A 143,682-nucleotide genomic window follows, 5' to 3' on the forward strand; every position below is an offset into this window, starting at 1 on the left:
CACGTAGGAAAATATTTAGTATACACATCCAGAAATGCATACACTATTATATATTGTACATATATTTATTAGTTTCAGGTTGGCCATTCTTGTATTTTGCTCGTTTGTGTTGTTGTGTTTGCACATCTCTGTTGCTTGTGGGGCTCGCACACAAGAATTTCACTCGCATGTGCTGTGCCAGTGTGCCTGCACATGTGATGTGACAATAAAAGTGATTTGATTTGATTTGATTTACTGTCGCTAGCCTAGCATTAGCTTACCGGCGTTTTAGGATGTGCGATCGCGGCTCTGCATTTTCATTAATTGTGACAAAACAAAACAAACAAATAACTCACTGTTGAGTCGATTGTGAGGTAGTGTAAAGATGAATGAATCGGCCGGGTTATTGCACGCTGTCAACTGGTCTGTAGTGTAAAATTTGTCGATATCTGACAAGTACGCCAACCACAGGGACAACAGCAGCTAGAAGAGCAGGGAACATGCAGCTGATTTACCCGGAACTTATACAGGGTTTATTCCCGCCACAATAAAGGGACTGGCAGAAGTGGGGTCAGAAGTTACCGTGGTTACACTCTCCCCCCCCTAATCTCATGGACGTCCTCGTACATGGACTAGGCTGGCAGCGAATGACTGGTTGCTGAGGTGTGAAGGCATCGTCTCCTCTTCTTCATCGTCTTGAAGAGCGAGGAGAAGACAGAACTTAACCCATGCAGAAAGGTCTGAACGCTCTTTAACAGAGGCTTACCAGGCTTGATGTACTGCAGCCGATCAGGAGGATTCCTGGGGCGGGTTGAATGCCTCAAGGGTGGTTCTGCCTCAGGAATCAGAGGCTCTGATTCAGTAGGTAAGTGTTGTGACAAGTTATTTCTGGATGCTTCTGAATCAGAAGACAGACTTTCTTCATCATGAGAAGTTTCTGCAAGATCAACTGGCTCAAAGCCAGCTTCCAAAGTTCCGTTAGCAATAACTTGTTCCTCTTCAACAGGTACAGGTTCCTCTGAGAGAATAGCGTTCTCTACCTCTGTAGCCAATACTACAGGGACATCGGGCTGGTTGATAAGTGGAACAGGTTGCAGAGTATTGGGTAAGTCAATGGTTGTTGTGAAGGTGACAGGTTCAGCAGAGAAAGGAACAGGTAGGTATGAGATTTTTTAAAAAATTAAATTCAAATTTTATTTGTCACGTACACAGTCATACACAGTACGATATGTAGTGAAATGCTTGGACAACTGCTCGTGACCTAAAGAGAACAAAAAAGGAAAAGGCTATGAATAAGATAGGAAATAAATATGAAAAATTAAAAAGGGTAAATTTAACTAGGAAGGAATAAAATATAAATTAAGGTTAAAAATGAAATAACTGTACAACACAAATTAGAATGAAGGGTAAATTTAACTGGGAAGAATAAGATAAAGATAAATATATAAATTAAAGTTGAAAATAAAATAACTGTACAACAAAATACACAATACACAGTATAGAACTATATAAGAATGTATGAAGAAATCTAAATATAAATAAATATATACACAATAACAGCAGCTGTACAAGTATTAACCGGAAATGAAGAATATAGTGACCAGTGTTGTGCAAAACCAAAGTCCAGTGTGTGTGTAAGAACCATATGTGTGGGTCAGTACTGTGTGGGGGTGTGATTGAGAGACCGTATCGCCTGCGGGAAGAAGCTCCTCCTCAGTCTCTCTGTGTTGGTCTTCAGGGAGCGGAATCGCTTTCCTGACCTCAACAGAGAGAACAGTCTGTTGTTGGGATGGCTGAGGTCCTTCACGATCTTCCTGGCCTTGGTCCGGCACCGCCTGCTGTAGATTGAGTGCAGGTCAGGGAGCTCAGAGCGGATGGTGCGCTCAGCTGACCGCACAACCCTCTGAGATGAGTTCCTCTTCGTCATTGCCATTAGCATCAGCACGTACAGGAGACAGGGGTAAGACAGGCATTTTTCTCTTCTGCTTAGTAACCATTTCCTTTTCAGAAGGCGGTAAATACCCACAGGGCAGTAGGAGGTCTCGATGTAAAGTTCTCAGGGGCTTGTCTTGGCCTTCGGGTCGAACTGTATACACAGGAAGAGTGCCGGCTTTCTTCACTACAATGTACACAGATGACTCCCATTTATCTGCAAGCTTGTGTTTGCCTCTTAGCCGCACTTTCCTCACAAGAACTCTGTCTCCAACATTCAGCTGTGACGCAGTGACATTTTTATCAAATCTGTTTTTGTTACGATTCATCACCTTTTCTGAGTTTTCGATGGCCAGCTTGTAACTTTCTTCTAGGTGGGACTTTAGTTTTTCCGCATATTGTGTGTGGGATGTTGATCCTTCTTTGGCAAGGGGTAGTCCAAAGGCCAAGTCCACCGGTAAGCGAGGTTGGCGGCCAAACATAAGCTCATATGGTGAGAAACCTGTAACATCATTTCTTGTGCAACTGCATGCATGCACCAGGGGTTTTACGAAATCTTTCCAATGAGATTTCTGTTGAGCTGTGAGTGTTCCTATCATATCCAGTAATGTTCAGTTAAACCGTTCAACAGGATTGCTTCTTGGATGGTATGGAGTGGTTCTTATTTTGTGGATCCCAGCCATTTCACAAAGCTCTCGGATGATTCTGGATTCAAAGTCAGGGCCTTGGTCACTGTGCAAGCGTTCTGGGATACCATAATGCACAAGAAAGTTGTCCCATAAACATTTGGCAACAGTCCTGGCTTTCTGGTTTGGTGTTGGCACAGCAATGGCATATTTTGTGAAATGTTCAGTTATGACAAGTATGTCTTTGACTCCACGATCTGGTTCCACAGAGAGAAAATCCATACACACCAGTTCCATGGGTTGAGAGGTTCTGATATTGACCAGAGGTGCGGCTCGTTCAGATGGAGATTTGCGTCTCACGCATCTTTCGCAGTGTCTTATTTTATTGACCACATCACTCGTCATCTTAGGCCAATAAAACCGGGAACGGACCAAGTCTAGTGTTCTGTCAATTCCCATGTGACCCATTTGATCATGTAGGTGGTGTAGTACAACTGGTCGATATTCCTCGGGTAGCACTAGCTGGTATGTGAAGTCACTTCCCACTTGTCTATTCCTGACGAGAAGGGTGTTATAGAGCTCCAGTTTATTTACTTCTCGCAGTAATAGAGGTAAATCGGGAAGTTCTTCCCTCAGGAATGGCGGTGGTGACTCTCCTCGCTCAACCTGAGCTATGACATGCCGAATGACAGGGTTGAGGCGTTGTTTGGCTGCAAGGTCAGCTGTTGAGATTCGGGGGAGTACCATGGAGGTGAACTGGATGTCGTCCGTGAAACTGTCAGGCAGACTGTTGACATTGACAGACATGGATAACACCAGAGCAAGATCAGGATCAGTGCTTGAACTGTACATCAGATGACGGTCACAAACTGCTTTGACGGTATGGTGGTCAATAGAGACATAATCTGGTTCATTGAGATGTTGCCATGCAAATCTCCAGATTCGCTCACGTTCTTTCTGTGACAGAGGATCATCAGACAGTTCACCATGAGGTCGGCGAGACAAACCATCAGCATCCGAGTTCTGCTTTCCTGCTCTGTAGATTAATTTGAAGGTGAAAGTGGACAAAGCTGAAAGCCACCTGTAACCGGTAGCGTCAAGTTTTGCTGATGATAAGAGGTATGTTAATGGGTTGCTGTCTGTCACAACTGTAAACTGAGCACCATAAAGATAGTCATGGAATTTTTCAGTCACCTCCCATTTCAAAGCAAGAAACTCCAATTTGTGGGCGGGATACTTTGACTCACTCCGGGAAAGACCTCTGCTGGCATATGCTACAACTCTGTTTTTTCCATCCTGCTCTTGATACAGCACTGCACCAAGACCTGTGGCACTGGCATCAGTGTGGAGTGTGTATGGTTTTCTGGGATCAGCAAATGCCAGAACTGGGGCAGAAGTAAGTTTGTCAATAATGGACTCAAAAGCTTGTTGACACATTTGCGTCCATTGTCTTCCAAATGGCTCTTTGGGGTTGAGGTAATTCTCTGGCTTTACAGTTCGTCTCAGTTTCCTCTGGGAAGGTGAATAACCAGCAGTGAGATCATGCAACGGCTTGACAATGGCTGAATATCCCTGGACAAAACGTCTGTAGTACCCAGCAAAACCATCTGGCCGTGGAGTGCCGCGCCGGCGGCGCAAACGTCGCTTCCTCCTTGGAGACGGCTCCGACGGGCCGGGAAACTCCTTGTCCGGCGGGTCGGACGGCACGTCCTCCATCGAAGCGAGTGGGCGAGCGGTAGCGGCGGGAGGGTGAAGGTGAAGCTTGTGAAGAACAAAATTCTGTACGAGCGGGTGCAGTGAGCCCAATAACCAGGGGTAACCGGAAATAAGTTGTTGCAGCTTGTCTTCCACAGCATAGAGAAACGCTCCTTCCTCATGCTCTACCCACAGATTGATTAACCTTGAAGCGGAGTCGATAACGGCCTCCTGAAGCTCGCTGGGTGGGTTGAATGCCGCTGGATCCATATCTGGCTGGTCCGTACTGTCACGGCGAGTTGAGTGAGCCGTGTGGAAGAAAGAAAAGGAGGATCCAAACGCAGGCACTAAAGGTGTGAAGGTGGTTTATTAAACACAAAATAAAAATGGGCAAACGGCAAAAGGAACAGAAGGCTATCTAAACTGAGAACAACTAAACTAGTGAACACAAACCAGGACATGATCATGAAGGAGGATGATCAGTGGAGAATGACGACGGATGACAGCAGGGAGAACACACAGATGAAGCATGGTGGATACACAAACGGACCAGCAACTATTTTTTTAACAACACAGAATTACAACAGGTTTTAACAGATCTTCAAAAATAAAAAATTCCCCCAAAGTAGCAAAAAAATAGAATAAAATAAAATTGTGCACAAGTAAAGAATTAGTCTTTTTTAAGTCCAAATGGTAACGGTGGGGCCCATGACAAACGGGTGTATTGCAATAGAGTCCGTCCGATGAGGAGTGTGTGTGTGTGATTGTTTGTCCTACCGTACACTCAAAAAAATGAACGGGATGAATTGTTCAGTTTAAAATAATTATTTATTTTCATTTTACTTAAAATATATGTCTTTGTTGAGTTAAAATATGTTTTTCTAATAAAGTCTACATAATTGTGTCTATTATTGTCTGTACAGAAGACTAATGTGTTACTTGAAGACATAACATTTAATTTAAGTTAATTAGGATTGATATACTTCATATATCCACAAGGTGGCAGTAATCCAACAACAGAGGTCATAAAAAACCAAAGAATAACAGGCTTGGGCCTGCTCATGCGCAAGACTTGAAATTTATCGAAAAAACGTTGTTTTGGCGGCAAGCTGCAGTTGGATTTTCATTTGTGAGAGGTAAGACCACGTCTTTCTTTGACTATGTTGTCTAGTATCTTCATATTGAGCATGGTTATATGTTGTGTTTGTCGCACAAGACATGTTACATATGTTGTCTATGCTTGTGCTGCGTTAGTTTTACTGGGTCTTAGACAAGTTAGAGATGTCAGATATTTCATCCTGTCATCCAAACAAGGGAACCGAGAGACCATTGGAAAGTTGGTGTGTATAGGTATACATCTAGGGCGGTATTTTTGTGCCTCTATTCTGAGCGCACGTAAAAAAATTTTTTTTTAAAAATTCAAGCGCAAATGTTGCATTTTGAGAAAAAAATTCTTGAGTGAATAAAATTTTAATTTGAGCGAACCAAATTCATTGCTGCGTGCAAGAAATGTATTGTTTGCAATTATCCATCTACACATGAATTTGGACACGACGTGACCCCCTCTCACTCAGTTGTTGGTATTAGTGATGGGTCGTTCGCGAACGAAATGGCTCTTAGAGCCGACTCTTTGACGTGAACGACGAGAGCCGGCTCCTTATCGCGAGTCGTGACGGCTCGTGGGGGTTTTTTTGGGGTTTTTTTTTTCTCTCACCCTCTCTCTCGCACTTTTTTCCGCTTCACTCTGCACGCGAGCCTTGTGCTTTACGCTGGGCAGAGGGGGGAGGGGCGGTAGTTACACTCAGTAGCACAGGAACAGAGCCAGAAGGAGAGAGAGAGAAAGAGAGCCAGGGACAACAACTTCACATTAGAAAGGTATAGTAATCATCCACAACTATTTTCGGTTGCAGATGATAAAGGATTCAGAAAGTGCGGATTCATGCGGGCCCATATGACAGAGAATGTGCATGTTCTTTTTGTTTTCATATTATAATTTATATTTAATTGTGTTTTGCAGTGTTTTGTGTTGTTTTCACTTTAAATTTGTAAAAGGAAACAGCTGAAAATTTAAATAGTTAAAAGTTGAAATGTGAATAGTTGATTTTTGTATTATATGATTTATTTATTACATTTTATGTGGCGTGAATAAATAAAAGTATATTTACAGTGGTCCCTAGAGACAAAGCACATACAAACTTCAAATCACGTACGAACTCTGAAGCATGTACAAACTCCAAAACACGTAAAAACACGTACAAACTCCAAAACACGTACAAACTCCAAAACACGTAAAAACACGTACAAACTCCAAAACACGTACAAACTCCGAAGCACGTAAAAACTCAGAAGCACATAAAAACTCAAAACACTTACAAAAGACAACAGAAGTGCTCCAGGATGCTGGGCGCAGTGTTGAGCTTTTGTTATCTTGTGGCTACACAATCCAGCAAGTACCAACGACCGGATTTGGTGTGTGATAGTAACAGGTAGATGAACTTTTTTTTAAATTATTTGAATATATTTGAGTGCCTGTGTATAAATACACAAACAATACACACATGCTTTCAATTGTGTAATTTAAGTGATCTAGTAGCTCTGCTTTGGAAGTTCAGTTCATGCTAGAAATGTGTTTTGGAGTTTGTACGTGTTTTGTCTCTAGGGGCCACCGCATATATTTATATATAAACATATATAAATAAAACCACTTTTTTACGTTAGTAATTCCTTTTGTGCATAATTTTATATTATTGTGAATAATAAATAAATTAAAGCAACAAAACAACCTGAAGAGCCGGTTCGGAGCCGAAAGAGGCGGCTCTTTTTAGTGAGCCGAGCAAAAAGAGCCGGAAATCCCATCACTAGTTGGTATTTGCTCTTGCTCAGATCTCTGCTCTCCAAACTCGATTTAGCTACATTCTGGACCGTGTTTCTGGAAAGTAGTAGCTAGCAAGCTGATTGGAGACTGTAGCAGCCAATCAGAATTTTAGCATCCAAGTCTGTGATTGGTTGGTTTTGTGGCACATTTAAAACGGTGTACAGAGAGTTGAGCGGATCTGATCAAGAGCAAATGCAAACAACTGAGCGAGAGGGGCTGTCATTGTGTGTGTATATGGATAATAGCAAACACTGAAATACATTTCTTGCATGCAGAAATGAAATTTTTTCGCTGAAATTAAACTTTTCTAAGATCAAAATAATTTTCTCCACAAAATGCAACATTTGAGCTTGCATTTCTTTTTTTTACTGCGCTCAGAATAGATGCACAGATGAAGTATGTCCCTCATAGAGCAAACCTGGGAATAAGATGAGATATAATAGTACAAATGATAAAATTTAGTGTGCCTGTTTATCCCAGGTTATTGTAAACAATTGTATTAACTGCTAACATGTTAATATCCTTACTTTGCGGAATGTGTAAGACACATTTGTAATGTTTCTTTGCTTCTTAAAGTGATTAGCTAAAGGGGTTCTAGGATATTTTTCCACTTGCTTTATTGAGATTGCTTTATTGTAATTTGAGAATCACACAAATGTCTAATAGCATAACAATGATAGCATGAAGTTGTGACATTTAAAATCCAAAAATTGAGGGCCAGAAGCCACTGTGACACCATTGTTGTGCTCTATCAGTCATCTGTATTATATGAAAATGGTCTGTAAAGACAGCATGTTTCCTAGCAGAGTTATACATATCAACATGGTTATAAATTAAATTTTGTTAAATAAACACTACATTTTTTTTAAATGAAATTATTGACGAAAAATAACTGGACAGACAGAAGGTCAACAGACCTGATAATTTTTTCTATAGAAAGTTGGCACATGGCAGTGTCAATCTCTTGCTTTTCTTCTGAGTAAGATTTTATTTACTTGTAATTCAATCAATAATTTTTAAGTTTTTTCCTGGCCTTTACCTGCTCCCTCTTATACTGATGTGGTGTATGTGGTATGCCTGTGCTTGCATGTGGTATGTGAACTGTCATACTTTTTTCAAAAAAAAACTGTTTTACGAGTTAAGTTTTGTTTACTTTACTTTTATGTCTTCTCCAGATCTGAATGTGGCAGTGTAAAGGTTGCAGTGCAAGGACCTCAACTAGGGGCCAATTACTTAAACATTATAGATTAAAACATCCAGATTATGGGCACTGGCGCCCATATCCTTGCCCATATATTAGTTGTCCATGCACATTTAAGTCATGGAATGCACTCAGGTCACATTTTTTTAGGATTCATAACAGAGAGAAATCACAGAAAACATTGTCACTGGCCACATTCAGCTGCCATGTTTGTGGATTCTCTGAAGTTACCTCTGAAAAGCAGTATTTTAGTCACATAAATTTGCATCTGAAAGCAAATGAAACGGTCCCATGCGTGTTCAAGGGTTGTACATTTATGACAAACATCTATGGAACATTCAAATCACATAAAAATAGAAAACATCTTGGTTATTCTTACAGTGACTTTAAAGGTGGAATAGTAACAGTAAGAGACCGTTTTAACAGGCCAGCTCCTGAAGGGGAACATGAAGACAGTGAAGTATTTGACGAAGGCCAGGTGGAAGTGCAAGACTTGTCTCAGACTGGAATCTCTAAAAGTGATGAGAGGATGATAGAAGAGAAATTTGCAGTGATGTTGCTTAAGCTGGAAAATGTACTCCATGTTCCAAGCAGTGCAGTGGATGAGTTTTTGCAGGACTTGCACTTCCTGATGAGTTCTGCATCCCTGACTGCAATAAATGCCATAGTTACAGATTTTTGTACAAAGCAAAGTCATATTAATCTTAATGTGAAAGAAATTGAGGATTTGGCCTCTGCAGTCTGCATCTCTAACCCTCTGACAAAAACACTTGGACATATGGGTACACTTGGAACTGCTTTTAAGCGGAAACAGTACTTCAGCAAAAAGTTCCATGTCGTTGAACCAATTGAATATATTTTGGATAAGGAGAGCAACCACACCTACCAATATATACCATTACTGCAGACCCTACAACAGCTCCTAACAAAGAATGGTATAGTAGATGACATAGTAGAAAACTACAATGCTCAATCCAAGGAAACTGAAAGTATGCAACAAGAATACAGATCATTTCAAGATGGAGAATTTTTCAAACAAAATCAGTTCCTGTCTGCTGATGAATTGAGAATTACCGTGATGCTTTACATTGATGATTTTGAAGTATGCAACCCTCTCGGTACTTCAAGAAAGAAGCACAAACTTTGTGCAGTGTACTGGATATTAAGCAACTTATCCCAAGACCAACACTCCTCTTTGTCATCCATCTACTTGGCAATACTGTGTAAAAGCAGCTACGTCAAGGAATATGGGTATGAAAAAGTGCTTGAACCTCTTTTGTGTGATTTGGCAGTCTTGGAGGAGCATGGGGTATTTGTCCCACAGATTGGAAAAAATATTAAAGGCACGGTACAGTGTGTAGCTGCAGACAATCTAGGTGCTCATGGGATTGCAGGTTTTGTGGAGAGCTTTTCAGGAGAGTATGTTTGTCGATTTTGCACAGGACGCTTCAGCGACTTTCAGACCAAACCGGTACTTTCTGGAGAGTTTACTCTTCGATCCAAAGACCTGCACAAAGAACATGTCAAACATGCAGTAGAGAGTGGAAAGCATTGTGTTGGAGTAAAAAGGCCATGTGTGCTGACGGAAAATCTTTCTCATTTTCATGTGACAACTGGATATCCACCTGACATACTCCACGATCTTTTGGAAGGTGTTGTTCCAGTGGAACTTGCACAGTGTCTGGGTATGTTCATATCCAAAAAATACATCACTTTGGACTCTTTAAATAAAGTGATTGTCAGTTTTCCCTATAAGGGAAAAGATAAAACAAACCATCCACATATTGTTCCACGAACATTGTTAAGAAAAAATACAATAGGTGGCAATGCAGCGGAAAATTGGACTCTGTTAAGATTGCTGCCCTTCTTGATTGGAGATGTTATACCTGACGGTGATCCAGTGTGGGAAATCATTTTGGATTTAAAGGAGATAGTGGAACTTGCTGTTGCCCAGATCCATACAGAAGAATCAATTGGATATCTTCAGTTCAAAATTTCTGATCACAGACAGAAATATCAAGAAGCATTTCCCAACAAAAAACTTCTGCCAAAGCATCACTACTTGGAACATTACCCTCAGATGATCCGATGTTTTGGTCCTCTTGTTGGATTATGGACAATGCGATTTGAGGGAAAACACAGTTTTTTCAAGGAAGTGGCTCATCATACCAAGTGTTTCAAGAATGTTGCTCTAACACTGTCAAGGAAACATCAAATGCTGATTGCCTATCACTTACACTCATTACATCCACAGAAATCTGGAGTTGAAGTGTCAAGTGCATCAAGAGTTCCACTTGAGGTTCTGAAAGATGACATTTCTCTGCCTATCAAAAAGATGTATCCTGACATGACAGAAGTAAACATGACTAAAAGTGCAGACTATAGAGGGATCAACTACAGAAATAGAATGATCGTTATCTGTGGTTTTACTGATGGGCTGCCTGAATTTGGAGAGATAATCAGATTATGTGTTGTTCAGGGTACACTGAATTTCATTGTCAGCAAGTTTTCGTCTTGGTTTAGGGAGCACTACCGGGCCTTTGAACTGCAACCATGTACAAGTGGCAAAATGTCCCTGATAACATATGATGAACTGGCAGAGAAGTACCCATTAAATGACTACTTCATTGGTCCCCTTCGAATGGTTACATTGAAAAGATATCCTTACATCAAAAGCACACAATGAATATGTGAGTAAACAGCTGTAATTAATACCTTACTCAATATGCACTTTAATCTCACTGGCATAAGCACCTAAAGTAGCATCTGGCTTTATTGTGATGTTCAGCCACTAACTCCTTGTGACTTGTTGAATCTAACAGTCTGTTAGGCCCATCAGTACATCTTCTAGACAAGAAAACCTTTAATCTGTGTTTATGTTGAGATTAGCCAGAATTTTTCTCACTTCTCTGTTAAGTACCGTTGTGAAACATGTTGACATCTCAATTTTAATACTTTCAATTTTGTACGTAGTTACTGGATTTATGTTCATGTATATATATTTTTTCTTTTCTAGACTGAAGCACGGAATCGAATGATGGCTGAACCAGTAAAACTGCGGATCATCCTTGGTTCCAACAATACTGAAAAACTGACGATAGCATCGGGCATGCCAAAGTCTGTGGAGGATCTTTCAGATGAGATCAAACGTCAGTTTGATATTCAGGGGGACATTAGACTCCAGTACATGGACAGTGACTTTGATAATGAGTTTATCAACCTTAAACGAATGGATGATATTCAGGACAAGAGCACAGTGAAAGTCATCTGTCTGACTGATGCTTCAGACTTTGGTGAAGTTGGGATGAACCAAAGTGGGGAAGAAACGTCACTATCATCTTCTGACACACTATTACTTTCATCCTCTGACTCCGAAACTGCTCGATCTCAGTGGCCTGCAGAATTCCAAATACCAAAGTTTCCGTATGACGTGGAGATGCAACTTCAAAGTGCAAACCAGGCTTTCATATCAAATGGAATTCTTCTGAACCCAGGACACAAACTTAAGTCAGACATTTTAGAAGCTCTAGCTGAGAAAATCATGACGTTTAAGGCATATCCTTCAAACTTGGAAATAGAATCTGTTGCTGAAGCTTTAATCAAAGCACATCCATGCTTAAGAGAACAAGGATCTTTCAGTGGTTTCTACGGATGGAAGATTAGCCTCAAGTACAAGATGGCAAATTATAGGACAAAGCTTAGAAACTTGGGGTGCCCAGAAGTGAGCATTAATTCCCTCAAGCACAAACCAACCGATCGATGTCACCCAGCATATGCTGTCAAAAAACCTAGAAAGGCAGAGGTAAATTTTTGTCCTCCTTATCCGGCTGGAGAGACCCAGGACAGCCTTGAAAGGGAGAGATTGGCATTGCTAACTGAGGTCAAGAAGAAGCATAATGAGATAGTTATCAAAGAGAAGATGGCCAGGACCTTTGCATACAGGAGGCAGGAACTTGTCAAAAACAATCCCATGATCGCCGACTTCAAGATCAGATGGCCAGGACTATTTAGTGTGGCTGAGGTATGAATCTTTATAAATAACAATAAAAGCTGTAATGGCTCCAGTAGTATGTATATGTGTACGTATAGTATATATAAATATAGTTACAGTACAGTATGTTGTGTTTGTTGACATGTTTTTAGGTAGAAGCAGAATTTGTAAGGATTACTACTGCTCCACTGGTTCCGAGGTTTCTTGCACAACTTGACCAATACACTGACCAACTAATAAAAGTCTTCAAGAATAAAGGAGGCGCTGCAGGGAGGAAAATCAGGCAAATTTTGGCCCCAGCCACACAGGTGCGTTTTTCTGTTCGCAGCAAAATGTTATGGCATTATAAGATCACTTTCAAATTTAAACAGCTAGTGTATAGTACCTGTAAGTTCCATTTTGGTATGCAAAAAAAGATGCCGTATTAGTTTGTCTTTCCCTCTGTTGCTTAATATGGATATGTATAATATGGTGGAAACCCTGCCCACATGTTAAATATTCATGTGATCATTAATTGGTCTTGTGTACATGTCTGTGTCAGCAGTGGATATGTCATTCATTTTGCATATACTGTCAGTTTGTGTCATTCTAAAGTATTTCTGTTTTCTCTTTCTGTACCTCTGTCACTCTCTCCAGAATGAAACTATTGAAAAGAGGAGGGAGTGTGTCCTCAGGGCACTACCTCTTTACCTAAATGAAGACCCAAGCATCCTCTTTAAAGAATACCTGGTTGGTAATTTTAGCGTAGTCTTTATCTGTATTAAACCAAATCTTGAATAACTAATGTTGTCACATTGTTATAATTTGCATGGAATCTGTTTAAATGCTTTGGGGAAATGTTAGGAGTTTTCCTGTAATGCAACTCAGGTCAGAATAAATGACACTCAGACAGGTTTGCAGGTTTAACGTGCACATGGGTGAGAGTTCAAACGGAGACTCACACTCCGCAGCAGTCACCACCCTTTATTTATACTCAAGCATGTTTGCGTCACAGTCACATGAATGGAAGAGATAACATATAACAGTAGAGACTTCATCACATGCAGGAAGAGATAACATACAATGGCATAGACTTCGTGCTGAGCTTGCACAGTGTAACTTCTCTAGTAAAAAGAGCAAACACATCTAGAGAACCTCAAATGAAATGTACTTCTATACATAAACATAATAAAATCTTTCAACAGGAATCTTTATGTATACACACATTTCAGGAAGAGTTATGCAATGTAATGCAATCCAATACTAAAAAGTTAGTAATACATAATACTTAGAGGATGCATATATATATAATGGTGATTCTATTTAGTATTTATTTATTTAACATTTTTTGTTAAAACTGTAGTCGAAAATAATGGCGCACCAGGGTGCAGAATCATTAGTCTTCCTGATATTGTGTTTATTTCATTAAAGGGTGACTTTGGCTTTTTTTTTTTTAAGGATGCATTTTTCTGTGTTTTTGTGTCTTAATTCCCAATGCGATGGGTTTTTGTTTTACTCTCTGTTTTAAAGGATTCTGATGCTACAGCTGTTCAAAGGGAGCTGGAACAAATTACCCTTGGTATCTTCACCATCAGTGTTGAAGGAGGTGATGCCAGCACTCCTCCAGCTGATGTGGGTATAACCATCGAGGGTGTTGAAGTTCTGCATGACCTGGGAGACATGGCCTCTGCGTGTGCGGTCTTAATGGGTGTGATATATGCACTCAATCTCAGTTATCCTCGGGAACTGAAAGCTTTCTTTGAGGTACTTCAGAAGGTCTTCCTTCATCTGGATGCCAGCAGACTCTCAACAAAGGTACAGATGCTCAAGAATAAACTGTATGAATAATCCAACCCTTCTTTTATTTGGATGAATGTTCTGTCAGATGGACAGAAGTTTTTGGGAGGCGAATAAAATGGAAATTTGGTTTAAAAAATGTTGTTGTTTTTTTTGGTGGGGGGGGGAACCAAAATTTGAGAGAGATTTAAAACATTTGTTTGTAAACAATTGCAATTACAGAGATTTTACTCTTTTTGGGGGCGGGGGGGTTTAGGGCCTACTAAAAGATTATTCAAAGTATTTAGATTTAAATGGTTTCATTGAGAGACGATACAGGATGAATGTGCATTTTGCCGCATTTTAAAAAAGAACAATTCTTTCCATGTTAAAATGTTTGCCACTTGAGTTTTTTCCCTATACAGTGGTAAAATAAATGCTGTCAGTGGCAAGTGTTAAATGAGTTCTGTTAAGCTGCTGCAAAAAACTGAAAACTGGCAAGCTGTTTTATTGTCAGATCATAATGTTTGCATATTTTATTCAAGTTTTATTTGGGATGGTGATATCATTTTGGGAATATTAGTAGACTATTTGTTTTTATTATTATTATTATTACTTTTTTTTTTATCTAACCTGGTGACTGGAACCTGTTTATTCTGTTCTTCACAAATTTGTCATGGGATGCCGTCCAGGATTGTGGCTGTTAAGGTGAACAGTTCATTTTGATTTGTTAAAGGTTTTGTGGTCAACCTATTATGTGATCTTAAATGTTTTTTCTTCTGTTTCTGGCAGAGACATTTAATTTAAAATCGTTATTTTTATGGTGCATCTGTGTGCATACTATTAGTTACTAACCTTAATGGGTTAATAATGTGTGGTGCAGCTGTTTTGTTAAAGAAATGTTTAATGAATGTCTTGGCAATAAAGGAAATTAAAGAAAATAAGTGGCTTGTATTAAATTCATTTGTGTGGAACCTGTTGACAAAATAGATTTGTGTAAAACTAATTAGTAAAGCACAATTTCGCTGAAAATATAATATTTTAATTAATCTAACTTAAATTTAACATTTAAATACCACAAACAAGAAATGTGTTCACAAAACGAATCTAATCTATCTAACCTGTAAATACATAATTTATGTCCATACAACATAACTTGTTTTAGGTGGTCTTAAATATTGCTTGTTAATTAATCCTAAATAGATTTATAAAATTGGCTCACTTCAAAAGGATTGTTTTACTGTAATGCAAGTTTATTAAATTAGATGACCTAAAGATTTTTGCTTTAAACTAACACAATTCAATTTCGTGGAACCTGTTGACAAAATAATTTTAATTAAAGTCAACGTTTCATTTTTTTGAGTGTACTTGTACAGTAGAGGATTGTAGTCGATCAATGTGCAAATGATTGTGCGTGTGTATGTATATCGTCTCCTAGGATCTTGGGTTGTCTCGCCGTCCAGTGAACACCGGAACACTCTGGGTTCTGGAATCGCTGACCTGGTCTTTGGATTTGTCCCATATAAAAACCTGACCTATAAACAATGGTCCAATATATGTCACGAACAATTTAGGAATAACTCTCACAAATTAAACTAAAGTAGTGTCACACTGCAGTAACTACTATTTCGATCAGCTATCATCAATTCAATCATTATCAGTTCAGTCATGTTGAACAACATTAAGATATCAAGTTTCAAAGTTGAAAGTATCAGTCTTCAAAATTTAGTTGTAACCTGCAGCAATGTTAAAGATTATCTACAAGGCTTCAAACATTCAGGAATTATAGTCACCATATAATTCACTTTTCATGGTAAACATTCATTAGATCCATCAGATATAAAGTCATTGTTGGAGCAATACACAAACGCTTATCAGAAACCGAACAAAGTGCAAATAATTTCAATAACATGTAAACACAAGGACTCAGTCCACGAATAGGAGTATTAGAATAGATGTGCTTAATCCCGCTTGTATCATAGGCCTACTAGTACAAGTGGAAATACACTAAAAATTACCTCCAAGTATTCAATACTGAGTACAGTTGAACCCCGACTTACGAAATTAGTCGAAGCACCCATCGCGCTTTTTGAGTGAACGATAGGCTATAGGCTAACTGCTAACTGCAACAACAATACGTCGTTCAAGTGGAACAGCGAAGCGCAAGTACGAAAGCCAAGGGGGTTGTCACATGATTTGGAAGGCATTGTGGGCATTGTAGGCATTCTAGGATCAGCCAATCAGAGCCAGCGGTTTTCGTTACACGGGCATTTTGCTGTTAAGTGCCGTCGTAACTTGAATTTTCCGTTAAATGGGGTATTCGTAAGTCCAGGTTCCACTGTATTGTAAAACAACTGATTGACATCGAAAAATTAAGCAGGAAGCAGCATAAAGTCTGATGGTATTTTAACTCGTTAGAGATTAATTTCTTCAGCTTACCGATAACAAAGTTTTAGCCCACCTGCTCTGTTCGGCTGTAGAAGCAAGAGACCGTGAGTCCGCACCTTGACCACCTGGTCAGCTTGACTGGGACAAAAAATCGGTCCGGGCATTTTGACTAGAGAGTGGCCACAAGGTATTATAGGAAAAACCATAAAGCCTTTGGATGAAAACAAACGCTTTTGTGACAGTGATGTACACTGTCTTGTTGGTATATATGTATGAGTTCTAAACAGTTTACATCAGATGACCACTTAAGGACATCTCTTGATTTCACCTTCGTGTTTCCCTCTCACCAGATATCCAAACCCATATCATGACAAACAGCTTTTACAGCTGTGGCTCCAGTAAACATCAGCTGATACTAGAAAGTAATATTAAATTAATTCTAACAACAGCTGCTTAAATGTGCTGCTGTTGTTTAGCGCGACATCCGCTGGTTTCCTCTTTCTGGTGCAAAGTGGGCGATAAACAAACAAAAGAAAAAAGCTGATCAGCTGATCATTGACTAGTTTCATGATTGAAGTAGCAACAGGAGTAGGAGGGGGGAGAATGAAAGAAGAAGAGGCAGCTGTGCAGCGTAAAGACACAGAATAACTCCAGCTTTTCTGTTTTTCATTCTAGCAGAAGTACAGGACAAATTGCGTTCCTTTTCATCTCAATACGGATGTATTGTAATTGGTCCAGCCCAGAGTCCATCATGACCAATTGGCAAATCCACCACCTTTCATTGTTTATACCATTACAAAAACAAACAAACAAACAAACATAAAAACATAAAATTACCATTGGCCCAACGGGCAAATTCCCAGTATGCCCGATTCCAGTCCAGCTTTGGGGTCAGCTGGTGGGTAGCAGGCATCTCCGAAAAAGTTAGAGCACTCTGGCAAATATGTGATGTCTTGATAAACTGAGCAGATATTTGAAGTTTATACGGCAACATCAGTTTATTTCATGATCCAGAAAGACTAATATTTTAAACTCCGCCATTCTGCATTCCTCTGCCACTGCCTCATTTGAGTTTTGGACAAAATGCTGTTATTGTGTGTAATGACAATCGCAAACACTAAAATATATTTCTTGTACACAGAAATGAATTTTGTTTGGCAAAATAATTTTCTCCTCAACATGCAACATTTGCGCTTGCAATTTTTTTTTAGGTGCGCTCAGAATAGAGGCACTAAAATAATGCCATAGAAATATTGAGATGAAATCAAAAGTAGTGAAAAGTGGCCAATTATACCCTGGACCCCAGAGGGTTAATGTCATGGTCCTGGGTCTTTTGATCCAGTTTTTTTTAGTTTTCATATATTTTTGATCATTCTGTATTATTTGGTTCCTAGGTTATTCTGTTCACTATGGTTTTGTCATGGTCCTGTGTCCTTTTGACCCAGCGTTCTTAGTTTTTTTGTGTTTTTGTATTCTGTTCTTTATTTATTCTGTGATTCCTAGGTTGTTCAGTTTTGTTTATGAGATTTCCCCTCGTGACCTTACTCCATGTGTGTCCACGCATCTGTGAGTCCCGATGCCTTGTTTCTCCTCCTTATGTTTTATCCCATGTTTTCCCCAGCCCGTTATGTCTGTGCTCTCTCCGTGTTCTCTCCTGCCCCCCTGTCTGCACCCCTGTGTACTTCCTGTTTTACTTTGACAGTCTCCCGTCAGCATGAGTCAGTGTTGTGTTACTCCTGCCATGTCTTGCTATGATTATCAGTGTCAGCTGTGTTCCCCATGTGCTACTACTTTCCTCGTTGACCCTCTGTGTATTTATGTCCGCGTCTCCCTCAGTTCTGTGTTGCGTTCTCCCTCATAGCTGTGTGATTCTCCCTGTATCTCCTGGTGCACATTATAATTAGTTTTTCCCAGTTTAGTTTAGTTTTGTATTGTTGGTATGATCTGTTTTCCCAGCAATAAAGCTGTGCTTTTGAGTTTAAGTTCTGTCCCCCTGAGTTTGCGTTTGGGTCCATTCCTGCCTGCCACACAGCCGAATCATGACAGGTTTATTAGATTTCCCCTTGTGTCTTTGCCCTCTGTCTCCCCTTGTGCATCTGTGTTTATTTAGTTGTGTGAGTCCTTGTGCCTTGTTTCCCATCCTTGTGTTTTAATCCATCATGTTTCCAGAGCCCGCCATGTCTGTGCTCTCCCTCGTTTTCCCGTGCTCCATCTAGCCTGCTTCTCCTCCACTTACACATCATGTTTCCTTTTTTATTGTAAAGGTCCCATGTTTTCATGTTCATTCCGTTTAGTCTAGCTTCCCCTGTCTCGTTATGGTTATTCGTATTGGCAGTGCGTGTCCTCACGTCCCTGTCATCCCTCTGTGTATTTAGGTCAACGTCTCTCTCAGTTTGGTCCTCCCTCATGGCTGCGTGTCTCTCCCCGTGTTTCCCTGAGTAATTAGATTAGATTAGCATTAGAATTTCCCAGTTTAGTTTAGCATTGTCTTGTATCGCCTTTTCCCCCATTCAGTAATAAAGCTGTATTTTGAGTTAAGTCCCGTTTTCCATGAGTTTGTGTTTGGGTCCTCTCCTGCCAGCACACAGACGTTTCATGACAGTCAAATGAGAAGCTTGGCTCCTAGTGGTCTGCAACACTGCAAAGTAAATACAGGTTCAGCATTACTGATACTGAGTACTGATTTTGATACTTTTAACTTATATGGCAGAGAGCCGTGTGTCTTGATTTATCAAATAAATCATCATCAATTTGAACATTCTGAGCACATTTTAATGACAACTAAATCACTTCCACAAGAAATAGTTAACACAATAAAACAGACAAGTCAGCTTGCCATATATTTAGGAACTGGGTTTCTTTAAGACTTGGAATGTAAATGTAAGTGTTCTTTTTTCTTTTGGTCAACTTCTGTTAATTATTGTGCTATATAAATAAAGTAAACTTGACAGTCAACACAAAAAGGTTATTATATTCAGATATTCTTCAGCAGGACCCCTCGGAGCCAAGATGCTGGTGGTGGAGATTGCTTGAATGGAAAAGTGGGAGTGATAAAACTTAGATTTAGCTGGCAGCACCTGGGAATGCACAGATATGAATATTCACCTATATCTTGTCGTGGAAGTTTTTTAAAAATAAAATACAAACACTTGATGAGTGTCTTTGAAGTGAGTTTTATTCACTTTGCAGCAAGAGAGAGAGTCCAGTCAGCCAAAGTCAAGCCAGCGTCTCTAAAGCGGAAGCAGAGCTGGGCTTCCCTTATACAGTCAGGTACACAGACACACAACTCTCATAACTTGTAGCACAACTTATCATTTCCATATAAAGTGTTGATGGTTTATACCTCGGTTCTTCCTTGGAACATGTCACGGCGGGGCGCGCCGGTGTGAAGAATGAGGTAGACCCAAGAGCAGACACGGTGGAGACAGAACTAGGTTTCCAAAATAAGGCAAGCCTTTATTGTGGCTGAAGGCATAACAAAAACACTAGGGAACACTGAAACTGGGAAAACTAAGAAGACAGAGAACACTGTGTAAACTAAAAAGGCTAAGACACTCTGTGAAGGAACTATGGAAAAAACTATAAACACAGAGTAACTAAGCAGGCTATGAAACACAGTGTCACAATAAGGGAAACTACGAAAATACGAGGTGAGGATAACAGACGATCTGACACTGACACAAAGACACACTGGGCTTAAATACACTGAGGCAGTCATCAAGGAATTAGAGACAGAAGGGGAACACAGCTGGGAGGAATAAGACCTAATGAGACAGGAGGAACAAAGCTAGAAACACTGACATAAGACGGGAACATGAACCTTCAGAGTAAAACAGGAAACAAAACACCACTAAACAAACACGCAGACACGACACAGAGAGACAGACTAGACACTGAACTAAACCTGCAATAAACATGAGAACACAAAAACCTACGAACTAATCCCTAAACAAGAATAACCGAAACATAGAGTCATAATCATCATTATCATCATAATAAGAAAAGAATCCAAAATGCAAAAACACACCAAAAACATAACAACTCAAAATACTGGGTCAAACTGACCCAGAACCGTGACAGAACATACACAGCATCTACTCCTTGAAAGCAGTAAAGCAATAACAGTCATACCCAAAGAGGGATATGTTTTGCAGATTATTATGTTCTAGGGTGGTCTTGCTGTGATGAGTGTCTGTCCCACTATGGTTCAAATAAGCCTGTTATATATGTGTTATTGTCAGAACAGGTGATCAATACACTAAGGAAAAATAAATTTTCATTATCTCTCTCTACACATTAAAATATCATATGAATCTCTAAGATAATTACGGTAAGGTAATCGGTCTGATAAAATAACAGCTATGATGACTAATTGGGTTGTTATAATACTACAATTTCAAACTTGATACATATTAACCAGGGAAATTCTTGATACCATATTTGATATTATGGGGAAGATTCTGAACCCACCCATGTTCCACTAGCATATCGTAAATAAGAATTAGCAATAATGTAAAAATGAAGAAATATAAAAGTTTAAAGACATTAATTTGAAAATTGATTTAATTACCTATCATTTTACCTATGGCAGAATGAATATGTTTATGTTAAAACAACTGCATACATTTTTCATTAATGGCTTCTCCAAAGCACCTAGGTTGTAACCAAAACTCTGTAGCTCTGAAACTGTCGATATTACATCCTGGTTAGATGAGCATTGTACGGAGCACTGCAACATACAACTTAAAAAAATAAATGTGTGAAATGAATTAAAACTAATGTCATTTATTTTGCTTAAATATGTTTTCTTTAAAAAGATTGATTACTCTGTTAGACTTGTAATTATAAGAAACTAAAGAAAAACTTGTTGAGGAAGTTTGTCCTATTATCAATATGAACTATACCTGCGAAAAAGAATAGCAATAATTTATGAATAATTAAATGAGTAAAAATGACATTTTTATGTTTTACTTTTTGATTATGTTGAATGAAAAACGTTTTGAGTAACTTCAGCAAACTGATTACATAACAATTAAGGCACATTAGCATTAATACACGTAATGATTGTGGCATGACAAAATAATCTTTTTAACTGTTTAGAAATTTCCTTCATTTTGAGCCCATAAATGAATGGATTAAACAATGGATGATAGAGCAATAATTGTAATGTCATTAGTAATCGAGCAACTTTTGGAAAATCTGATTCCACTCGAGCTATGCCTACATCATAGATACTTAAACAGGAAATACTGATTAAAACTAACAGATGGGGTAAACAGGTCTCTGCAGCTTTCTTCCTAATTTCTTTACAACTTTGATAAGAAACAATAAATATTGTTGTGTATGTGAAAACTATGAAGATCTTTGACAGTGAAGAGTGTAAACTGCATTGTTACAAAATATTCCCTTTAAATTAAAGTTACACAATGTTGCTTCAGCACTCCCTATTGCTTGGATTGCAATATGAACAGCAGGTATAAGCCAAGATACGACCAGGAAAATGATCACAGTGGTTTTGTTCATGATAGTTGGATATTCAAGAGGTTTACAAATAGCCACATATCTGTCATAAGCCATGGCTGCCAAGAGAAAGAACTCTGAACTGCCTAAAGTGTAAAACATAAAAAACTGAAAGAGACAGGCTGAATATGTTATGACTTGTTTTTCAGATAAAAAGTCAATCAGAAGTTTTGGATAAATATTTGTGCTGTAAAGGAGACAGTTAAGTAGCAAAGCTGCAATGAAAATGTACATAGGCTCATGAAGGTTTTTATGAATCCAGATCACATACACGATGGTAGAATTACTGCATATTATTATAATGTATAATGTAAAGATAATACAAAAATAAACATATCTGTACTTGTTAACTTCAATGTATCCATCTAGAGTTACATATGTGGTATTTAACTCCTCATCCATGAATTAAAAAAATAAAAATACTACAAAACAAATATAGCAGCATAACCAGTTTATATGACGACATAAAATCAAAATTGCACTAAAATGCAACCTGTGTTAGGTATTATTCTTTTAAAGATATCAGAACTTCAAATACAAGTACACTCATCAATCAAATGCTTATAGTGAATCATATGTATGTGGACTGAAGAAGAGTTTTATTGGTTTGCTTCAACCTTGAGGGAGCTGAACTGTGAAAGTCGGTTACATCATTGTTCAGCCTCTTTTACTTGAGGATTTAGTAGTTACAGCTAATGGATCATAAGTTGCAGCTAACAATGACAATGATCAGCCAACTTCTATTAATCTAGTATAGAATTTTAATAAGGTAGCAAGATTTTATTGTTAAATGTATCCTGGCTTTTTTGCACTCGGGTTCATATCTTATTTCATCAGGAGTTTTTATTTGGTTTCCATTTTAGGTGGTGTGGTCTTATGCATTGTGTACATTTTCAGTGTAAAATAAAACTTGGATAACTACCATACTAAATAATAATAATAATCATCATAAAATAATAATAATTAAAAAAACTTTAAAAAAACAAGGACAAGCTTATGCATTACAAATGCATTACAAATGTCCAACTTTTCATACATTGTTTTATTTATAGCCTATAAATAAAGCATATATATATATATATATATATATATATATATATACACACACTGTTACCTTCACCCTCCACATCTTCTCCAGCTCTACTCTGAGCCCTTAGTAATTCTCAAGTTCCTTGTGTTCCTTCTTCATGATGTTGCCGTCATTTGGAACTGCTACATCGATCACTACGGCCGTTTTCTTCTACTTGTCTACCACTGATAGGTTTGTAGCATAAACCTATTTGCTGGAATGTTCAGATGATTCTACTACACGGTAAAGCAAGACACAAGCAGGCAAAGTCCTTTATGTTTCTCGTATACGAGGAAGACCAACTGGACAAACGCTGTTCCTTCGCTTGACCCCAGTTGCTCTTTTCTGCTCCCTCGTAACACTGCTCTTTTATTAAGGTTACGTGAATATGCATAGGCTCATTAACATAGGTTCACATGTGAACAAAGAGTACCGTCTGTGTGTGTGTGTGTGTGTGTGTGTGTGTAGGTATGTATGTGTGTGTGCGTGGTGGGGGGGGGCAGAATGTGACCCCATAAACGACTTCCCTAAACTTGCTGGTCTATAAGTCCAGCAGTCCAGCTAAACAAAAGACACTTATACTAAAACAGATATAAATGAGTTTGCTATACCATATATCAGCAAGAGAAGAGACGACCTCTTCCCATGACCCTAAGATGTGAGTGTGCATGCCAGAACACTCTGGAATGCACACAAAGTCTTTGCAGACTACTAAGGATCACACATCCTATCACTACACAATCCCCTCACCTCTAAGCATATATGGTTAAATATTTCTAAGCATAAATGACAATCAACAATATAAACCTGACAACTACCACTATGTCCGGCTGGTTAGCCACCACCATTTTGTCCGTCTGTATGTTGAAGTCCCACAGGAACTTAGCTCGGTCGTTCTCCACCACCCCAGGGGGCATCTCCCATTTTGACCTTGGGACTTCAAGGCCATATTCGGCACAGATGTTTCTGTATACCATGCCAACCACTTGGTTATGGTGTTCCACGTATGCCCTGCCTGCTAGCATCGTACACATTGCTGTTATGTGCTGGATTGCTTAGGGGCATCTTTACACAGCCTGCACATGGGGTCTTTCCCGGTGTGATAGACCCCAGCCTCTATCAGTCTTGTGCTCAGAGCTTGTTCCTGTGCTGCTATGATTAGTGCCTCTGTGCTGTCTTTTAGTCCAGCTTTGTCCAGCCACTGGTTGGATTTCTGGATGTCAGCCACTTCCTCTATCCTATTGTCCCTCTATGATGGTGCCTCCTCTTTCTCAGGTTTCTGCTGCCCGAGGTATTCACTGAGCATGTGGTTGGTTGGGGCCATCTTCCTGATGTATTCTTCAATGTTTGCTGCCTCATCCTGGACTGTTGTGCTGACACACCAGTCCCCAACCTCCTTCCTTTCGCTTAGCATACAGCCTCAGGGTGCTGGATTTGGGGTGAAACCCTCCATGCATGGTCAGAGTCTCCTGGTCATGATGTCACTGGCTTCTATCTCCACCTTTGGCCAACTTATTATGCCAGCAGGGTACCTGATCAAGGGCAGGGCATAGGTGTTGATAGCCCAGATCTTGTTCTTACCATTCAACTGACTCCTCAGGACTTGCCTGACCCTCTGCATGTACTTGGTGGTTGCAGCTTTTCTAGCAGCCTCTTCATGGTTCCCATTTGCCTGTGGGATCTCCAGGTACTTGTAGCTGTCTTCAGTGTTTGCAATGTTGCCTTCTGGTAGTTCCATCCCCTCAGTTCTGACTACGTTCCCTCGCTTCATTATCATCCAACTACACTTATCCAGTCCGAACAAAATTCCGATGTCATTGCTGTATATCCTTGTGGTGACAACTGAAGGCTGGAAGAATGTATTTTGGACTGAGTAATCAAAATTTTAAATCTTCTGTTCATTATGCAAAGTCTTTGTATGCCATTGGGTCAGTGAAAGGATGGTTCCAGAGTGTGTACCATCAACTGCCAAACATAGAGGAGGAAGTGTGATGATTTGGAGCTGTTTTATTCGTGGTTGGTGACTTATAGAGAGTGAAAGGCACCCTGAACCAAAACGGCTACCACAGCATTCTGCAGCACAATGCAATCCCCTCTGGTATGCACCAAGTTGGTCAGGGATTCATCCTATAGCAAGATAATGACCCGAAACAGTCCAAGTCCAAGCTATGCCAGAACTACCTCAAAAAAAAAAAGCACAAGAGTGTAAGCTTGAAAACATGGAGTGTGTTACGACGAAAAGGCCAGGCTTTGTGTGTGAACTCAAGTGCAGACACAGACGGAGGAAAGATTGACGTGGATACATTTATTTACAGTGACTAATTTGATAACAATGAATAGTAATTTTGCAAGAAATTCTGAAGGCTATGAACTATGAACTGTGAGGTTGAGAACTATGAACTATGAGACAAAACTATGAAACGTGAAACCTAAACTATGAACTTTGGCTAGATTCAAAAAGTCCATGAACGGATCCTGGGTGGAAATCCAGTGAATCACGGCCAGTTGGTTAAACGATGTTGTAATGGCTTACGAGTTGCAGGTGAAGACGTTATGGGAGGAGGGAGTCCAAGGGGTCTGGGTGAGCAGTGATCCAGAGAGAGTCCAGAATGTACGTGTACGGCCTAGCACTAAAATGAGTTAGGTATAGATCTGGCAGAGGTCTGTTGTGAATGCTGGACTTAAATACCGGTGACTTGATTGCAGTCAGGTGTGAAGGCTGATTGGAGTCTCTGCCGAAGGGGGATCCCAGCATTGTGTAAAAACCCAGCACTCACCTGGACCATGATAATTTGTTTTTTAATAGACCAGTAACTAAATTAATCTAGAATGCATGATGAAAATGTTCACAAATGGGTAAAAATGTCCTCTCTTTCACAGTGAAAACATCTATCCTAGCTGCATCCTGAGTTGGACATTTCAGACAATGCAGGATGGTTCCTCAATTGAACCTAGAGGTGAAACCAAACTGAAGTTAGCTGCTTCAGGTTCGGCTAATACTTCACTGTCTAAGTCTGGCCTGTTGCAGTGGTATGCTTCTAACTAACAAACAGTATGGTCCTGACAAGATGCTAACTTGTTGAAATTCTGCTCGGCAGCACAGTGTTTTAGACGCTTGATTATCTATGCATTCCTGGCTTGGCCACCCAGCCAATGTCCACTTTGTTCAAGACAGTCCAATGAAATCTAAAAACCATTGCATTCTTCAGTTATAAATATTGATTTATATCTCTTTGTACTTAACAATTTTACTTTTACTTATTTATTTAACAATCTCTCACTTTGTGTGAGAATCAACATTTTATTGATGTGATGAACTCCTCTTTTATAAATTGGTGAGGACTTCTACACTAACAGTCACATTTATAGCTACATGTTGACAGACTTTTCAAAATCATCTGCAATAGAAAAAAGTAAAGACAAAAAGAAAATGAAGGCAGCTCTTCAAGTGGGCACTGATAGGAAAAGAAACATAGCTGTTGATAATAATGCAGATTTGGGTCCTGCTGTTAAATGAAACCTTCCCCTTGTATATGTAAGTATTCTTTTGCCATGTTATCAGACTGTAGAGTGACAAATTAGTCAAACATAATAAAAAATATAAGAGTAGCACATGCAGCTGGCTGCCGGCGGAGCTCACGGGCACGTCACTGCAATCCCCCCTGGCCTCTGCTCCGCGGATACTGAGTGACCCTCATCCGGGACTCTCCTCAGCTCTTTCTGGGACAGTGGCGCGGCTGCCCCTCTGTTGGTCTTCCTTGGTCTCTTGTGTTCTGGGGGCCTCTGGATGTCTGGAGTCTTGATCTCCTCCATACCTGCTTCATGCCCTGGAGGATGGGGCTGTGGCTCCCCACACCCTCTAGCAGATCATTACATGAAGGAACCTTTTAAAAACAACCGCGCTCATGCTCACAAGTGTACACACGGGTGATCACACATACAAACTACACCCTTTTTGGCTCCTACTTCAAAGCACACTGTGCGCTGTCGATCTTACGTGCTGCACAATAATGTTTAATATTTAGTATTTACTGTTACATTCCCATAGATCATCGTGATGTTGTTTATTATGTTGCTCTTTTTTTTTTTCTTCTGCTTATTTTCTCTTTTTTCTTTCTCAACAGGTGATCCAGGTGATTGATCTATGTATTTTTTGTCTGCTTATTTTATTGTTTTTTGCCCTTTATCCCCGTCCCTCTTCCCTGCTGTTTTTCTTTCCCTCTTTCATTGTCCCTTTTCTTTTCCCCGGTCAAGTCTGTCCCATACTTAACAAGTAAAATAAAATAAAATAAACAATAAAAGGTGAATCAAATGGACCATTACGGCAAGGCTGGGATGGTCCATTTGGTAAAGTAAATCCGTTGGGCATCTTTCTTTGCCTTTAGACAATAATTCTGATGGCAAAAGAACCAAACGGGACAGGAAAAAAAAAAGAAAAAAAAAGAGAAAGAAAAAAAGAAACATAGCTGTTGATAATAATGCAGATTTGGATCCTGCTGTTAAATGAAACCTTCCCCTTGTATATGTAAGTATTCTTTTGCCATGTTATCAGACTGTAGAGTGACAAATTAATAAAACATAAGAGTAGCACATGGGTGTAGAATTTCTAGCTAACAACATGCTTGTAATACAGTGTGTTTTCACCATTGTTTTTTCCTGAAATTGGCTTTATTTTGGTATTAATACAGTTTCTTTCTAGAAGTACTTTAGTGTTACCTTAAAACTTCACACATCACCTACAGCAGAGTGCAAAAGCAACCCAAGACTTTTTTGTGGCAAAGGAATGGTGTTTATGTTAAGATGTGCTGCTGGTGAGATTGTTGAACCTTTGTAATGTTGGGATTCAGAGATTCTTTTATTGCTACCATATAATCTGCCTTATGAAGAATGTATTAACCCTTGTGCGCCCGCCTGTTCTCGGGGCGTGGGTCGTGGTGACCCCCCGAGGTGTGTGTGTGTGTGTGTGTGTGTGTGTGCGTGTGATGATGATGATGATGATGATCCTGATGATGGTGGTGGTGGCGATGGGGGGTCTTGGTAACCCCCTGGGGGGGGGATATGTGTGTTTTATGATGATTAGGGTGGGGGTCGCTAGGACCCCCTCGGGGCATATGTGATGATGATGATGATGATGGTGATGATGATGGTGATGGTGATGATGATGATGATGATAGGTTTGGGGTCACTAGGACCCCCCCGGGGGGGGGGGGGCATATGTGATGATGATGATGATGATGATGATGATAGGTTTGGGGTCACTAGGACCCCCCCCCCCGGGGGGGGGCATATATTGTGTTATGATGATGATGATGATGATCAGGATGATGATGATGATGATGATGATGATAGGGTGGGGTGGGGTGGGGGGGGGTCGCTAGGGGACCACCGTTGGGGCGCTTGTGTTATCACGGCGTCGGTGGCGTCCGGGGAGCGGCGTCGCGGGAAGAAGAAGAAGAAGAAGCGGCGCAGTTGGGACAGTACGTGACGGCGCAGTTTGTACACACGTGCGCTCGGCACTCGCGGCACAGGATCTTGGTCTTGACGTCTTTGCTCCTGGGACACACGCGGCACCTTCGCCTCTTGACCGGAGAGGAGTCGCGTGGCGTAGCGTTGTTAGAGGCTGCCTCGGCGGTAGCGCCTCGGGCCGCGACTCTGCCTCCTCTTCCTCCTCCTCCTCCTCCCGGTCCTCGCGCTAAAGCCGCCCTGGCTTCGAGCATGGGGCGCGCGAGCGCTTTGCCCAGTCGCTCGAGGAAGAGCCGTCGTCTGTTGAGCTTGCCCGGCATCCAGTCGGGGTGAATTTCCCTCCACAGCACGAACACGTTGTAGGCCGCCACGTCGACCATGTTGTGGAAAAGGGCCACGGGCCACCTGCGGGTCTTTCTCCTGCAGCTGTACGTGCTCACGACCTTGTCCAGGTTGTCCACTCCTCCCTTGGTGCGGTTGTAATGCAGCACCAAGGGCGGTTTCGCGCCGCTTCTGTTGCTGCCGCTGCTGTTGCTGCTGTTGCTGATGCGGCGGCTAGGCCGGGGCTCGGGGCCGGAGCGATGGTGGTAACGAGGAGCTGTGGTGAGGAGCAGCACGTTCTTGTTCTTCTTGGCCACGTAGGAGAGGATGATCGTGTCAGGCCCTCCTCCTCCTCCTCCTTCTCGTCCTCTTCCTCCTCCTCCTCCTCCTTCTCGCCGTCCTCCTCTTCCTCCCCCTCGTCCCGCGGAGCCGGCGAGTACCACGGATTCGACGGAGCCCACGGCCCTGCCCTTGACGCAGCGCAGCTCTCTGGGGATCTCGGGTCTGTTCGACCGCAGAGTGCCCAGCACGGTGTGGCCTCTCTCGCGATAGAGCCTATCGGCGAGCTCGCGCGAGGTGAAAAAGTTGTCGCACGTGACGTTGCGTCCCGGAGTCAGTCCCTCGGTGAGGTCCACGACCACTCGAGTGGCCAGGTGCTTTTCGGGAGGGCCGCGCTTGTCAGGCTTGCCGGTGTAGACTTGCATCTTCCACGCGTAGCTGGAACGCGCGTCGCACGCCACCCATATCTTGATCCCGTACCTGGCCGGCTTGCTGGGCATGTACTGTCTGAACGGACACCGTCCTGATGGATGGAGAGAGAGAGAGAGAGAGAGAGAGAGAGAGATAGATGTGGGAAAGTGTGGGGGAGATTGGGGCAGAAACGCAAGGAGAAGACATTCAATTCAATTCAATTTTATTTATATAGCGCCAAATCACAACAAAAGTCGCCTCAAGGCGCTTCATAGATACAAAGACATAAAGAGTCATAGACTTCATAGCTTCATAGCTTCATAGACATAAAGAGTCATGCGAAAGCAGCACAAACGCGGAACCCAACACGAGTATACAACAGAGCGAGCTAGCCCGTTTTCGCCATTCCCGCTCCTATTCCTCCTCTCTTCCCCCAGTCACACACACACACACACACACACACACACACACACACACCACATAGTACGTACGTACCTCTGAACGGCACCAGTCTCTCGTCGACGGTGACCTCCGGTCCCGGGCGGTACATGGCGGGCAACCTCGCGCACCACTCGTCCCACACGGCTCTGATGGGGGCCAGTTTGTCGTAGCAGCTATCGCCCTCGCCGCCCTCGCCCTCGCCCTCGCCTCGCCCGGCCCTTCTGGTCTCCCTGTCGTCGAAGCGCAGCGCGCTCGAGTAGGCTCGAAAGGTCTTGAGCGGCATCGTGGCTCTGAACACGGACCTGCCGCTCTCGGCGTCCCACAGGCTCTCGCAGGCCTCTCCCCGGGACCTGTACACGCCGGCGAGCACGAGCAGCCCCAGGTAGGCTCGGAACTCGACGCGGCCCATGGGCTTCAATCCGTCGATGGCGGGCCTGCGCCTGCCCGCTTCCAGGTTGGTCATGGCGATCACCGAGTCCTCTATCTCCGGCGGGAAGTAGGCCATGAACGCGGAGGCCTCGTCTCGCGCCGCCGCCACGGCCTCTTCGGTGGGGCCTCGTCCCGGCGGGTCGAGGTCGTCGTCTTCTTCTTCTTCTAATTCTAATTCTTCTTCTTCTAATTCTTCTTCTTCTTCTTCTTCATAGTCTTTGTCTTCTTCATCGTCATCGTTATAATCATCAGCGAGGACGTCTTCTTCTTCTTCTTCTTCATCATCATCATCATCGGCGAGGACGTCTTCTTCTTCTTCTTCTTCTTCATCATCATCATTGGCGAGGATGTCTTCTTTTTCTTCTTCTTCTTCTTCTTCATAGTCTTTGTCTTCTTCTTTTTCTTCTTCTTCTTCTTCTTCTTTTTCTTCTTCTTCATAGTCTTTGTCTTCTTCTTTTTCTTCTTCTTCTTCATCATCATCATCATCATCATCATCGGCGAGGACGTCTTCTTCTTCTTCTTCTTCCTCTTCTTCTTCTTCATAGTCTTTGTCTTCTTCGTCATCGTCGTAGTCGTAATCGTCGGCTACATCAGCGTCGCGAGTTTCACCGACAGCGCCGCGGCCGCGATCGCGCCCAGGATCATGAACGCCACCTGCAGCGCGGCCGGCGTCGTCCTCTTGCCAAATCTCCCGAGTCCCCCGCCCCGGTGGGTCGGCGCCTGCTTCTTCTTCCTCTCCCTCTCGGCGGTTCGACTCGCCTTGCGAGCCGCCGTCCTGGCAGAGTTGCGACGCCATTTCGTAACCGCGATCATCTTCCTCGCAACTATATACCCCATCGTTTTCGTCCTCCTGATCCTCCGAGTGGCTCTCCTCCTCGTCGTCTGCGAGCGTTCGGGCCGTCGGGTCGTCGTTGTCGTCCCCCTCGGCCTCTTGCTCCTCTTCCTCGCTCTCGTCCTCCTCCAAGTTCTCCTGTAGCTGCTGCTGCTGCTGCTGCTGCTGCCGCTGCTCTTGGTCTTCCTCGACCCCTAGCCCTCGATAGCGAAACGTGGCCGGTCGCAACAACGGAGCCACCGGAGCCGACCACGCAGCGTACGCCAAATGCGATGGCGATGGCGACGGTGATGGTGAGCGGGAGGAGGAGGAGGAGGACACCGCTGGCGATTGCGATCCGCCTGTACCGACCTTAGTGCTCTTTGGCTCCCACGGTCTAGTGCGTGACATTGTCTTCTTCTTCTTCTTCGTCTTCTTCTGCTTTCGCCGGGGTGTTTCTCGACCACCTTTTTACAAGACTTTATCTCTCTCTCTCTCTCTATCTCTCTCTCTCTCTCTCTCTCTCTCTCTCCAATCCCATCCCATCCCCATCCCATCCCCTCGGGGGGGTGGGGGATCTCGCGACCCCAACCTCCTCCCTCCCTCCCTCGGCGGGGGACCCGCATCCCCCCCCCCCGAGCCCGCCATCCCATCCCATCCCATCCTATCCCATCCCATCCCCATCCCATCCCCTCGGCGGGGGACCCGCATTCCCCCCCCCCCCGAGCCCGCCATCCCATCCCATCCTATCCCATCCCATCCCCATCCCATCCCCTCGGGGGGGATCTCGCGACCCCAACCTCCTCCCTCCCTCCGCGGGGGACCCGCATCCCCCGACCCCGCCCTCCCATCCCATCCCATCCCCTCGGGGGATCTCGCGACCCCAACCTCCTCCCTCCCTCCGCGGGGGACCCGCATCCCCCGACCCCGCCGCTCTCCCCCTGGCGGGTGCATCAGGGTTAAGGATATACACTCTGTGGTGTCTAAATTTATTTTGAATGGGAAAAGGCCTAGGATACGTTTGTCAACATTGCAGCAGGCCAAATTACTTGGTGGTTTGGCAGTACTTCGAGTTTTACTACTGGTCATTCAAAATCAGGGTGCTTAGGGGGTTGTTCACGAGGCTTCTACTGCATGGAAAATGATTGAATCCGCTAAGGCAGTACCACAATATACACACCAAAAAGCTCAGCAACGACAACAAATTTGGGCCTATTATTGCAAACTCTATAAAGGCTGTAGTTTCTTTGTGGCAGAATAGACTGACAAAACCAAAGTGTTCCATTATTTAGAGCCCACACTTTTTTACTACCTTTTCCAAGTGTTTTGCTCTCTATAATAAATTCCTATAAGCAATAGAATTTTCTTAAAATACATTTACTTATGAGAATCGCATGGTTTGTTGTGTTTAGTGCACCTAACGCTGAATTTTTTTTTTCAAAGTGCAAAGTGTGGTTCGGAAGATAAAAAAAGAATGTGCACCCATGTAGGTAAGGTCTAACAGCTAACACTCTCTTAAAGTGGTCAACATAGTAGCAAGTCCATGTGGACGGTTTAATGAGATCCATAGAGACTGAAGTTTCATTATATATTTGATGTAACTTGAGTTGTTCACTTTTAAAAAATGAACACACACCAAGTTTAGGTAGCTATCAATAAGACAATCTACATAAAACAAATATTTTATATACACTGTTTGTTACTCGTTCTACCTGTTTTACATTTTAGTTCAGTTTCTGATCTTCACAAATGCTGAAATGAATATAACATATATAACTTTTGGTGGTCATGTGGAAGTGGAGAAATACAGATATATTTATTTTGTAATTATGTTTATGGTATACGGTCTAATAATTTGCAGCAATTCCACTATTGTGTGGCTTATCGTAGTTCAAAAAAGCCTTCATGAGCCTATGTATATTTTCATTGCTGCTTTGTTAGTGAATTCTGTTGTTTTGAGCACTGTCATCTACCCAAAGCTTTTGATTGACTTCTTATCTGAAAAACAGATTATTTTGTATCAAGCCTGTCTCTTTCAAGTATTCCTGTTTTATGCCTTAAGTTGCTCAGAATTCTTACTGCTGTCAGCTATGGCTTATGACAGATATGTGTCTATATGTAAACCTTTGCAATATCCTTCTATAATGAGAAGAACAAGAGTCAATCTTTTCCTGCTTTTGTGCTGGTTTTTACCTGCTATTCAGGTTGCAGTGCCAATAGCAGGAAATGCAAATACACCACTCTGTAACTTTACTCTGAAAGGTATTTTTTGTAACAATTCGGCCAACTATCTTTATTGTGTCAATTCAAGAGAATTATCTATATATGGTATGGTTGTTCTATTTAATGTTGCAATTTCTCCTATGTTTTTTATTCTTTTTACATACATAAAGATAATTATAGTTGCCTATCAGAGTTGTGGAAATGTCAGAAAAAAAGCTGCACAAACCTGTTTGCCTCATGTGCTAGTTCTAATGAACTATTCTTGTTTGCTTACGTATGATATGGTTATAGTTAGACTGGAATCAGAGTTTCCTAAAACTGCACGTTTTATAATGACATTACAGTTTGTAACATATAACCCTCTTTGTAATCCAATAATATATGGACTAAAGATGAAAGAAATTTCTAAACACCTCAAAATACTGTTCAGTTAATTGCAAGCAAACCAATTTATTAATTTATAGTCTTTTTTTATTACTCATTTTTTATGAATTTTATGAAAACTGGCTTAATGTTTTCCTCCTACAACTGAGAATTGATCAATATTTAAAAACCAAAATGAAACGTAAACAAATATTAAAATGAATGTTTGATATCACTCTCCTCATTAATAATACATTTGTTAATAGTTTCATCTAATGTGATTGCCCCTATTGATTTTCACAATGAAATTAAACGTGAATATCCTTCTTAATGGATACTAACACAACATCAAGAGAAATGAAAAAGGGATGAAGTAGAGTAACATAAGGTCGAGTACTTAAAAAATGAGACAGTTATCATGCCAGTCACTTTTTATCTTGTGGCTCTGTGTAAATGAAATTCCATTACAATCTTGTGTTACATACAGTTCAGACACCTCAAAATACGTTTTATTTTACAGTTGAAAACTATATATCTGGATTTTCTTTCCAGTTTGTTTTCTTTTGGAGTGCAAGAAAATGTAGTTTAGCTAGTAGTTCACTTTCATTTTCTGGAAAGGATCCTTTATTTGGTCAGTTTTACTATTTTTGTTCTGTAAGGCATGGGTGTAACCTGAAGTCTCTGTTGAGATGATTTCAATCTATAGAGGCCTTCAGGACCAGCCAGGCTTCTACGCAGAGTATTAACCAATTGAAGAAATAGTACAGGCCCTTCACTGACACAGAATGCAGTATCAAAACACAAAACAAAAACAAACAAACAAACAAAAACCTCAGGCATGAACAACCATACCTGTTGATTATAATAGACTGATATACAATACAGCTGGACTTGAACCCTCAAGTGACGTTTTTGGTATTTTGGCCTTAATAACTAATAGGACAGTTTTTGCAAGGCGTAGGGAATCTCTTGTCTCATCCAGTTTTTTAAATGTTGTTCATCTACAACCTACAGTTTCTTTGCTACCTCCATTCACCTTGCTAAGTTTAGTCTTTTTAATGTTAGAGCCCTTGATAGTTTTATATTTTTAACAGAAATGTGAATAAACTCTGGAGAGGACTGCCTAGTTGGTGAACTATGCCCTCCCTTTATGATTGTTTTAATTGGCCCAGAGAAAGTGGCCAGGGTGAAGTTTTGGCTGTGGCATTTATCAAATGTTCACTTTTTAAGATTGATGAAGTATGTATCTCTGAGGTTCTGGTTTTTGAACTAAAATGTGAAAAAGCTACTGTGTGTACAGTTGTGTAACAATCTATGTCAAAATCTGTTATCCATGGGATAATAAAGGTTTATTCTATTCTATTCTATTCTATTCTATTTTATTCTATTCTATTCTATTCTATTCTATTCTATTCTACTATATTAGATATTTTTTATCAGGAAGGCCCAGATGGGTTGCCCACTGCCAAAGGGTGAGTCCCAGAGGACCAGAGACAACAGGCAATCAACACTGCTGGAGACTGGCTTTCCTAGCAGTTTCTTCATGGTTATTTGTTTGTGGGATTCCCAGGTACATCCAACTACATTTTTCCAGTACAAATTACATTCCGATGTTGTTACAGTCAATGACTCAGGGGTTTCAGGCATATGTAGAACACGAGTGGGGACAGCGCATCTCCTTGATAAATCCCGCACTTGATGGCGACTTGTGCTATAGGCTTGAAGTTCGCCACATCCCCATCAAATTTCTGATTCAGGCTCTTAGTGTCCTTTTTATCTTGTACAAATCTATGCGTTCCAAGATCTGTGTGTGGGGCATCGAGTCATAGGCTTTCTTGCCAATCCAGGTGATGCATAAGTTGCTGAGCCTGGTCTTGCAGTATTGGGTACCTTGTACCAGTAGCTGGTGTGTTGTTTCTCTGGAATTCCTGCTTATTCCCTTCTGTGTATTGAGCCATATGTCTGTTCATCTTAGCAGGATCATGTGGTGTGGCGACCTCTCCCTCATGGTGGTGACCTGTTCATTTGTGCTGCCAGACGATCATGGACTCTAGTTAGCTTCTTTAGCGTTTTAAGCACTATTTTCCTAAATCCAGCAACACACACTGTGTCAGTTTGTGAGAGCTGGGCTCCATCATGTAAATTAGCCTCTATAAATGAAGTGTTTCATGTCCACTTTAAAGGCCTGTGGTATGCCCATATTTAAGACTGAGGTATACTTTAAGGTAGGACCTCTCTGAGCAGTACTGTTGGAATGGGGTCTATTAGCTGTAGTGATAGATGTACTGTGGTGTTACCAAGTGATAGCAACACTAGGAAGAAGGAACATGAGAAGCTTTAGAAGTACCAAGGGCTGAGAGAGGAACGTGAGAAGATGTGGAGGGTGAAAGAAACAGTGTTTCACATAGTAATTTTAGGACTTGGGGTAGTGAAGGACATCCCAGATCTCTGTCCAGAAAAGTGCAGTCCAAATAACAGCAAGGATGCTGCACAGGACCCTTAAGCTCCTCAAGCTTTTATTAGTAAATATATTCGACACCAGAAAACTTTTCTGGTCTTTTAAGGACACAAAGGTTCAACCATCTCTCCAAGAGCTTAAAATATCTTAACATTAACATAATTTCTTTGCCATAAGGAACTCTTGGGTTGCTTTTGCACTTTGCTGTAGGTGATGTGTGAAGTTTTAAGGTAACACTAATTACTTCTAGAACAAATTGATTTAATACCAAAATAAAGCCAATTTCAGGAAAAAACAATGGTGAAAACACACTGTATTACAAGCTTGTTGTTAGCTAGCAATTCTACACCCATGTGCTACTCTTATTATGTTTGACTAATTTGTCACTCTACAGTCTGATAACATGGCAAAAGAATACTTACATATACAAGGGGAAGGTTTCATTTAACAGCAGGACCCAAATCTGCATTATTATCAACAGCTATGTTTCTTTTCCTATCAGTGCCCACTTGAAGAGCTGCTTTCTTAATTAATTTTCTTTTTGTCTTTACTTTTTTCTATTGCAGATGATTTTGAAAAGTCTGTCAACACGTAGCTATAAATGTGACTGTTAGTGTAGAAGTCCTCACCAATTTGTAACAGAAGAGTTCATCACATGAACAAAATGTTGATTCTCACACAAAGTGAGAGATTGTTAAATAAATAGATAAAAGAAAAATTGTTAAGTACAAAGAGAGATATATCAATATAAAGAATATCTGATGAAATAAACAATAAATCTGTTTCAGGGATCAAAATCAAACATCTCACTATACTTTTTTCTTAGCAGAACAATCTCTTTAGGTGTTTAGAAATGTATTTCATTTTTAGTCCATATATGATTGGATTAAACAGTGGATGATATAAAACCACTTGCAAAGTCATTATTAAACGTACAGTCTGTGAAATATCAGATTCCAGTCGAAGTATAATAACTTCACATGTACAGAAGAATGAATAGTTGAATAAAACCAGCAGGTGAGGTAAGCAGGTCTGTGTAGCTTTTTTCCTGACTTCTCTACAGCTTTGATAAGATATTATAAGTATCTTTGTGTAAGTGAAAACTATGTAGAGCATGGGAAAAAATACAATATTGAGCAAAACATTCACACCATAAATAGCCAAAACTCTTGAACTCACACAATGAAGTTTGTAAATTGACTTATTACAAAATATCCCTTGCAGAGTAAAGTTACACACTTTTCTAGTAGCACTTAGTGATGTTGTTGTCACGGTTCTGGGTCCGTTGGACCCAGTATTTCGAGTTTATTATGTTTTGGTTCACTTTTGCATCATGGATTATTCTTTGTTTCTCTGGTACTTTGTGTTTCAGTTATCTTGGTGTTTTGGATTGTTTCTCATTCTCTTGTTGTGATGTTTATTATTATTATTATTATTAGAGTTTCATGTTTCTATTATCCATGTTTTAGGAATGGTGGTTTCATGTATAGTTCAGTTCCATGTTTCATTTTCTGTCTCTGTGTTGAGTCCATGTCTCTGAGTTGTGATTCATGTTTCCTGTTTTATTGTGAAAGTCTTTGTCTTATGTTAGTGTGTGCAGCTTTGTTCCCCATGTCTCGTTAGCCCTGATCTCTCCCAGCTGTGTCTCCCTTCTGTGGCCCATTTCCTCATTACTACCCTGTGTATTTAAGCCCTGTGTTTTCCCATGCCCAGTGTCGCGTCGTACCCTCAGATTATGCCTGTGTGTCCTTGGTCTCAGTGGTCCATCCTCACTTCATGTTTGTTTTCCTGCCAGCAATAAAGCTGAGGTTTTGTGAGTTACAATTCTGTGTTCGAGTCCTGCATTTGGATCCTCATCTCTGCCTGCCCGCACACAGAGCCCTGACAGAACGACGCGACCAGTATGGATCTAGCAGACTCCGTACGGTATCGGCGACCCGCAGTCTCCACCTTCCTCAAGGAGAGGGAGAGGCAGGGGGCTAGGTGTGCCTGGGAGCACGAGTCACCATTCGATGGGTCTCGTTTGGCTCTGGGTGGGCCCCGCAGCTTCCAAACTGCGATGGCTACCGCCGTTCCATCAGCTGTTCCGTCAGGGATGCGAGGGGCCAAGCGCTTTCCCTCGACGGCAGTAGCTCCTCCGTTTTCTGGTGTCACTCCACCGCTGCTCTCCGAATTCAGGCCCTGCAGGAGGGGCAAGCAGCGACGAAAGAAGGATTATGTGGTGGAAGACACTGGGCTTACTCCACTGCAATCCTTTGCTTTGTTTTTGGGACTTCCACGTTCGGAGCTACACAAACTTCCCGCCTCTTCGTCCCAGCCCGGCCCACCGAAAGACTTTCGGCCCGGTCTGCAGGAGGATTCGCAGTCTGGCTTACCTCCCTCTTCCCAGAGTGAGCGACGCTCACGCAGCCGTCGCTCCGCTTCCTCTGGACAGTCAGCAGTGGTGAGCAACAAAGACTGTCTTTCTCATGCTCCTCCTGAACTCTTGAACATAACAAACAATAAATCTACCCCTAAGATTCTGAAGACTACCTGCCATTCAAGTGAATCTAAATCTACTAACTTAAAGGTAGTTGAGTCTGTGTTTGTTAACCCTGTGAACCCCTGCTCTGAGGATTTAAGAACCTGTTTTCATTCTGCCCAATCTGAACCTAGTGTTAAAATGAATAAGACTACGCCACTTAAATCTGGGGGGAGAAATGTTCAAACTGCTGTGAAATTTCTGGAGGCTTCAAGTTCTGTTTTCAAGTCAGCTGAAAGGGAGGTGGTTAATGTTTCTAAGCCAGCCTTTCAGCCATGTACTTTTCAGCAAGGGCGCAGGCAGTTGGTAGGGACAGAAATTTCAGGCTGTAACTCAGGCTCTCTGAAGGAAGGGGCTGTCTGTTCCCCAAGGACATTTAAGGACTCTAGTTGCACCTCTCTACAATCTATTAAGACCGTGGCTCTTCCCAGGGACTGTTCTGTGTCCCAGTTGAATGTTTCTGAGGTTGCCCACTCTGCTAAGACTATATGCTCAGACCCAGTTGGCAATATTGGGCATTTTGAGACCATTCCTGAGCTTCTCTCTCCTCCTGTTTCTGCTCCTAGGGTAGCTCGGGCCCAGCGTTCCCCTCCACCCGTTTCAGTTCCTCGGGTGGAAGGGTTTGGTGTTCAGCTGGTGCCGGCACCCGTTCCTGTGTCAGCTGGAGGCTCAGGTGAGCCCTTCCAGCAGTTTTTGTCGTGTTCAGAAGGCTCAGGAGGATTAGCTCAGTCACCATCACAACCACCATCACTACAACCTTTATGGCAGTTCCCAGCTCAGTTTTCTGATCAGCAGCCACCTTCAGTTCAGTCAGCTGATCAGCAGCCACCTTCAGCTCAGTTTACAGTGTCCCCTGATCAGCAGCCACCTTCAGCTCAGTTTACAGTGTCCCCTGATCAGCAGCCACCTGTAGCCCTGTCACCTACTCCACTACCGCTTTCATCTCAAATTACGTCACCCGTAGCTCAGTCTTCACCCCCGTTATTCATAGCTCAGTCGCAACCACAATCAGATTTGTTGCAATCCATAACCCAGTCAGTAGTTCAGTTAGTGAAGGAATCATTGGCGTTGTCATCTGCTAAATCAGCCTCTCATCTTCGCCCTCAGTCAGGGGTCCCTATTGCCTCTGGCCCTGCATCTGCTCCAGCTGGAGGGCCCGAGGAGCCCAGCCAGCCTCATGTTTCGTCCGCTGGAGGGCCCGAGTCGCCCGTCCAGCCTCAAGCCACGTCCGCTGGAGGGTCTGAGGAGCCCACCCAGCACCACGCCTCGTTAGCTGAGGGTCCTGGGGGACCCAGCCAGCACATCCTCACACCTGCTGATGGTCCGGGGAAATTGGTTCAGCCATCACCTGCTGAATCGTCCCCCGCGACTTTTACATCATCATCCGCAGCCGTCCCGCTGCCGTCAGGTTCCGCAGCCGTCCCGCTGCCGTCAGGTTCCGCAGCCGTCCCTTCATCCACGCCTGGTCCGGCCTCCGTGTCTTCATCCACGCCTGGTCCGGCCTCCGTGTCTTCATCCACGCCTGGTCCGGCCTCCGTGTCTTCATCCACGCCTGGTCCGGCCTCGGCTCCGCCTTCGTCTTCGTCTGGTCCTGCGGTTGCCATACCGCCGTCAGAGCCAGCTCGACCCGTTCCGCCTCGCCTCTGCCGGCCGTTTTCCGGGCCTATTAGGTGGCATCATGGCCTTCGAGGACGGCCTCCGGAAAGGGTTTGTCGCCGCCGCTGGCATCGCGGCCGCCCTCCGGACCTGCTCAGTGGCCGCCACTGCCTTCCAAGTGGTCGGCCTCCGGAACTGTTCGCCCGTCGCCGCCCGTTGCCGTGTGCACGGTCGGCCTCCGGAACTGTTCGCCCGTCGCCGCCGTTGCCGTGTGCACGGTCGGCCCCCTGAACTCTTCGTGGACTCTAGAGCTCCTTGTTTTTTGTTTGGTCTCTGTCCCTCCGTCCTGGACCCCCTCCGCCCGCCCTGGCCTGGTGCTTTATGCTTTTTTTTTTGTTTGGGGCTGTCGGGAGCCAGCCCTTTGAGGGGGGGTACTGTCATGGTTCTGGGTCCGTTGGACCCAGTATTTCGAGTTTATTATGTTTTGGTTCACTTTTGCATCATGGATTATTCTTTGTTTCTCTGGTACTTTGTGTTTCAGTTATCTTGGTGTTTTGGATTGTTTCTCATTCTCTTGTTGTGATGTTTATTATTATTATTATTATTATTATTATTATAATAGTTTCATGTTTCTATTATCCATGTTTTAGGAATGGTGGTTTCATGTATAGTTCAGTTCCATGTTTCATTTTCTGTCTCTGTGTTGAGTCCATGTCTCTGAGTTGTGATTCATGTTTCCTGTTTTATTGTGAAAGTCTTTGTCTTATGTTAGTGTGTGCAGCTTTGTTCCCCATGTCTCGTTAGCCCTGATCTCTCCCAGCTGTGTCTCCCTTCTGTGGCCCATTTCCTCATTACTACCCTGTGTATTTAAGCCCTGTGTTTTCCCATGCCCAGTGTCGCGTCGTACCCTCAGATTATGCCTGTGTGTCCTTGGTCTCAGTGTTCCATCCTCACTTCATGTTTGTTTTCCTGCCAGCAATAAAGCTGAGGTTTTGTGAGTTACAATTCTGTGTTCGAGTCCTGCATTTGGATCCTCATCTCTGCCTGCCCGCACACAGAGCCCTGACAGTTGTTCCTGCAACCTGACAAGCAGGCACAAGCCACGCTAAGACCAAGAAAACAGAGATGGTAGTTTTTTTTCATGATTACGGAATATTGCAAAGGTTTGCATATAGACACATATCTGTCATAGGCCATGGCTGCCAACACTAAAAATTCTGAAGCTCCTGAAGTGCAAAGTACAAAATACTGAAAGTGACACATTGTGTGTGTGTGTGTGTGTGTGTGTGTGTGTGTGTGTGTGTGTGTGTGTGTGTGTGTGATATAATCTGTTTTTCAGATAAAACATCAAGCAAAAACTTTGGGTAGATGGTTGTGCAAAAAAAAGTAGAGTTAATCAGCAAAACTGCAATAAAAATATACATGGGCTCATGAAGGCTTTGATGAAACACAATAAGACGAATAATGGTGGAATTAGAGAAAATTACTGCAGCATATATTGTAAAAATAATCAGAAAATAGACATATCTGCACTTTTCCACCTCTACATACCCATTAAGTGTTATGTAAGTTAAATTTAGTTTATTGTCCATTGAGTTACCTGGCTGGGAATTGTATTTACAAGATCCTATCCACAGTTCTAATGCGTCCTGCTCTGACCATGCAGTATGTTTTTAATCACTCTACTTCACCCTCCACGGATTTCAGCAAACCCTCCACCACAACATGCATTCATGTGACCTTTTTTAAACTGTGAAGAGTTGTTTTGACTTTAAGGCAGCTTTGCAGTCCAGAAGTTCAGTGTCTAATAAACAGTGGCAAAGATACCCCAAGTCAGCATGCAAGTAGTGTGGCTAAATTGTAATTCTGTTTCTGCACATTAAGTAATAGAATCAAAATTTACTTCAAAGCTCGAAATTATTATACCATCTACTTAAGGTGCTTTGACAATTGATCTCTTAGGGTAGTAATCAGAATCAGAAGATTTTATTCATCCCCAAGGGGCAATTAACAGACAACCGAGCAGCATAACGTTGAAGATAAGGACAGTAAGAACAGGGTATAACAGTGAGATAATAAATGCACAGTATATACAGTTTTAAAATTAAAGTGACTGAAAAAACTTTTCAGCTGACTGGCCGGTGGACCGCACGAGTAGCGACCCGGAACCAGTATCCAGAAAAAGAAAAGAAAGTAAAGAAAAAAGAACAACCAAAACTTGATTAACCTATTCAGTCTTTCATGAGAAAAAACTAGGAGGCTTAGGTCCACTAAAGTGAAACTCAGTCTACTCAGATAAAAGTTATTAAAGTTCTGTAGTATCACATCAACGTTCAGTGAGAGACTGAAATTACCAAAAACCACTGAACGACACAGGAAATCATTCCTGCCTGTGGCCATCTCCCTGTAGAACTCCTCCGTCTAATACACTGTAAACACTGCAAAAGTTACATCCTTTTGCACACACTCTTTTCTTACTCTGTAATGTTGCCGTCTATTTTCTTGATATTTATTTGCAATCACATCTGGATATTTATTATTTGGTGATTTGTATATATTGTGCTATTCCTTAGATCTTAAGATATTCTATTGTTAATAGTCTAGTCTGTTTTTGTTTTTGTTATTGTTTTTTCTAATGTCACTGTACTGGAGCAACCCGTAACCCACATAATTTCACAAGGGATTAATAAAGTATGCTGATTCTGATACTGATTTAAAGGGAGCGTCTTTGTTAAAGTCTTCTCATGGATTTTCCAACACAGAGCTCCTGGGTGGTAATACTCTATCAGTCCCAGAACTGGATTCAGTTGGGCAGCGTGGGGTGAGAACTGAATAACTGAAGAATGCAATGGTTTTTAGATTTCATTGGACTGTCTTGAACAAAGTGGATGATAACAAAGAGAGGGAAGGTAGTCAGAACTGAGGGGATGGAACTACCAGAAGGCAACATTGCAAACATTGAAGACAGCTACAAGTACCTGGAGATCTCACAGGCAAATGGGAACCATGAAGAGGCTGCTAGGAGAGCTGCAACCACCAAGTACCTGCAGAGGGTCAGGCAAGTCCTGAGGAGTCAGCTGAATGGTAAGAACAAGATCTGGGCTATCAACACCTATGCCCTGCCCTTGATCAGGTACCCTGCTGGCATAATAAGTTGGCCAAAGGTGGAGATAGAAGCCAGTGACATCATGATCAGGAGACTCTGACCATGCATGGAGGGTTTCACCCCAAATCCAGCACCCTGAGGCTGTATGCTAAGCAAAAGCAAGGACTGGTGTGTCAGCACCACAGTCCAGGATGAGGCAGCAAACATCCATGAATACATCAGGAAGATGGCCCTAACCAACCACATGCTCAGGGAATACCTCAGGCAGCAGAAACCCGAGAAAGAGGAGGCACCATCATAGAGGGACAATAGGATAGAGGAAGTGGCTGACATCCAGAAATCCTACCAGTTGCTGGACAAAGCTGGACTAAAAGAGAGCACAGAGGCACTAATCATGGCAGCACAGGAACAAGCTCTGAGCACAAGACTGATAGAGGCTGGGGTCTATCACATCAGGCAAGACCCCATGTGCAGGCTGTGTAAAGATGCTCCAGAGACAATCCATCACATAACAGCAGGATGCAAGATGCTAGCAGGCAGGGTATACATGGAACACCATAACCAAGTGGTTGGCATGGTATACACAAACATCTGTGCCAAATATGGCGTTAAAGTCCTGAGGTCAAAATGGGAGACGCCCACAAGGGTGGTGGAGAATGACCGAGCTAAGTTCCTGTGGGACTTAGATGCAGATGCAGACGGACAAAATGGTGGTGGCTAACCAACCGGACATAGTGGTGGTAGACAAACAGAAGGAGACGGCCATAGTGATAATTCCTAATTTCCTTCGGGATTAATAAAGTATTCTGATTCTGATTCTGATAGAGGTAGCGGTTCCCAATGACAGCAACATCAGAAAGAAGGAACACGAGAAGCTCGAGAAATACCAAGGGCTCAGAGAAGAGCTTGAGAAAATGTGAAGGGTGAAGGTAACAGTGGTCCCAGTGGTAATCGGAGCACTAGGTGCGGTGACTCCCAAACTAGGCGAGTGGGTCCACCAGATCCCAGGAACAACATTGGAGATCTCTGTCCAGAAGAGCGCAGTCCTAGGAACAGCTAAGATACTGTGCAGGACCCTCAAACTCCAAAGCCTCTGGTAGAGGACCGGAGCTTGAAGGATAGACCGCCCGCAGGGGTCAGCGGGGGAATTTTTTCCATGTATGCTATATATAGGCTTTATTTATAGGCTATAAATAAAATAATGTATGAAAAGACATTCGTAATGCACAAGCTTGATGTCCTTGTTTTTGTTAAAGTTTTTTTTAATTATTATTTTTATTATTATTATTATTTAGTATGGTAATTATCCAAGTTTTTTTTTCACTGAAAATGTACACAAGGCATAAAACCACACCACCTAAACTGGAAACCAAATAAAAACTCCTGATGAAATAAGATATGGACCCGAGTGCAAAAAAGCCAGGATACACTCAACAATAAAATCTTGCTACATTATTAAAATTCTATACTAGATTAATAGAAGTTGGCTGATCATTGTCATTGTTAGCTGCAACTTATGATTCATTAGCTCTAACTACTAAAGCCTCAAGTAAAAGAGGCTGAACAATGATGTAACTGACTTTCACAGTTCAGCTCCCTCAAGGTTGAAGCAAACCAATAAAACTCTTCTTCAGTCCACATACATATGATTCACTATAAGCATTTGATTGATGAGTGTACTTGTATTTGAAGTTCTGATATCTTTATGCTGCTATATATTTATTTTGTAGCATTTTTTTTAATTCATGGATGAGGAGTTAAATACCACATATGTAACTCTAGATGGATACATTGAGGTTAACAAGTACAGATATGTTTATTTTTGTATTATCTTTACATTATACATTATAATAATATGCAGTAATTCTACCATCGTGTATGTGATCTGGATTCATAAAAACCTTCATGAGCCTATGTACATTTTCATTGCAGCTTTGCTGCTGAACTGTCTCCTTTACAGCACAACTATTTACCCAAAACTTCTGATTGACTTTTTATCTGAAAAACAAGTCATAACATATTCAGCCTGTCTCTTTCAGTTTTTTATATTTTACACTTTAGGCAGTTCAGAGTTCTTTCTCTTGGCAGCCATGGCCTATGACAGATATGTGGCTATTTGTAAACCTCTTGAATATCCAACTATCATGAACAAAACCACTGTGATCATTTTCCTGGTCGTATCTTGGCTTATACCTGCTGTTCATATTGCAATCCAAGCAATAGGGAGTGCTGAAGCAACATTGTGTAACTTTAATTTAAAGGGAATATTTTGTAATAATGCAGTTTACACTCTTCTGTGTGTAAAGTCAAGATTAATTATTGTATTTGGAGTGGTTGCTTTAATAGATCTTATAATACTTCCTGTGCTCTTCATAGTTTTCACTTATACGAACATTTTTATCATCTCATATCAAAGTTGCAAAGAAATTAGGAAGAAAGCTGCAGAGACCTGTTTACCCCATCTGTTAGTTTTAATCAGTATTTCCTGTTTAAGTATCTATGATGTAAGCATAGCTCGAGTGGAATCAGATTTTCCAAAAGCTGCACGATTACTAATGACATTACAAATAGTGCTCTATCATCCATTGTTTAATCCATTCATTTATGGGCTCAAAATGAAGGAAATTTCTAAACAGCTAAAAAGATTCTTTTGTCATGCCAGAATCATCGTGTATTAACTATCAATGCTAATGTGCCTTAATTGTTATGTAATCAGTTTGCTGAAATTACTGAAAACACTTTTTAACATAATCAAAAAGTAAAACATAAAAATGTCATTTTTACTTATTTAATTATTCATAAATTATTGCTATGATTTACTGTTGGTGTATTAAGTCCATACTGATAATAGGACAAACATGTTCTAAGTTTATTTTGTAAATATACTATTCCTCAACAAGTTTTTCTTTAGTTTCTCATAATTACAAGTCTAACAGAGTAATCAATCTTTTTAAAGAAAACGTATATGAGCAAAATAAATGACATTAGTTTTAATTCATTTCACACAATTCTTTTTTAGTTTTTTCAAGTTGTATGTTGCTGTACTCAGTACAATGCTCATCTTAACGTAATACCTACAGTTTCAGAGCTGCAGAGTTTTGGTAAGTTACAACCTAGGAGCTTTTGGGAAGCAATTAATGAAAAATGTATGCAGTTGTCTTAACATAAACATATCCATTCTGCCATAGGTAAAATGATAGGTAATTAAGTCTATTTTCAGATTAATGTTTTTAAACTTTTGTATTTCTTCATTTTTACATTATTGCTAAATATTATTTAGGATATGCTAGTGGAACATAGTGAAACATAGATTCTCCAATAAAGGAATAAGTGGTAACACTTTGTAACTGTTGCCCAAGGACCTGCATCTTCACCACTTGTCACATTTTATTGGTCAGTGTGAGTTATTAACCAAACAGATGTACAGTGGGGCAAAAAAGTATTTAGTCAGCCACCGATTGTGCAAGTTCCCCCACTTAAAATGATGACAGAGGTCAGTAATTTGCACCAGAGGTACACTTCAACTGTGAGAGACAGAATGTGAAAAAAAAAATCCATGAATCCACATGGTAGGATTTGTAAAGAATTTATTCGTAAATCAGGGTGGAAAATAAGTATTTGGTCACCTCAAACAAGGAAAATCTCTGGCTCTCACAGACCTGTAACGTCTTCTGTAAGAAGCTTTTCTGTCCCCCACTCGTTACCTGTATGAATGGCACCTGTTTGAACTCATCATCTGTATAAAAGACACCTGTCCACAGCCTCAAACAGTCAGACTCCAAACTCCGCCATGGCCAAGACCAAAGAGCTTTCGAAGGACACCAGGAAAAGTATTGTAGACCTGCACCAGACTGGGAAGAGTGAATCTACAATAGGCAAGCAGCTTGGTGTGAAAAAAATCAACTGTGGGAGCAATCATCAGAAAATGGAAGACATACAAGACCACTGATAATCTCCCTCGATCTGGGGCTCCACGCAAGATCTCATCCCGTGGGGTCAAAATGATCATGAGAACGGTGAGCAAAGATCCCAGAACCACACGGGGGGACCTGGTGAATGACCTGCAGAGAGCTGGGACCAAAGTAACAAAGGTCACCATCAGTAACACACTACAACGGCAGGGAATCAAATCCTGCAGTGCCAGACGTGTTCCGCTGCTGAAGCCAGTGCATGTCCAGGCCCATCTGAAGTTTGCCAGAGAGCACATGGATGATACAGCAGAGGATTGGGAGAATGTCATGTGGTCAGATGAAACCAAAGTAGAACTTTTTGGTATAAACTCAACTCGTCGTGTTTGGAGGAAGAAGAACACTGAGTTGCATCCCAAGAACACCATACCTAATGTGAAGCATGGGGGTGGAAACATCATGCTATGGGGCTGTTTTTCTGCCAAGGGGACAGGACGACTGATCCGTGTTAAGGACAGAATGAATGGGGCCATGTATCGTGAGATTTTGAGCCAAAACCTCCTTCCATCAGTGAGAACTTTGAAGATGAAACGAGGCTGGGTCTTCCAACATGACAATGATCCAAAACACACCGCCCGGGCAACAAAGGAGTGGCTCCGTAAGAAGCATTTGAAAGTCCTGGAGTGGCCTAGCCAGTCTCCAGACCTCAACCCCATAGAAGATCTGTGGCGGGAGTTGAAAGTCCGTGTTGCTCGGCGACAGCCCCAAAACATCACTGCTCTCGAGAAGATCTGCATGGAGGAATGGGCCAAAATACCAGCTACTGTGTGTGCAAACCTGGTAAAGACCTATAGTAAACGTTTGACCTCTGTTATTGCCAACAAAGGTTATGTTACAAAGTATTGAGTTGTGTTTTTGTTATTGACCAAATACTTATTTTCCACCCTGATTTACGAATAAATTCTTTACAAATCCTACCATGTGGATTCATGGATTTTTTTTTTTCACATTCTGTCTCTCACAGTTGAAGTGTACCTCTGGTGCAAATTACTGACCTCTGTCATCATTTTAGGTGGGGGAACTTGCACAATCGGTGGCTGACTAAATACTTTTTTGCCCCACTGTATGTATGTATATATGTATGTATGTATGTCATAAACCCACAATATTATTAACAATAGCACATCAAAAACATATCAAATGTTTTGAAATGAAAGTTCAATATTTTACCATTTCATGAAAAATATTAACACCCTTACAACAGATAGGTTCTAAAATCTACCTTCACATTCTGCAATTAAATTATATAAATAATTTGTAAAACAAATGAAACTTCTAAACTCAATCTTAAGTTCTTCTTTTGTCAGATCTAACTAAATATATAATTGGGAAAAGTAGATGAAAATTAAAACTTTTTTTTTTTTTTTTTTAGTGATATGACATCTTTGCCATTACTTTTGTCATTGCAGGGTGGGTTCAGAATCTTCCCCATAATATCAAATATGGTATCAAGTATTTTCCTGGTTAATATGTATCGAGTTCGAAATTCTAGTATCATAACAACCCAATTAGTCATCATAGCTGTTGATATTTTAATGTGTAGAGATTGTAATGGAAATGTATTTTTCCTTAGTGTTTCCTCACCTTTTCTGACAATAACACATATATAACATGTTTATTTGAAGCATAGTGGGACAGACACTCAGACTGGACTCTCTCTCTTGCTGCAACGTGAATAAAACTCACTTCAAAGACACTCATCAAGTGTTTGCATTTTATTTTAAAAAGTTCCACGACAAGATATAGGTGAATATTCATATCTGTGCATTCCCAGGTGCTGCCAGCTAAATCTAAGTTTTATCACTCCCACTTTTCCATTCAAGCAATCTCCACCACCAGCATCTTGGCTCCGAGGGGTCCTGCTGTAATCCCTCTCATAGCTTTGGTTCCGTTCCACCAAGATGGGCCATTGAATTGTACTCAGGCAATCTATTCCGTCATTCCCATGTTTACTCCATTTTGAATTATGAAAAATATCTGAATATAATAACCTTTTTGTGTTGACTGTCAAGTTTACTTTATTTATATACCACAATAATCAACAGAAGTTGACCAAAAGAAGAAAAATGGTAAAAATGGTAAATGGCCTGTATTTGTATAGCGCTTTACTAGTCCCCCCCCAGGGACCCCAAAGCGCTTTACACACCCAGTCATCCACCCATTTACACACACATTCACACACTGGTGGAGGCAGCTACAGTTGTAGCCACAGCTGCCCTGGGCACCTGGACACTTACATTTACATTCCAAGTCTTAAAGACACTGTTAAGATTCAATATTGAGGAAGGGTACAAGAGGTGATCGAAGAATAACCACACCGATCCGGCCGGGTGAAGTCAAACGATGATTTTAATGAATACACGCGTGGGAAGACAACTCTGTACGCAGACAGGAAGTAGTCTTCGACTTAATCAAAGCATGAACAGATATTTTATAGCATCAGGGTTTGTTTACTGACGCCCCTTCATGCGTCACAGATACATTTTATACATAGATCAGATCAACATCATCATGACTTTTCACCTAGAAAATCATCTTCTATTTTCATGGCTAGCCCTTCCTGTCTACCTTTCAGTTCTTGTCTTGTTCCTCTTTCTTGCCGAGACACCAAGAAACGGTTCCTCTTTTACCAAGACAATTTTGCAGTTACAGCCAAACATAACTAACCTCTCCTCTAAATAAATCTAATTTAAAGTGTGTGTGTGTGTGTGTGTGTGTGTTGACCTCACATGCTCTTTGTGTCACCTCTTCACCTACTGTCTGTGTCTCGTCCTCAAATGCTCTTTCTCAATTCACCTGTTGCACTTCTGACCTTTTACCAGACCAGAAGCTCACTGAGACTATGTGTATGTCTTCTACTAAATAAATGTTTTAATCAAGAACCTCTACTAAAACCTTAATATAAAATGATCTGATATATAAGTGTTTTGTAAGCATGTATTGCAATTCCTTCTATGGCTCCAAGTCACTTGCACAATAGATTGTCCGAACATCGCGCCGAACAAAGCTTCCGACCCCCAATTAATTGACCGAGCTCCAACTCTTTAATAAGCACAGATATGCATTGTGTATAAAATAGTCATAGCTGCTTAAGGCCTTCTTAAAGCTATCTGTTACATTGTTAAAGCCTCGTCTTAGCCTGCGGCTCAAAATAACTTCCTGCTTTCACTTCTGCATACAACTTCCTGTCAGCCTGCAACTCAGTCTTTCTGAAAGAGACACTGTTTAAACCTTGGAATGCAATATCCATGCTGCAGATTATATTATTAATGCAATGACAATTATTTAACAATAGCAGTAAAATAATTTCCCCCCTCGACACTCCCTCTTTTGACCTCTGGAACACCAGAGGTCACAATACATTGTGTCCTCACGCAGACCCTTCTCTGGTGGTCTCGAACCTTGAGATCTCCAGGATCCTCGCCCCTCCTGTGGTCGCCGAGATCGATCTTCTGCAAAGGAAACAAAACACCTTTTCTTGCATCTCCCTAACTTATCCTATCTGGGACTCTTTAATCAAAAGCCTGATCCTAATTATCTTCTTAACTTATTGACTTGTATTTATGTATACTCTTCAACGTTACTCATCACTTTAAAATTCTTTAAGCGCTGGTTTCACGTCCAGTTGCTCGCTCTACTTTCCCTTATCTGATCATCAACATCCTGTGCACAAGTTGTCGCTGCTGCAAGTTAATCTACTCCAAAAGAAAACAACCACTTTAATCAATTAAGTTTAAGCATATAAGCAATTACTCCTGTATACATTTCATCATAGCTAAATGCTGCCTTGAAACAACTCCTATGTGTTAACACTAACTTCATTTTAAAACCTCACATTTCCTATGTTATCACCTGTTTTGGTATAACCTTTTTATTTCATTTTGCTCCCTTAATGTAACAATACCTTCTAATTCTAATGTATCAGACTTAACCAAAATATATGCTTTCCTTCCTCTTTGGTCCTTCTTTAAGTTCAGTTAAAAGCTAAATGAATTTAGGGCCTTTTGCCTGGAATCAATACTGTCATGTGTGTTTCTTAACTCTGTGTCTGTAAGCGTGTGCAATCCTTCATGAACTCATATTATCCTCACAGTAGATTGGCTAATCATAGCGCTAGCCAAAGGCTCGTGACCCTCCAGAGACAAATTTGAGCCACAACTCCTTTAAAAGCACAAAATGCAATATGTATAAAATAGTTATAACTGCACCTGAAATACAAAGTTAACATCATCATAAACATCTTATGGTCATCAAAGCAATGGGCAGGGCTGCGACCCAATTTAGCCCTGTCTGCGCACAAATTTTAGCCAACTTGTTTTTCAAATTTAGGTTCATCCTCTCTACCTTTCCTTGAGATTGAGGATGAAAGACCGTCCCGAACTTATGTTGCACTCCCAACATCCTCTCTACCTCTTGCAAATCTTTATTCTTGAAGTGAGTACCATTGTCTGATCTAATTCTCTTGGGAAACCCATGCCTTGGAATGTAATGATTGATTAAGCACTTAATCACACTTTTCGCATCTTCACATTTGGTCGCCCATGCTTCGGGCCATCCAGTCAGAACATCCACACACACCAACAAATACCTCACCCCACCTGGGCCTGTATCAATCATGTCGGTATAATCAATCACGACCTCTTCTCCTGGCCTTTCTGGCATGAGAAACTTACCAGCTTCAGGTTTTACTGCTGGCTTTGGGTTGTGTGCCCCACAAATTAGGCACGTTCTGGCCTTTTCCAGTATCCTCCTTCTCAAATCAGGATGCCACCATCGGCACAAATTTCTCTCCATCTGTTTCACTCCCACGTGACCAAGCCCGTGAGCCTCATTCACCTTTTGTTCCGCCATTTTGGCCGTTAAAGCGGGACGCCCATCTGGCCCCCTCCACAAACCGCCATCTTGCCAGGCTCCTTTGTTTTCCCACACCCCCTTTTCCTCTGGGGATGTCTCCTCCTGAGCCTGTCTAACTTCTTCCATGCTGTTAGTGCTAACCTCCTCTTCTGGGGTTACCTGCACCAGTTGTCTCTGTCCTTTGTAGCCCGCTGCTTCCTTTGCGGCTTCGTCAGCTTTCTGATTTCCTCTTGCCACCATACTGTCTGCTTGTGAGTGGCCTTTGCATTTTATAATACTTACCTCGTCTGGGTCCTCCAGGGCCTTTTTGTGACAGATGGGTGCATTAGTGGCCGTTCTGAACCCGGCTCTCTTCCACTGAGCCAGTTCCACATGAGCTGCTCCAAACGCATATGCTGAGTCAGTGTAGATGTTCACTCTCATGTTTTTAGCCAACCTCAAGGCTCGAGTTAGGGCTATCACTTCAGCTCTCTGGGCCGACTGTTGTCCCTCAATTTTTCCTGCTTCTTTCACCTGAAACTCAGTTCCTACTCTACAGACTACTGCATAGCCGGCTTTCAATCCTTCTTCATCTCTGTGGCAGCATCCATCTGTGAACCAATCCTCAGCTCCGTATATGGGCTCTGCCTTCAGGTCTTCCCTAATTTTTCCTTCAACCTGGGCTTTCTTAATACAGTCATGTGGTTCTCCTGACCCCATTAGGTCTGCCATATTTATTCCTTCATGTGTGAATATCAGATTTGGCGCCTCTAAAATTTTGCTGAACCTTTGTTGCGTCAGTGGAGTCATTGTGAATGCCTGTGAGTTCACATAGGCCACTACACTGTGTGTAGTAAGCACTTTCAGTGGGTGTTCCCTCACTATATGTGCTGTTTTCTGAATTATCTTTGCTACTCCTGCTGCGTGTTGTGTGCATGTGGGATGCCTTGCTTCTGTTGAATTTAATCTTATGCTAACATACATAAGTACATCCCTACCTCCCCCTTTTTTCTGAAACAACACACCATTCACAACTCCCTTTGTTTCTGAAACATCAAGATAAAATGCCTCATCATAGTTAGGTGTGGCCAGATCTGTGGCTCTTGACAAATCCTGTTTTAGTGAAATGAACGCTGTCTCTGTGTCCGGCGTCCAAGGCAATTCAGCCTTCAGATTTCGAACACCAACTTTCTTGATCAGGTCCCTTAAAGGGGCCGTTTTACCCGCATAGTTCGGAATGAACTGCCTGCTGTAACCTGTCAAGCCAAGAAAGGAAAGCAACTCCTTCACAGTTCTTGGTTTTGGATGTGTCAGAATTTGGTCTCTGTGTGTGTTCATTAACCCCACTGATCTGTGTGCGATCACCCGGCCCAGGAATGTTACCTCTGGCCGGACCAACTGCAGTTTTTCTTTGCTCACTTTGAAGCCACACTCCGCCAATCTGTTCAACACCACGAGCAATGCTACCGTACAGGCCGCTGCTGACGGGGCTGCAATAAGAAGATCATCAACATACTCTATTAATGTACAGCCCCCTGGCAGTTGACATGGGGACAATGCCTCTTTCAACACCTGATTAAAAATTCCTGGTGAGAGTGCAAAGCCTTGTGGTAGGCGTGTGTACCTAAATTTGCGGCCTCTGTATGTGAATGAGAAAATGTCTCTGAGTGACTCGTGCAGTGGGAGACAAAAGAATGCATTCGCTAAGTCAATACATGTGAACCACTCTTGGTCTTCAGTTTTGTGCTTCTATTATGGTCTGTTAAATGGTATGTCAGACTTCAGCTGGAACAGGACAGGCGAACAGTTAGCTAGACCTACATCTGTGGGCCCTGCGGACCACAAAGTACCAGGCAATTTTGAGAGCTCAGCTACTGCATCAGGATGATCCATTCTTTCCCTGCCATGTATTCTGGAGATTTCTTTATGTTCTAAGATCACTGCATCGTTGGACAAACAAGTTATGCGATATATTTTACATTTTGGTGCATACCAAACGTTTGGAATTTGGGTGCTTTGCCAGCATGCGTTGTCCAGCGCCCGCTTAACCATTGGTCCCAGATCTCTTGGCCCATGACCCTCGTGGACCGCCAATGTAATGTGAGGGGCTGAATCCTCTCCCACTTTGTACCAAGGCAGTTGTTCATCAGTAAATTTCACAGCCGCGGCCACACCTTCTGGTCCAACATAAATGTTATGTGTTTGCACATTCCACGTCTGTCCCTCAAGATCAGACTGGAACTGTTCCCGATAGATATCGTTATCTTCCCTATCATAAAAGAGTGTAACGTGGAAAGGATCTCGCGCGGGGGAATAGACGGCCAGGCTCATTATCCAGGGTTTCCATAGCTGATAATGTCTCAAAATGCCTTCTTCCACTAGCCTCCCCCAGTAGATTTCGGCAGTGGGTTGTTCAGAGTTCTGGACTAGATATTGAGTCTTTGAAGGTGATCCCAGTTTCACAAGCAGGTCCCTGCCCATGAGATTTTCCAGGCACCTGTGAGGACACCACATATTGGTGCTTCAAAGTCTGTTTTCCCAGCTGTGTCAATGCTGGATCTGTCAATGGCAGTGTCATTGGAATCCCGGAAAAGCCTACCACATTAACTGTGTGACAGGAGAGTGTTGCACTGTCTGGTGTGTCTTTCAATGTTGAGTATGTTGCTCCAGTATCCACCAGGAAGGGCAATTCAGTGCCTTCCACGGTCATTGACAGCATGGGTTCTGCCGCCCCCCACGCTGTTCAGTTTCTCCGGGCTCCGTCAGTATTGCTCCCCCTCCCAGCCCCAGTCGGCTACTGGGTACTGGGGGGCTGGTGCTGCATTCGGGTTTGGAGCTTGATGTGCTCCCCTGTAAGCAACTCTTTGTCTTGGGCCTCCTCGTGCCTGGGGTTGATAGCCTCGCCTCTGATAATTTCGCTGCGATTCAGGGCATTCTCGGGACCAGTGTCCTTCTGCTCCACAGCTGTAACAGCCAGTCCAAGACACATTATTAGGATTCCCTGGATTCCGAGCCCTTTGTCCTCCCCTCACGGATCCACCACGCCCTCTCTGCGGTCCACCGGTCCCCCAATTCCCTACGGGTTGACGCTGCCTTGGTGCATTGGCGGGCCAACGGTCATCAGGGTAGAGACCCGGATCCTGATCTGGCCAGTCAGGCACAGGATCGGGCTGAGGCCTTGCCACCATTATAGTCTTATTTAGTTCTTTCAGTTCTTTTTTCTTCGCATTATATTTTTCGCGAGCCTCACCCAGCTGCAGCCTAAGCAGCTGCGCCTGTACTTCATCTAACTCTTTCTTTTGTTTGTTCGTCAAATCCTGTTCCTGCTGAAGTCTGTGGGTCACATGTCTCTCCCACTGCACCGAGTCTGCAACGGCAAAATCTGGGTTCTTTTCCAAGTCAACTGCAACCTGGTTGGGCAGCCCTGCCAGCACTGCCGAACGAAACCACGCTCTACTTTCACCCTCCTTCCCCGGATGTATTCCTGTTCCTAACAACCATTGTTCCTTTGCTTTAGCTAAACACTCTCTGGGTGTGTTTTTGGGATCCCAAATAATTTTTGGAATGGCTCCAGAGTTAGGAGTTGGGTCCTTCTCCCGAACTGCATCTGCTAAGTCACTCTGCACCTCATGATATTTCAGGTCATTTGCATATCTGGTTGTTTGAGCTATCTGCTCTACATCTGCTAACCCACCACCCAGCATACAACGTCCGGCCAAAGCGCGAAAGTCGCCCAGCGCTAATTCTTCTCCTTCCCAATGTTCTCCCTTGGTTATTGGTGGAAGTTGTTTAACCAATGCTTCCAAATCTCTCACCTTATAGGCGCGATAAACTGGTTCGTTCTTTGGACCTGCTATTAGAGGCAGACTTAAACCAGGGTCAGGAGCTCCTTGTTCAAAACTCACTTTTCTACTCTTCCTCGACTTTCCTTTTCCCTTTGAGCTCCTAAATATGGGCTGTCTCTGTGCTTGGTCTCTCTTCACACTTCTTTTCCTCAAAATTAGGCTTGTACTTGGTTGGGGCTCAGGTCCTCCATCTTCGTCCTCCTCCTCGTCCTCTTCTTCTGATGACGTCGCACGGTCTTCATTCTCCTCTTCTGGCCCTCCCTGCATTACTCTCTGCTTTATAACCTCCAATGCCGTTAATGCCTCTATGGACGCACGTAGGGCCTCATGCATTTGTCCATACACTTCTCCTTCAGTTTTTAACACCAAGCTCAGAGGTATTTTATCACCCAGCCCTTTCTGTTGGGATGTAATAAGTTTACTTACCTCAACCTCCATCGCTTGGCACTCTTTCTCTGCTGATTTTAATGCTCCAGGTGAAGCCAAACGAATAGCTTTCTTAAGCTGTTCAAGCTGATCCTTCAGAGGTTTGCATCCCCTTTTCCCACTAGGTGTCGCACCCGAGCTGTCAGCCATTCTCTGAAACACAGACTTACCTCTTCCAATGGCGTTGGTCGACTCCACCTTCTTGGTCTAGGTCACCCAGACACGCTTAACTTTCGGTTTCAGTCTTCGTCTCGCTGTTCTCGCAACCACTGGCTCCTCTTCCCCTGCTCGGTGATACACAAAGTTTAACCCAGCACTTTAGACGCTGTCCTCGCGTTCTCAAGCGTTGACACTCAATCAAAATTATTCGCCCTCAAAGTGTTAATATATGACACCAGCAACCCTTATGCGCAACGCGCTCACCTCCGTATACTTACCTCTCCAATAGTTCCTCGGATTAGTGTTTTTTCATTTATTTTAAACCCATTAACGGCGCTGCGCGTCCCTTATATACTTTACAGCAACACACCCTCAAGCATCCCGTACTAATAAATCTAAAACCACGAAATCACCTTTATGTCATTATGTCAAAGCTTTCTCCATGTTGCACAGCCTGCCACAGGTTTAACAAAAAAAATCGCTGCCCGAGAAGGGTCCCACATATCAAGGTGGTCGTTTTCACAAACTTCCAGCAGACCCTCAAATAAACAAAAACAACGACCCAGGCAGGCTTCCAGTTCAGCCTCCTCAATTTCTATGCACACCGAAAACTCATGGGGAGATTCTTCTGTCTCCCCGTGTCCTACACAATTCACCTCCAAATGATCCCCTACAATTGAAATTTCAGTGTGGAATGACGCAGAGATTAACATTTCCTTATTTATTCACTATATGTAACCTGAATTTTCTCTCTCTTATCAAATAACAAAGGTTATCTTTACAATTTGTTATTGAACTACTAATTAAGTTGCTTTTTATGGTGTCAGTGATAAACTGCCCCTAAAAAGTCCACTTTATTGCGTGCTCATTGAGTTACTCCTATCAAAGCTATTTAACAAGTTCAATTTACACATACTCATTAATTTGTCACGCTTATTAGTGGCTCATGGTTGCTTAAAGCCTATGTCTGACTTGACCACAGAGTTAGAGCATCATTCAATCCTCTCAGGATGACCACTCCACTTACTCTGCATCCAGTCAGCTCATAAATTAACAACCCTTGCAGACTGTAACCCTTTTATTTTTGTTTATGCCTTCAAATCCACCTTAAATCTTCTTACCTAAACGTTGGTTTTAAACACAAACAATTCTTATATTCTATTTTGAAACGCTGTCACCATTCATATATTTACAATGTTATTATTTACTAAGCCAGCATTTTAATTGCAGACATTTATCCACATTTGCAAACAATAGTTATAGAGCTGAATGACACACAAAACCGAAAGCATAGTCCTCTCATGCGCTCTGCATCTGCTGCCTCATTTGCATGCACACACACACTCTTCATCTAAGAATAGCAGCAGGCAGTCAGTGCATTGCTGACTCGACCCACAGAGATCTTTTTTATTACAGAGACGTCTTATATTTACAACTGCACAGATTTTAAACCTTTTAACACCTATCGAATTTCGACAAATTTAACATAACCGTTTTTTGCGATCAATTAACCAGTATCAAGACTTTAACTGTTTCTGGCCTCATTTCTAAAATCCCTAACTCAATTTAAAAGCGTCAACCAACCCAAACTTTTTGAAGTTTTAGGTTAAAGTTACACGCCCGAAGTCCACTTCTGCTGGCCAAAAAAGCGCAGATACCGTTTCAAACGGTAAGGAGACTCTAACTCCTAGCTTAATTCCGGGATGCCCTGTACCCCACAGCTAAACCACACTGAACTAACCCTCTTCGCCGAGAGGTCAATGTCGCGCGTCCACGACAAGGAGGGAGCGTAACCTCCGGGCTCTGCGCTTCCTAGCAGACTCGAACTGCCGTTCTAGAATAATTTATAATATTTTGAAACAACAATCAACACCCGAAACAAGTGTATAACTGAAGCAGGTGCAACCTAGTGGTCAAATGGAGACTCCAACTCACAAAATGACCGCTCAGGTCCACTCTTATGACCAAATTTGGACTCTAACCAACACAATAACCAATTCCCTACCAACTACTTGAGACTCTAACTCAATTTCTTTGGGACTTCAACCCAGTATTTAAACTTTTCTTATCAGACTCTTAACTACTTTCATTTCTTCTTAGCAGAACTCTAACTGCTTCAACTCATGAGATTTTCATCAAAATCAAAACAGACATCCACCAGTAACTTCAGTGAGTAGACTTAAATTTTATCATATCCAATTTGGCACACTTTGGAAATAATTCAACAGGTAGTGCCTTACCTTTTGGATAAGCCGGCTTATGTCCACTCACTTAGACCACTGGAATTCATGTCTGCCCGTCAGACCACCTAAGACCCCGGATTTCTCCGTCTAAACCTCCAACTCTCCCTCCTCAATAACCGGACGAAGCCCCCAAATGTTAAGATTCAATATTGAGGAAGGGTACAAGAGGTGATCGAAGAATAACCACACCGATCCGGCCGGGTGAAGTCAAACGATGATTTTAATGAATACACGCGTGGGAAGACAACTCTGTACGCAGACAGGAAGTAGTCTTCGACTTAATCAAAGCATGAACAGATATTTTATAGCATCAGGGTTTGTTTACTGACGCCCCTTCATGCGTCACAGATACATTTTATACATAGATCAGATCAACATCATCATGACTTTTCACCTAGAAAATCATCTTCTATTTTCATGGCTAGCCCTTCCTGTCTACCTTTCAGTTCTTGTCTTGTTCCTCTTTCTTGCCGAGACACCAAGAAACGGTTCCTCTTTTACCAAGACAATTTTGCAGTTACAGCCAAACATAACTAACCTCTCCTCTAAATAAATCTAATTTAAAGTGTGTGTGTGTGTGTGTGTGTTGACCTCACATGCTCTTTGTGTCACCTCTTCACCTACTGTCTGTGTCTCGTCCTCAAATGCTCTTTCTCAATTCACCTGTTGCACTTCTGACCTTTTACCAGACCAGAAGCTCACTGAGACTATGTGTATGTCTTCTACTAAATAAATGTTTTAATCAAGAACCTCTACTAAAACCTTAATATAAAATGATCTGATATATAAGTGCTTTGTAAGCATGTATTGCAATTCCTTCTATGGCTCCAAGTCACTTGCACAATAGATTGTCCGAACATCGCGCCGAACAAAGCTTCCGACCCCCAATTAATTGACCGAGCTCCAACTCTTTAATAAGCACAGATATGCATTGTGTATAAAATAGTCATAGCTGCTTAAGGCCTTCTTAAAGCTATCTGTTACATTGTTAAAGCCTCGTCTTAGCCTGCGGCTCAAAATAACTTCCTGCTTTCACTTCTGCATACAACTTCCTGTCAGCCTGCAACTCAGTCTTTCTGAAAGAGACACTGTTTAAACCTTGGAATGCAATATCCATGCTGCAGATTATATTATTAATGCAATGACAATTATTTAACAATAGCAGTAAAATAATTTCCCCCCTCGACAACACCCAGTTCCTAAATATATGGCAAGCTGACTTGTCTGTTTTATGTCTGTTTTATTGTGTTAACTATTTCTTGTGGAAGGTGATTTAGTTGTCATTAAAATGTGCTCAGAATTTTCAAATTGATGATGATTTATTTGATAAATCAAGACACACGGCTCTCTGCCATATAAGCTGCCTTTATAAGTTAAAAGTATCAAAATCTGTACTCAGCAACAGTAATGCTGAACCTGTGTTTACTTTGCAGTGTTGCAGACCACTAGGAGCCAAGCTTCTCATTTGACTGTCATGAAACGTCTGTGTGCTGGCAGGAGAGGACCCAAACACAAACTCATGGAAAACGGGACTTAACTCAAAATACAGCTTTATTACTGAACGGGGAAAAGGCGATACAAGACAATGCTAAACTAAACTGGGAAATTCTAATGCTAATCTAATCTAATTACTTAGGGAAACACGGGGAGAGACACGGAGCCATGAGGGAGGACCAAACTGAGAGAGACGCTGACCTAAATACACAGAGGGATGACAGGGACATGAGGACACACACAACTGATAGGAATAACCATAACGAGACAGGGGAAGCTAGACTAAACGGAATGAACATGAAAACATGCGCTAAACAACAGCAGCACGTTTAAGCTTGATCAGCTGTTGTTAGAATTCATTTAATATTACTTTCTAGTATCAGCTGATGTTTACTGGAGCCACAGCCGTAAAAGCTGCTTGTCATGATGTCGGTTTGGATATCTGGTGAGAGGGAAACACGAAGGTGAAATCAAGAGATGTCCTTCAGTGGTCATATGATGTAAACTGTTTAGAACTCATACATATATACCAACAAGACAGTGTACATCACTGTCACAACAGCGTTTGTTTTCATCCAAAGGCTTTATGGTTTTTCCTATAAAACCTGGTGGGCCTGTCTCTAGTCAAAATGCCCAGACTGACTTTTTGTCCCACTCCAGCTGACCAGGTGGTCAAGGCGCAGACTCAAGGCACATCATTTTCAACCCCCCAACCCCCCTACCCCCCCAACCCCCCTACGGTCTTTCGCTTCTCGGGTTAAACATGATATATAAGTCACTCTGATAACTTCTAAATGTCAATGTTTGGTTTATTTCAGTGTTTGATTTGTTCCTGAGTAAATCGGTTTTGGCTAAGATTAAAGTTCAACTTCATAACTAGACCGTTTTATTTAATACTGAAGTCTTGCTTGGAGAGCTGTCAGTATATTTTGAATTTCACCAGTTATATTATGAAAATGTTTCCTACTGAATTTAACTATTTTTTAATGTTAGATTTAATTCAAAGTCAGCTGTTTAAATAAGAACTGTGAAATTCAAAAAAAGAATTGTCCGATTTCCTCCATAAGAGAGTAGAACCGCTGCAGTGCAGACCTCCTACTGAGCCATCTTACGTCATTATAATACACAACATCTCCGTATTCTGGATGTTGAGTAGAAGCTGTTGAAACTGGCGGTTGTACAGGGCTTTGGAGCGAATATAATTAATAGCCTTTATCACCAGTTTCATAACATGGTCATATTTTAAATGTTTAGCACAGAGTACTTGTTGGTGAATAATACAGTGGAGTTTTATAGCTTTACATCCTTCTTTGCTGACTTTGTTACAGACTAGGGTTGTTAATTCCTTAGTGAGTACTTCAGGCAGCAGAAACCCAAGAAAGAAGAGGAGCAAGGAGAAGAACCATCATGGAAGGATAGGCCCCTGCATGGGCTGGAGATAGAGGAAGTGGCTAACATTCACCACTTTTGCTGTCTCTCAGCATGAAATGTTGCAGTAGTATTTGTAGTGGATCGATAACACACACTCACATTGTGGCTTGTTTATCAGAATCAGAATACTTTATTAATCCCGAAGGAAATTAGGGTTACAGCAAGCAGCACGCTAATGGCGCAAGCACAAGCATCGAAGGCGTTTGGACAGGGAGGGGGGATCAATGTGTGCATATCAGTGTATGTGTGTGTGTGTGTGTGTGTGTCCAGAGTTCAGCTGAAACAGTGTCCTTCGCCCCGCCAGGATAAGTAAACAGTCTTCCAGCCAACCCAGGTGGCCTTGCATGGAATGGGGGGAACAGTCTAAACACAGTCGTTATCAGGGTGTTTTGTTCAGCTCCAGCCTTGAGGCCGCAGCTGGCGCCGAAGGGGTCTCCGCATGAAGTGATGATGGTTTTTACTTTAGTGCGATCAACTCATATGAATTTCAAAGCTGTTCTAACAGTCCAACACTGGTCTCTCAATCTGCCGTTGGAGAGCCGTGAGCTTTCTATGATGTTATCCAAACTTACGTTCCGTGATGTTGTCATTCTTTTTGCTCAAAGAGCAGGTTCTGAGAACTCACGACCGCAGTGCACTTCGCCAAGATGTGATCGAATTTGCGCTCAAAGGTGTTATTCGAGCTAGCCCCTCCAGATGTAATCCAGTTTTTCACTCAGATGTCTTGTTCTGAGTATTCACGGCAGCCGTGCGTTCTCCAAGATCTTCTCCGTGCTGCACTCAATGAGCCCATTTTGAGAAACTCATGCCTCGTCCCATCATTTCAATCCCAGTGGGCAGCCTTTTGGGGGTTTGAACAGCTGGTTCCACTTCCTTAATTCTTCGATAAGCCAGGGCCAAGCCAGCTCCGATCAGCAAGAACCCTGTTATTATGGTTCCGAATAGGTAGATATCTTCAGCAGTCAGGCTCACCTGAGCCCAGATTCTCGTTGAGAAGGGGTGTCAATTGCATTCAGAGACCAGTTGATCAAATCCATAATTCCTCTTTTAGGTTTTAGAGAACAGACTGTGAGAGAGTGTTCCAGGGAAAAGTAAGAAAAAACACAAGACAAGACAAGGACATAAGAAGCTAAGCAGGGAAGATAGGGGCAGGAGAGCTCAGAAGATAAGAGCTGAGAGCCAAATAAAAAAACATGCACTAGTCTACAGCTGACCACATGACCAATTGCTAGATGACTTCCTTCAGCTACACCAGGCAACCCTGGGCACGTGTGCCACAGCTGACACGCGAAGGGTTAAGTGATGGCGCAGCATGCAGTGAAATAATCTGAGAAGGTGTATTTAAAAATAAATATCTACGGCTGGGCCACCAATGCACATCACAAATTAGTTCACACAGAGCTAATGACAATACAGCTAATGACAGTCTTAATGACAGTATCTAAGCTAACAGCCCCACCTCCTTGTTTTACTTGTAACTGGCTAAAAATTACACAGACGAGAGGGATGTAGCCAGTTCTGTGAATTATATCGAAGCGAGCTAAAAAAGATGATCCCTGGTCTTTTATGCCAATTTGGAGAGAAGACTAGGGTTTTGCGCAACAGAAAGATCATGCTGTATGTGCCCTTTGCCTCGAGAGTGTTGTTTGCCGGACTTCCAGTGTTAAACGACATTTTGAGACGAAACATCAAAAAACCTTCAAGGATGAGGCAGAGAAAGTTGAATCAATTACACGTCTGTGTCAAGATATGAGAAGCAAGCAAGTACTCTAAAAGTTTTTACAGCTGCAAAACATCATGGAACTGAAGCAAGTTATCGTATTGCACACTGTATTGCTAAACATGGAAAACCGTTTACAGACGGAGAATTTGTTAAGGAGACTTTTCTCTCAAGCTCAGAAGTGTTATTTAATGGGCTTCCAAACAAAGATGCAATTAAAGCAAGGATACAAGACATACCTGCATCAGCCAGAACTGTGGAACGACGTATCCAGGAAATGGGTGACAATGTCAGAGCCCAACAAACAGCTGGTTTGAGAGAAGCCCAGGTGTTTGGTGTAGCTTTGGACGAAAGCGTTGATATCAATGACATTCCACGTTTGGCTGTTATGGTAAGATACTGTGATGTGGCAGTACAAGAGGAACTCTTCTGTTTAACCCCGATGCCTGAAACAACGTGAGGTGAGGATATTGCCAAAGTTTTTAAGGAGTGTTTTGATGAGCAAGGCATTGACATTACAAAGATTTTTGCTGTGACAACTGATGGTGCGCCAGCTGTGGTTGAGAAACACAGGGGCGCTGTTACCTTAATTGAGGAACAAGTTGGCGATCCCATCATGAAACTACACTGTATAATACACCAAGAAAACCTGTGTTCCAAGATTTCAAATTCAGATCTTCATGACGTCATGCCCACAGTGGCAAAAGTCGTGAACTTTATAGTTAAGCGATCTCCTTTGACTCACCGCCAATTCCAGTCTCTGCTCGAGGAGCTGGATAGCTCATGCAAAGACATCCCGCTCCACTGTGCTGTCAGATGGCTTAGCTGTAGAAAGGATCTGGAATGATTTGTGGATTGTTTTGATGTGGTAAAAAAATTCCTGGCAAAAAAGGGGCAAAGCCATTCCGAACTCCAAGATGAGAAGTGGGTTGAAAATTTTTTCTTTCTCGCTGATATAACGGGACACCTCAACGAGTTTAATCTCAAACTGCAGGGATCCGGACAAACTGTTTTAGATATGCGTGACACGTGGGAAGCTTTCGCTCAAAAACTGGCAGTTTTTTCCAGCAATGTTGAAACTTCCACGTTCTGCTACTTCAAACGCCTCAGGGAGCTGTCCGCTCAGCGCAGCATCAGCACCTCGGAAATACACGGGTACGTCCAAAGACTCAAGAAAGAATTCTGAACGAGTTTTCTGGACTTTCAGGTGTATGGACCGATGTTTTCTTTTCTTATCAAGCCAGAAAGCTTTAATGAGCAGCTGGATTTGTCTCTTTTTAAATGGCTAGACACAGATGACATGGAAATGCAGCTGATTGAACTGAAAAGCTCGACTGTGTGGGTGACAAAGTTCGCAGAACTACGAACACAGCTAGAATCCACAGCTGCGCGTGAACCTGGAGCTTGCATCTTCACTTGCTGGACATCACTACCAGACAAGTTTAACTGTCTTAAGAACATTGCACAGGCCCTATTGACAGTATTTGGCTTTACCTATCTGTGTGAGCAAATTTTCTCTCACATGAAGAGTGTCCTTAGCGCCTCCCGTTGCCGTCTGACTGCCGGACACTCAGAGACCTGTGTGCTCCTTAAAGTTACAAAATGTGACCCCCAGATAACACAACTGGCAAATACAAAGCAGGGACAGGGATCACATTAACATGCATATCCCTGTATAAACAAATGTCATATTAGCCCAGTATTTTTTCTTTCTAAAAGTTCAGATAGAGCACTGGACTCACCAACACGCCTCAGTCACACACAGAGAATCCAGATCATGGGAACTGAAAAAGTCCAGAAGAATAAAAGTTTTGTTTAAAGGGATCTGGCATTTACCAGGCCAATCGCTGCAGGAGCTGGAGCTGCAGCACGGGGTTCAGTAAGTTGAGAAACCAGACGCAGCGATCTCAGGTTTCAATAATGTTCACAGCGGAGGTTTAGCCTGGGAGGGCATGGGCAGTGAGGCTGAGGACCATGATCAAAGCTGACCACAGGCACCAAGCAGGCATCAAGAGGATCCAGGAAATGCCAAGACACAAACAATCTTGGGAATAATCCATGCCCTGGTTGGAAAACAGCAGAACAAATCCTTAGAGAAACCTTTACCTTCACCAGCTGACTGCTTTGTTTACCCCTGTGACGATGACGCTTTCGCCAGGAAGGTAGCGTGGGAACGTGGTACAGGTACCCTGCATTATTTATTAATCTAATTGCCCTGTCTTGTCTGCTTTATAATTATTGTTTGTGTATTACTTTTGCATGTGTTTCACCAGACCGCTACACAATAGCTCATATAAGGTAATAGGAAAGCACAGTATAATATGTGCAGTGTTTTCTGATTCAAGATTTGCTTTATTTTTCCCATGCCAGTTTCCCCCTAAACATAAGTAATGTGTGGTTTCCAAGAGACCTGGAAAACTCTTTCTCTTATACCACAAATCCAAATGTCTTTAATTCTTTGAACCTCTCATGATCTTACAGTTTATTTACTTGACCACATCCCCACTAAACTATTTAAACCTATATCTCATTAATTTAATTAAGTTAATTGTACAAGTCACCATCAAATTCAGGATTTACCAAGGAGATTTTTTGTCCCCACTACTGTTCAGCATAAGCCTGAACCCCTCTATAAGCTCATCAACAAGACTAGCTCCATATACTGACAATGGAATGAAGCCATTGTCAACCATCCTCTACTACCTACATGAATGATATCAAGTTATATGCCAGGAGTGAATAAGACATCAGTTCAGTTATCCACACCATTAGGATCTACAGACATGATAGCACAATATCATTCGGACTGGAGAAGTGTAGTTGGATGGTAACTAAGAGTGGGACAGTAGTCAGAACTGAGGGGACTGCACTATAAGAAGGCAACACTGCAGACATCGAGGATAGCTACAAGTACCTGGGAGTCCCACAGGAAAATTGGTTGGCAGTAGCTCAGGAGGTAGAGCAAGTCCTCTACTGATCAGAAGGTTGGTATTTTAATTTGGGTCCCCCAGTCTGCATGCCAAAAATCCCTGAGCAAGATATTAACCCTAAGTTGCTCTATGTTGCATCCAGAGGAAAGTGCTCGTGTGAATGGGTGAATGTGGCATGTTGTATTAAAGCACTTTGAGTGCTCCAGAAAAGTAGAAATGTGCTATATAAGAATCAGCTCATTCACCATTTACCAAATGGAAACCATAAAGAGGCAATTAGGAAAGCTGCAACAACCAAATATTTGCAGAGAGTATGGCAAGTTGTAAGGAGCTGAATGAGAAGAACAATACCTGGGCAATCAACACCTGCAGAAACCTGAGAGAGAAGAGGAGCAAGGAGACGAACAATCATGGAAGGACAGATCCCTGCACAGTATGTACCACCGGCAGATAGAAGACATGGCTGACATCCAGAAATCCTATCAGTGGCTGGACGAGGCTGGACTGAAAGACAAAACATAGAGGTATGAATCATGGCAGCACTGGAACAAGCTCTAAGCAAAAGATCCATAAACACTTAGGTCGTGTCCAAATTCATGGGCTGCATCCTCCTGAGGCCGCATTTGTAGACCAATTATGTCGCAGCGACGTGCCGAAGGCTGTCCAAATTCGTAGACTCCTCCGAATGCAGCCGACAAATGCGTCCTCCTTTTTCCCGAATTTGAAGGATGGGTCGGGTGTGTCCTTCGTGGCCTACCATATCACAGCCAAACTCCAGTTTCCAACAATGGCGGTCGTTACTAAGTTTTAAAATTACTCTTACTAATCTTTCTGGGTCACAAAATAAACTTATAACATATTTTCAGGCAAGAAAGTAGCTGTGTAAACATCAAATATCTGCTCGGTTTATCAAGATATCGCATATTTGCAAAAGTGCTTCGACGTTTTCGGAGACGTCTGCTACCCACCAGCTCGATAGCTAGCCGGGAGCTCGAGGGTTACTGATGCGGCCGAGAACGGCACAACTCCCGGCACATCATTTTCAGATCACCGCAGACTTTCACTACTCAGGTTAAACGTAATATATAAGTCACTTAGACAACCTAAAAATTTTATTGCTGGGCTTTTTTCAGTGTTTTATTTGTTCGTGAGTCAATCGGTTTGGCTGAGATTAAAGGTATTAGATTAGATTAGCTAGAATAAAACTTTATTAATCCCCTGGTGGTTTCCTCCTTGTTTTTTACACAGCTGAATAAACATCAAACAGAAAACTGATTAAACAGAAGTATGAGACAGTCGAGAATTTCCGCCAGTGTCCTGTTATATTTTAGATAGCAAGGAGCAGACGGCCGAGTTTATTAAACTCCACCGAGATAGCGGTGACGCTAATCAGAAGCCTAGACCGTCCAATTTCCCCAGCCGTTTACTTCCGGCCTACCCGACCTTCTGAGGACCCGGCCCACGTAGACCGCGAAGGTCCTCAGGAGGATGCAGCCCATGAATTTGGACATGACCTTAGTTCTACCACACCGGGTAAGACCCCTGGCAGACTGGCCTGAAACACTCCAGCACATAAGAGTAGAGTGCAAGATGCTAGCAGGCAGGACAAGTATACCAATTAACATTTGTGCAGCATATGTCCTTGAAGTCCAGAGGTCATCACCCAAGGTAGCTGAAAATGACCAAGCTAAGTGTGGGGATTCCTAATATAGACAGACAAACTGGTGATGGCTATCCAGCCAGAGATAATAGTGGTCGAAAAGCAGAGGGAGATGATTGTAGTGATAGATATAGCTATATCAAGTGTTAACAACACGAGGATGACTGAACGCGATAAGCTTGAGACTTGAGAAAATGTAGTGTGAAGGCAGTAGTGGTTTCCGTGGTTTCCGTGTTTTTTTTTCTTTGCTTTTATACTAATCCTATACTAGTTCCAGGGATTTAAAACAAATGGATGGGCAAACAAAATGAAGTGCATAGGACTAAACGTCAATTCGTCAGATTCCCTGAAGTTGTTTACATGTTAGTAGAGAACTTAATGAGTCCCATAGAGGATGGAAGGTTTTCTGATAAAACAAAGCCACAAAACAGAGTCAATTACTTACCTTCTTAGTTCAGTGCAGGAAATATATTACTACAGTACTTTAAAGCATTGTTTATTTAATGGATGTTGAATTAAATGTAACATTGTTAACTCTTGGTGGGTTTGCAGAATTGCACAAATACAGATATCTTTATTTTGTGGTTATATTCACATTATATATTCTGATACTCTGCTTTAATTCCATTATAGTGTACCTTATTTGGACTTGCAAAAACCTTCATGAGCCAATGTATATTTTTATTGCAGCTTTGTTAATCAACTCTGTTCTTTACAGCATGATTATCTATCCGAAGCTCTTATCTGATGTTTTGTCTGAAAAACAAACTATATCGTATCCACTCTGTCTTTTCCAAGGATTTTCGTATTACACCTCAGCTGGGTCAGAGTTTTTACTGTTGGCAGCAATGGCATATGACAGGTATGTGTCTATATGTAAACCCCTGCAATATCCAGTTATTATGAATAGAATAACTATAAATGTGTTTCTGATTTTAGCTTGGCTTATACCTGCTTTTGAGATTGCAGTGTCATTTGTGCTTTATTTTAATATAAAACTCTGTAGTTTTACTCTGACAGGAATTTTTTGTAACAATTCAATTTACAGGCTTCAGTGTGTGCCGTCAGTCACAATATCTATATATGGTGTGGTCACGTTGATAAATATTGCCCTTCTACCAATGCTTTTCATACTTTTTACATATATAAGGATTCTTAGAATATCTTACAATTGTTGTAGAGAAACAAGGAGAAAAGCTCTAAAGACATGTTTACCCCACTTGCTGGTGTTAATCAACTTTTCATGTTTTATTGTTTTTGATTCAGTTATAATTAGACTGGATTCCGATCTGTCGAAAACTCTTCGCTTGACATTGACGTTTCAGTCAATTTTATTCCATCCTCTTTTAAATCCAATCATATATGGACTCAAAATGAATGAGATTTTTAGACATATCAAGTCATTGTTGTGTCAAGTTTAATAAAACTGGTATTACTGCATTGGTATTATCAAATGAATGGCATTTCAGATAATGGAGTACTTTAGCTCTGATTTCACATGCAAGATTGATAGCGAACATAATGGTCATTATACAAAGATAAACAATTTATTAAACTGTTGCTGGTAATCTTTGAAGTCTAAATAGTTCATATGCCCGCGTTTCACATTTTCCTGTCTGTTTTGTCACAGATTCTAATTTACTATTGTGTAAATGAATAAATATAATTTAGTAAAATGAATCAATTGCTACCAGTCTATTATGCTGACAAGCATTTTTTGTATTGTAACTGACATATCAATATCAATGAAAGAAAAAACAAAGTTTCAAAGTTTTTCAAATTCTATAAATTATAACAAAATATTACATATACATATAGCTCAGGTCCTCTACCAGAGGTCTGGGAGCTTGAGGATTCTGCGCAGTATCCTTTCTGTTCCTTGGATTGCACTCTTCTGGACAGAGATCTTGGATCTCCAAGTGCTCTAATTACTACTGGAACCACTGTTACCTTCACCCTCCACATCTTCTCGAGCTCTTCTCTGAGCCTTTGGTACTTCTTCATCTTCTTGTGTTCCTTCTTTCTGATGTTACTGTCATTCGGTGCCGCCACATCTATCACTACAGCCCCCTTCCGCTGCTTGTCCACCACAATGTCCAGTTGGTTAGCCATCACTATTTTGTCCGTCTGTTTCTGGAAGTCCCACAAGATCTTAGCTTGGCTAATTCTTGACCACCCTAGGGGGAGTCTTTTTATTTTTGACGTCGGGACTTCCAGGCCATACACGGCACAGACATTTCTGTATAATATGCCGGCCACTTGGTTATGGCATGATATGTATGCCCTGCCTGCTAGCATTTTGCACCTTCCTGTTATGTGTTGGATTGTCTCAGGTGCATCTTTGCACACCCTGCACCACGGGTCTTGCCTAGGGTGGTAGGCACACAATTCATAACAGCACTTTTACATATGCCTAAGTGCTTTCTAACATTTAGACACACTAATATGGGGTTTTTTTTATTATCATTTGCCTGAGTTTCATTGATATTTTATTTGTATAATTGTTCCAGGATTCAAAAAAGATTTTCAAAATGATTATGGGGTAAACAGTCTTGGATTTTGAAATCCCTTGTCAACAAATCATTTTGCTGCTAGGAATTTTTCACCTATACCTTAACAAATTTCACTTAATAACTCCAAATCTGAAAATCATTTTCATATAAGTATGTCCTGTTTATTGCTTGTGATGTTACAAGTATTGGACAACTATGATGACAGGACAGGATTTGTGATGCATTTCAGCAGTTAATAAATGTTGTGGGTGAGCTCCTTAGAAGAATGAAAAAAATAATAACTGTGTGATGGTATAAAAAGTAAACTGACAGCCCACAGGTGATATAAGGATTCTGTAATGAGTGTCATTAGTGAGCATGCATTGGTGCCACCTGCGCTGTGTAAAACAACAGGCCAAGCCTCAGAGGAGTGGCCTGACTACAGCCAGTCTCTAAACAGCTAATTGCTAAGTTAAGACTGTCAAAATGGTCAACAGGTTATTATGTCTTTGGCCCTAGAGAGCAATTAAACTTCAGCTTGGGTACCCTTCAACAACAACAATAAAATTAGTGTCTATAATATCTGTTTACTTTGACTATGTGGCTCATTAAAACAAGTACTAATAAAAAAGTATAAAAAGTTTAAATAATCAAGTAAATCTTACTGCTGTCATCATTGGTCATATAATGTCATTAAATATTATGACAATATTATAAACCTAAAAACCTAAAACAAGCAGTGGAAAGGAGCAGAGTTTAAAACCATTGCGTATATTTGTATTGCTAGAGGAAAAGTGGCCTAACTGCATAATTTTGCACTGAGGCAGCAAACCAAAACATGCTGTTTTGGTAAATCTGTCTATAAACAACTGAAAATAATTCATCACATATTCTTCTACATGCACATATTTAAAAAAAAAAAAATACAGTTAATTCAATTTAAACATGAATAAAAATGGTTTTAGTCTTAGCAGTAGCTAGCACTGTGCCATGTGCAGATTTGGCACATTACCCCTGGTCAAAGGTCAAATCATCTGCTACTCCTCATTTTACTCAACACTGAGGTATTTTGTGTCACAAAATAAGTAAATACTTAATAAAGGGACAGTGTAATAACCAAAAATTTGGTTCGCTGCCTAAGAGCAACACCATGCCAACAGTTGACTGTGGAGAATTTGGTAGTGACAAAACTTCATGACTGGACGTGTTGCACAGGTTTCATTCTATCAGCCATGTTGACATTCCATGAGCTCCTGCTACTGCCCGTGCCTGGCTGTTTGATTTTATACACCTGTGGACATGGAAGTGACTGGAACACCTGAATTCAATGATATGGATGGGTGAGATAATTATTTTGGCAATATAGTGTTTACACTACTAAAACAAAAACAAAAGACAAAGGAAAAGAAATCATGCTGGATCTCTGTACTGATATGGACTGGGTAATGTTTTAGGAAAAGAACACATTCGGTGGAAATTAAAATTATCAATATACAAAGGGCTGAACGCAGACTAATCCATTTTGTCCATTTTGAAAGTTCATTGGAACATTGTAGTAACTCAGGCATGTATACAACTACCACTTGCATGCATGCCTGATAATGTTGACATATACACATAATGAGAGGAGGTTTGGTGTCCTGTGGGAAGGAGGTGAGATCTCCTTCCATATCTCACCAGGCCACACGCCTCTCACACGCCTGGACAGTCTAAGGTTCAACCTGGTGGCATGGGAAGCACTGAAACATAATCTCCCAGAGAGAGGCCTACTGGATTTAGGTCATGTGAGCGAGGGGGACAGCCAGTTATATCAATTCCTTTATCGTCGGGGAACTGCATGAATACCCTCGCCACATGAGGCCAGACACTGTTGTTCACCCATAGGAACCCAGGATCCACTGCAACAGTGTAGGGTTTGACAGTGGGTCCCAGGATTTGATCCCAAAACCTAATGTTAGTTGGTGTGCTGTTGCCAAACCTGTAAAGGTCAGTGAGTACCCCTGTGTATTTACTTCCCCAGACTATCACTGACCCACCACAAAAACAGTCATGCTGAATGATGTTACAGGCAGCATAACATTCTCTATGGTTTTTCCAGAACCTTGCGTGCCTGTCATACGTACTTAAGGTGAACCTGCTCTCATCTGTGAAAAGTCCAGGGCTTTTGTCTCATTGTTGCACTTCTAATAACTGCTAACAGTATTAACATCAAAGAAGCTGAAATTGATTAACAACCTCCTCTGCTACTTAACTGACTAGATCAATATACAAAAAATTTAAATGACTTGATATTTTACTCTGATTAAAAAGTATTTCAGAAATTGAGCAGTCTATTATATATTATTCTTATTACTATATTATAATGTATTAGAATATAATTATAATGTACTCTTCATAAGCAGATGAGGTCACAATTATGTCTCCATTTTAAAGTTAAGGTTTTATAAATTTTCCTAGTGCTTTTTTAAAAGAGCAAACATTTTTCAAAGAAACATTTCTAAACCTGAAGGTTTTCTTTAGAAAGCACAAATTATTATTTTTATTTGTGCACAATAACAGAATTATTTCAGACCAGCATGCGGACCGATAAAAACTCGGTGAAGCCAGTCTGACGTATGCTAAAGACAACCTGGAGAAAAATTATTCATACTGGAGAGGTGTACAACCCAAAAAGAACACCATCCCCACACTAAAAAAGTGGAGTGAGTATTATGCTGTTTGGTTGATTCAGTGCATCTGGAACTGGGAATCTCATCAAGGTGGAACTAATCATGAAGAAAGAAAGAAATGTGAAAATCTGGAGCAGGCGACAGCTGGGTCGTCGCATTGTCTTCCAACATGAAACAATCCAAACGTACATCAATCCTGGTGAGTTACTACCTGAATGATGAATGCTTTAGCATTCAGGTATTGAATTGACCGGCACTGACTGGCTGCAGAAATCCCTGAGTTGAATCCCATTGAAAATCTGTGGGATGATCTAAAGGGCTAATGATGCTTACCCTAGCAGTTTCTGAGTTTTGTGAAATATTTTGTGTCTGCATGCCAAGTAAAATAATGTAAGCATCCAAAATAAAATAATGACATCTAGAAAAGTTATGTTAAATATTCCCTGGTCTGTTTAGCAGCACTTGGTGTTACAAATACACTCAAGAGGTTTTTGTGAGATGTGGTTTGCTAAGTAAGAACCACTCCATTTACATGCAGGTGACCACAATGCATTAAGACTGGAGACATGCACTGTCAGTTAGCTACATTTAAAAAGTACCAACAACTCAAAGTTTAAATATTATACTGGATATTATACTGTTATGTCAGTTGTCAGCAGAAGTGTATGTTGAAAACGCAGAACTTTACAACCTGAAGTCTGTCGGGATAAGAAAGGATCAGATTTTTTCTGGTTTGAGATAAACTTGACAGCTGTTTGTAATGATTCTTTTCTCTTTGTGAATATAGGCGCTACTCTCAGATTCAGACCTCAGCACCACCCAGTGACAAAAGACTGGGTGGTGCTATATGTCCACTCTTTATGTCAAATGCACATTTTTGTAAAATATTTGAATACTTTTGTAATAACCCTAAAATTAACCAGTGAAAGAGTGCAAAAGCTATGCTATTCTGCACATATGCTGTAGCTGTTTTACTGAGAAAATTGAAGACAAAAAAATCAAAAGAGATCATACAATCATGTAACTGGTATTTTCTGTACAGTAATTAACCATGACACAGAGTAACCAAAGAGGGTAATATATATTTTAAATATACACAGGCTTTAAACAGAGTAAAATATTATTTTAATTCACTGAAGTTTGAAAGGTCTTTTTGGTCTTTTTTGATTGCCTGATTGAAGGACATTGTGATATAGTCTGGCCTGCTGAAACTGAAATAAAGGAATGTTTTTATTTATCTTGCTGATGTGTGAAAATCTTAAACTGACCTGCTGTGCTGTGTTGTGTCATTCAGGGCCTTGGGGCATATTGAGCCGAAAGGTAAACTGCAGATACAGCTGAATACCTTAAGATCTTTCAGACTTCCAGAACTCATGTAGAGGGTTTTAAAAGCAGAAACGGATGTATGACAGCACTTTAGAAAACTCTGCTCATACTGATGTGACAATAACTTTAATTTGTATTTTCTGTTAAAATCACTAGGGCAATTGGTGGTCTCCATCAGTGACATCTGATCACAGGGACCACACCTCCAAACATGCTCCTTCCGGCTGTCATCAATTTAGGTTCCCCCGTTCTGCAAGCTGATCATTCTTGTTTACGTGCCCCACCCTCCCTCCCTCCTTGTTCTCTATTCTTTAACTTCTTCACTTCTATTTAGTACACGGGGATCTGCCAGGCCCGGGAGCCATTGCCAGTCCCCTTCGAGGCCTTCCCCGAACCGCAGCTCAATTCATGTCAAAGCATTCACTTTTACCTACTAAAATGCTGTTAAACCTAAATTGAGGATGTGGGCCCAGCTAGTGAAATGTTAAAGTGATACAGAGTGCTACAACAGGGTCTATCTGTATGTGCTTTTGCTAATAGTAGATCATCTTTTTATTCAAAAATACATAGTATAAGTCTAATTAGTATGTTGAATAAGAAATGCAGAGTAAATTAAATTATTCTAATGTCTAGATTTTATGTGTGTATACATGATTCAGCTTCCACCTTGGCTGATAAGTGTCATGATGAGCTACCTGTGTTTTTCCACTGTTTCCCAGTGTATCCACCTCTGGGTGGAGCCCTCATCAGTTGTATTCTGTGTAGCAGTATTTGGGTGGAGTTACTTGGGTCGAATTCTTGCCCACACACCAAACTGACGTACCTGTGATCACACCCGCATAGACTTTTTATACTTTCCCTTTCTGCTCCAGTTTTAATGATTGTTGTTGGTGATTTTACTGTTACTGACTGATCATTAAATTAAGATAAATGCACTCATATCACTATATTTACAAATACTGGAAGTCGCCAGTACTACCCCTTAGCCTCCTACTAGATGTACCTATATTAAGACTGGAAACATGCAGAGTCACCCAGAGCATGGGTGACTCTTAGCTAAGCCACAGACCATGATGGAGTATGGTCTGTGGCTTAGCTGCAGGGTAGGGGTGATGCAGTACATTCAGGCAGCAGTGCCAGGGGTAGATCATCTTCGGATCATGCCCCCCTGCAATTGTGCCAGGATCTGGAGAAGGAGGAAGCTGAGATTGGAGAGCTGCGTGTGGTGACACAGAATGTTGAAATTAAATAAATTACCGAACACTGAAATACTATGGGTGGGTGCATTGTGCTGGGCAGAATGAACACCAGTTTGCGTTACAGGATAAATTTGAAAAAGTAAAAAAAAAAAAAACATGAATTCTGACCTTGAGGGCAAGGGTCACAGAGATTCAAACTTGTCAGAGACTTTTAAAGTCATTTGTATGTTCTTATATTATTGTGATTACAAGACTTTTAGAAAATTTGATCCTGACTTTGTGCTCCCTCATGTCAAGGCCACTGAAATTCAAACATGTGCACGATTTTTAGTAAATACTTAATGCACCAAAATTGAAAATTATAGGTGACTTTTTTTCTTCGTCTGTTCTCAAGGTGTTCAGAAAGAAACTTTTATTCACGGCTTTAAGACAAATGACCTGTGATGACATCCACACAGATCTTTATGCCTGCATATATCCCCCTGTTATTACAGCCATCTCTTAGTTAGCTGCTCTTCATTGAGCCAAGCTGCAAGGCACGGAAATCTTGTGTTTAACATTGTTCCTCTCCTGCAGGGAATACAAGTTATAGAGAAAACTGTTTGTTCCCTTTCAGATGATTCACTCGGTGCAACACATATATATGGGACATATATACACATCCCATAGAGCAACCACCAAACGGAAGTTGGACCACCAGCACCTTAGAGTGTGGTAGAACCAGCAGAGAGGACAGCATGAGTTGTAACATCCAAACAATAGAGCTGAACAAAAATGTACGGTCATGTCCAACTGCAGCACAAATATCACCTATGGGGACCCATTTAATAAGAGTTCATGAGGTTGTCACTCCTCTGGTGAAATGAATTCTCACCCCCCTGGGGCAAAGCAAGACCCCTGGTGCTGTACGCCAGTGAGATAGCTTCTATAATCCAGTGGGGCAGCCTCTGTTTAGACAGAGCTTCATCTCTGGCTGGATTAGCGAAGCAGACAAACAACTTGTCACATAAGCACACATTCTGAGTGTGCTCAGCGTAGTTACGTAGAACACAGAGAATGCATCCTCCTCTCCTCCACACAACACTTGAAAGGAGGGGAGCAAAAGCTCAGCAGCTCAAATTCCACCACTGCAGGAATGACTTTGGGTAAATAAGCAGTACAGAAATTTCATATCCACATACTTAACAGTTGGGGCCAAACCCTTAGCTATCAAATGTGGCCTCTCAGCAGGTAAACATGAAGGCACCACAGATCTGTGCATGGATGAATCACTTCTCCTCCTACCTGAAGAGGGAGGCAAAAAGATCCCAAATCTGGGCCACTATCAAAGGGTGCAACCTCCATTCCCTCTACTCCCAGGTTCAGATGGCCCAGAGCATGGGTGACTCTTAGAGACACCCATGCACCATAACAGGTTTCTTCTCTGCCTGTTTATGTAAAAGATCACTGTTGAATTGTTGGTCCTGACTAGGAAATGCTGGCCCTTCAGTACCAGACAAAAAAGCTTGAGGGCTAAGAACACCGCTGTGGCAGCACAAGAACAAGTTCTGAGCACAAGATCCATCGGGCTGGGGTCTACTGCACAAGGTAAGACCTCAGATGCAGAAAGTGTAAAGATGCCCCTGAGACAATCTAGCACATAGGTGTCAAACTCTGGCCTGCGGGCCAAATGTAATTTGGCCGGGCAGGGCATATATGGACCGCCATAACAAAGTGGCTGGCATAGTAAACAGAAACATCTGTGCCAAATATGACGTCGAAGTCCCGAGGTCAAAATGTGAGACGCCCCCTGGGGTGTTGGAGAATGACCAAGCTAAGATCCTGTGGGATTTCCAGATACAGACGGACAAAATGGTGATGGCTAACCAACCAGACATAGAGGTGGTAGAAAAGCAGAAGAAAATAGGCGTAGTGATAGTCGAAATGATAACAAATGACAGCAACATTAGGAAAAAGGAACACAAGAAGCTTGAGAAGTACCAAGGGCTCAGAGAGTTTAAGAAGATGTGGAGGGTGAATGTAACAGTAGTGCCAGTAGTAATCAGAGCACTCAATGCAGTGACTCCCAAGCTAGGCGAGCGGCTCCAGCAGATCCTGGGAACATCATCTGAGATCTCTGTCAGATGCTGTTCCTAGGAGTGCAATCATAGGAACAGCAAAGATATTGTGCAGGACCCTGAAGCTTCCAGGCCTCTTGTAGAAGACCCGAGTTTGAAGGGGGCCACCTATATTTAGGAAACTTCCCTTTTTGTTTATCTGTGTTATCTTTGTCTAATATTAACATTTGGTTTGATGACCTGAAATATTTAGGTGTGACAAAAATACAAAAAATGGGAAATCAAGAAGGGCCAAACACTTTTTACACCACTATAGTTGCCTGCAAATAGACTTACTGATTCTAATCTCCTAAGTCCTGCCATTTTCCATTGTGCAGTCTGCTTTCCTTGCCTGTTTCCTAGTTAACTTTCAAAACTTTTTGCTTGCCCATCTGAACTTTGTCCTGTGTTCCTGTAAGGAGTTCAGAATTGACAGGCGGTCACTCACTTCCCTAGAATCGTCTCATTTCCATTTAATTCAGATTTTGCCAATATTAACAGTTGCCCCATAATGCTTTATATTGTAAGGTAAAGATAATACAATACAACAATACACACAAACAATCAGGTGACCCCTATGCGCAAGCACCTGGTGACAGGAAGAAAATAAACCCCCTTTAAACAAGAAGAATCAGGCTTACGTAGGGGCAACCATCTACCCATTACCAGTTGGGGTGAGGGGAGGAAGACAGTACAAAAGTCATTCTGTAGAAGAGAGACAGAGATTAATAATAACTCTTTAAATGCAGAGTGATGTACAAGCACATAGTGAGTGAAAAGAGGTGAGTAAAGGAAAAGTGCATTATGGAAAGCCCCCAAGATTCTAGGCCTACTGCAGCATAACAAAGGGAGGATGTTGTATTACCTGATCCAGCCCTAACTGTATGCTTTGTTCTGTAAGAACTACTCCAATGTTTAACATTGGTATATGCTAAAGTCATGTGTGGTAAATTGTCGAAAAACAAGTGTAGCAGCTTACATAGACAGAAATCTATCTGTCTTCTCTTTTTGGACAGAGAAGACATATGGTTTGAAAGAGTAGTGAAAGAAGCCATTTATGTCCACTATGAGCGACCATCTTTGAACAGAGGCGGTGGCTTACGACACCAACTGTCTGCCATCTATAATCCAGTTTTGATTTACTGTGACCTTCACAGTACAATTCCCTGGTGGACAAAGCAACCTAATAAAACCTTTCACAGAGTAAGATGATTCACTGTGCACATTTGACTGATGAATGTACTCCAAGATATATTTCAAGTTCAAATACCTGTAAATGAATGAAGGAAAGACAACATAGGTTGCATATTGGTGCAGTTTTGTTTTGTTATTTGTTATTCTTCATTAACACTGCTGGTTTTATAATTTTTTTTCAAAGTATTAATGGATGAGGTGTTAAATGCTACATATTTAACTCTAGATGGGTATGTTGAAGTTAACAAGTACAGATATGTTTATTTTTTCATTTTCTTTATATTATATAGTTTAATAATCTGCAGTAATTCTACTATTGTGTACATAATCTGGATTCATAAAAACCTTCATGAGCCGATGTACACTTTCATTGCTGCTTTGCTGCTGAACTGTGTTCTTTACAGCACAACTGTTTACCCCAAACTGCTGATTGACTTTTTATCTGAAAAACAAGTCACAACATATTCAGCCTGTCTCTTTCAGTTTTTTATGTTTTACACTTTAGGCAGTTCAGAGTTCTTTCTCTTGGCAGCCATGGCCTATGACAGATATGTGGCTATTTGTAAACCTCTGCAATATCAAACTATCATGAGTAAAACCACTGTGAGTATTTTCTTGGCTGTAGCATGGCTTGTACCTGTTTGTCACATTGCAGTCTTAACAGCTGGGAGTGCTGAAGCAACATTGTGTAACTTTAACTTAAAAGGAATATTTTGTAATAATGCAGTTTACACTCTTCAGTGTGTCAAGTCACGATTAATTACTGTATTTGGAGTAGTTGCTTTAATAGATCTTGTAATATTACCTATGCTCTTCATAGTTTTTACATACTCAAACATTTTTATCCTCACTTATCAAAGCTGTAAAGACGTGAGGAAGAAAGCTTTGGAGACCTGTTTACCCCATTTGTTAGTTTTATTTAGCTTCTCCTGTTTAAGTATCTATGATGTAAGCATAGCTCGAGTAGAATCAGATTTTCCCAAAACTGCGCGATTAATAATGACATTACAAATAGTGCTCTATCATCCATTGCTTAATCCATTCATTTATGGGCTCAAAATGAAGGAAATTTCTAAACAGCTAAAAAGATTTTTCTATCATGCTAAAATCATTTCATGTATTAACTCTGAATGCTAAGGTGCCACAATTTGTTTTGTAATAATTTTCTTGCCATCATTGAAAATGCTTTTCATTTAATAAAGTAATTCAAACTATTATTCAGAAAAGTACAGGAAAAAATAAACCATGCCGTGTTCATCTGTATTTGTAAATAAATTGAACATAATATTATTATTAAAGTGTATTGAAGTCTGTTGTTATGCTCAGTAAAATGCTCATGTGAATAGGGTTTAAGACCTATGGTTAATTTACATTAACAGCTTTTGGTGACGTATTTAAATACAAATATAAATTGCCTTCTTTTATGAAAGGTTCACCAATTCCAAGATAGGTAAGAGGATAAGTAATCAAATAAACTATCAGATTAATTTTGTCAGACTTTCATATTTTATTTTGGATTTTTATAACATTATTGGTGGTTCTTATATATGCTGTGTAATAGAGATTTTCCACTAAAGGAATGGGTGGTAACACTTTATAAAACTGTGATAGCTGCAATAGCTTTATAATAACTACATCTTCCTCCCTTGTCACAAATCATGGGCCAGTGTAATTTATTGCCATCTATCTTGAATGTGCATAAAACATTTGAAAAAGTACAATCCTAATTCCAAAAAAGTTGTCATATAAGAAAAGAATCCAATAATTTGCAGATTATTTACCACCGATTAATTATTCATAGATCACAGTAACAAACGTGTAAAATGCTTAACATGAGATTACTACTTATTTTACAATATATTAGCTCATCCTAAAAAAAGATAGGATGTGAGCAAAAAAATGGCTGGAAAAGCAATCCACCATCCATCCATTTTCTTCAACTTATCGATGGCAGAGTGATGGGGGCAGCAGCCTAAAAAGAGAAGCCCATACCCTCCTGTCCCCAGCCACCCCCAGCTTGTCTGGGGGAAAAGCAAGGCATTCCCTGGACAGCCGAGAAATATAATCTCTCCAGCATGTCTGCCCCAGGGCCTCCTCCCAGTGGGACATGCCTGGAACACCTCACCCAGGAAGCATCTAGGAGGCATCCTTGTCAGATACCTGAACCACCTCAGTTGGTTCCTTTCAATGTGAAGGAGCAGCGACTCTACTCTGTGCTCCTCCCAAGATGCTTAAACTCCCCCACTTAAAGCAGGAACTTGTCCCTGGCACATAGTGGGCACTCCAACCTTTCCTGGCTAAGGGTCATGGCCTCAGATTTGGAAGTGCTGATTGTTATTCCCACCGCTCCACACTCGGCTGCCAACCATTCCAGTGTGAGCTGGAGGCCATCACCTGATGAAGCAAACAGAACCACATCATCTGCAAAAAGCAGAATTGAGATTCTGAGACCACCCAAGTGGGAGCCACTTGGCTATGCCTAGAAATACTGTCCATAAAAATTATGAACAGAAAAAGGGCAAAGGGCAGCCCTGGCGAAGTGCAACACCCAGGAGAAATTAATGCAAGTTATTGCCATCTATGGGGACCAAGCTCTTGCAACAGGTGTATAAGGATCAAATGGCCTGTAGCATTGGGCCAGATACCCCATACTCCCTAAGCACCTCCAACAGTATACCAAAATGCCTTTTCCAAATCCAAAAACACATATAGTCTGGTTGGGCAGATTCCTATGCACCCTCATGTATCCTCGAGAGGTTAAGCTTGTCCAAGGTTCCAGGACTGGGACAAAAACTGCATTGTTTCTCCTGCATTCGAGGTTTGCCTAATGAACCGACTCTCCTTTCCAGCACCCTGGAGTTAGACTAGACTTTCCCGGGGAGGCAGAGAAGTGTGATCCTCCTATAGTTGGAGCATGCCCTCTGGTCCCCCTTCTTGAACATTTGAACCACCATCCCGGTTTGCCAATCCAGAGGCCCCTTGAACCAAGACAGCCCTACAATACTGAGAGCCTTCAGGAACTCAGGGTAACCCCAAGGGGCCTTCCACCAAGGAGTTTTTTAACTGCCTTCGTGACCTCTTTCCTGGACATAGACAAGGCATCCCCCTTGTACCTAAAGTCTCAGTGGGATTAAGGAGGTCTTTGAAGTACTCCTTCCACTGCCCGACAATATCCTCAGTCGAAGTCAGCACCTCCACCCCTACACAGTGCAAGTAGAGCACCGCTTTTGCCTCCTGAGCTGCTGTTGGTTAGCCAAAATCTCTTCAAGGCAGTCTGAAAGTCTGTTTCCATGGCCTCTCCGAACTCTCTCGCACCCAGTTTTGCTTCAGCCACTGCCCAAGCCACGTTCCGCTTGGCCCGTCAGTACCTATCAGCTGCCTCTGAAGTCCCACAGGCTAACTAAGCCCAAGAGGACTCCTTCTTCAGCCTCATGGTTCCCTTTACCTCTGGTGCCTGCCATCTGGTCCAGGGGTTACCACCACGACAGGCACCAACCACCTTGTGGTCGCAGCTCAGTACAGCAGCTTCAGTAATGGAGGTGCTGAACATTGTCCGTTTGGACTCAATGTCTCCAACCTCCCTAGGAATGCTGTTGAAGCTCTGCCAGAGTGAGAGTTGAGGGTCTCTGCCCCTGGCTGCTGCCCAGCACACATTGCACCTGACCCCTATGGCACCTACTGCGCGTGGTGGGACTACAGGAGACGGCACCTCCTGCATGTGATGAGCTTACAGGCCACCACCCACAGGAGTGGTGCTAAAAAGAAAGCGCTCAAAGAACTCTAAAGGAACATTTTGCTATTTAATTTAATCAAAGATTTTGAAAACAATTTTTGGAAAACATCAAGACAATGGTCAAGCCAAGGTGGATGTTGCACTAGGGATCACCTCTGAGCCACTTTCTTGTTAACAAGAATAGGTAGGTTGGTAAATGGGGCAAGGCAGGATGAACTACAATGTTCGCAAATGACATTGTGATGTGTAGTGAGAATAACTGGAAGACAGTCTGGAGAGATGGCGGTATAGACTGGTTAGAAGAGGAATGAAAGTCGGTAGAAAAAAGTCAGAATACATGTGTGTAAATAAGAGAGAGAAAGGTGAACATGTAAGAAATCACAAGGATAAATAAGTTAAATACAGGGGATCAACCATTCAAAGCAATGGGCACTACCCAAGACAGGTGAGAAGAGAGTGCAGAGTTGATGTATGTTTTGGGGATGGTGGCTCTGATAAAAAAGACAGAAGGTGAAATGGTAGAGTTGAAGATGCTAAGATTTCCACTGGGAATGACCAGGAGCAACAAAATTAGAAATGAGTATCTTAGAAGGACAGGTCAAGTTAAGCAGTTTGGAGGCAAAGCTAGAGATTCAAGATTGAGATGATCTGCACATGTGATGAGGAGGGATAGTGGATATAAAAGGATGGAAAGGGGATGTTGAATGTGGAGCTAACAGCCAGAACACAAAAATGAAGTTCACAGAGAAGGATCTTGGATATAGTGAAGGAGGATATGTGGAGGGTTGGTGTGACAGAGGATCTTGCTCAAAATGAAGTGAGGTGGAGACAGATAATCGACACTGGCAGCCCCAAAATGGAGTAGCCCAGAGAAGACAAAGATCCTACGTGATGTACTGTATTTCAAATTATGATTCATCAGTCCATAATTCCTTCTTCCAGTCTTCAGTAGTCTGCTTCATGGCCCAGGCAAGCCTCTTTGTCTTATTCTGATGTCTTAGCAATGGCTTTTTGGCTGCAGCTAGTCCTGTCAAACCTGCAGCTCGAAGTCCTCTCTTCACAGTTGAAATGGAGACATGCTTACTATTACAGCTTACTACTAAGCTGTGCTTGAAGCTATTGTCCATTGAACCACTTATCATGCAAGCTGTTAACTCTAGGGAACTTGTCCTCTGATTCAGTTGTGGTTTGGGGTCTGCTTGACCTCTTCCTGTCAGAGTTTGCCCCAAATTTCTGAGTGCCTTTTGATGGTGAAGGGAACCGTACTTACTGACACCTTGACTTTCTTTGCAATTTCTTTGTAGGAAAGACCTAAATTTTTAAGTGTTATGCTGGTCTGTCTCTCTTCCACTGTTAATTGCTTTTTTCTCACCTTTTTTGTGCAACACACTACTTTCTGCAACACAGGATTTTGGGAAACCCTACCTTTTTTTTAACCTCTTGGAGTTCATCACTTACCTTTGTAACCTTTCAAGCTATTTATTGGACTTGAAAGACTTGAATTGGAATAAATAATTGAAAAAAATTGGTGTGTTCTAAAAAGAACCCTCACTGTTCTATAAATTTGTCAAATAATTATATTCTCTAAAGTAAATTTGTGTAAATTATGGAATTGTTACGGTGGCCCTGAGAGGCCAAACGGACTGCAACTTAAGAAAACACCAGCAATAAGAAAAACGCTGTAAAAGCACACAAAACACAATGGAAATAGGAAAAAAGAAAACAGAAATAGAAATTATCTTAAAGTGCATTAACTATTTTTTCTCCCCACATTGCATTGCAGTGTGCATGATGTCGATCTACATGAAATTCTCTTAGCCTGAACAGAATTACATATTTAAATATAGGACTATATTTGCTGTTATTTTATTATCATTTCTGCCGGTCAACTAATTTTTTCTTCTTTAAAATTTGTTTTTCAATTAATACCCACGTATGTATGTAGTAAAAGAGGAGGAGCCAGAAAATGTACCCGTGTAAGTAAGGGCTAACCACTGTCGGCTTATGTCTCCAGAGGTTGAACATGGTAATAGGTCTTTGTGGAGAGTTGAATGAGATATATGGAGCTTGACGTTTCATTTCATCACATATTTGGTCTGATTTGAACAGTTCACTTTCTAAAGATGAACACACACCAAGTTTAGGTATCTATGAATAATAATATTTTATATGTACTAGTTTTAAACATTCTCCCTGTTTAAAATTTTAGTTTGTAATATCTGATTTTCATGAATGCTGAAATGAATATAACATATATAACTTTTGGTGGTCATGTGGAAGTGGAGAAATACAGATATATTTATTTTGTAATTATGTTTATGGTATACGGTCTAATAATTTGCAGCAATTCCACTATTGTGTGGGTCATCATAGTTCAAAAAAGCCTTCATGAGCCTATGTACATTTTCATTGCTGCTTTGTTAGTGAATTCTGTTGTTTTGAGCACTGTCATCTACCCGAAGCTTTTGATTGACTTCTTATCTGAAAAACAGATTATTTTGTATCACGCCTGTCTTTTTCAAGTATTCATGTTTTATGTTTTAAGCAGTTCAGAATTCTTACTGCTGTCAGCTATGGCTTATGACAGATATGTGTCTATATGTAAACCTTTGCAATATCCTTCTATAATGAGAAGAACAAGAGTCAATATTTTCCTGCTTTTGTGCTGGTTTTTACCTGCTATTCAGGTTGCAGTGCCAATAGCAGGAAATGCAAATACACCATTCTGTAACTTTACTCTGAAAGGTATTTTTTGTAACAATTCGGTCAACCATCTTTATTGTGTCAATTCAAGAGAATTATCTATATATGGTATGGTTGTTCTATTTAATGTTGCCCTTTCTCCTATGTTTTTTATACTTTTTACATACATAAAGATAATTATAGTTGCCTATCAGAGTTGTGGAAATGTCAGAAAAAAAGCTGCACAAACCTGTTTGCCTCATGTGCTAGTTCTAATGAACTATTCTTGTTTGCTTACGTACGATATGGTTATAGTTAGACTGGAATCAGAGTTTCCTAAAACTGCACGTTTTATAATGACATTGCAATTTATAACATATAACCCTCTTTGCAATCCAATAATATATGGACTAAAAATGAAAGAAATCTCTAAAAACCTCAAAAGGTTGTTCTCTTGAACTAATGTAAACTATTGTAGACTTTTATAGTCTTTTGTTAAAAATTGTTTTTTAGTGTTTATTTAAGAGGTGTTAAATGATATCTGATCTTTGGTAGGTCTTTAATAAGACCTATCATTTCTGAGACATTTTCTTTTCAGTGTAAAAACTGATAAACTTCTCCAGCTATTCAAAGCATGTGATTCTGTTCAGTAATTTTTGGATTATTCATTAAAAAATATTACTATCATTACTCCTATTCATAATATTGTTTCTTCATATACAGTTTAAGGACATTTGAAATGATTGATTGAATGAAAACCAAAAATATATAGCTTTTTCTCTTTTGTATTATAATATCACAGATTTCTGTGGTCATAGTGTGAGATTCAAAAACTGGGCCTTTTCCTTGTGCAACAGAGAGCGGATCATTATTTAAAATTCTAAATGAAAGTAAGAAAATAGCAAGATCCTACCTGTCTGATATCACTTTTCCCATATAGATTTCTGAATAAAGAAATGTGTTCATAATTTTATACTGTGATTTCATATTTATTGGTTCTCACAATCAAATCCAAAAGCTGAGACTATGTATGAAGATAACTGAAAATATGGAGGAAGTAGTTTGACATGAGGACAAGTACATAAGGAAGCGAGAGAATTAACATGCCGAGGTTTTTTTTATCTGTATTGCAGCCCTCTGTAAATGAAATAGGGTTCAGAATGCATATTGAAAACATATGGATTGACATCACCAAAAAATTGTAGGTCTGACTAAAGTATATATTTTCCGTTTGATTTATATGTAGGTTTATGTGATTCTGAATTTCATTATGTGGTGTGACTATTGCGAAATGAGCAGTTTTTTTTTATGGAGATATAATGGTCAAATCTTGTAACTCTTTAGAGTAGTTTAAAGGATTTTGCTTTAATTACCTCACATGAAAGTAAACATTTGAATTAAATACATTTTATAATATAGCCAGTAAATATATTTTACTGAATTTCTAAATTCACATAATCAAATACAGGAAAAAACAGTCTAAAAATAACTATAATAAAAAGAAGTTTCTAAATGAATGTTAGATATATTTCAGTATTACACTATTAATCGGTTGTGTACCACAGACCTCTAAGCTGGAAGTAGTACTTAGAAGACCATCTCTTCACTTAGATGTTTTAGCTAATAATAGACTAATAGGCAACCTTACTGTTATCTCAAAAATTGTCGTAATTGTAAAAAATAGTTGTAAAATATGTAACTGTTAATCGTCAGAGAAATTGTTTATTTGAACAGTTTCAGTCATGTTTCAGAGCTCATCACAAGACAGAAACAGCTTTGGTGAAGGTTACAAATTATTTTCTAATGGCCTCTGACAGTCAACTCATCTCTGTGGTTGTCCTGCTTTACCTCAATGCAGTAAATTTAAATTTCACACACTAAGGTTATCACTCATAATACTCATAATATACTCATCACCAAATAATTTTCCAATATTAAATGGACGCTCTTTCGATCAGTGCTCTTTTTATGTAATTGGTTTACAACTAGTTTCATTTTTTTATTTTTTTCCACTGATGAATTGATGATTTTTTTAGATTTATTCCTGTAGGGCTGTAAAATTTTGGAGCCAAACAAAGGTTATATATTCTTATGTAAGGTTATATTGTGTGCGCTTGTGGTGTGTGTGTGTGTGTGTGTGTGTGTGTGTGTGTGTGTGTGTGTGTGTGTGTGTGTGTGTGTGTGAGTGCGTCTATGTGGTATGGATTGACATTTGACCTGCGCTGTACCTGGGCTCCGGGGACATTTTGACTTTTTGCTGTGTATTCATGTGTCCCCCTAAAACATGACTTGTAAATGCATTTTTAAGTGTCTAAATAATAATTTTTTCTACTTCTTATGAGGTCATTATTTATCTTTTGACCTGTATTTGCTTAAACTGTAGTGTAAATTCATTTATTAAACTATAATTAAAAGATTTTCTGATTTTCTTAAAAGTCCACCTATACCCCTCACCTGATTTTTGTGTATTCCAGTGTATTGCACAGCGACGTTTCGAGTTAGAGTGGATGTGTGTAGGTACTGCAATTTAATACACATTTTCAATACACACGGCCGGAAGTCATTGTGATTGGTAGGCTATATATATAGGCGGTACCTACAGGAAACGGCGCCACAACTTTCGCGCGCGTGCCCTTTAACAAGTGTATGTCGACGGCAATACGAAGACGGATTAAAAACACAAAGGTAAGCCTTTTTTAAAGTAAAATGCACCATGACTTTAATACTATATGAAATTATAGGTGCACAGGCCTATATTAAACTGGTTTAATTTATGCTTTATGGACTGTTAGTGAGTCTTTGAAGAAGTAAAACGGCCCCAGCGTTTGTCATTGAGTAAATAAAATAGGGCTGACGACTAACCGCGTCAACGCGATAAAGCGGGCTAACCCGTGTTAGGATTTACTCGGTGTTAAAGCATTATTGTGGCTTAAACGTGTTAATGCCGACATCGCGACTAACGCGATTAACAATTAAACCAGCGCAGTCTGAGTCAAAATCCCTGATGTCGCTGTTAGCTAATTTCGGGCAGTTTGTCCAATGTCTGTCCATTCTGCTGACAGCCCTAAAATAAAAGCAAGGGTATAAGTGTATTTAGTCGTGTATTTATTTATATGCCTGAAGAAAAAACTTCTTACAGTTTTGATGCCTAAGCTTTCTCAGTACTTGTATCACTCTCTGCAGTCGCCATTACAGAAATGTCACATGTCGCTATTTTGAGTACTAGGCCTTTAACATTTTAAAAGAAGGCATAAATTAGGACTATGAATAAGTCAGCTGTGTTTATGCTGTAAACTACACTACTGCTAGTTCTGCTACTACTGATGATGATGACAATGATGACGATAATCGTAATACTTTATATGCTTTGGTAATGCAGCCAATCAAAACGTAAAGGGGAGAACATGCGAAGGAGACGCATTCCTCCACGGGAGGATGCAGTCTGTCATGTTTCTGCTGGAAGGGACAAACTGGGACTTGATATCCACTACATAAATGCCTTCAAAGGTAAGTTGGTCTTTAGTTTGGATTAGATTTGGAGTTTGTCACTTTGTCTTTTGTCACTCACTTGGTATGCCTCTGCAATTCAGGTCGGGGCATTTTCACGACTGTTCCATTCCAAAAAGGAGACTTCCTTTTGGAATACAGAGGTAAACTCATAACAAAAGAAGAATGTGAGCGGAGACCCAGAGTTTATCATGACAGCCTGAAGGTGTTCATGTTTGAATTCAAGTTTGATGGAAAACTCTGGTGGTGCGTATTATATCAGTGTAGTTTGATTAAGATTAAATTACACATTGCTTTTGATTTATGAAAAAAAAGCTTCCTAACTAGTTAAGCTAATACTTTTTTGCCTAACCCCACAGTGTGGATGCATCTCAAGAAGATGGGTCATTAGGCAGACTTGTCAACGACAACCACATCAGTCCAAGTGCTAAGATGAAAATATTAAATATCAATGGAAAGCCCCATCTATGCTTATTTGCAAGCAGAGACATAAGTCCAGGCGAAGAAATAGACTATAATTATGGTGACTCGGATTGGCTCTGGAGATGCAAGGTATTTCTACAATTGTACTTTTTGGAACTGATAAATTGCATACTGTAAGCCATTTTTACATTTGTACCTACTCAAATTGGCTTAACGTGACTTAGGGCATCTAGTTTTTCACTGAAATTGAGTATCACCTACTGTGCCTGGGGTCACTATAGCAATGCAGCCGAGCATCCAGTGATATAAATGCCACAGCAAGCATGGACGTCAAGGTGACAAAATGCCTGCTCAGTCTATACTTTAGTGTTCAATTCAGGGATCACGCTGTTAATTTTGGTCGCTATTTCAAACATTTCAGAGTTTCAAAAATGATGGCTTGGATTTTCACGAAGGAGGCGCACTCATAACTTATCGAGTGACACCATTGACCAGCCACCTGGTGGCATTCAGTCTATGTCAAATTTTCTGATCACTTTGGATCACTTGGAACCTTGGTGCAGTAGTTACTGAAAAACTACATGGTACTATAACCTACTGGAAAAACAGGGGTAGGTACTTATGGAAAACAGGCAATTGTGATGGCTGCCACATCAAAGCCCTCTAAAAGCACTAAAAAAAATATCAGCAGGTATGCAGAAATAAAAAATGGCTTTCGGTTTCTAAATTTTAACAGTGATTGATGTTTAATGTGATTCTACACAGCAAAATCTCCAGTGTTAAATTAACACTGGAGAGTGTCTATAAGGGTCCACACCTCTGAGTGTTAAATACAACACTGTTGAGTGTTAAATTAATACTTTTGACAGTGTTATATGTTTAAAAGTAACCTAGTCAGTTTTGAAGATTAACAATGGCTAACACTGAGCAGTGCTGATTTTCTAACACTGGAAAATAACTCAAAATGTTAGAAATATTCCAGTGTTAGAAAATCAGCACTGCTCAGTGTTAGCCACTGTTAATCTTCAAAACTGACTAGGTTACTTTTAAACATATAACACTGTCAAAAGTGTTCATTTAACACTCAACAGTGTTGTGTGGACCCATATAGACACTCTCTAGTGTTAATTTAATACTGGAGATTTTGCTGTGTAGCCTCTTTAGTTAGATTCATTTTAAATTTTGGCCCTCGAAGATAAATGGGCCCTAGTGACAGTTCGTTGCTGCTACAGGTGATTGTTTTACTCCTTTAGCAATGGCTTAAAAAATAAAGAAATCACACTGACTATTTGTCTCTTAATCATAGGGCCTTAAATTCTCTATACATGACAGTGAATATTTTAAAGACATTAGCTTGAAACTTATCTTTCTCATACAGTTTATTTAATGTTTCAAAAGCGTCTTCAAAAATGCACTGTATTTTCATTTTCTATCTGTTACACATGAAGACTGAGACCAGCCAGATACAGAAGACTGTGAGCTGCCTAAAGCCGCAACCAAACAGCTTTCCAAACAATGATCTGGACCTGAAACATCCAGAGCCTGAAAGGGTAAATATAATCCAGTGTACCACTTAATGAACTAATAATTTAATCTATCATCATTCTTTATGGATGCTGTGTGTGTGTGTTTGGCAGTCACCTGAGTGTGATGTGATTTACATGGACCGTGGCTTGTAGGTCCTTTTCATTGTTTCAAAGTGCAAGTCTGGATAACATCTGAGTGTGTGTGTGTTAACCACCCAAATGTGACTTAGGAGGACCACACTGTTATTGGGGGACTCTGTCAAAGTTTGCTTCATGGTGACATCACTCTGGTTTTAGGAGGGGTCTTCTCGTATTTCTTGACAGTTTGACCTACAGCATGCAGAACTGACTGCATGTGCTTTGTTTCTATGTTGAAATTTTTTGAAACTCAGGCTTGAACATTAAGAAAGATAGTACTATACAACTTAACTTGTTTTAGGCACTTTTTACTGCTGTAGTGCATGGGTTCTCTCTGGCTGTGTACTCTGGCTTCTTCCCACAGTCCAAAGATGTAGCTTATGGGGTTAGGTTAACTGGTGATTCAAAACTGCCCTTTGGTGTGAATGCAATTGCTTGTCCTTCCATGTTAGACTGGTGATCTGTCCAGGTTGTACTGCCCTATGGTAGCTGGTATAGGCCCCAAACCTGCTACCCCACAATCCTGATAAGGATAAGTGGAAGAGGATGGATGATTGCAAAGGAATCAGTTAATTATTGTAGCCAGTATTTTTTTCAGAAGAAAACATTTCTTGAGCGGAAAGCCCCCCCCCCCCCCCCCCCCCCCCCCACACACACACACACACACACACACACACGCAAATTAAAAACAGAAGCACAGGCCTGCCCAGTTGCAAGAAGAGCACTTGGTCTAATCTTTGTGCCATCTTTTCTTTGTTGCAGGATCTTGATGAAGAAATGCCTCAGCAAGGCTCAGAAGCCATGCATTCTTCTTTGCATTCTTCTTCAGTGCAAGATTTTGAAGAGGTAACATTGACCTAGGACAAATTTTAATGAATATTTCTCATGCACGATGTGTACCTTACGCTATTTGCCGATAGTGAAATGGTTTATTCATCCTCTTGAGTGATGCATTTTTAGTAACTGTCAGATTACTGTTCTTTTGTCTTCATTTTCTATCTGTTACACACGAAGACTGAGACCAGCCAGATTCAGAAGACTGTGAGCTGCCTAAAGCCGCAACCAAACAGCTTTCCAAACAATGATCTGGACCTGAAACATCCAGAGCCTGAAAGGGTAAATATAATCCAGTGTACCACTTAATGAACTAATAATTTAATCTATCATCATTCTTTATGGATGCTGTGTGTGTGTGTTTGGCAGTCACCTGGGTGTGATGTGATTTACATGGACGAAGTTTATTAGTTGATATCTGCATTGAGTTGATAACTGAATTGAAAACACCTCACCTTTCCAACTGTCCAAAACAAATAAATGTTGCAATATTTTGCTAACAGTTTCACAATCATCGTCTGGTGTGCACAACAATATCATCTTTGGACAAGTGCATTCAGTGTGTGGGACCGGTTTCCTCCCTCAAGTGGCTTGGCTATAAGTGCAAAGGTGAGACATTTAGTGAATAGGTACAGTGTATAGTAAAAAGCATTAATAGAGTTCAACAAGTTAAGACTAGCTGAAATGAACACTGCTCCCTTTTTAATTAATGGGTGGTCACGTCTAATTAAAGAAATGTAGTATTACCTCATTGGTGCAGGACCTTGTAAAAATGGTATACTTGGGATTGTCCTCAATTCCCCATTCCATAACATAAACTGCTCAAAATAATAAAGGGAACACTTAAACAATGCGATGTTACTCCATGTCAGAACACACTTCTGTGAAATCAAACTGTTCACTTAGGAAGTAACACTGACAACCAGTTTCACATGCTGTTTTGCAAATAGAGTAGACAACAAGTGGAAATTATAGTCAATTCACCATAATAAAGGACTGGTTCTGCAGGTGGTGACCACAGACCACTTCTCAGTACCTATGCTTTCTGGCTGATGTTATGGTCACTTTTGAATGCTGGCCGTGATTTCATTTTAGTGGTAGCATGAGACGGTCTACAACCCACACAAGTGGCTCAGGTAGTGCAGCTCATCTAGCGTAGCACATCAATGTGAGCTGTGGCAAGAAGGTTTGCTGTGTCTGTTAGTGTAGTGTCCAGAGCATGGAGGTGCTACCTGGATGTGGAGTAGGCCATAGGAGGGCAACAACCCAGCAGCAGGACCGCTACCTCCACCTTTGTGCAAGGAGGAACAAGAGGAGCCCTGCAAAATGACCTCAAACAGGCCACAAATGTGCATCTGTCTGCTCAAATGGTCAGAAACTGACTTCATGAGGGTGGCTTGAGGGTCCAGCGTCCACAGGTGGGGATTGAGCTTGCAGCCCAACACCATGCAGGATGCTTGGCATTTGCCAGAAAACACAAAGTTTGGCAACTTCGGCACGGGCACCCTATGCTCCTCACAGCTGAAAGGAGGTTCAAACTGAGCACGTGACAGTCTGGAGATGCCGTGGGGAACGTTCTGCTGCCTGCAACATCCTCCAGCATGATCATATTGGCAGTGGGTCAGTAATGGGGAGGGGTGGCATTTCTGTACCTGCCAGAGAGCCTGACTGTCATTGGGTAACAAGATGAGGTCCTCGGACCCTTTGTGAGACCACATGCTGGTGCGTTTGACCCTGGGGTCCACCTAATGCGAGACGACACTGGACCTCATGTGGCTGGAGTATGTCAGCAGTTCCTCCATGACAAAGGCATTGATGCTATGGACTGGCCCGCCTGTTCCCCAGACCTGAATCCAATTGAGCACATCTGGGACATCATGTCTCACTCCATCCACCACAAACTGTCCAGGGGTTGGCAGATGCTTTAGTCCAGGTCTTGGAGGAGATCCTTCAGGAGACCATCCGCCACCTCATCCTGAGCATCCCCAGGCATTGTAGGGAAGTCATACAGGCATCTGGAGGCCACACACATTCAACTACACACTTTCATGCCATTCAACTACCTAAAGAACAAAGTATTTAATAAGAATAATTCCTTCATTCACATCTGGGATGTCCTTTTTTTTGGGGGGGGGATTAGCAGTGTATGTGTAGTCATTCAAATATCCTTAAGTGTGAACAGTTTGGTTTTTTTTTTTTTTTTTTCAGCATTTGACATTACTGCAATGCTTTGACAAAAAACTACTTCACTTAAATAGAACTGCAAAGCTAAATTAAATGGTAAAATGGTAAATGGCCTGTATTTGTATAGCGCTTTTCTAGTCCCTAAGGACCCCAAAGCGCTTTACACAACCTGTCATCCACCCATTCACACACACATTCACACACTGGTGATGGCAAGCTACATTGTAGCCACAGCCACCCTGGGGCGCACTGACAGAGGCGAGGCTGCCGGACACTGGCGCCACCGGGCCCTCTGACCACCACCAGTAGGCAACGGGTGAAGTGTCTTGCCCAAGGACACAACGACCAAGACTGTCCAAGCCGGGGCTCGAACCGGCAACCTTCCGATTACAAGGCGAACTCCCAACTCTTGAGCCACGATCGCCCGTGTTTCAGTTTGTTTAGGGGTCTGGCACAAATCTTGCCTTGCAAAATTGGCAAATCAGAATTGCCACCAGTCAACACAGGTGTGTATCCCATTCATATTTGGCTTGACTTTGTTTTTCAGTTTATTTTTTACCTGTCTAAAGTATTGATCAATTAAAATAACTTTTGTTCTTACATTCCAGAAAGAAGAAATTTCTGAATATTCAGGGGAGGATGGATTGCCACATTCAGTTCAGGATCAAATATCAAGCGATGATGATGGCAACCACAGCATATCAGAAGAAGAATATGTGCCAGATTCAGAGTCATATGATGAAGATTCAGATGAAGACATCTCATTATTGCCAAGCACATCAAAAGGTCTGCTATGCCAAAATGACATCTCCAAAGCGCATGAACAATCAGATTCAATGAATTTAATCCACAACTTGACAAAGGACAAGCCACAAGATAAAAGTGAGCTTTGCGAAACTGAATCAGAAAAAATGACTTTAAGTAAAAGAAATTACTGCTATTTTTGTGGCAAACCACAAGCTAAAATTTCCCGCCACCTGAAAACGCACAAAACGGCTCCTGATGTTGTGCATGCATTTTCCCTGCCTAGAGACTCAAACGAGCGTAAAAGTCTGTTAGAGAAATTGAGAAATAAGGGAAATTTTAAGCATAATGCTGCAGTTTTGCATGGTGGAGTGGGACCACTGAAAGTGAAGAGAAGACCCAAGATTAAAGCAGTAGAGGGAAAGTTCGCTCATTGCTTTTATTGTCAAGGGATGTATGTTCGCAAGGATCTTTGGAGACATGTCCGCAGATGTCCGAACAAACCAAAAGATGACACGGATAAAGAACCTGGAAGAACCAAAGTACTCGGCCTGGCTTTAACTCTGGAGTCTCAGTGTTACGTCACGTTTGTTGTTGTGTCTGCGCACAGAATTCTCAGTGCATAACATGGAAGAAGCTATTAAGCCTGCTAATTTCCAGAGAGTTGTGCAAGCAGTAAAGAAAGTTTCAGGTTTTGATGAAGAGACACTGTCATACAAAACTCCAAGCCTTGCGCTGAAACTGGGACATACACTGCATAAAATGTCTGACATTATCCATTGTCGTGCCCTCATGACAGAGGATGAAGCCCTAATCAAGTCCACTGATGCGTTCAAGAAGTTGTATGTCTCCAAATGGTCCGAGATGGTGTCTCACCGTGCCTTGAACACATTGAGTGAGGCAAAGTTTAACAAGCCATCAACATTGCCCTTTACAGAAGATGTTCGGATTCTCCATCACTACCTTCAAAAATCTGCAGAAAGTGCCTTTTGCAGCTTGGAGAACGAAGCCACAGCTCAGAATTATGCCCAACTTGCACAAGTTACACTCTCACAAATCATTGTGTTCAACCGAAGACGTTCTGGAGAGGTTTCAAAGATGCGCCTCAAAAGTTTTCTTGAAAGAGACAAAACAGCACTCCACACAGATGTTGCCATGGGGCTCTCAGAAATGGAACAGAGACTCTGTAACTATTTCTGTAGAATAGAAATAATGGGGAAAAGGGACAGAAATGTTCCGGTTCTGCTAACACCAAGCATGCTGGATGCTCTGTCACTACTGGTTAGTAGGAGGCCTGACTGTGGTATTTGTGCCACTGATATCTACCTCTTTGCAAGACCCCGATCAATGAGTCATTACAGAGGAATGGACTCCTTGCGTGTTCATGCACACCAGTGTGGAGCAAAGCAGCCTGAGTATCTAAGATCGACACAGCTCAGAAAACATGTTGCCACACTCTCACAAGTCCTTAATTTGAAAAACAACGAACTTGATCAGGTTGCAGATTTCCTGGGTCATGATATCCGCGTTCACCGCGAATTCTACAGATTACCAGTTCCCACAACACAGCTGGCCAAGATTTCCAAACTGCTTTTAACACTGGAAAAAGGACATCTTTCCCAGATCCAGGGGAAATCACTGGATGAGATCAAAATAGAAGGTTTGTATTGAAAGGAGCAAATATTAGGGCAGTAGTTGAATATTATGCTTTATCAACAGAATTAAAACCTAAAAGCACAGACCATTCTGTTAAATGTCCATGATTTAAGGTTCTTGAAGTCTATTGTTTCATCACTTTGCAACATTTGGCAAACTGCAGAGTGGTGGCCTTAAATAGTAAAACTATGTACTATAATTTCCAGTATTTGTTCTGTATTTTGTCATATCTCGTTGTTAATGTGAGGTTTTTGGGGGGGTTGTGTTTGTTTGTGTTTTTGTTTTGTTTCCCCCCCCCCCCCCCCCACAATTTCTCAGATAAAATTGCATTAAGTGATGCTGAAACAAAGGACAGTGAGAGTGAATCAGATGATGATGACACAGCACTCACAATGTCGGCGTGTGGCACCAGTGAGCCTGTACATGCAGTAGCTGATTCCACAAACACAGCGCAGCTCCAAGACACTGTAGATTGTGGTAAGTTACCACTAGCTTGGTTTCTGTGGATAAAATGTTTGTTACAAATATTAAAACTTAATCAAATTGTGTAATCAGCAGATGAAGGACCACTCACAATGCCTGCAGCAAGTGAGACTGCTGCTCCCTCTGAAGGTAAGGGGTGCAGTTGGTTCTCTAAGCGTATTATTGTTTCATCACTTTGCAACATATGGCAAACTGCAGAGTGGTGGCAAAAAGTCACTTGGATGAGTGACAAAATGTTTCTCCCACTGAAAACGCTACGTCCAGATTAACAGAATCAACGTTTTGGGATTTACTTACCTGGATGATTGAGCATGCATCAAGAGACTTTTATTCAACTTTTTATTTAGTCTTTTATTCACAGCGGAACACTAAATGTTGTCTCATTTTAGAAATTTGATAAATTTTCAAAGAGAATTTTAGCTCGTTTTGATATTGATGGTAGCAACACATTTCAGAAGTTAATACAGGGTAGCATCCATTCTTTTAACAAGCAAATGTTTTTTGTTTTTTTTGTTTGGTTTTTTGTTTGTTTTAACTACTACTACTTTATATATCTTCCAGAGAAAAATGCTGCTCAATCCCACAATTCCCGAAGAGCTCCCAAAAACATGTGGTCCAAGGCTGAGGTTGCTGCAGTGATGAGGCATTTTAAAGACCACATAAACGAAGGGAAACTAGCCACCAAAAATGAATGCAGTCATTGCAAATTGGTAGAAGATCCGGTGTTGGCAGGAAGAACAGTTCAAAACATAAGAGATTTTGTAAGAAACAGAGGATTAACTGCAAAAAGGCAGAAAAAAAATGAACTAAAATAACTGTTTAGCCAGATGTGGTTTTACATCTTGGTCAGATTGCCAATTGTTGTTAACACTGATGTTCTGTTTAAAGAAAAAAAAAGTTCTTGTTAAATACAGAAGCAGTTTGTATTTCATAATTTTTACATTTAATTTATTTAGGGTTTTTTTTTGACGGGTTATATTTAAAATAAAAAATTATAAATGCATATTTTCTCCCCTTAATATTTACCTTTAAACTATTAAAATTCATTTTAAATGTTTTTAATTTTTCTGTTTTCTATATTTTTATATTTCTGTGGGAAGCGTGGGCATTTTTGTCCATAGATTTCTTTTTTTATTTATGGTTAAAATTAATGTTCAGATCCAAGAACACTAATAAAATGATGTTCCAGTAATCCTGTGTCCTGTCAGATGTGTATTTATGGTAATGATGAGCTATTTAAATATTACATCATTGTCCCTTTAAAGACCCAATATTGTTTTTTTTGGACCTCATAAAACACATTGTTGTCAAGTGGACAATGTCTCCAGAAAACACAATAGAGTCTGGTTGGTGTGTATCAGTGTATCTAGACTTCTATAGGGAGTGTATGAGGTCTGAAGTGACCCAAATTTTTTTCAGATTTTTTCGAACACTTTAACCTCAGTCCCTTGGCTCTAAGTCCTTTGGAAAGGGTAGTCCACTTAAACCACCACCGGGCGGATTGACGTAGGATAGTCCCTCCATACCACATAGACCCGTGTGTGTGTGTGTGTGTGTGGTCTTAGAAGAAAAAAGTAAGTTCCAACTGTATGTTTATGCAATTTTACTTCAGGATTAGGTGACAGAAATTAAGTTGACAGTCCATAGGTGATATAAGGTTACTGTAATGAGTATCATTAGTGAGCTTGCATCCCACCTGCACTGTGTAAAACAACAGGCCAAGCCTCAGAGGAGTGGCCTGACTACAGCCAGTCTCTAAACAACTAATTATCTCACAGTAGCTACTATGAAGGACTTTTGGGATGTTTTCCCATGTATCACTGTCATTAGCAGGATCCGTGAACCTGATCTAATGTAGTATATCACAACAAACATCCAGTACCTTTGGGTCTTCACACCAGAGAGAAGAGAGAGAAGGAGAGAATTTATTATTTCAATGGCCTCCACAATGTGTCACTAAGTTGTAACTATCACAGACGTAACTGTCAAAAGGATAAAGTGGTCAACAAGCCATTTTGTCTTTTGGCCTAAGAGAGCAATTAAACTTGCCTTGTATTAAAAAGTTTGGTATTAATTATCAGAAATAGGAGATTTAAAGAGTAGCCTTCGAAGCGTACCTGACTATGGTGTAAACTAGTATAATGGATTTTAAATAAACAAGATGTGATTCAAGCACAGATTTTGAACAAGTTTTACCTTCTGAAGTCAAAGTTATCACATGTGCTAACCAGTGGCGGGGTGGCTTACTGGGCTTAAGCCCGGGTTGTTTTTTCAGAAGCTCAGGGTCTTTTGGAGTGTAATTTTTTCATAGTTAGATGCCTGGCTGACAACTGTATAAAACAAAAACTACACACAATATTTGAAGCACATAGTGCACACTGGCAGGGCCTGGCAGGGCCTGGCAGGGCGAAGGACGCGGTCTCAGCTGAACTATGGACACGCACACACATACATATACTGATACTGATAAGCACTCGCTGACACATCACCCTCCCTACCCCGGATCCAACGCCACCTCCAACGCTTACCTCCCCTCTGATGTGGACATCGGGTCAGCTGGAGGCGCAGTCGAAGATTGCAGCGGTCCCAGATCAGATGTACACACTGGAACACTTTCCCGTGTTGCTTGTCTGTGTTTATTGTGCTATGGTGTGTTAATATCTGTGCATTCCTGTATTATCCTTTTGTGTTACGCATTTTGATGTTTTTTTCCTTGCTACCTAGCCTGACCTGTCTCCCCAATGTGATGTTTGTGTATTGTATGTACGGTCGGCAAGGTCTGTCATCTCGGTTGTGGGGAGCTGCTGCCTGCGAGTTTGCTGTTGGAGAAGTGGAGCCAGGCAGACAGAGGAGAACTGAAGTTTGACCAGGTACCAAAGCAAATCATTCATACTGTACAAACAATGTAAATATGACAGTGTATCACGAAAGATTGATATCAAACTGATCACTTGACCCATATTACATTACTTGTTCTTCAAGTGAATCAACAAATGGCGAAATGAAAAGCCGAACAACAACAATGTTGTTTCTTTAGAGAGTCTTAGCTTACATTTGTGTTTATTTCATATTTTCAGTTGTTACCCTCCACGGCTAAATAAATTGGTTTCAGAATACAAGAATGGACATAAGGGGCTTCTTTCAAAGAAAACACTCAGGTAGATGTTATTTTATATATTATGCTTTGTATGTTGTTCAGTATATTTCTATGGAAAACAAGAGGAATTTCAATACACAGCAGGATATTCACAGTTGAAACCAGATATTTACATACACTTTATGGAAAACATAAAACAAGAACATTTTTTTTACTGTACAACATCAATTTAGAGTAAACTTGTTTTGTTTTGGATAAATAAATATTGAAATATCTTTTGAATTAGTTACATGTCAGAATAAAGAGAGCTGTCTATGTTTTTTATCACTTTCATCAAATTTAGGAGTATACACTAAGTTTATTGTTAATTAATAAGAAAACTCCAGACGATTCCATTCTGAGCTGAAGAAGCTTCTGATAGGTTAGTAGAGTCCATGTGAGTAAACTGGTGGCACACCCGTGGATGCATATAAGGCAAAACACAGAGCCTGTTTCTTTGACATAGGAAAATCAAGAGATATCAACCAAAACACCAGGAAAAGAACTGTGGAGCTCCATAAGTGTGGCTCAATTTTGAATACAATTTGGTGCCATTTACAATTAAGAAATACAGATAGTTTCTCTCTTTACTCTTAAAGTTAACAAATGTGCTTTTTATATTTATCAACCTAAAAAAAATAAACATTTAGCCTGATTTTATGTTACAATTAAAAAAGTGTTTGTGTTTTTATCTGAAGAGTTTGTAAATATCTGGTTTCAACTGTATGATGTTGGTGTTTGGCTTGATTGTCAGCACAAAGAGGGAGAGAGAGGAACAGAGAGGGAGAGAGAGGGAGATGGAGAACGAGGACAGAACAGAGAGGAAACAAGAGCCAGGTGAGACAGACATGTTAGTCAAATGGTTGTTTACCAAAAGTATCACCGTATCATAGGTACTCATGTATCTCGTACCTAGTGTTTCTTTTTAGGTTTGTTATTTTTCAAATTCCATATTTATTAAGTTATGCAGGCTTGTTTGCACAACAAGCCTGCATAACTTTTGCATAACTTTTGAACAAAACTCAAAACAGAGCCTATTATTCTTTCAGTCATTTCTAACACCCCACCCCACCAATCCCACATGCATACTACCCCGGGTGTATCAAGTGTCTCCCTCCGCCTCTGGTGTTAACCCTAACCCTCCCCCATACCCAGCAACAATCATTGCTAGCAGACTGTGCTCTGCAATAGCCAACTAAAATGAATACTTGAATCCCGAATATGTATTGAGATGACACTCAGTACACTCAAATATAACACTAAATGTGAATAGGAACAATTTTGCTTTTATATTATTCTGCTTAGTTTAAAAGTGTCATTATCACATAATGATACAATATATAAAAAATCTTAGTGTTATTTACAGTAAGATGTGTCCACGACATGTTTTGATGCCTCATTATGTTGGCTTCAATCTATTAATTTGGTGGAGTTAATCAAACTGTCAAAGTTACTGACAGCGGAGAATCAGCGAGGTTCCTGCTTTCTACTTGTTCATCTTAAATTGGCCATGCGATTATCAGATATTATCCCAGAGGGTAAATGAGTATTGTGCTGTTTGTCAATTACACCCATTGTTTTTACACAGTGCACTATTTTCACAGAGCCAAAAATTATTTGGAGAAACAGTCCTGTCCTGTCCAGTGTTTTTGAGTTTTCTTATATTTTGACATTCATTGTTTATGTTTAAGTATCATTTAGATTTCCTGATTCTCACTATTGATGCTTCACGCTCGGCTGCAAACCGCTCCAGTGCAAGCTGGAGGCCATTACCTGATAAAGCAAACAGAACCACATCATCTCAAAAGGGTAAAGAGCTGGTCCGCGACCGGGATGAGTTTCCTGGGGAGGCTAAGGAGTGTGATCCCCCTATTGTTGGAGCACACCCTCCTGGGGTTGCGGGCTATGGACCCTGTGGAGATCAGGGAAATATTTTACTGCTACTATTCATAACCATCATCATAACCATCATCATTAATTACCATTTCATCAAAGCATTTATTCAATAGATTACACATGTTCTTAGTTACGATTATTACACCTATCACAGAGAGCTTCTGTCTGGTAAAAGGTTAGAAGCATCAACGGGCGGGGTGAGGCTGAGTGCGTTGGAGGTCGAGACATACACACACAAACAGTAGTTAGACTCATGTTTAGGTAAGAGTTCAAATAATAGTTTGCAAAAGTTTGTGACTGCAAATTTGTGTTTGCCTAAGGGACAGTTTGTTCCAGGAGATAAGCGAGAGCTAGAAGATTAATAGGAAGCACCTGGCCTCGAGACGGAGAAGATGTCCTTTGAAATGTGTCAAAAGTTGTCAACAGAACATTTGTGGTTTTGAAACTTATGCATGTATTGTATCTGTCATGGTCCTGGGTCGGTGACCCAGCGCTTTTAGTTTATTATCATTTGTTATCATTATCATCACGGCATCCGTGCCACCCTCATGGGAAGGGCTGAGGATCCCCAGACGAGGCGTCACCCAGTAGCCACCGAGCAGAAGCTAGAGGGGGCTGCACCGGCGTGCCCGCCGGCTCTGCCGGCAGCCAGCTGTGCCAGAGTGAACCGAGCCGCAGGACCAGAGGCCGGAGGCCCGAGGGCCCCCCACACCCCGGAGGAGGCCTGACCGAGCAACAGGTGCCAGGCCCCGCCAGGTAGCCACCGGGAGTGAGCTGGTACATACCTGAGTGCCCAGCCCCGGACACCAAGAACCACCAATGCACCGACCCCTGAGGGCATCAGTCACCGGCAGGGAGTGTGGTGAGGGGAGATAGGCCTTGTATCTGCTTTGAAGCATGAGGGGGCGTCATAAATAATACCCTGATGTTATAAAAACAACTGCTTGTGTATCATTTGGCGGAGATCGATGCTGGTGTGTGCAGTGTTCATCTCTCCATGCGTGTGTTCATTAAAAATCATCGTTTGACTTAACTCTTCTGTTGTTTTTGTGCTCACCCTCAATATTTGAACCTGTAACACTCCCCACACCCTCTATCAAATAGTTGTAATAACTAAAAGTTAAAATGAATAAATATCAAGTTGACCAGTTTGGCAAAGCCATAATGATCCACTTGGAAAAATATATCCATAACCAAATGGGACAGGCAAAAAAAAAAAAAAAGGAATAATATATCCATTGGGCATCTTTCTTGGCCTTCAGACAACAATTCTGATTGCTTCAGTGCTGAACGGGACAGGCAAAAAATAAAAAATAAAAAATAGCAACATACCGTTGTGTTGACAAGGCATAAAACAAGACATAGTTCCTGGGTGGAAACTCAAGGCAGTGTTGTCTATGCAGAAACATGACAATAAAAGTAAGATTCTAATTAAAAAAATTTTCCATGTTTATTATGTAATCTTCCTAACCTTTCCTGTGCTAAACTTTGTCTCCCTGTGTCTGTTTCGCTGTGTCCCTGCCCCTATCCCCTATCCCCTATCCCTGAGATCACTGTCTTCAATAAACGTTTCACTGTTTGGAATTTTCAGTCTATTGTGTCTGCTTTTGGGTCCAACCTGCACACTTGGCTGCACAGCCTTGATAATATAATCTGGCAAGGGATAAACCAAGCGGACCCAACACGTACCATAATTTTTAAACAGGCTCTCCAGGTCCTAGATAAGAAATGGCAAACTATCATTGATAAGCAGGAGGAACTACCCGCTTTAGTTCAAGAGATGTATTCTAGTGTAACCCCTTGCCTCTGCATAGGATCCACCAGCTATGGCCCAATCCCAGTCTGACTCACGTAAAGCCACCACCCAGTTATTTCCCAATGCGAACTTCATGGTTTCTGGCACAGTATTATGTGACACTATTTTTCACACACCCGAAACATTCTCCTGTAAGTCAGGACAATGTTTCCCCAGTGATGCCACTCAGCTGTTCCATGTAAGCAATTTATTAAGGGAAAGAGCACTGTCATGGGCCGAGGCTTGTTAAGGTTTTGTTCATTTCTACCTCTCCATATGATGTTTTCCTGAAGCGCATTTGCTCATCCTGTGTCTGAGATTCAGTTCAGCCAAAAAAATTGCTTAATCTCCACCAGGGAAACTGCTGAGTAGGTGAGTTTTAAGTTGAGTTTCACACCAATGCCACTGAGGCAGGCTGGCCAGATTATGCTTTACACAGTATTTCTCCAGGCTTTATATTTGAGGAGCTAATCTCTCTCCCATCACAATCAACAACTGGCTGGGAGACAGGGAGGCAGAAAAGAGTTCTAAGACCTTGGTAGAATTCTTTTAGCCCGTCTGCCCCAACTATCTCATCTCCAGCTATTGTTTCAGTTTCAGTGTCCTCCTGTTCCTCTTCAGAGCTGCAGCACATGCAAATCGAGCATTTGTGCTTGACTCCAGAGGAGAGAGAGGATTTCCATGCTTGGGTTTGTTTCTGCTCTCCTTGATCCCGTGCTGAACAGAACCTCATTGATTACAAATTACTCAACCATGTAGGCCTCTGACTCCATGGAACCTCCCATTCCTACCACTGCACAAACTGGTGTTTGCCAATATTATGCAGCAGTCCGCTGCATAATATTGGCCCATTTGTTTAGTCTCGTCTGCCACTGTGAATCCATCTCCTTCTTCACCTTCTTCTCGCCTGACAAACCCCTCATCTTAGGTTATTCCTGGCTGGAAAAACATAACCTCCATATGGTCTGATCTGGCAATAAAATAAGTAGCTGGAGTCTGTTTTGTTTGGCCAACTCTGTACAATCTGCACTACCCTCCAGCTCTAAGGGCTCCGGTTTGATTCACTTCCCCCACGCTGATTGGCTGAGGAAGAAGTAGCCATGGTAAACCAATCATATGACCAATTTAAGATCATATAGCAACACAATGCTATGTCAACTACAGGGAGTGCAGAATTATTAGGCAAGTTGTATTTTTGAGGAATAATTGTATTATTGAACAACAACCATGTTCTCAATGAACCCAAAAAACTCATTAATATCAAAGCTCAATGTTTTTGGAAGTAGTTTTTAGTTTTCAAAGGAGCTTGCAAAGAAAAGCGTCTGGACTTCTTTAAAACAAACTAGTTTTTAGTTTGTTTTTAGTTTTAGCTATTTTAGGGGGATACCAGCAACCCCCGGTGGTACCTCGTCTCTCCACGCTGGTCCTCGGGGATTCCATCGTCAGGAACGTGCGGATGAGGGGGGCGCTCACGCTGTCGTTCCCGGGAGCCACTGTTGTTGACATAGTGGACAGAATTCCCAACATTCTGGCATCCCACCCACAGGTTAACCGGCTCATCATCCACATCGGCACCAATGACATCCCCGAACAGCAATCTGAGCTGCTGAAGTTGGACTTCCTCCAACTCTTCAGCCTCCTTGGTCAGTTGCAGGTGAGTGCTTTTATCTCCGGGCCCACCCCCACCTGTGGCAGAGGGATAGGCCGTTTCAGCCGGCTGCTCAGCCTTAACACCTGGCTTTCCTCCGCCTGTGTCTCCCACGGAATGGGTTTTATTAACAATTTTGATGCCTTCTGGGAGAGGAGGCATCTTTTTGGGGCAGACGGGCTCCACCTCAACGCCTGAGGACGCCATTTGCTGTCCGCCAATTTGGCATTTGGCGTACAGCACTCCCGCACATCGCCCTGTCACTACCCCAAATTGACATTACCTGCAGATCTGTCTGCCACTGACTGATGTTCCCATGGTCCCAGCTCCTATATTTGTTCCACTTTTAACAGTAATACACAAAACTCTGGACTCGGACCTCTCTTTCCCACAGTCAACACAATACCCGTCATAATCACAAACAGAGAGCAACAGAATTATCATAAATCCAGTAACTCCAAAAACATTAATAACCTCCGGCCTCTTCAAAAATATCAACATCCATTCAACTCTATTGTCAAAAATCCACCAGTCTCAATCAGTATGGCACTTTTAAATGTCCGCTCTCTGTTGAACAAGTCTTTTATTATTAATGATTTAATTTTAGATAATAAACTTGACTGTTTATTTTTAACTGAAACATGGCTGGGTTCGGATGCACCAGTTGTTCTCACTGAGGCCTCCCCACCAAATTTTAATTTCTCTTTTTCTATTAGAAGTGGTAAGAGAGGTGGTGGGACTGCATCTTTAGCCAACAACACAATCACCTCCAAACAAATTTTATTTGATCATTTTACCACTTTTGAATTCCATGCTATTGTTTTCAGCAGCCCTCCAGTTTTATCTGTCACAATTTATAGACCACCTAAAGACAGCGCTGCTTTTATCAAGGAATTCTCAGAATTTTTAACAAACATACATTCAAAATATAATATGATAATTTTAACCGGTGATTTTAACCTGCACATAGATAATCCTTCTGATCCTGCATCAAAAGAATTCTTAAACATTCTTCACTGTTTGGATTTTACCCAGCACGTCACACAGCCGACTCACAACAGAGGACACACTCTGGACCTGGTCATCACCCATGGGCTGTCCACCAGCGTGTCCTCTGTTGTTGACTGGGCTGTCTGTGACCACTACTGTGTGTTTTTTAACATCACCGGTTTTATTCAGCGGGAGACCTCGGTGCGAACTGTGAGGCGGCGCTATCTAGCCTCTGAAGTGGCTGCAAATTTTACCAGGGCTTTAGACGAATGCCCCCCTGTGATTTTACCTGCACCCTGTGATTTGATTTTTAATCATTTCAACAGCAAACTGAAGAAAAGCCTTGACTCCGTTGCTCCACTCACCACCAAACAGATTAACGTAAAACATGTATCACCCTGGAGAAACGAAGAAGTCAAAAAACTCAAAAGAAATTGCAGGGCAGCAGAAAGGAGATGGAGGAAAAATAAAAATACTATCAACCATCAAATATTTTGCGAGCAACTTAAAATGTACAATAATACATTAAGGAATTCAAGAAATTCATACTTCGCCAAAATAATCAGTAATAACAAAAATAATCCCAAGGTCCTCTTTTCCACCATGGATCATTTATTTAACCCTGATTTTAACAGCTCCCAAAGAACCCCCACAGACTCGCTCTGTGAGCAGTTTGCAGACCACTTCAGGGGAAAAATCAGCGCCACCAGATCTGATATTTTATCTAATCGCGATATGTTTGTAAACACATCTGAGGGCTCGATTGTACCTGAGGAGACACTGGACAGCTTTGTCCTGGTTAATGCTGAGAACCTTCAGAAAGTTTTCTCCACAGTGAGACCCACCACATGTCTTTTAGATCCAATCCCTTCTTCACTCTTTAAAACACTTTATGGATTTTTTGAGGCTGAGCTTTTATACATGATGAATTGCTCTCTTCAGTTGGGTGTCTTCCCTGCTGCCTTTAAAACGGCGGTGGTGAGGCCCCTTCTGAAGAAGAGCAATTTGGATTGTAATGATTTTAATAACTACAGACCTGTATCCAACTTACCATTTTTAAGTAAAGTCTTAGAAAAACTTGTTTTTACTCAGATTAATGACTTTTTGAATGATAGACAGATCCTGGAGATATTCCAGTCTGGATTTAGGGTGAACCACAGCACAAAGACTGCTCTCCTAAAGGTTTTAAATGATCTTAGATGTAACTGGGACGCCCAAAAGCTCTACTACTGGATCTAAGCACAGCCTTTGATACAGTAGACCACGCTATTCTTTTAAACAGACTGAAACACATGGTGGGCCTCTCTGGTGCTGTACACAACTGGTTCACTTCCTATCTCTCTGACAGAACTTTTATGGTGAGTATGGATACAAATCAAATCAAATCAAATCACTTTTATTGTCACATCACATGTGCAGGTACATTGGTACAGTACATGTGAGTGAAATTCTTGTGTGCGAGCTTCACAAGCAACAGAGTTGTGCAAAATACAATAATGTAAACAAGCAAAATACAAGAATGGCTACATCTGAAACTAATAAATATATGTACAATATATAATAGTATATGCATTCCTGGATGTGTATACTAAATATTTTTCTGTGTGTGTGTGTGTGTGTGTGTGTGTGTGTACACATATTTTACAAGTTAAATAGAGTAAACAATAAATAAAATATATAAAAATATACAGAGTTGAGACATGTGCAAAACAGTGGCATTACTGTACAGTATGGAGTGCATAATGTTAAAGTTCCAGTAGTGAAGGTGAGGTGTCTATGAAGTGTTCAGCAGTCTGATGGCCTGGTGGAAGAAGCTGTCTCTCAGTCTGCTGGTACGGGACCGGATGCTGCAGAACCTCCTTCCTGATGGAAGCAGTCTGAACAGTTTATGGCTGGGGTGACTGGAGTCCTTGATGATCCTCCCCGCTTTCCTCAGGCACCGCTTCCTGTAGATGTCTTGGAGGGAGGGAAGCACACCTCCAATTATCCGTTCAGAGCACCGCACTACTCGCTGGAGAGCTTTGCAGTTGTAGGCGGTGCTGTTGCCATACCAGGTGGTGATGCATCCAGTGAGGATGCTCTCAATGGCACAGTGATAGAAGGTCCTGAGGATGCGGGGGCTCATGCCGAATCTTTTCAGTCTCCTGAGAAAGAAGAGGCGCTGCTGCGCCTTCTTCACTGTTTTGTTTGTGTGTACTGACCACGTAAGATCCTCAGCCAGATGTACACCAAGGAACCGGAAGCTGCTCACTCTCTCCACAGCAGCGCCGTTGATGGTGATGAGGGTGTGTACTTCTCTGCACCTCCGGAAGTCCACTATCAACTCCTTTGTCTTTGCGACGTTGAGGGTGAGATGGTTGTCTTGACACCAGTGGGTCAGGGCGCTGACCTCCTCCCTGTAAGCCGTCTCATCACCATTGGTGATAAGACCCACCACTGTAGTGTCGTCCGCAAACTTCACAATGATGTTGGAGTTGTTAGTGGCTGTGCAGTTGTAGGTGTAGAGTGAGTATAGGAGAGGCCTCAGTACACACCCCTGTGGAGCACCAGTGTTCAGTGTGATGGAGGATGAGGTGATGCTGCCCAGTCTGACCACTTGGCGTCTGTCAGACAGGAAGCTAAGGATCCAGCTGCAGAGGAAGCTGCTCAGTCCTAGATCCTGCAGTTTCCTGTCCAGCTTCGAGGGAACGATGGTATTGAATGCTGAGCTGTAATCTACAAACAGCATTCTCACATACGTGTCTCTCTTCTCCAGGTGTGACAAGGCAGTATGTAGTGTCAGGGCTATGGCATCATCAGTGGACCTGTTGTGGCGGTATGCGAACTGTAGAGGGTCCAGTGAGTCGGGTAGTGCAAAGCGGATGAAGTCCCTAACCACCTTCTTGAAGCATTTGCTCACGATGGGGGTCAGGGCTACAGGTCGCCAGTCATTCAATGAGGAGATGGTGGAGGACTTGGGTACAGGGACGATGGTGGCCATTTTGAAGCAGGCTGGGACTACAGACAGAGAGAGGGAAAGGTTGAAGATGTGTGTGAACACTCCAGCCAGCTGAGCCGCGCATGACTTGAGGACGCGGCCGGGAATCCCGTCCAGACCAGTAGCTTTGCGTGCGTTCACCTTCCTGAAGCACTTCCGCACATCCTCCTCAGACACAGTGTGCGCACTGACGTCATCCGCGGTGCGCACACTGTCCGGTCTCATGGTGTTCGCTGTGTCGAATCTAGCGTAGAATACGTTTAGATCCTCACACAGAGAGGCCGTGGTCTGCGGTGTGCTGGGTTTCCCTCTAAAGTCTGTGATCGTGTTTAGTCCCTGCCACATACTCCGAGGGTTGTCAAACTGTTGCTCCACCCTGTCCCTGTACTCACGTTTGGCTGCTTTGATCGTCTTCCGGAGTTGGTAATGTGCGTGTTTGTAGTCCGATGTGTTCGCGGAGGCAAAGGCGGTGCTCCGTGCCGCGCGAACATCTCCGTTAATCCAGGGTTTTTGATTTGGGAAGGATTTAACTGTTCTGGATGGGACGACATCTTCCACGAATTTCCTGATAAATCCGCAGACTGAGTCTGTGTACTCATCAATGTCCCTAGCAGCCACGTGAAACATTTCCCAGTCCGCGTGATCAAAACAGTTCCGCAGCGCAGACTCCGATTGGTCCGTCCAACAGTGCACCGCCCTCCGGGTTGGAGCTTCCTGTTTCAGCTTCTGCCTGTAGGCGGGCAGGAGCAGGATGGAGCGGTGATCTGATTGGCCGAATGGGGCGCGGGGGAGGGCTTTGTACGCATCCCGGAAAGAGGTGTAGCAGTGGTCAAGTAGCCGGTCTCCACGAGTGTTGAAGTGGATGTGTTGGTGGAGTTTTGGTGAGACTTTCTTCAGGTTTCCCTTATTAAAGTCCCCGGTCGTGATAAACGCTGCCTCTGGGTGTGCGGTTTCCTCGCTGCTGATCGCGCTGTACAGTTCCCTGAGTGCTCGGTCAGTGTCGGCTTGTGGGGGAATGTAAACAGCCGTAATAATCACTGCTGTAAATTCCCTCGGTAGCCAGAATGGCCGGCACTTAACCATCAGGTACTCCAGGTCCGGTGAGCAGAAAGATTTGACCGGGTGCATGTTCGCATAATCACATGCTCCTCTAAGATCCATAAAATGACATGTGGTGTGCCTCAAGGGTCGGTTTTAGGCCCTGTACTTTTTAATTTATATATGCTCCCTCTCGGCAGTGTCATCAGGAGGCATGGAGTGAACTTTCACAGTTACGCTGATGACACGCAGCTGTACATCTCTATGTCTCCTGATGACACCAGACCAATGGATGCCCTTTTTAACTGTATTTTAGATATAAGATCTTGGATGGCAGAAAACTTTTTACAGCTTAACCAGGACAAGACTGAAGTTTTAATCGTCGGTCCCGAGGCTCAGAGAGAGAAACTGTTGTCTAAATTAGAGGCATTTTCACTATGTCCTTCGCTACAAGTGAAAAACCTGGGTGTTATTTTTGACTCTGAGCTTGGTTTTATCCCACATATTAAACATGTAACCAAAATTGGATTTTATCATCTAAAAAATATAGCCAGAGTCCGCCCTATTCTCTCTTGGGCCAACACAGAGATGCTGATGCATGCTTTTATTACCAGTCGCATTGATTACTGTAATGCCCTGCTCTCTGGTCTTCCTAAGAAGAATATTTCAACTTTACAACTTTTGCAAAACTCGGCAGCTCGTGTGCTGACGAAGACCAGAGGGCGGGCCCACATTACACCGGTTTTAGAATCGCTGCATTGGCTCCCCATGTGTTTCAGGATCTTTTATTGGTTTTTAAATGTCTTAATGGTCTTGGGCCTTCTTATCTCTCAGATCTGCTTTTACCATATGAACCCTCGCGGACCCTGAGGTCCTCTGGTGCTGGCCTTTTGATTGTCCCTAAAGAACACATACTCACGGAGAGGCAGCTTTTCAGTGGTATGGTCCTCGTCTGTGGAACAGCCTGCCGGAGGAGCTCAGGGCCGCAGAGAACGTACATGTTTTTAAGAACAGGCTCAAGACCCACCTTTTTAATTTAGCTTTTACTTAGCGTTTATTAATTTTATGCTTATTTATTCTATCCTGTTATTCTATTATTAATTTAGGCTTTACCTAATATTTATTGATTTTATTGTTATTAATTTTTTAATCTTCTTACTCTATTTATATTTATATTTATATTTATATTGTATCCCGTTCTTATTTATTTTATCATTTTACCCTGTATACATCGTATTGTGTCATATCTCCAGTGTTTCCTCGGAGGGGGCTTTCTGCACCGGGACTGTGATCGACCGTGGCTGCTGGGTCTCTGGGGGTCCTCTCAGCCTGGCTGGGGGGCTCCTTTGCCTCCCTCCTGCTGTGTGCCCAGCCTGGAGGCTGTGGTCTGTGACCGGCTCCCAGTGCAGACGGCTCTCTGTTATAATGTTTCCTCACTTGGCTCATGCGAGCCCAGCCCAATTTTTACTCTTTAAGTGTGCGCACGTGTGTGTGTGTGTGTGGGGGGGATATGTGTGTATTCACATCATTTATGTTAATGAGAGTGTGGGGAGTGAGTTGGAGGGTGGGGTGGGCTGTTTTTAACTATGTAAAGCACTTTGTGCTACATTTTTTGTATGAAAAGTGCTTTATGAATAAAGACTGATTGATTGATCTGTGTGTGCAGGTGACTATTACTGTGCATAATTATTAGGCAACTTAACAAAAAACAAATATATACCCATTTCAATTATTTTTTTTTACCAGTGAAACCAATATAACATCTCCACATTCACAAATATACATTTCTGACATTCAAAAACAAAACAAAAACAAATCAGCGACCAATATAGCCACCTTTCTTTGCAAGGACTCTCAAAAGCCTGCCATCCATGGATTCTGTCAGTGTTTTGATCTGTTCACCATCAACATTGCGTGCAGCAGCAACCACAGCCTCCCAGACACTGTTCAGAGAGGTGTACTGTTTTCCCTCCTTGTAAATCTCACATTTGATGATGGACCACAGGTTCTCAATGGGGTTCAGATCAGGTGAATGAGGTGGCCATGTCATTAGTTTTTCTTCTTTTATACCCTTTCTTGCCAGCCACGCTGTGGAGTACTTGGACGCGTGTGATGGAGCATTGTCCTGCATGAAAATCATGTTTTTCCTTGAAGGATGCAGACTTCTTCCTGTACCACTGCTTGAAGAAGGTGTCTTCCAGAAACTGGCAGTAGGACTGGGAGTTGAGCTTGACTCCATCCTCAACCCGAAAAGGCCCCACAAGCTCATCTTTGATGATACCAGCCCAAACCAGTACTCCACCTCCACCTTGCTGGCGTCTGAGTCGGACTGGAGCTCTCTGCCCTTTACCAGTCCAGCCACGGGCCCATCCATCTGGCCCATCAAGACTCACTCTCATTTCATCAGTCCATAAAACCTTAGAAAAATCAGTCTTGGGATATTTCTTGGCCCAGTCTTGACGTTTCAGCTTGTGTGTCTTGTTCAGTGGTGGTCGTCTTTCAGCCTTTCTTACCTTGGCCATGTCTCTGAGTATTGCACACCTTGTGCTTTTGGGCACTCCAGTGATGTTGCAGCTCTGAAATATGGCCAAACTGGTGGCAAGTGGCATCTTGGCAGCTGCGCGCTTGACTTTTCTCAGTTCATGGGCAGTTATTTTGCGCCTTGGTTTTTCTACACGCTTCTTGCGACCCTGTTGACTATTTTGAATGAAACGCTTGATTGTTCGATGATCACGCTTCAGAAGCTTTGCAATTTTGAGACTGCTGCATCCCTCTGCAAGATATCTCACTATTTTTGACTTTTCTGAGCCTGTCAATTCCTTCTTTTGACCCATTTTGCCAAAGGAAAGGACGTTGCCTAATAATTATGCACACCTGATATAGGGTGTTGATGTCATTAGACCACACCCCTTCTCATTACAGAGATGCACATCACCTAATATGCTTAATTGGTAGTAGGCTTTCGAGCCTATACAGCTTGGAGTAAGACAACATGGATGAAGAGGATGATGTGGACAAAATACTAATTTGCCTAATAATTCTGCACTCCCTGTATATACCTGTTTTTAAATTACGTTGATAGGCCACGTAAAACCAGAGTTATGATTAAAAAATTATACACAATGTTTTTTCCTGAATACTATCGCTATGTCTACTGCAGGAAGAAACTGTGAAAACAGCATTTTCTAAGGAAAGCACTTTAAACCACTCTCTGCTTGCAAGAAAAACACAAAAAAACCCACCAGTTCCTATTGGTGTAAAGATTTACAATGCCAAACAATCAAAAAATGGTATGGCAACATGTGGCATTTCATTGAAGAGGGGGAAGTTTTTGGAGTAATGAGAGATGGAGATGTGAGAGATTTGTGACTTTTAGCTTGTTTGGAGTGTGTAGCTAGTGTGTTGTATAGTTAGTGTGTAGTGTAACCAATAGTTTTGTTTTGTTTTTTTGTATGTTAGAACAATGAGGCAACTGCTGAATGTCGCACTTGCTGCCAAAAAGCCACCAAAGACAGACTGCAGTGATACACCATCTACAGGTATTAGGCTAGTGATGGCTCCTTTATCTTATAGTGAACAGAAATAATTTTTTGGAGTGAAACAAATAATTTGTGTGGCATCTTATTTGATGCAGAATGTCTGACTGTTCTGTAAATAGTTTGAAATGGTGATTTAAAAAAATGCCTTGGCTGCATTTTTAGGTACATAGCTACAAATAACTTTGTGGTTTGCAAGACTTGTGCATACGTTTTAAAAATTTACCATTTATATTTGCATTTCAGGTTATGAAAATGTTTTGTTAATGTTTGTGTTTGTTACAGTGAAAATATAACTTTTTTCTTTTTTCTTTATTTATTAACCTTTATTTAACCAGGAAAAGTCCCATTGAGATTAAAAACCTCTTTTTCAAGGGAGTCCTGGCCAAGAGGCGACAACATGTTGAAATTACAAAGTTACATACATATTATAAGTAACAATTACATTTTAAAAACATTTTTCTCTGGCTCTCTCAATCTGGACTTAAAAGCATTTAATGAAATAAGATCTGCTATCTTCCAGTCTTTTTGCATCATGTTCCATGTGAAAGGGGCAGCATAAGTAAAAGCCCTCTTTCCCAGTTCAGTTCTGACAAATGGAACATTGAGCAAAAAAAGATCACTTGAACGCAGGCTGTAAGAAACAGTACTTCTCCGTGTGAGCAGATCGCAAATGTAGGTGGGCATTTGTCCAAGCAGGGCCTTATAAATAAAGATGCACCAGTGAACAAACCTCCTGGAGGACAACGAAGGCCATCCCACTCGAGCGTACAGATCACAACAATGGGTCAAGGCCCTACAGTTTGTAATAAACCGTAAAGAGGCATGATATACTGAGTCAATCTTATGAAGCAGAGGTGGGACCAAGTCATTGTTTTGCAAGTCTCAAGTAAGTCTCAAGTCTTTATCCTCAAGTCTCAAGTCAAGTCTCAAGTAATGTCAGGCAAGTCAGAGTCGAGTCTCAAGTCACTGGTGTAAAAGTCCGAGTCAAGTCACAAGTCTGAAACTTTGAATTTCAAGTCCTTTCGAGTCTTTAAAAAAAAAACAACGAAAAAATAATGTTGCAGTTATGCTAAATGTAAATATTAGACCATGTAATTTTAAAATCTGTGTTTTTCTCAACACATGACAAAATAGTGAACTTAGAAAATATACACAAATTGTGAAATTGCACCTCTATAAAATGCAGCTCAATTAAACCTAGCTCCAAGAATAATTTTCACCGACAGTTCTGAGATAAGCTGCATGTTATTCTTGGATGCGGTTGTAGGACCAGCTTTAAAATCGCATGACAAAAATATACACATTAAAAAAAACTGTATCACCAACGTAGCCTGGACAACATTTGCTAGTTAGATGAAGTCAGCTATCTCATCTTAGCATATTTATATGCATATTTATAATTATACGCTTCTTGGAGTGAGTGCATACACTCATGAAGTTTAGTAACTTCAGGTCACTGCAACAAGCCCAGGTACAGTTTACCGACGGATGGGTGCAGGACCTTGAACTGCACCGTGTAGAACGAAAGACCATCGTACGTATCATAAGTTTACCAGTCTCACAAATCGTCTTCATAAATACACATTTCTTAACCGTTTATTAATAGGACCTTTGAGCTCAACGGTAATTAATTAGTAGTGGAAATAATTTCTGGTAGCATCACAGAAATGTAGCAGTGACAACAATATTGTATGCTGTAATCGTACTGGGCAATTAGTGATACAAAAAACCTGTTTTATCCTGTGAATAAAAGTATATGTTTTTGTCAATGTACCATAATAACAGAAGCGAAACGCAATATTGTGTCAGGACAATTCACTATTTATGCACAATAAATAAAGGAACATAGTGCGACAATTTCTGTTCAGCGCCAGACTTGCTTGTAACCTATATCACTAATTATGTTATGAAAATGACGTATTAACTACTAAAAAACACTGACCTTCGTGTAAATGCTTGGAGCAGACTAACCTGTGAGCTGGAGTGTTCTGGGATGTTATATTTGATCTTTGAATGGCTGCAATCCAGGCCATCCGTCGCGTCTTTGTTACTTCGGAAACATGGCTTGAACAATTTCTCTTCAACGACATAATCCGATAACAACCGATCTCTTTACCCGTCGGCTTCCCGTGGCTGTCATGCGACCGGCTATTGCAGTTAATCATACAACGGCTTCTTGACATTTTTGTGTTTCTTTTTATTGCTGTATAACTGATTTTAATTGAAAGCCTGCGTGCGCTAGTACCGCTTGCCACGAGTTCCCAGAATCCTTTGCGGTTCTACCCGTGAATGACGTCACATTTTCAATCTCTATATAATATGCATGTTAGATTTTATATTTGGGGTAAAATATCAAGTCTTTTCAAGTAAACCGGTTCAAGTCCAATTCAAGTCCCAAGTCATTGGTGTAAAAGTCCAAGTCAAGTCACAAGTCTGAGAACATTTTTTCAAGTCAAGTCTAAAGTCATAAAATTAATGACTCGAGTCTGACTCGAGTCCAAGTCATGTGACTCGAGTCCACACCTCTGTTATGAAGACACTGGGCGGAAGCATTCATGTACAGCAGATCACCATAATCTAAAACAGATAAAAAATGTGGCATTTACAAGATGCTTTTTTGTCTCAAAAGAAAAGCAAAATTTGTTTCGAAAGAAAAATCCCAATTTTAGTTTGAGTTTTTTCACAAGATTGTCTATGTGAGATTTAAAGGTCAGAGAATCATCAATTAAAAAGCCAAGATATTTATACGTTTGCACCACTTCTATGAGGTTTCCCTCAAGAGTGGACACCAAAGGGACAGTTTGAGGAAATCTCTTCATGTTTGAAAACAACATTAGCTTTGTCTTTTCAGCATTGAGAACCAATTTCAGCTCTAGAAGTGTGTGCTGAACCACGTCAAAAGCTTTCTGCAAAGATTCTATTGCCTTTTCAAGGTTTGAGCCAAAGGAATAAATAACTGTGTCATCAGCATAAAAATGCATACTAGCATTGGACACATTTTGTTCCAAATCATTTATATACATGATGAACAACAGAGGTCCTAAAATTGAACCCTGTGGCACCTCAGTATGAATATTCAAAAGTTCTGAGCACAGATTTTCACATTTAATGCATTGAGTCCTGTCACTCAAATAGTTAGTGAACCAGGAGACGACATGTCTAGACAGCCCCAAAGAAAGAAGCCTGTGCTTTAAAATGGCGTGATCCACAGTGTCGAAAGCTTTTGACAGGTCGATAAAGAGAGAAGCACAGTGCTGTTTTTTATCAAGAGCAACAAGTATGTCATTTATCACTTTTGTGGCAGCCGTAACAGCACTATGCTGTTTTCTGAACCCAGATTGCAGTTTTGAGAGAACTTCATTAGAGTACAAGAACTCTTTTAATTGCTCACTGACGAGAGACTCGAGGACTTTTGCCAAGACACACAAGTTTGATATTGGCCTGTAATTAGTCAGAATGGCTGGGTCGCCTCCTTTTAATATTGGCGTAACAAAAGCAGACTTCCAAACAAGTGGAATTTCTTTATTTTGGATTGAAAGATTAAAAACGATCGTAAGAGGTTGTGCAATGTAATCAGCTGCTATTTTCAGAAAATAGGGCTCTATTAAGTCTGGCCCTGGGGGTTTCCTGTGATCTAAGGCTTTAAGAGCTTTATGCACTTCCTGGACAGAAAAAGGAGAAAAATCAAAAAGCTCCCCAAAATATGTTTGGGGTTCTGTGCAGGGAATCATGGGGGCTGCTCCAACAGAGTTAAATAAAAAACCAGTAGCTACGAAGTGCTTGTTAAAGCTATTTAAGACCTCAGTTCTGTCATAAACAGAGATGGGCAGTAACGGTAATTAGATTACCGTTACTTTGCCGTAGGCATGCTGCGTTACTGCGTTACTAAAACCGTGATTTTTTTGCGAGAATGTCTCATGACAGTGATGTAATGCTGGGCTTACACTGTGCGATTTTTGGCCCATTTTGAGCCGATTTTTGAGTCGTGCGACCGTTTTGGCGATCGGCCCAATTTTGGCCTTCGTCGTGCATCGTGTAGTATACGTGGGGTAACGAGACGCGATTAACACCTCACGACGAGCTCCGGATCATCAATCGCTCGCGACCGTCGTGAGGGTGTCACCGCAGTTTGTCACCGCAGTTTGTCACACTGCGCACGCGCAAACACAAATGTCAGTGAAAAAGACGGCGCAGCACGGCAGTGCAGCGTGTGATCTGGACACAAGCGATGGAGGTACAACTTGTAGAACTTTGGAAAGCTCATCCGAGCCTTTTCGATGTGGCCTCACAAAATTATCACGACACAACAACCTTGAAAATAGTTGGATCTACACTGCTGCTCAATGTTTTTCATTAGCAATTTAGCAAAGTTGATGGTGGTGGTGTGTCTGTGTGAGTGAAAGACAGAGAGGGAGAGCGAGCGACAGAATTTCTGTTATAACCTTCATTTTATGGACGCACAGTGTGAGCACTCAGGTCGCATCAGAGCATCGGGCCGTATAGTGTGAGACCCTGCATCGTGACCTATGAACTTCTAACTCCTGCGAGTCAATCGTACAGTTTGAGCAGGAGCTGAATCGCGCGACTGAAAAAAATCGCACAGTGTCTGCCCAGCATAAGCAAGTGCCACGTTCGTGACAACAGCTGTGTGCAGATCAACAGTGGATCATATATCGAGCGTGGGAGAGAGTATGAAAGCGTGGAAGTACTGACCTTACTTTGAGTTTGATTCCATAAAAAGTGACAAAAACATTAGCGTCCATTAGCATTGTGCGTGGGAAGAAAACTTCTTTCTACTGCGAAAAAAACCCCCCTAAACGTCCAAGCAAGCACCGAGTACGCTACGACGTAATGGGAAACTCACAGGGAAACTCGCGGATTCTTTAACTGACTGCTGCGGCACACCTGCACCAGGATAAACCTCCGCCTACCCCGCTCCTGCTTTACAGGTGAAAATAGAGCAAAAGGACCGCTAGTCTTTGACTTTATTTATTTTCTGTTGTGTTTTACTTGCATCTATTTGAAAGAGTGAGTGTAAACACACAAAAATAATTATTTTATGTGCTGGAATGTGCAGAAAATAGGTTTAAATATTAAACAAATTTCTTCCAGTCAGAGAATGTTGCATATAATAAAATTTTAGCTTGATGCATAAAGTTAAAAGATTAAAACTAATAAAACAAGTTTTAAAAAGGGACTTTTCCATTTGATTACATTTTGTGTGATGGATTATGCAGAAAAAATAGAATTGGGCTGAAAGATCTATCGCTTTATCACCTATTCAGGTTGTAAATCGTGTTTTTAAAAAGTAACTAAGTAATTAATTACTTTTGAAAATAAGTAATCAGTAAAGTAACTGGATTACTTTTGGGGGGAAGTAATCAGTAATTAGTTACTGATTACTTTTTTCAAGTAACTTGACCAACACTGGTCATAAACTGGGACAGAATCTTTTAAAATGAATTTTGGAAGAGCCTGTGATATTTTATTTATAGATAAGGACTTAATTACTTTCCAAAATTTCTGAGGGTTATTGAGGTTTTCTGTAGTAACAGATAAATAATATTCTGACTTAGCCTTCTTGATAAGTGTCGTGCATTTGTTTCTTAATTTCCTGAAATCTAACCAGTCAGTCAGGGAATCGTTTTTCCTAGCTTTTGCCCATGCCACATTGCGCTGATGGATGGACTCTGATAATTCCGATGAAAACCAAGGGTTCTCCCGTCCCTTGACCCTAAATTTTCTGGCAGGTGCATGCTTATTTAAAATCTTCATAAAAATTTCTTTAAAATAAGCCCAAGCCAGATGGATGTCTGGTATCAGACTCAAATTTTCTCAATTTACCATGGACAAATCATAATGAAACGCTTGCTCATTAAATATTTTAAAATTTCTTTTACAGATGATACACGGTTTACATTTAGGGATTTTAGTGTTCCTACAGGTAGCAACTACACAATGATCGCTTAAATCATTACAGAACACGCCTAGAGACAGGAACTTATGAGGGACATTTGTTAGAATTAGGTCAATCAAAGTAAATTTGTCAGGACTCTTTATATTTGGCCTTGTAGGTAGGTTGACCAACTGGCTAAGATTAACAGAGTCACAGAAGGATTTAAATTCATCAGAAGCTATATTCAGCCAGTCCCAGTTCAAGTCTCCGGCCAATAGAAGTTCGTTATAATTTAATTTGGACAGAAGATACTTTAGAGATAATAAAGTTTCCTTTACAGCAGATGGAGGCCTATAGCACCCAACAACTGTTATAGAGAGAGACTTTACTATTTTAATATTCAAAGCCAAGAATTCCATTTGTTTAGGAATAGATTCAGATAAAACAATGGATACTTCATATCTTGATTTAACATAAATTGCTACGCCTCCACCTTTCCTAGGCCTATCTGTACAATAAAGATTGTATCCCGTTATGTTGATGTCATCATCTGTAATAGATTTGGACAACCAAGTTTCGGAGATAATCACAATATCCGCGTTTGTCGATTTCGCCCAAATTCTGACCAAGTCCATCTTGTGTAATAAACTGCGTACGTTTAGATGAACACATTTTAACCCTGGCTGAGATTTAAAATCGGCAGGGGTCTGGACACTTTTCAACTCAGGTCCAGGATTTGGTTGCACATCTCCGGATATAAGTAAAAGTAAAACAATCATCATTAACCTTCGTTTCATATTACATTTAAAAGCATTTTCGTACTTTGCAGATGTTAACGACAAATACTGCTTTTTCTTAAGTGAACATGAAAGATTATACAGAACAAGGGAACCTTGTAATTTGGGTAATACTTCATATCGATTTAAGCTAACAACCAGAGCCAAATGAATCGTTGGTGACTCCAGGTGCACTGCTACAGTTGACCTAGTGCCACTAAAATAAGTTTCACCCATACTCAGCTCATATTTTGCAGTTCTCACCCAAGGAGCACCGCAATGTCCCAAGTCCCAAACCACGAATAAACACAATAAAGCTTCGATAAGTGTCCTTGTCTTCATAATGATAGCCCAGGGTCCAAAATGGGGGTGAATACAAAAGGCTCCAACCTATTAGCTCCGAATCCGAGCGGAGGTGGACTAAGCAATCCGGGGATCAGATGGAGGTGCGTCGTAGCAGGCTCCAGCCCGGCCTGTTAGCTGCGTGTCCGGACGGTGTAGCAGTCTCCGGCCTGTTAACTCTGCGTCCAGGCAGTATAGCAGGCTCCGTCCTGTTAGCTCCGAGTCCGGGCGGTGTAGCAGACTCTGGCTTCGTTAGCTTCGAAATATGGACAATGTAGCCGGCTCCGGCCTGCCAGCTCCGAGTCCGGGGAATGCAGCGGGCTCCGGCCTGATTAGCTCCGAGTCTGGGGGACGCAACAGGCCCCGGCCTGCTAGCTCCAAGTCCGAGCGGGGGAGGACAAGGAGGACAGGGCAGGGCCCAGCCTGCCCTCCCGGGAATCTAGTAGACGCAGTAGGCACCGGCAGGCTCCGGCCCGTCAATCCAAAGTCCAGGTGGAGGTGGACATGGTAGACTCAGGTTTGCCTACCCAGAGTCAGTATTTAGACCGGCCCGCTTTGTCCAAAGCCCTATTTCAGTCCAGAGGGAGACGCTACGCCGAGAGTTTACGTGTCGCCATCTTGGGTTTTTCTACTCTGGATTTATGTTTTTTGTCTGATTTTTGATTTTATCTTAATATAGTATGTTAAAATAAAAAATAAAGTCAATTCAAACATGTGAGGTTGTAAAGAATGATACCAAACAAGGCAAGGTAAATAGTTTTTTCAAGGCGAAATGTAGAGGTAAAACCAAAAGTAGTCAATAATGGCCAATTATACCTCAGTTACTAACTCCATCCATCCATTCGCTTATGCTTATCCTTTTCAGGGTCGCGGGGGGCGCTGGAGCCTATCCCAGCTGTCATAGGGCGAGAGGCGGGGTACACCCTGGAGAGGTCGCCAGTCTGTCGCACGGCTAACACACAGAGACAGACAACCATTCGCACTCACATTCACTCCCGCATTCACACCTATGGGCAATTTGGATTAATCAATTACCCTAACCCCACAAACTGCTGTGGTTAGCACTGTGGCCTCACAGCAAGATGGTTCTGAGTTCAATTCCACCATCAGGCGGGGTCTTTCTGTGTGGCGTTTGCATGTTCTCCCCGTGTTTGCGTGGGTTCCCTCCGGGTACTCCGGCTTTCTCCCACAGTCCCAAGACATGCAGTTACTAACTCAATTACTTTATTCAAGAAGTAACTAGTTACTATAACTAGTTGTTTTTTCAAAGTAACTTGCCCAACACTACCCCTAGGTCACTTCAGGTATTAGTGACACCCTAATGCTCCGAATGTCTTGAAGGCTCTAATTAATGATGTATTAAGAGACTTAAAAATTTATATTTTTTTTATCAATATTTTGCTTACCTGCTTGACATATTTTTTTCAAGTTCCCTGAATAGCATGTCATCCATGTCTGCAGTATTCTGCAATAGCTTCTGGAGAACAGGTTGGGTTTAAAGGCTGAAAAATGTGAATTACATTCTTCCTCTGTCACTTTCTCGGACTGGCAAAGACGGCAAGTGAAGACTGATCCAGTGAATGTGCGGGTTATGACCCAGTGGCCTACTCCCAGCCTAGTCGACAACTGTTGCAGTACATCCTTGGCTTCCTTAGTTTCTACTATAGGTTCATTTACAACTATAGCCAGGTAACTGCACCCTTTACACCACTCACTTCCAGTAGAGTCCCCTTTGTCTGGTCCGCAGAAGCACCAGTAGCCTTTAGCAAGCCTAAGGAGCACCTGACACTAAACTACAATTTGAATTTAATTTATTTAAATTCAGTTTCTGATGACACAAAGTTCTGCCCATAGTTAGTATCTTGCCCAAGGATATTTGACATGCAGACTGGAGAAGCCAGAGCAGAGATAAGCCTGAGATAAGCTCAGGTTTATCTCTGTTTGAGGCTTCTGTAATATCACCCATCAATTTTGATTGGCGATGAGGCCTTGCTCAAGGGCACTGAACAGAATACACCCCGGTCAGATAAAGAAATTCCTGTAAAGTCCTTGTCTTGCAAGCTTGCTCCTACATCAGATCTTATGAAATCAACTCTGTGATTAGCGCTTCAGCACTTAAGTTACCTGCCACTCTTTGCATCCATCCTAAATTCCATTTCTCAAGTTAAACCAGTTCAATCTAGTCCATTGTGTAAGATTTCATATCTCAGCTAAAAAAAAATTGTGTTGAAGTTGTGCAGTGCTAAGCAAAAGAGAATGAAAAGGGTGAGATGAACCTCCAGTGTTCAGCTCCTTGAGGCTTAATTTGTCTGATAAAAACCTTCCACAGACTGTAACTGCTCACTGTTTGCATGATGGTGCATTTTTCAATATTTTCCATTTATTCACCTTGCGCAATTTGTTTAATGAAACATTTTGTAGTTTTTTAAAACATTAATGGATGAAGAATTAAATGTTACCTATATAAGTTTTGATAGACATGTGGAAATTAATACAGATATTTTTATTTTTTTATTATGTTCACATTATATATTCTAATAACTTGCAGTAACTCTATTATTATATACCTCATTTTGATCCACAAAAATCTCCACAAACCTATGTACACTTTTATTGCAGCATTGCTACTGAACGTTGTTATTTACGCCACAACTATTTACCCAAAACTCCTGATTGACTTTTTATCTAAAAAACAAATCATATCATATTCAGCATGTCTCTTTCAGTTTTCCATAATTTATTCTCTGGGTTCTTCAGAGTTTGTTCTCTTGGCAGCCATTGCCTATGACAGATATATGGCTATATGCAAACCTCTACAATATCCAACCATCATGAGAAAAAGCACTGTGAGTATTTTCCTGGTCATAGCTTGGCTTGTACCTGTATTTGTCACGGTTCGGCATGGCAAACCGTGGGGGGTGTGGGGAAGGAGGACCCAGGCGCGGTGCTCTATGTACAAGCAGTGCGTTTATTTACAGTGGTGGAACAAAACAACAATAAATCCCCGTGCTTTCCCTGACTCCAGTGTCGTGTCTCTCCGTGAATAGTTCGTGCCTCAGTGCTCTCCGCTCCCGTGTCTCAGCACTCCTCGTGCTGGCTGCCGTCTGGCGCTCCACACTTCTCCTGGGGACACAATAGACGCAGCTGTCAGGACACATACAGTGGGGCAAAAAAGTATTTAGTCAGCCACCGATTGTGCAAGTTCCCCCACTTAAAATGATGACAGAGGTCAGTAATTTGCACCAGAGGTACACTTCAACTGTGAGAGACAGAATGTGAAAAAAAAAATCCATGAATCCACATGGTAGGATTTGTAAAGAATTTATTCGTAAATCAGGGTGGAAAATAAGTATTTGGTCAATAACAAAAATACAACTCAATACTTTGTAACATAACCTTTGTTGGCAATAACAGAGGTCAAACGTTTACTATAGGTCTTTACCAGGTTTGCACACACGGTAGCTGGTATTTTGGCCCATTCCTCCATGCAGATCTTCTCGAGAGCAGTGATGTTATGGGGCTGTCGCCGAGCAACACGGACTTTCAACTCCCGCCACAGATTTTCTATGGGGTTGAGGTCTGGAGACTGGCTAGGCCACTCCAGGACCTTCAAATGCTTCTTACGGAGCCACTCCTTTGTTGCCCGGGCGGTGTGTTTTGGATCATTGTCATGTTGGAAGACCCAGCCTCGTTTCATCTTCAAAGTTCTCACTGATGGAAGGAGGTTTTGGCTCAAAATCTCACGATACATGGCCCCATTCATTCTGTCCTTAACACGGATCAGTCGTCCTGTCCCCTTGGCAGAAAAACAGCCCCATAGCATGATGTTTCCACCCCCATGCTTCACAGTAGGTATGGTGTTCTTGGGATGCAACTCAGTATTCTTCTTCCTCCAAACACGACGAGTTGAGTTTATACCAAAAAGTTCTACTTTGGTTTCATCTGACCACATGACATTCTCCCAATCCTCTGCTGTATCATCCATGTGCTCTCTGGCAAACTTCAGACGGGCCTGGACATGCACTGGCTTCAGCAGCGGAACACGTCTGGCACTGCAGGATTTGATTCCCTGCCGTTGTAGTGTGTTACTGATGGTGACCTTTGTTACTTTGGTCCCAGCTCTCTGCAGGTCATTCACCAGGTCCCCCCGTGTGGTTCTGGGATCTTTGCTCACCGTTCTCATGATCATTTTGACCCCACGGGATGAGATCTTGCGTGGAGCCCCAGATCGAGGGAGATTATCAGTGGTCTTGTATGTCTTCCATTTTCTGATGATTGCTCCCACAGTTGATTTTTTCACACCAAGCTGCTTGCCTATTGTAGATTCACTCTTCCCAGTCTGGTGCAGGTCTACAATACTTTTCCTGGTGTCCTTCGAAAGCTCTTTGGTCTTGGCCATGGCAGAGTTTGGAGTCTGACTGTTTGAGGCTGTGGACAGGTGTCTTTTATACAGATGATGAGTTCAAACAGGTGCCATTCATACAGGTAACGAGTGGGGGACAGAAAAGCTTCTTACAGAAGACGTTACAGGTCTGTGAGGGCCAGAGATTTTCCATGTTTGAGGTGACCAAATACTTATTTTCCACCCTGATTTACGAATAAATTCTTTACAAATCCTACCATGTGAATTCATGGATTTTTTTTTCACATTCTGTCTCTCACAGTTGAAGTGTACCTCTGGTGCAAATTACTGACCTCTGTCATCATTTTAAGTGGGGGAACTTGCACAATCGGTGGCTGACTAAATACTTTTTTGCCCCACTGTATAACCGCGGGCATACACACACTAACCTAGCTCAACAGGATGACTAACATGAAGTCTCACGGAATGATCCCGCGTCGGTGGGAGCTCCAAGACTCTCCTAAGTAGCTCCCCCGACGAGGCCTGATCAGCAGCAGGTGTGTGGCTTCAGGTGTGGCCAGACCGTCAGCAGGGCCACACCCACCAGGCCTGAAGGCGCCCGCCGAAACACATATACACACACGCAAACAGGGAGAAAGACAGCAACACCAAATATACATACAATAATAATAATATAATACATAACTGCTCAGGGATCCTGGGTCGCTCAGACCCAGGACCCTGACAGTATTGCAGTCCAAGCAATAGGAATGGCTAAAAGTAAACTGTGTTCCTTTCATTTAAAATCAATATTTTGTAACAATGCAATTTACACTCTTCAGTGTGTAAGATCAAGGTTAGTTACTGTATTTGGTATAATTTGTTATTTTGATTTTGTGATACTTCCTCTTCTTTTTATAGTTTTCACATACACAAAAATCTTTATGGTCTCTTAAAACAGTCGTAAAGTAATCAAGAAAAAAGCTGCAGAGACCTGTTTACCCCACATACTGGTTTTAGTGAGCTTTTCCTGTTTAGGTGTCTATGATGTAACCATATCTCGAGTGGAATCAGATTTCCCTAAAACTGCACGCTTTATAGTGTCATTACAACTAGCTTTGTATCAACCTTTATTTAATCCATTAATATACGGGCTTAAAATGAAGGAAATTTCTAAACATCTAAAAAGGTTGTTTTGTCCAACAAAAATTATTTGATGCGTCAATAAATTCCTCATTTCAGAAAATGTACTTATTAAATATTATAAACTCATGAAATTGATTTGGTCCACATATTTTACACCTTTTTTTGAATAAATTAATCAGTGAATTTAAAATGTTTTTACTGTTTATGATTGCTCAGGGTGCATGTCTATTGTAACATAAATGTTATAGTTTAAATGTTATAGTTACAGTTAAAATACTGGTTTTTAGACTGCTGCACAGCACAAGAACTCAAGAGTAAAACATTTACAAATTCCAGCAAAATGAATTAAACTAATGCTGACATATACTATGTTCAGAGAGTTTTCTTCATCCGTTAATTTTATACAGTGTTAATTTTTACTTTTCTTTAAATAAATTTGCAAAATGTATAACATTTACAGCTGTACTTCTGTGAAAACAAAATTAAATCTTTCCTCTCTGAGCTTTTATTTTTAGAAATTGTATACTGAGTAGGGACAAATGTTGTGTGGTCTATGACACAATTTACAAATAACAAAATAAACCGTTTTATTGTTAAACATACATAGCTTTGTGAAGAAATCAAACAAATCAAACAAGCCTGCCTGAGGCCTGTTTGAAACTAGAACCTTGATGCTGTGACAGTGATAACATTACACCAGTAGTACACTAGTAATGCAGGGGAGTGTAAAAGAAGAGGGTGACCTGATTGCATTTCATAAAAATATTCCTTTTTTTCTCAAATATGTGTACGAGAGGTGATGAAGACTAAATCGATGAATATGTAACTGTTCTTGAGGTCTGTTAGATCAGACCTTATTGTATGAATTCTTATCTGAATATCTTACAAACTAGAGAGATTACATTGGAATTACTGTTTTATGAAGCAATATGGTCTGAACTGTGAGAAAGTCTAAAGGTGGAGAAAAAGAAAACTCCCCTTTGTTCTGAAAAGGGAGTATCACAAAATGGTAACAATACAAGAATACACTGTTAGACAAAATGCGCAAAATCCCTACCCTCACCTATGGCCACGAGCTGTGGGTAGTGACCGAAAGAACGAGATCGCGGATACAAGCGGCAGAAACGAGCTTCCTCCGAAGGGTGGCTGGCCTCTCCCTTAGAGATAGGGTGAGAAGTTCGGCCATCCAGGAGGGGCTCAGAGTAGAGCCGCTGCTGCTCCACATCGAAAGGAGCCAGCTGAGGTGGTTCGGGCATCTGACAAGGATGCCCCCTGGGCACCTCCTGGGTGAGGTGTTCCAGGCATGTCCCACCGGGAGGAGGCCCCGGGGCAGACCCAGGACACGCTGGAGAGATTATATCTCTCGGCTGGCCTGGGAACGCCTTGGTGTTCCCCCGGATAAGCTGGAGGAGGTGGCTGGGGAGAGGGAGGTCTGGGCCTCTTTGCTTAGGCTGCTGCCCCCGCGACCCGGCCTCGGATAAAGCGGATGAAGATGGATGGATGGATGGATGTTAGACAAAATAAAATAAACTGCTATCAAGCTGGCCACACTTAAGCAGTCAGTGGGTTACTGTTATTTCTATCTTTCCTTCTTTCTTTTCCCTTTAATCTTTCTTTCCTTTTACTTCTTTGTTTCCTCTGGGCCCAAGGCTTAGTGACTGATGTGTGTTTATAGCTCTTTAGAGAAATGAGGAGTGGTGTGTGTGCAATAGGTTTCCTTTCTTCTCTACTTTTGTCCTATTCCTTGTCTCCCATGCATAAAATTGCTGTTCACATTCACACACATGCACACACGATCATAGACAGTAGGCACATTTTATCTAATCAGTTTCCTGTAGATAAATCAAAGAGCGCCTTCTACATTTATAAAAGAGAGAGAGAGAGAGAAGGTCTGTGCTACTTTTTGACTGAAGGTTCCTCTGATATATATGTTTTATTTCTGTGATGTCTTTCTGTCTCCCTGCAGACAAGTATAAAGGAGGGTGTTAAAAGTCCGCTTGTTCACTGTAGCTGTTTTATACTACGTTACCCATGATGCACCTCGGTATCCGTACTTCCGGTTGGGAACGTGTTCAGCGCAGTTCTGCACAGATGAGAGGTGTGTCAGAGGAGTAACGTATTTACTTGCATTCCTGTGTGAGTTAATACTGTGTGCGTACTTACCATGTGAGTATTGTAAGATGAGAGTGATGCTTGTTTGACTTTATCTGTGTATTTTGCTACGTAAGAAGCTAGTCCCGTTGCTATCGCTAAGATGCGTTTTTTTGGCCTACTACAGGCAGCCTTGTGTTCAGCCCATATTTCATTCCATATACGACTTACTGTCAAGCATTGTGGTTGTAGGTGGATGTAACTATTTACTATGTTTATTCTCTGAAGCGTTGTAATCTGCAGAGGTCTGGTTTGCCAATGTATATACGAGCCAGAAATTCACGGGGGCAGCAACCCAAGCAGAGATCCCTCTCCCCAGCCACCTCCTTCAGCTTGTCCGGGGGAACACCAAGGTGTTCCCACGCCAGAAAGAGATATAATCTCTCCAGTGTGTCCTGGGTCTGCCCCGCAGCCGCCTCTCGGTGAGACATGCCCGGAAATCCTTACCCAGGAGGCATCCTTGTCAGATGCCCGAACCACCTCAACTGTCCCCTTTAGATGTGGAGAAGCACCTTGTCTACTCTGAGCCCCTCCTGAATAGCCCAACTTCTCACCCTATCTCTAAGGGAGAGGCAAGCCACCCTTTGGAGGAATCCCATTTCCGCCGCTTGTGTCTGCGATCTCATTCTTTTGGTCACTACCCACAGCTCGTGACCATAAGTGAGGTAGGGACGTAGATCGACCGGTAAATTGAGAGCTTTGCTTTTACACTTAGCTCTCGCTTCATCACAGGGGCCGCATCACTGCGGCAGCTGCACCGTCTGTCTGTCGATCTCCCGTCCCCTTCTCCCGTCACTCGTGAACAAGACCCGTTGCTATCGTTACACTCGCTACACTCCTCCACTTGGGGCAGGAACTCGTCCCTGACCCGGAGTGGGCACTCCACCCTTTCCCGGCTGAGGACCATGGCCTCTGATTTGGAGGTGCTGATTCTCATTCCCACGGCTTCACACTCGGCTACAAACCGTTCCAAGGGGAGCTGGAGGCCATCACCCGATGAAGCCAACAGAACCACATCATCAGCAAAAAGCATAAATGCGATCCTGGGACCACCCAAGTGAAAGCCTTCCGCCACTTGGCTATGCCTAGAAATTCTGTCGATAAAAATTATGAACAGAATCGGTGACAAAGGGCAGCACTGGCGGAGCCCATCACCTACCAGGATCGAGTCCGACTTATTGCTGGCTATGCGGCCCAAGCTCTTGCAACGGTTGTTTAATGGACTGAATGGCCGCCCGTAGCAATGAGCCAGATACCCCATGCTCCCGGAGCACCCCCCACCCCACTGGACCCTTGAGGGACACGGTTGAATGCTTTCTCCAAGACCACAAGACACATGTACTGTAGACTGATTGAGCAAACACCCATACACCCCACAAGTATCCTTGAGAGGATAAAGAGCTGATCCAGTGTTCCACAACCAGACGAAAACCGCATTGTTCCTCCTGTATCCGAGGTTCAACTAATGGATGGCCTCTCCTCTCCAGTACCCTGGCATAGACTTTCCCAGGGAGGCTGAAGAGTGTGATTCCCCTGTAGTTGGAACACACCCTCCATTCCTCTTTCTTAAAGATGGGGACCACCACCCCGGTCTGCCAGTCCAGGGGTACTGGCCCTGATCTCCACGCATCATTGTAGAGACATGTCAACCAAGACAGCCCTACAACATCCAGAGCCTTCAGGAACTCGGGGCGGACCTCGTCCACCCCAGGGGCTCTATCACCAAGGAGTTGTTGAACTGCCTCAGTGACCTCGCCCCCAGAGATTGGCGGGTCATCCCCTTCGTCCCCAGACTCTGCCTCCGCCACAGAAGACGTGCCAGTGGGATTGAGGAGGTCATTGAAGTATTCTTTTCACCGCCCGACAATTTTCTCAGTCGAAGTCAGCAGCACTTCACCCGCACTATACACAGTGCAGGTAGAACACAGCTTTCCCCTCCTGAGCCGCCTGACGGTTTGCCAGAATCTCTTCGAGGCAGTTCAAAAGTTTTTTTCCATGGCCTCTCCGAACTCCTCAAACACCCAAGTTTTTGCTTCAGCCACCACCCGCGCCACATTCCGCATTGGCCTGTCGGTACCTATCAGCTGCCTCCGGAGTCCCACAGGCTAAACAAGCCCAGTAGGACTCCTTCAGCTTGTTGGCTCCCCTCACCTCTGGTGTCCACCATTTGGTTCAGGGATTACCACCACAAAAGGCACCAACTAGCTTGCGGCCGCAGCTCACTGCAGCGACTTCGGCAATGGAGGTGCTGAACATGGTCCATTGGGACTCAATGTTCCCAGTCTCCCTCGGAATGCTGTTGAAGCTCTGCCGGAGGTGTGATTTGAAGAATTTCCGGACCGGGGCCTCTGCTAGGCATTCCCAGCACACCCTCACTGTACTTTTAGGCGCCTCCCACGCCACCTGATCCAACTCACCACCAGGTGGTGATCAGTTGACAGCTCAGTCCCTATCTTTACCCGAGTGTCTAAAACAAATGGCCTCAGGGTTTACAAAATCGATCATCGACCCGTGGCCTAGAGTGTCCTGGTGCCACGTGCACTTATGGACACTCTTGTGTTTGAACATGGTGTTTGTTATGGCCAAACTGTGGTTTGCACAGAAGTCCAATAACAAAACACCACTTGGGTTCAGATCCGGGAGGCCGTTCCTCCCATTCACGCCCCTCCAGGTCTTGCTGTCATTGCCCACGTGAGCACTGAAGTCTCCCAGTAGGACAACAGAGTCCCCAGGATGAGCACCCTCCAGTACCCCACCCAGGGACTCCAAGAAGGCTGGGTACTCTGAATTGCCGCTCGGCACATCAGCGCAGACAACGGTCAGAACCCGTTCCCTGACCCGAAGGCGAAGGGAACAAACCCTCTCGTCCACTGGGAGAAACCCCAACATACCAGCATCAAGCTGAGGGGATACCAAGATACCCACCCCAGTCTGCCGCCTCTCACCGGGGGCAACTCCAGACTGAGACAGAGTCCAGCCCCTCTCCAGGAGGCTGTTCCAGAGCCCAAGCCATGCTTTGACATGAGCCCGACTATATCTAGCTGGTACCTCTCAACCTCACCCACTAACTCAGGCTCCTTCCTCACCAGAGAGGTGACATTCCATGTCCCAATTGCCAGTCTTGGTAGCCGGGGATCGGTCCACCAGGTCCTCCGCTACTGGCCACCGCCCGACTCACATTGAACCCGACCCCTACGGTGCCTCCTGCGGATGGTGGGCCTGCAGGAAGATGGGCCCATGTCCCTTTTTTAGTCCACGGTGCCCGACTAAGGCCCGGCCACCAGATGCTCGCCCTCGGGCACCCTCACCAGGCCTGGCTCCAGGGTGGGGCCCCGGTAACCCTTTCCTGGGCAGGGTGAACTGTTCCCTTGATGGTCTTGTTATAGGGGTTTTCTAAATTGCTCTATGTCTGGTCCCTCATCCAGGACCAATTTGCCATGGGATACCGTACCAGGGGACAAAAGCCTCCAGACAACATAGCCCCTGGGATCTCTGGGACACACAAACACCTCCACCACGACAAGGTGGTGATTTTTTCACTAGTTTTGATTTTGCCTACAGGCAGTATCACTACTGGTAGCATTAGACAATACCTGGAAACTAGTTGCACATGTAGTTCAATACCTCCAGCAGGACTGGTATCTGCTCCATTGTACTAGAAGGAACAGGATTATGGAATTATTTTTCTAGTCACACACTAGAAAAAACTTAATCCAAGCAAATAATTTAATTTTACAGGAGCAATTAAATTCCTTGTGAGTAAATGCTGTAAATTCAATAACCTGTGTGTGTAGAATTTAGCAGAGATAAGAGCTTTTGTTAATAGTGTGAACATATCAATCCGGGACCATCCAGTCTGGTAGTGCGTACTGTCCAGTTCGCAGACCATATTTCTCTGCTATTAGTTCTTCTTAACTGGCTCCCAGTCAAATCCAGAATTTAATTTAAAATAATTTCCTTCACATACAAACTCTGAGCACTTCCCTTTCAGACTGCAGGCTTACATGTGGTTCCTGGAGTCTTTAAAAGTAGAATAGGAGGCCAAGTCTTCAGTTCTATGGCCCATCTTGTATGGATCCAGCTTCCAGTTTGGATTTGTGAAAGACACACTCTGTACATTTAATATTAGAATAATATCATGCATAAGAAGCTTTAAAATAGACCTCATGGGTTAACAGCTGAGTTACACTGGAGACATTGTAACTGTATCATAAGTACTGCTTTAACCTCAATAACTTCAGGGTGACACTGGATACATTGCAGCTGTGGGGTTGTCACAGGAAATCATGTTTCACTAAATAAATTAATCTTCTCTGTAGTCTTGTTCTTTTTTTGTCCTGTTTGTCTCCTCAATATTCAACATTGTAGTTATATCATGTTTTATAACTTGTCAGTAAAATGACCAAAGTGAGATTTTTCAGCACATCTCTATGCACTGCACATAAATTGGTTTGTTTTAGCCCTATTTATGGTGTTCCTAAAAACTAAATTCAGACAGTGCAGTTAAATATTTTAACAGGTTTTTTTTTAAGACTTGGAGCCAGCTGAATTTAGCTGTTGAACACTGGGGCTACCCTTCCGTGAATTGGCTACAGACGTTATCTTGGTGGAGGGGTTTGTGTGTCCCAGGGATCCCAGGGGCTATGTTGTTGGGGGGCTTTTGGCCCCTGGTAGGGTCTCCCATGGCAAATCGGTCCTGGATGAGGGACCAGACAACTAGCAATTCAAAGGACCCCTATGAGTAGAAAATTAAGGCAACAGTTCATCCTGCCCGGGACAGAGTTACCGGGGCCCTGCTCTGGAGCCATGTCTGGCCCATGCCTGAGGGCAAGCATCTCGTGGCTGGGCCTTAGTCCATGGGGACCGGCCGGGCACAGCCCAAAAAAGGGACATGGGCCCATCTTTCTGTAGGCCCACCACTGGCAGGAGGCACTGTAGGGGTTGTGTGCAATGTCTGCCTGATGGCAGCCAGGAGCAGAGGGCCTTGCGGACCGATTCCCGGCTACCTAGACTAGCAATTGGGACATGGACTGTCACCTCTCTGGTGGGGAAAGAGCCTGACTTAGTGCATGAGTTTGAGAGGTACTGGCTAGATATAGTGTGGGTCACCTCAACGCATGGCTTGTGCTCTGGAACCAGTCCCCTGAAGAGGACCTGCACTCTGTCACAGGCTGCAGTTGCCATGGGTGAGAGGCGGCAGGCTGGGGTCGGTATCCTTGTTTCCCTTTGGCTTGCTGCCTCAAAGTTGGGGTTTCATTCTGTCTTCTCGCTTCCTGATTTTTCTGTTTTACGTCACACACTGAAAAAAGAAAATAGTTGAACCAACTTAATTGAATTATTTCAATTGGTAACACCAAATTTAATTAAGTTCTTTGAAATTAAGTTAATACATTAAATTAACACAACTGATTTAAGTTACATGTACTTAATAAATTAATTGCTGTCAAATAAACATTTTGCATTAATCCAACTTAAAATTAAGACATTTCAACTTAAAGTTTTCAGTTTTTCCAACCCAATAATTTGCATAACCCAAAAGTAAAATATTGCTCTTTGCTAACCTAATAATGTGGTTTAGTGTAAATTACTTTTTGTAGTGACTCTAAAATGAAATTTTAGTTTGTATAATAAAGCTTAAATCAAAATTTTAAGTTGCCTGAAAATATTTTTCAAAAATTCAAAATCCAATGTTTTTTTTTTTTAAATGCTTTATTGTATAAATGTAATAAAGTATTACCTTTATGGCAACCAACACAGCTTTTGGTCAAATACATTACACATTTGTCCTTTTTGAAACACATATGCACAAAATGCAAGTAATGCTTAGTAGGACCACAAAGTTGTCAACAAAGTGTAAAGTGCAACACAGTATTACACAAATATCAATCTTAACACATACAGTGTCAACTATGAAAAAGTGCCCCAAGAGTATACAGAAACTTCTCTTCAGCTATAGCCAATGAATAAATATCTGAACAGTGTAGCTGACCAATAGGGATGAAAAAATATAAACACTCCTCTAGAGTTTTAGAATGTCACAACAGTTTGTTGTATAACTGAGCACATCAAACCTGAAATGCAACCTTTCCCTTGAAACGAAGGCAAATATGTCTGAAAAAAAATTAAAAAATAAATAAAAATACCATAAAAGCACATTAAATTGGGGTTTGAGGTCTCTTGGAGCATAAAAAAGGCCCAACATCCAAAAGAGACTACATATTTTACATGCTATATGTCCAAACACAGTTGTTCCTTCGCATTATGGCACAGGGCCATTTGTTGGTCATTGTTCTGTGCCATTACTGGGAGCTTTGAAGTTTGATATACAGATTTTGGACTTTGGGGGACATCTTGTGCTGATCAAGCTGCATGAAGATTTTTTGGAGCACTTCAAAAGTGAAGCGAAAGGGTTTTGGATAAGCTAGGTTGAGTGCATAGATCAAACCTAGAAGCAGGGCACAAGCTGAGGCAACTGAAGTTAGTTCATGCAACACTTCCACACCCTCAATGACAATGCCAATGTCTTCAGGTGGCTCCTGCAGTCCCTCCCCCTCCTTCCGAATCACATACACTGCCATGGTGACCTCCTCCAGGTCCCTCTGAACATCATCTGCTCCACAGTCCTACAGAGGGGTACAAGACACAAACACAAATCATCATTAGCCTCACTTCTTACTGTGATTAAGTGTTTGGGTGATGTACCAATATGTGTTATGTGCTGGGCTATTTCTTGGCTGGGTGTCATCACACACCAGAAACAGCAGAGAGAGGTGTATCAATCTGACTCTAATCAAATTGTAAGCAAGAAAGATAAGATTTCCCAACATGTCAAACTATTCCTTTGAACTTAAATAATCAAGTAAGCCCGTCTTACTTAAAACAAAGTCAATCCGATATGTAATGTGTTGTTGCTGGGAATTACATAATGTCCAATATGGTCATGATAATAAATACATGTCAGCAATCCAACTAGGGTTCACGTGTTATGTTTGTTCTAACAGTTAACTTTTTTGTGTCCCTTTGACAAGATGTGCTGACAAACTGTTGAAACTTACAAGGTATTCCTTGATCAGGCCATCTGCATCTTCTCCCAGGAAGATGGTGAGGGCTTTCAGCACACATTCCCTCCGATGATTAATGTCCACAGTCTAGAACAACAAATGTTGAGTAATTTTAAACTCTAAATTTCATAAGACAGACATCCTTACTCTTATTGCTTAACTTACATGTACTTTATTTAAAAACAGTAATTCACAAGCCCAGAGATTCATTACAGAAAGAAAAGGGGATGAGTTCAGTGGAGTCGCTAAAAACATTCATGCATATGAAAGCCATGATTAGCATTGGCCTGCCCATATTGTCTTTATGAAAGATTCAGTTAAATATATATATATTTTTTTGGATTCAGATATATTTTGACAGCCCTCTTAGTTACGAAGCATCTTGTTTGATGGTACAGATTTACCTGGTCCAATGTGTCCAAGATGTTCGCAATCTTTTGGCGTGTTGCTCCTCCTTTGGCACGTATGACTTTGATCAGCTGACTTGAGTGCATGTCTAACTGGGCCATGAACTTCCACTCAAGAGGAACAGCCATGAGCCTCTGGAACTCTGTATTTATCTAAAAACAAAACACAAATGACAGTAGATATTGTATTATGGAACAAAATGCTGAAACTGATTGTATGCCAAAATGTCTATATCCCAAAAAGTATAACATATATGGGAATTCAAAATGTAAATTCTTTCATTAAGTTCAGTGTTATAAAATCTCAACCAAATCAAGTTATGACCGATTCATGAAAGTTAACTGCAATAAATCCCGAAGCATACAGACTTCGATCACTTCAGTTCCATTCTTACCTCTTTCTGTGTGAAGAGTGCAGGCCATCTGTCCTTCAGTTCCTGAATGCTTGGTTCTTGGTTTACCACCTCATGTCGTCTGTAGGCAAACGTGTTAGCCATTTTGTCTGCGATGACCCTTTCATTGTCCCTTATCCCGATCTCTGTCAGAAGTTCTAGTCTCACTTTTTCCATGCTGTCCAGAGTCTCACCAGTAGGAAAGGATGGATAAAAGTTAGCTTCAGAACGTTTTGGCTTCTTCACTTTTTTAGCAGGGAAAGCATCTGTAGTAGCTTTAGATTTCAGTGAGTTTACACACAGCTCTGGACACCCCTGTAATTTGAGCTGGGTCCTGTAGTTTGCCATTTTGTACTTCAGTCGTTGTTTCCAACCGTAGCAGCCATTGAATGATCCAGGTTCTTTCAAACATGGGTGCTTTTTGATAAGGGCCTCTGCAGCTGCGCAGAAATGTGCATCCTCTGGATAGGCCTTGTAACGGTAAATTTCTTCTGCAACTCTTTTCAGGATATCAGACAGCATTCGGGCGCTTAAAGTCAACATTTTTTGGCTCACACGGTACTCAGTATTCCCCCTCTCTAGCTGTAGCTCTGTGTCATATGAAAATTGGGGAATTGCAAAGTCTTCTGGCCACTGTTGTGTTCGAGATGACATAGATTCAGGGGATGAGAGGATAATTGTGTCATTTGATGCCACCGAAATACCGTCATCAGACTCAAATGAAAGAGACAGAGATGAAGTGGACTGATCGGCACTGATCAAAGGTGGATTTGTTTGCTGGTGGATCACTTTGATTGTCCCCAAATTCCGAAGTTCGGTGGTAGAATTCAGATTAAAGAAGTCGTTGCCAAAGTCTTGGTCCATGTATTGCAGTCTGAAGTTACCTTTTAACCCAAAGGTAGTCTTTATCGTGCTGAGAAGGTCTTCAAGTGACTCTGGGATGCCATTTGGAAGAGTCAGCTTTTCAATGTTGTTCTCTCCTAAAATCACCTTCAGTCTTGCAGGTGTTGAACCAGCCATGGTGGTCTGAGAACAAAGCACAAGCACAGTTAGTGAGGATCAACATGTAAACCACTGACATTTCCAATTAGGAGAATTTAATGTCAGACTAGAGGAAAAGAGAGAAGGCAAAGAGAGGAGGAAAGGGGAGGAGAAAATGAAGAGGAGAGGTGGAGATCAGCTGAGGCAGCGAGGAGAGAAGGCAAACCGAAGAGGAGAAGGGAGGAGAAGAGAGATGGCGAGAATATGGGAGACATTGAAGAGAAGAGAGAAGGAGAGGAGGTGAGGAGAATATAGGAGACAATAAGGAGAGGAAAGAAGAAAAAGAGAAGAGAAGCAGAAGGGGGGAGAGCATAGGATTAGCATTCACTGACTGGAATCCAGCGACCTGCATTAAAAAAAATGACATAACTGATGAATTGCCAATGACATCATCACACCACTTTGGCTTGCAGTATAAAATAAATATGTTCTGAGAACACATTAGTATTGTATGGGTCTGGGTTTTGTTTTCCCACTTAAGAAAATACTTTATCATATTTTGAGGCCTCACCATTTAAACATGGACATATCTTTTCAAGGTGACAAGACGCATCCCTCTAATATTGTAGTCTGCCAGTGGGTAGGTATCATGCAGTTCTTGTGGCTCAACAAGTTCCACTTCTTTGCTTGGTGATGTTTTGAGATCATAAGCTCTGTAGTGTTCCATATACCATCCGCTAAGCTTTTTCAGAATGAAGATTAGTTTGTCCTGCAGTATCACCATTTGGATGATTTCACCAAACTCTGGCAGTCCTCCCAGTGAGCCGTGGATCAAGATCATCCCACACTTGTAGATTATTCCATTATATGCTACACTTTTAGCCAAGCACACATTGTCCATATCTGGAGACTTCTGTCTCAGTGCATTTGAGATGTCCTTGTTAAGAACATCAATGTGAACAGTGGAAACATCTGTTACTTCCAGTGGGGGTTTGGCAAAGCTAATTGCATGCAAATGATATGCAATCTGATACTGATGTCTCTGTGAAAGGGAAAGAAGTACATTTTTGAAGCATCTGATGTTCCTTGCAACTCTTTTAAAAAAACTATGCTTTGCTTCGAATCGCATAGTCCATAGTGCAACCAGTGGCCCAAACTTACGGATCAAGTATGGATAATGTTCCAAGTAGTGGTGCTTTGGTTTAAGATTAACATCTGGGAAAACCTCTTGAAACTTGATTCTGTGCTCGGAGATCTTAAAACCAAGATATGCAATGGAGTCCTCAGTATGAACAGGACTGACAACAAGATCAACAATGTCCTTCAAGTCTGTTAAGATGTGCCAAGCAGGCTCCTCACAGGGTACACTCTGCCCAACGAACAAAGGCAAAAATCTGATAAGACTCCAGTTCTCGTGTGCATTCCCTCCTACACTTTTTTTGGATGCAAAACTGAGAGCCACAGGATGAGGTCGATTTGTTTTGTCAGCCCACTTAAAGTTGAAAGATGATATTGCTTCATTCAATGTACATAATGTGAAATACTTTTTTTTGATTAACAAATTGAGGCAAAGCGCAAGTTCAAAAGGAACAATTCCCTCAAAAAGATCATGTACAACATCAGGTGGAAACCCAGTGGTAACATCAAAATGTGAGAGGTGCTTTGACAAAATACACTTTGATTTCACACCATAATAACTGGGCCATTTGTTTTCCTCGATAATTCGTAAATGATCTGCATGAATGTCTTTTGTTCTTAAAGTAAAGACTTCACTTCTGACTTCAATAGTCTGGAACTCTGATGTTTCTGCAGTGCAAAATCTACATACGTATGTCCCTGAGAAATTTTCAAAGAATCCAGCAATACTGTGTGCACCAAGGTTGTCGGCAACAACACACTGAACAGTGCCTTTTACTGTTCTGCCCAACTTTGACAGAAATATCCCACTCTGTTCCAAAATTACAAGATCATTAATTACAGGTTTTAACACTTTCTCATACCCATAGCACTTCAGATCATTACTTTTGATTAAAGCAGCCAAATAGATTGAGGTTAAAGCAGAATTACAGCCTGGTGGCAAATTACCCAAAACCCAGTACAATCCACAAATTTTATGCTTCCTCCGTGATGTACCAAGGGGATTACATATTTCGAATTCATCAATGTATAATATCAATGAAATGCTTTCCTGCTTGCTTCCTGCAGCTTTGGAGACTGCTTGTTGGGCAGGGTGATTTCTTGATAGATGGCTCAGTAGGGCGTTCCAAGTCTTGAACCTACATGCACAATTTAAATAAGTGCATGGATATGAGTGGCCTCGTCCGTAATGCCTATGAATCAGTTTGTAGTGTTTGAGCAATTCAGATCTTTTTGTTAATGTTGTCCCACAGTCCTTGCATCTCCACATGAAGCATAGCACTGGAGGAACAAAGAGACACGCTTTACTGGGTGTATATAAATAATTTGAGAAAACACAGAGGGAGAGTTGGGCAATATTACAATATATCAATATGGTGATATGAGACTAGATCTCATCTCAGCTTTTTGCCACATTGCCCAACACAAAGCGAATCATTTAAACACAAAATGTATTCATCAAATGTAGCCAGCCCTCTCTAATTAGATTTTAAAGGGATAAGTTCAAAACAAAAGTTTAAAAACAAAACCCAAATGCCCATAGGTACATTTTTTTTTTTTTGCAATTGTTTTATATATAAAGCCGATTCCTGTTCAGTGTAAAACTGAATTAAGTTTAAATGAGACATTACTATTTTGAACTTGCATACCTTTGTTGTTGATAAACTGAAAGTACGCAAGTTCACAGGTAAAACGAGCTGCCTGGCACGCCTCCACACAGGAATGCCCCTCTTGAAGTAGTCACAGAGCTGAGAAGAAGTTAGGTCAGAAGGTGGCGATGGGGCATCACATTGGACACCAAGCCAAAGGTTGTGGCACTGTCCAGGGTTCCAACCAGAGGTGATGTAATCTTTCTGCCATCAGCAGACACCCCTCTGGAGAGGTTGACAGGAAGGAAAGGAAGCGCTACCCAAAGTCCTAAAGATTAAAGATATGTTCGAGTTAGTCTGTCGATCTTTCATCATGTTTACAGTGTTCATCTGCATCTATGTACTTATATATGTATTCAGACACAGACCAGAAGTGTGCTAGGTCTACAAGAAATCTGATGGCTGTATTTTCTGTGTTCAATAGCGTAATACTTTCTTCTATGATTTCTAATTTTGATTTTCTGCCGCACACCATCTCCCTCTCACACGGCTGATCCGTGCGTGTACGAGCGCTGCACGCACCCTTTCTCCTCGCCTTCTTAACGTTATGTACATTGAAAGCAATGCAAGCGGCAGTAAATGCATGCTTCCTGGAGCCACCACAGCTAAACTTTACCTCCTACATCACCCGTGGCCGTGACCGCGTGAACTATTCGTGCCGACAGGCATACTGCGAACAACCACTCGTGTATAAATGCGCGCGCCCGAAGTAACGTATTCTGAAGAGAACCGCGGCCCAGCTTGCCGCTATAATGTGCTAATGCTAATGAATAACTAACAGTAAGCCAACACCGACACACTGCATGAATACACAACTTTAAGCTAGCGTTACGATATTAAAACAAGAGAGTACCGCCGGAAAACTACTAACTTAACCTACATGTCCAAGCACAAACTACCAACAGGTCTGACATTTCGCTAATGTTAGCAGGGCTGAATGATAGCGGTTTGGTCAGGTCAGTTTACTAAACACTTAACAAACTTAACAATACAGTTGGAATATTTTTATATCTAATATATTAAAATATGTGTTCTACATTTGACTTACCTTCAAGGACTATGGAAAAAGTAATATCTTCGTTACCTTATTGACCAAATTGTTCACGAGGTCCTGCCTGCAGCCAAGTGCCTCTCAAATTGTTGTTCTCAACCGCAAGTAGAAAATTCTGGAGAAGGCGGAGACGTCATGACATCAGATGCACTGCGTCAGGAGAAACCTAATTGATGCAGGTTGACTCTAATGAGAATAGCAGGTTACATGTGTACTGAGGGAACAACACGTAATAACAAGTTGATATACTCCACAAATTTAGACTGGCTCCACTAAAGCAGAAATCTTAATGAAACTGACTCTGAACTTTACATAACTTCAACTACTGCTGAAATACACTTTTTAGAGTGCAATTAAACCTGGGTTTTCGGTTGCGGAACATATGCACTGTCCTGGGAGGGGCGTCTATGGACATGCACCAGCTAATGTAGTCACTCACAGTCTCTGTGTATTCATAGTTTTTGCCTGTGGGGCCTCTTTGAAAGTGCTCCAGTCTGTGGCCTCTAAGCGTCCCTGCAGGCTAGCTTTCACACTTTCAGTTCAGGGCCCTGTTTCAGGAAGCCGGTTTAGTGGAAAAACTGAGTAAGTATACCCTGAGTTAACGAAAACTCTGGGTTTTCGGTTTCACAAAGCGAGTTCAGCTGAAGCCTGAGTGTGTCACTATGACGACACACTCCGTGAAGCTAACCTGCCCCCTAGCAGGTTTACTACAACTAACCCTGACTGTCTCCGCCCCTTTGTCGGAAACCTGACAGTAGGAAGTGTCGGACATGGCGTGCCACTTCCTTGAAGAGCCAGTAGATCGTGAAGCCCAAATTCTCCGCAGAGCTCTCCGCCGGGAGAGAGTGATCAGAGCGCGTTTGGACATTTTATCATTTCCTGATGATTTTCTGTGCGAACGTCACCGTTTCTCAGCACAATCTATAATTTATTTGGATAACATCCTCAGGCCATATATTACGCATGTGACACATCGCGGACATGCTCTCAGTTCTGTACATATTATTTGTATTGCACTTCGGTTTCTTGCAAACGGGAGCTTTCTGTATAATATTGGTGACGCTGAGCACGTTTCCAAGGCTACCGTCTGTCGGGCAGTCAGGAATGTTACAGTTGCACTGAAACGTCTCCTGTACTCGTCTGTGGTGTTCCCCGGTCACAGACCCACAAGATTTATCAAAGAGGGATGCCACAAAATTGCAGGTATCAGGATGACCAAAACTTAATGTATGATGTGGTGATACTTGGACTACTACTTAAATTGCACATTTATTTTCAGGGTTCCCAGGCGTGATTGGCTGTACAGATGGCACTCACATTCCAATCATTGCTCCTTCAGTAAATGAAGGAGACTATGTGAACAGGAAGTCTTTCCACAGCATTAATGTACAGGTACATAGTTCCCTGTAGCATGTCAAACTAACAAATTATTTCATTATAGTAATGGATGCTAATTTGTGTTCTCTGCACTGTGAAGATCATATGTGATGCTGCCAACATTATCACAAATGTGGAAGCCAAGTGGCCAGGCTCTGTCCATGACTCACAAATATTCCGTGAATGTACACTGAGCACAAAATTTGGACATGGTGAGTTGAGAATACTTTAAAATATATAAAGACCAATTGCTTCAGGGACATTTGAACTGAAGTGTACCCTTCTGTCTTAGGAGAGTTCACTGGCTACTTGCTTGGTGATAGGGGGTATCCATGTTTACCCTATTTGCTTACCCCTTACCCTGACCCTGAACCGGGCCCACAGCAGCGATATAATCTGGCTAACTGCAGGACAAGAGCCAGAATTGAAATGACTATCGGAATGCTTAAGGCCCGGTTCCAGTGCCTGCAAAGACTCAGGGTCACCCCAGAAAGGGCATGTGACATTATTGTGGCATGTGTGATTCTTCACAACATTGCCACAATTAGAGGAGAACACTGTCCTTCTGAACCAAACATCAGCAGTGATCCAAACCATGAACATCCTGACCCTCCCACGGACATACAAGATGGAAGCGCAGTCAGAGACACCATATGTCACAATCATTTCTTTTGACCCATCACCTCAACATGTTGAAAGAAGAATAAACAGATTTTTTGTTCAACTGGCTTTATTGGTCGCCTGTATTTCCTGTACACAAAGTATTAAAAGATGTAAACCTCATAAAGTGTCTCTGTTGCTTCCTCCTCCTTAACAGCTGTCAATGTTTCTTCATTATTTTCCTGTAGTAAAGAAATAGACAACATTGCTGTTCTACTGTAAACTCATATAGTCTGTGGAGTATTAC

The 143,682-nt window shown here is 41.8% G+C and overlaps 10 protein-coding genes and 6 pseudogenes across 16 annotated transcripts; 10 read left to right on the forward strand and 6 right to left on the reverse strand.

Moving 5' to 3' along the window:
- Positions 1-5,268: 5,268 nt before the first annotated feature.
- Positions 5,269-14,256, forward strand: LOC147311037 (sterile alpha motif domain-containing protein 3-like). 2 transcript variants are annotated; one of them, XM_086267839.1, is made up of 5 exons: positions 5,269-5,368; positions 11,325-12,329; positions 12,452-12,607; positions 12,936-13,028; positions 13,809-14,256. In XM_086267839.1, the coding sequence occupies exons 2-5, from the start codon at positions 11,343-11,345 to the stop codon at positions 14,124-14,126; spliced, it is 1,554 nt and encodes a 517-aa protein (XP_086123965.1). In that variant the 5' UTR covers positions 5,269-5,368; positions 11,325-11,342; the 3' UTR covers positions 14,127-14,256. The 2 variants fall into 2 exon arrangements, with proteins under 2 accessions (XP_086123965.1, XP_086123964.1); XM_086267838.1 differs by lacking the exon at positions 5,269-5,368 and adding an exon at positions 10,219-10,998.
- A 7,218-nt stretch (positions 14,257-21,474) lies between these two features.
- Positions 21,475-22,448, reverse strand: LOC147311038 (olfactory receptor 13C2-like; annotated as a pseudogene).
- Positions 22,449-23,558: 1,110 nt separating this feature from the next.
- LOC147311039 (uncharacterized) lies at positions 23,559-24,769 on the reverse strand (annotated as a pseudogene).
- Positions 24,770-28,436: 3,667 nt separating this feature from the next.
- Positions 28,437-31,597, reverse strand: LOC147311040 (uncharacterized). The gene is made up of 2 exons (XM_086267235.1): positions 30,001-31,597; positions 28,437-29,617 (listed from the first exon to the last, which is right to left on the reverse strand). Exons 1-2 carry the CDS (start codon positions 31,595-31,597, stop codon positions 28,437-28,439), a joined length of 2,778 nt encoding a protein of 925 aa, XP_086123361.1.
- Positions 31,598-32,940: 1,343 nt separating this feature from the next.
- LOC147311041 (olfactory receptor 6N2-like) lies at positions 32,941-33,843 on the forward strand. Its single transcript, XM_086265987.1, has one exon. It carries the CDS (start codon positions 32,944-32,946, stop codon positions 33,841-33,843), a length of 900 nt encoding a protein of 299 aa, XP_086122113.1. The 5' UTR covers positions 32,941-32,943.
- Positions 33,844-37,052: 3,209 nt separating this feature from the next.
- Positions 37,053-41,939, reverse strand: LOC147311042 (olfactory receptor 6N2-like; annotated as a pseudogene).
- A 1,296-nt stretch (positions 41,940-43,235) lies between these two features.
- Positions 43,236-44,639, forward strand: LOC147311043 (uncharacterized; annotated as a pseudogene).
- Positions 44,640-45,198: 559 nt separating this feature from the next.
- Positions 45,199-46,131, forward strand: LOC147311044 (olfactory receptor 13C2-like). The gene has a single exon (XM_086265918.1). It carries the CDS (start codon positions 45,199-45,201, stop codon positions 46,129-46,131), a length of 933 nt encoding a protein of 310 aa, XP_086122044.1.
- Positions 46,132-55,016: 8,885 nt separating this feature from the next.
- LOC147311045 (uncharacterized) lies at positions 55,017-57,360 on the reverse strand. The gene has a single exon (XM_086266920.1). It carries the CDS (start codon positions 56,673-56,675, stop codon positions 55,017-55,019), a length of 1,659 nt encoding a protein of 552 aa, XP_086123046.1. The 5' UTR covers positions 56,676-57,360.
- Positions 57,361-68,665: 11,305 nt separating this feature from the next.
- Positions 68,666-69,583, forward strand: LOC147311046 (olfactory receptor 6N2-like). Its single transcript, XM_086267560.1, has one exon. It carries the CDS (start codon positions 68,666-68,668, stop codon positions 69,581-69,583), a length of 918 nt encoding a protein of 305 aa, XP_086123686.1.
- Positions 69,584-77,111: 7,528 nt separating this feature from the next.
- On the forward strand, positions 77,112-78,083 carry LOC147311047 (uncharacterized; annotated as a pseudogene).
- A 1,111-nt stretch (positions 78,084-79,194) lies between these two features.
- Positions 79,195-80,275, forward strand: LOC147311048 (olfactory receptor 6N2-like). Its single transcript, XM_086265975.1, has one exon. The coding sequence runs from the start codon at positions 79,328-79,330 to the stop codon at positions 80,273-80,275; it is 948 nt and encodes a 315-aa protein (XP_086122101.1). The 5' UTR covers positions 79,195-79,327.
- A 4,824-nt stretch (positions 80,276-85,099) lies between these two features.
- LOC147311049 (olfactory receptor 6N2-like) lies at positions 85,100-86,011 on the forward strand. Its single transcript, XM_086266002.1, has one exon. The coding sequence runs from the start codon at positions 85,100-85,102 to the stop codon at positions 86,009-86,011; it is 912 nt and encodes a 303-aa protein (XP_086122128.1).
- A 1,757-nt stretch (positions 86,012-87,768) lies between these two features.
- Positions 87,769-97,752, forward strand: LOC147311050 (uncharacterized). Its single transcript, XM_086267394.1, has 12 exons — positions 87,769-88,242; positions 88,950-89,060; positions 89,144-89,306; positions 89,420-89,612; positions 90,932-91,033; positions 91,910-91,993; positions 92,162-92,263; positions 92,485-92,590; positions 94,601-94,671; positions 94,774-95,047; positions 96,884-97,042; positions 97,121-97,752. The coding sequence occupies exons 1-12, from the start codon at positions 88,200-88,202 to the stop codon at positions 97,315-97,317; spliced, it is 1,605 nt and encodes a 534-aa protein (XP_086123520.1). The 5' UTR covers positions 87,769-88,199; the 3' UTR covers positions 97,318-97,752.
- A 25,765-nt stretch (positions 97,753-123,517) lies between these two features.
- On the forward strand, positions 123,518-126,640 carry LOC147311051 (olfactory receptor 11A1-like; annotated as a pseudogene).
- A 7,768-nt stretch (positions 126,641-134,408) lies between these two features.
- LOC147311052 (uncharacterized) lies at positions 134,409-141,734 on the reverse strand. Of its 6 annotated transcripts, none has more exons than XM_086267348.1 (6): positions 141,432-141,734; positions 140,348-140,615; positions 136,584-137,606; positions 136,186-136,341; positions 135,776-135,868; positions 134,409-135,343 (listed from the first exon to the last, which is right to left on the reverse strand). In XM_086267348.1, the coding sequence occupies exons 3-6, from the start codon at positions 137,598-137,600 to the stop codon at positions 135,020-135,022; spliced, it is 1,590 nt and encodes a 529-aa protein (XP_086123474.1). In that variant the 5' UTR covers positions 137,601-137,606; positions 140,348-140,615; positions 141,432-141,734; the 3' UTR covers positions 134,409-135,019. The 6 variants fall into 6 exon arrangements, with proteins under 6 accessions (XP_086123474.1, XP_086123472.1, XP_086123471.1 ...); XM_086267346.1 differs by having other exon boundaries at positions 141,396-141,734; XM_086267345.1 differs by lacking the exons at positions 140,348-140,615; positions 141,432-141,734 and adding exons at positions 138,133-138,603; positions 138,723-139,737.
- Between the last annotated feature and the right edge of the window lie 1,948 nt (positions 141,735-143,682).

This window comes from Aulonocara sp. 'chitande type north' Nkhata Bay, linkage group LG16 (assembly GCF_057382095.1).
Source record: "Aulonocara sp. 'chitande type north' Nkhata Bay isolate Kocher_YH1m ecotype deep benthic linkage group LG16, A_spYH_male_GT1.1, whole genome shotgun sequence".
NCBI lineage: Eukaryota > Metazoa > Chordata > Actinopteri > Cichliformes > Cichlidae > Aulonocara > Aulonocara sp. 'chitande type north' Nkhata Bay.

Coding starts and splice junctions, on each gene's coding strand:
- LOC147311037 (XM_086267839.1), top strand. CDS start 11,343: ATGATGGCTGAACCAGTAAAACTGCGGATCATCCTTGGTTCCAACAAT. Junction 12,330..12,451: donor GACTATTTAGTGTGGCTGAG/GTATGAATCTTT, acceptor ACATGTTTTTAG/GTAGAAGCAGAATTTGTAAG. Junction 12,608..12,935: donor TTTTGGCCCCAGCCACACAG/GTGCGTTTTTCT, acceptor CACTCTCTCCAG/AATGAAACTATTGAAAAGAG.
- LOC147311040 (XM_086267235.1), bottom strand. CDS start 31,597: ATGTCACGCACTAGACCGTGGGAGCCAAAGAGCACTAAGGTCGGTACA. Junction 29,618..30,000: donor GAGACTGGTGCCGTTCAGAG/GTACGTACGTAC, acceptor TCCATCCATCAG/GACGGTGTCCGTTCAGACAG.
- LOC147311041 (XM_086265987.1), top strand. CDS start 32,944: ATGAATATAACATATATAACTTTTGGTGGTCATGTGGAAGTGGAGAAA.
- LOC147311044 (XM_086265918.1), top strand. CDS start 45,199: ATGGATGAGGAGTTAAATACCACATATGTAACTCTAGATGGATACATT.
- LOC147311045 (XM_086266920.1), bottom strand. CDS start 56,675: ATGGCTGACAGCTCGGGTGCGACACCTAGTGGGAAAAGGGGATGCAAA.
- LOC147311046 (XM_086267560.1), top strand. CDS start 68,666: ATGGATGTTGAATTAAATGTAACATTGTTAACTCTTGGTGGGTTTGCA.
- LOC147311048 (XM_086265975.1), top strand. CDS start 79,328: ATGGATGAGGTGTTAAATGCTACATATTTAACTCTAGATGGGTATGTT.
- LOC147311049 (XM_086266002.1), top strand. CDS start 85,100: ATGAATGCTGAAATGAATATAACATATATAACTTTTGGTGGTCATGTG.
- LOC147311050 (XM_086267394.1), top strand. CDS start 88,200: ATGTCGACGGCAATACGAAGACGGATTAAAAACACAAAGGTAA. Junction 91,994..92,161: donor CAGTGCAAGATTTTGAAGAG/GTAACATTGACC, acceptor TTACACACGAAG/ACTGAGACCAGCCAGATTCA. Junction 95,048..96,883: donor GGACAAGCCACAAGATAAAA/GTGAGCTTTGCG, acceptor ACAATTTCTCAG/ATAAAATTGCATTAAGTGAT.
- LOC147311052 (XM_086267345.1), bottom strand. Junction 135,869..136,185: donor TCTTGGACACATTGGACCAG/GTAAATCTGTAC, acceptor TTGTTGTTCTAG/ACTGTGGACATTAATCATCG. Junction 135,344..135,775: donor GCCTGATCAAGGAATACCTT/GTAAGTTTCAAC, acceptor ACCCCTCTGTAG/GACTGTGGAGCAGATGATGT.